This window comes from Coregonus clupeaformis, chromosome 17 (genome assembly GCF_020615455.1).
Source record: "Coregonus clupeaformis isolate EN_2021a chromosome 17, ASM2061545v1, whole genome shotgun sequence".
In the NCBI taxonomy this organism is placed as follows: domain Eukaryota; kingdom Metazoa; phylum Chordata; class Actinopteri; order Salmoniformes; family Salmonidae; genus Coregonus; species Coregonus clupeaformis.
The window spans coordinates 12,719,424-12,853,208 of NC_059208.1; the positions used below are offsets into that span (position 1 = coordinate 12,719,424).

At 45.3% G+C, this 133,785-nt stretch overlaps 2 protein-coding genes across 2 annotated transcripts; one reads left to right on the forward strand and one right to left on the reverse strand.

Annotated features, from left to right (window-relative positions):
• Positions 1-495: 495 nt before the first annotated feature.
• Positions 496-41,397, reverse strand: LOC123492921 (four and a half LIM domains protein 3-like). The gene is made up of 6 exons (XM_045226628.1): positions 41,188-41,397; positions 6,110-6,294; positions 4,742-4,916; positions 2,561-2,730; positions 2,116-2,302; positions 496-1,736 (listed from the first exon to the last, which is right to left on the reverse strand). Exons 1-6 carry the CDS (start codon positions 41,264-41,266, stop codon positions 1,579-1,581), a joined length of 954 nt encoding a protein of 317 aa, XP_045082563.1. The 5' UTR covers positions 41,267-41,397; the 3' UTR covers positions 496-1,578.
• Positions 41,398-57,869: 16,472 nt separating this feature from the next.
• On the forward strand, positions 57,870-61,650 carry LOC121537115 (probable U3 small nucleolar RNA-associated protein 11). Its single transcript, XM_041844893.2, has 8 exons — positions 57,870-58,062; positions 58,314-58,375; positions 58,513-58,615; positions 59,020-59,142; positions 59,482-59,575; positions 60,119-60,249; positions 60,785-60,895; positions 61,296-61,650. Exons 1-8 carry the CDS (start codon positions 58,003-58,005, stop codon positions 61,377-61,379), a joined length of 768 nt encoding a protein of 255 aa, XP_041700827.2. The 5' UTR covers positions 57,870-58,002; the 3' UTR covers positions 61,380-61,650.
• Positions 61,651-133,785: the final 72,135 nt, after the last annotated feature.

Consider the following 133,785-nt stretch of genomic DNA (forward strand, 5'->3'; position numbering starts at 1 on the left):
ATCACAAAGACATGCATACCACTTAGTTGATGAAATGCAGCTCAGCTTCTTTGGGACTAGCCCATTCATTATCAAACAAGAGCGATAGTAACAGAAAGATTAAATACAAAGGCGAAAAAAGGAAATACGCTTGATGTAAAATAACATAGATAAGTGTCAACATGGAAAGAAATCAACAATAGTTGTTAAAGGGCAAAGAGTGGTTTAGGTGTTGCTGTGTTGCACCATATCTAAACGCTCGAGTTGCGTTTGTATGTGCACAGATTATGGGAGCAAGGGGAATATTTTAGCCATAGTGCAAATACATGACAACATTTTGCTTACGTCTTAACTGGCTTCATTGGTTTTCTCCAGCACACCAAGCTATCTTTCCTTTTCACGTTCTCTTAATTTCTATATTTTCCTCCATCTCTTGGACCTATTCTTTGGTATACAATAAAGACAATAACTTTCTGGAGCAGTGTTTGACAACTGCATAAACGAACCACTGCAACATATTATTCTCTCATATTATTCTCTTCAAATAATCATAATACGGTGTAAGTAACAACTAAAGCATGACAGCAAATACTGCTTTGAAAACATAATTGACACAGGAGAAGTCGTATGCACAAAACTGCAGTTATCAGCATTGAAACACTCAATCAAGCATACTTTACTTGCATAACATATATACAATGTAGTAAATATCAGTGTCCTGTGGCTGCTTTACAAAGTGTCGCTTTCATAGATTAGTGGTGATGCGTTCATACAAAATCTAGCAAATAGTTTGCAAAGCTGTTAGCATCTTTCTTTCATTTGATAATACATACTAGATAATGTATGGCATTTTTTAAAGGCACATAACAGTTTTTCACGTAGTCAAGATGTTGTGTGGAGAAGGAAAGTCTTTGAGTGGATCTCCCTCTCAATAGCAACTACATCAAAATAGTATGATTTCGAACAATGTTCGATGGACAATTTGCATGTTGGTCAATGTTATCCTCACATATTAAAATGCTATAGCCTCAAATACAGCACATAGGAGTAGTGATACTGGAATTCAATTCTTCAGTGAATTCAGACCCATGGTTTTCACCCATACCAGTTAATTATTTGATGGCAGATATTACTTCTTTGGTAAATCATTAATTTTGGTTGGTAGATCATTGGCAATCCATCAAATGACACCACTAATCAGTTAATCGTTCAGCTAACGTTCATAACGGTCCAGTTCTGTCCAAAGAGAATACTTTTCCCTCTGTTAAACCAAGGAAAAGTAGGTATATTTGAAAACAATGAGAACGTGCTTCTGCCAAGTTAGATCAACCTTAGTCTGGCTGATTTCTGTCTGTGTTTGTGCTTCAGTAGCCTGATGCTTAGCTCTGGTATTTGACAGCAAGCAGCAGAAAGCACTGGGGGAGGATGAGGGATCGAGCTGTGGTCTAGTGAGCAAGGTGTGTGTGTGTGGGCATGACCTGAGAGGCAGTCTGTGGGTCTGTGTTAACAACCTTGGCAGTGATGGGGGGCCCTGGGGTTGACCTAGGCGGGAGTGTGTGAGGAGAGGGGCGAAGCAGTGTTTGTGTGTGTTAGGGGGGTTTATAGATTGCTATTGGTGTTGCAGTCGCGACACAGGATCTGGTCTCCATTGGGGAAGAAGCCCGCCCCCACCAGAGAGACAGAGCACTCTGTGCAGGTGAAGCAGGGCTGGTGCCACTGGCGCTCCTCAAATGAGATGTACTTCCCTCCACCAAAACCTGGACAAGACAGGAAGGTGTTATTTTAAACATTTAAATAGTTATTTAACAAACAGCAAGTAGCCACTGAGGTCTCCTCCCATACATAAACATGTGTAATCAATGGCCGCATTCCACAAGTAAAAATAACCAATGATTGAATGCCATGTTATCTGCAGTCGGGCATCAGATTGCAATATTGATGCTGTTACTGACATGTTAAACACTTATCCGTCCTTTGTGAGATTTGGTGCGTGACTGCTATGTAGGAAGTCTGGAACATGGCCAACAATTACTCAGTAAACCTGCATCCTCAGAAAAAACAACGTGTCTATAGCAGCCTTTCTCAACTGTCCCCTGCTACTGGATCATAATAGCTGTCTATGACATTTGACCCTACCTGTGATAGGCTTGCTGCAGGCCTCACACTTCTTGGAGTATAGGCTGCCGAAACACTTGAGGCAGTAGGGGCTGTCTTCGCGCGAGGTGAAGTGCTGCCCTGCCAGCTGCACCTTGCAGCCCGTACACACAAAGCACTCCTTGTGCCACGGCTCATCCCGATATGTCACGCCCCCTTTAGCCAGGGCCTGGAGGGAAGAGAGGGTCAAAGGTCATCATAGTTAGTCAAAGACCACAAGTCAAAATGATAGAATGGAATAGACTCAATAGATTTGTGATTTAAAAAATAATAATACAGAATGGATACCCTTTGTAAAGGCTTTTGCCACACATCTCCATAACCCCTTTGATTCCCAGAATCAGGAAATAAGGAATAAGCAGGTATAGAATTCTCACAATTAAAAAGAGGGAATTTGGGGAAAATTCCCACACTGCTCCACACTGACCTTTTTGCAGCGGGTGCAGCGCGGGGTGAACTTGTCCTCGTAGCAGGGCACGCAGTAGTGTTCATCCTTGTCTGGGATGAAGGACTTGGAGCCAATGGGCTGCTCACAGCTGTGGCAGATAAAACAGCCCTCGTGCCATGTGGAGCCACCATACTCCAACTTCCTTGTGCCTGGGAGTGGAGGGAGAGGGGGCGAAAGAGAGGGAGCGAAAGAGAGAGAGAGAGTGAGAGAGAGAGAGGGGGGGCAGAGAGAGGGGGGGGCAGAGATAGATAGGAGAGAAAAATGAAGTGAGAAATAAGAGATATTTATTTGGTAGAGGACAATATTGAAAAGCATTAAACTAAAAAGACGGTCCAAGTCAGAAGATGAATTTCAGTTGACAGCGATAATAGCAATAGAATGTCCCACTGTTGAGGAAATATTTTGTTGAAGGGAAAATTGAGTGAGAACAAAAAGAAAAAGCCCTGTCAAGAGTGTACAACACTTCACCGCCTGGCTGAATATCCCTGGCAACCGACAGTACTGTAGCTCAATCCAGACCGGAGTTCAAAAACTATTTGAAACAATCTCAAATACTTAAAGCTGTGCTTGACTGAACTTGCCTGTTGCAATGGAACCAATAGAGAAGTCAGACATGTGCAAACCCCGGCCACCTGGTAACTCCAGGCAGGCTAAAGCAAATGGTCAAAATAATGAAAGATTTTGAACCCAGGTCATGTTCTATCAGATCCATCTAGGTGACCGAGTGCTTCTGAGGATTCCAGGATTCCATTCAAATGGCTTAGGGGGTATTCTTGAGGTGAGTTAAGTTTGGTATGGAGTTCTAAGGAAAATGACACCTGAGCTTTACCTAGTGAAGCTTGACAGTGCAAAACCACCCTAGACAATAAGCCACTAGTGACAGCAAAACATCAGAATAATTAAAACACTTTAATTGGATAGTCCCAACTCCCAATACAGTATATGGTTTGTAGATGTTCAGTAGATGTTCAATAACTGTCAACAACATTTCAACTAACTATCCACTAACCCTAACATTTACCCTAACTCTTATTCTAAACCTAACCCATTTACCCCCCCATAAAAAGAAAAACAAAAGGTGGTTGTCCCACTGGCTATCATAAGTTGAATGCACCAATTTGTAAGTTGCTCTGGATAAGAGTGTCTGCTAAATGATGTAAATGTAAAACTAAAGATACTTTGTCGATGGTACGACCATCTGTAGATCATCTATATGGGACTATCCAAATAAAGTGTGACCGAATAATATTACACTATACGCAATCTGGTTGGCACTTAAACATGTCATTATTTTCCATGATATATTTATCTTTAAAGTCAGCTATCTGCCATCTTTACTGGACGAGGGTTCTCAGCTATCCAACACCATCAACGCATACCGAACAGAGTAAAGGGAATTTCTGCCAAAACTAAAAGAGAAGTAACCACAGAAAAAAGGTACACCACCTCCACCACACTCTTCCTGGAATCATTTGCTGTTTTACAACTTTTCATTTGGGCTGATACAGTGGTGCTGATACAGTGGTGCTGAAATAGTTTACGGCTTATCTCATTATCATCGGACACTTGGCCGCTCTCCAAGGCACGGGGATTTGGCTCAGAGGCAAACTGGCAATTACTGTCACATTCTGCCCCGGCCGCGCTGACTCGCTAACTCTTTCTCCTCTCTCTCTTCTTCTTAGTCTCTCGTACTCCCTTTCTTTCTCTGTATCACTTTTTCTCTGGCTAGGTGCAAATGTTTTGTTGTCACAATGATTTTTCTCTACATCTCAAGCTTTACTACAAAGCCTCTGTGCTTTTCATGTTCAGTAGCCTATATCTTCAGACCATCTTAAACACTCAGTACACAAATGGTGAACAGTGCCAGGGTGACGCAATGACAAACAATTTCCAAGGGCGTGGGGGAGATCATGATTACAGTCTTGTGTCGCATAGTGTACAGTATGTGTAGCCTATGTTCCATATATATGCTAGGAGTGAGTGTGTTCATGTCAGTGGAGGCTGGTGTCACTTTAAAATCGGAGGATGGGCTCATTGTAATGGCTGGAAAGGAATGAATGGAAAAGTTCCATTCATTTCATTACACCCACAATGAGCAATTTCTCCCTCCACCAGCCTCCAGTGTTGCATGCATAGTGTTTCCATGCCTCCCCCCAGTACCTGGCATGACGGTCTTGTCGCAGGCCACACACTTGGATGAGAACTCGTTGCAGTAGCAGTCGTTGCACAGCAGCGCCTCCTCCTGGCTGGTGAAGGGCTCGTCCGCCAGCGAGCGGTCACAGCGGAAACAACGGAAACAGTGCTCGTGGTAGTGCCGGTCCTCGTAGAACAGCTCCTGGAGATACAACAAGGGCAACAGTAGAGATCAGAATCATAGCTACCATCCACTACCGTTGTGCCACTGAGCAAGCTACTTAACTCCTAAACTGCTCCAGGAGTGCTGCACTGTTGCTGACCCTGTGATTTTTTGTCGTGTTTGGAGTAGGTCAAAAATACTGGTTACCTTCGCAATTTGACAATAAAGTACTATTCTATTCTTCCATCCAAAACTATTTATAGACACAAATTCCTAGGACTTCCTGGAAAGGAGTGTAATGTAGGCCACACAATGTAATGGAAGGTGTAATGTAGAAGTTATAGGCTACGCCTGGACATTGGATACAATTGCATTGGTGACCTGTTTCAAATGACCAGTGAACCACTGTGACCTCAGTGGTCAAGTATTGTAAATTATCTGAAAAGAGTGCATTATACATCTAATTTAAAAAGTGTTCCGGATCTGTCATGAAAACAACTCTGGTGACTCCCAGGTCATCCTGACAGTACCTGGACAACACAAGCTAACACTGGGGTTTCTGGTTATGAATAGGGGAGAGGTGATAGGTAAGAGAAGAGACAGGAGACGGGAAAGAGGAGAGAGGAGAGAGAGAGAGAGAGAATGTGTGAGTGTATGCAATCGTGTGTGTGTATGTGTGTGTGAGAGTTCCCGAGCAACAGTTTGTTTAGTCCAAGAAAAACACAGGCTTTATTTACTGTCCGCTTGCTGCCTTTGAGGGTGTCGATGATAACTCATTGGCCTCCTGTGTGTGTGTGCGTTTGTGTGTCAGTGTGTATGCTAGCCAAGTGTGCAGCCTTATCGCTTATCCCACCCCATCCACTCCCTCTTCTTCCTGTAGCAGCTTAGGCCTGTCTCAAATTATCAACTTCATGTTTGTGTTTTCCATTAAGGAAAGATTAAAACTGCATTCATTGTGGGGAACAAGGAGACATTTTCCTCATGGTCTGCTGGCTAGTTGAGCTTGGTTGGAAACCATCTGCAAAGGCATGTTAAATTAGCCTAAACCTTGCACTGCCACATACAGACCATGAAAGACAATTGCCTCATTTAGCATACAGAATACATAATTAACGAGATACGACCCCTAACTACCAGTCATGACCACGTAACAACAGTTTGCAGTGTTGAAATGACTCAACTAGAATTGCATGCCCTAATGAACACTAGTGGATCCAAAATCAAAGTCTTACCCTGGCGTCATGGCCGATTAGCTCCTTGCACTCGTCGCAGGTGTTGGCGAACAGGCTGTCGTAACAGGGGATGCAGTAGGGGTTGTCCCCCTCTCCCCCATCCGCCTGGATGTACTTGCGTCCGTACAGGGACTCCTTGCAGTTGTCGCAGTCGAACCGATCGCTCAATTTGACTTGTTCCATCCCTGCAACAGAAAAACAGTGTCGGCATGAACATGAGCCTTTAATGAACCCTTAGGGCAAGGGAAGGCGAGAGGCAGTGAGAGAGAGACATGAGGGGTGGAGAGAGGAAGATGAGATGTACTCTGGCAAGGAAAGACATCAGTAGCAAAAAATTATTTGGCATAGTGAACTTAACGTTGCCACCTGTAGTGTTTTTGTTTGTTAAATGTGTCATTTGCATTTCTCTGGCTGTTTGTCATTCTTTTCACTTTCTACTGTTCACCTTTAACTGAACTGAAGTTGAACTAAAACTTAACACTCAAGGGAGCGAGAGAGGCAGGGAGAGTGGAAGAGGAGAAAGAGAGGGAACAGGAGATGGAGAGAGACATGGCTTTCATGAGAGGTGGTTCAAAACGGCTATTCACTTTTATTGCTGTGTGATGAAAGCTAGATGCACACACAGACAGACAGACAGACATACATACATACATACATACACAGAGAGAGAGAGCTGGAGTTGCACAGAACTGTCACTTAGGGCTTTGCTTGCACTCCTCCGTAACACTATCAACCCCTCCAAATCTACCGTCTCTGAGATGAAAGGAATGAAGCGGTAAATGCTAATATTTCTGAGGTAAATATTTATGTTGGGAAGAGATGGGGATCTGTGTGGACCACCAACCGAGACAGCGGTGAAGAATGATTCAGAGAAGCAGAGAACAGGGAGATATGTGGCACAGAGTAACCACCCTCATATGTCAAACTCATGACAGTCGACTCTTGTGAAAACACAAATCCAGCATAGGCCTACATACACTATATATACAAAAGTATGTGGACACCTCTTCAAATTAGTGAATACGGCAATTTCAGCCACACCCATTGCTAACAGGTGTATACAATCGAACACACAGCCATGCAATCTCCATAGACAAACATTGGCAGTATAATGGCCTTACTGGGCCTCCTGAGTGGCACAGCGGTCTAAGGCACTGCATCGCACTACAGACCCGGGTTCGGTCCCAGGCTGTCTCACAACCGGCAGTGACCGGGAGTCCCATAGTGCGGCGCACAATTGGCCCAGCGTTGTCCAGGCTGACTTCGGTCGTCAGTTGAACGGTGTTTCCTCCGACACATTGGTGCGGCTGGCTTCCAGGTTAAGCAGGCGGGTGTTAAGAAGCGCGGTTTGGCGGGTCATGTTTCGGAGGACGCATGACTCGACCTTCGCCTCTCCCGAGCCAGAAAAAGGGGGTAAAAAACAAAACAAAAATACGAACGGCTTTACTGAAGAGCTCAGTGACTTTCAACCGTCATAGGATGCCACCTTTCCAACAAGTCAGTTCGTCAAATTTCTGCCCTGCTAGAGCTGCCCCGGTCAACTGTAAGTGCTGTTATTGTGAAGTGGAAACAACTAAGAGCAACAAAGGCTCAACTGCGAAGTGGTAGGCCACACAAGCTCACAGAACGGGACCACCGAGTGCTGAAGCGCATAGCGCGTAAAAGTAATCTACCCTCGGTTGCAACATTCACTACCGAGTTCCAAACTGCCTCTGGAAGCAACGTCAGCACAAGAACTGTTCATTTGGAGCTTCATGAAATGGGTTTCCATGGCCAAGCAGCCGCACACAAGCCTAAGATCACCATGCGCAATGCCAAGCGTCGGCTGGAGTGGTGTAAATCTTGGACTTCTGGGTTTGGCGGATGCCAGGAGAACACTACCTACCCCATGCATAGTGCCAACTGTAAAGTTTGGTGGAAAATGAATAATTGTCTGGGGCTATTTTTCATGGTTCTGGCTAGGCCCCTTAGTTCCAGTGAAGGGAAATCTTAACGCTACAGCATACAATTACATTCTAGACGATTCTGTGCTTCCAACTTTGTGGCAACCGTTTGGGGAAGGCCCTTTCCTGTTTCAGCATGACAATGCCTCCGTGCACAAAGCGAGGTCCATACAGAAATGGTTTGTCGAGATCGGTGTGGAAGAACTTGACTGGCCTACACAGACCCCTGACCTCAACCCCATCGAACACCTTTGGGATGAATTGGAACGCCGACTGCGAGCCAGGCCTAATCGCCCAACATCAGTGCCCGACCTCACTAATGTTCTTGTGGCTGAATGTAAGCAAGTCCCTGCAGCAATGTTCCAACATCTAGTGGAAAGCCTTCCCAGAAGAGTGGAGGCTGTAATAGCAGGAAAGGGTGGACCAACTCCATATTAATGCCCATGATATTGGAATGAGATGTTCGACGAGCAGGTGTCCACATACTTTTGCATGTAGTGTATATCCACTAACATATACTGTAATGTTATATTTATACATACAGTTATTACAGGAACAGCAGTTTGATGGCATACTACATCTTAGCTGAAGGACACAAAGTGCACAATAATATTGTTTGTGCATTATGGCAATGGTATCAGGTTGCCAAAACATTACAGCATCGCTGAAGGAAAGCCCTGTGATAAGTGATACAGCTCTCTGGCAAAGCAAGCAGCCGGGTATCCATCTACAACCACCAAGAAATAATAATGTCTGATAAAATAATGAATTAAGACTTTGGAGGTCTAGTGTGGCCTGTGTTAATACGCACACACACACACACACACACACGAATAGTGCAATCACCACAACACATGATACTGGAACAAAGACAACACCAGACCTAAAACTATCATGTTTCAGCTCTCGGTGAGGGGCAATTCCACAAAAACACATTTACTGCACTGTTCAAGTAAATGTGTTTTTGTAAAATGTTCAGTAGAAATTATTAAAAGTAGTCCTTGTAAGGTTGTAAGGTTTGTTTAGCTTTGCAATCATTGGTTTTTGTTTGACATACATTTTAAATAACAAAATCTGAGTGTCAGTGTCACTTTGTTCATGTGGAATTGCCCTGAGACAAAGGCTTTAAATGAATCGGGTGATGGAGTCAAGATAAAAATATCCTCACCTGCTCCTAATGTTCATAAATAACACACTGATGTGTTTTCTCTGAAATGACACCCCTTTACCCATTTTGGAGAGGCACTTTCAACCCCCTCTCCTCCCCCTTCAATAAGCAGAGCCAGAAATTAGGGAGCGTTACTGTTAGGGAGTCCTGCTGCCTCTGGTTCACATCACTAGCCTACCACATCTCTAAAACTAATGAGGCAACTGATACCTATCCCCCGAGGACCTGAGAGACTCAACCATTATTCACTTCAGTCATTAAACTGGGGGCTCGCGTCACTGACAACCACCTTGGTTAAGCCGAACATGGTTGATTGGATGGAATTTGAGCTTGCAACCCCACGGTTCAATACCTATGACTTTCTTTAGCGTGCCAAAGTAAATGTTAGCTAGCTTCATGCCAATGACTTGTCTATACATATGACACAAGGCTAAGATGTAGGCTGCACCATCAAACCAAAACATATCTGCCGAACCAGGTATGTGCTAGCCTTGCTTTCCAAACAGGCGAACGAGACCAGGCATGTGCATACTCATGCGGTACTGAAAGCAAAGGTTAGCCTGTATTTTGACATCATCCTTCATCTAAAATAAATGGAGGATCTGTTTATTGCCCTTTCCCAGTTCATTTGTATCAGTAGCTTGCAAACAAGTTGTTCAGAGTATGGCCAGAAAGCACTTACGTTTGATGTAAGCACTAGTTCTGTGAAGGCTGGACCAATATTGCATCGGAGACGTCTAAACAAGCTTTCGGTACCTGGAATGGATCATCCAGGGCATACTGGAGCCCACTTATTTCCCCCTTGCACGGCCCATCCAGGGCATACTGGAGCCCACTTATTTCCCCCTTGCATGGCCCATCCAGGCAGCTTTGGCTCAACATCCAAACTACAAGTGTATTTATGGCCCCCGGGGAGACGAGGGCTTGAGCAACAACAACCCGTCTGCCAGCAATCAGTTAAGATTAGGTAGCAGCCAGTGGCTCGAAAGGGCTCCAAACTACGGATGGGAACTTTACACTCGTCGATATTCCAAAGCCCGATACATAAATACACATTATGGTAGGACAGAACGGGTTGTTTTGACTTTACGTCTTGTAGTATTGAAATGCAAGAGTAACAATCCGTGAGGGGCGAGTGGACAGCGCTGACGGTTAAATGAACTCCGGATGCCACAGGACCCGGGCTCTCACAGCGAGAGAGCATGACGTCAGTGTACGACCCTGGGGCTCCACAAGTGATTGAACCCAGAAACCAGGAATACAAAGCAAGACAACCCCCCCTTTCAATCACCACCACCCGCCTAAAAAAATGGTGAGGTGGCTGCTGTTTGCTCAGAATGGGGAATGGGGGGGGGGGGAGAATGGAAGATTGTAGGGGGTGGAAGTGGTACTCAGTGAACTACGATCTAGACTATTTCTCACAGTGCTTTGCTCCCAGTGCATCCCGGATTCCCGGAAGAAGTCCATATTCTCCGTGCTTGGGGCGCAGTGACTAAGAGAAAACACTTTCTGCTCATAACATTCCCAAACACCAGAGTAGTGAGTGACAGTCCCCTGAGAGAGACTTCTAGGAAAGCACTACCTTCCCCACCAAGGACGACCAACAATTCTGTTTATGATATCATATCTTACAGTAGGGAAGGTTACTTATACTCCAGTAGTAATACACTCTGGTGTACTACATACATTCCCTTTGTGGATTTGCAACTGCTTGAAAGACATTTAGCTCAATGGAAACATATCCAGATGCTGTAAATGCTATATACTGTAGGTAAAATGGAGTGACTTCTCACAAGTGCCTTTTTCTCTGACTTTCTTAACTCTTTCAAGGCTATTGTTTGGAGTTGAAGTCTCTCATTCTCAGCCAGAACATCCGGTGAGATAGCTAGAGACTGTCAAGGTCGGTCTAGTCTAGTCATCACAAACCCCCCGATTGACGAGTTGGTGGGCTTATTGGAGACCCAACAGAGACAGATACAGGTCTATGCGTAGAGATAGAACCCTAGCGATGAAATGCGATTCTCTCTATGCATAGAGATAAAACAATAGAGGCTGATTGCTTTCTCTCTATGGGTCCATGCTAGTTGTTTACTCATTGCTGCCACCTCAGTCAGCACTATATGCCGTTTGATCAGGCTCAGACTCAGGATGTGTGATATGAGATGAGTTAGTTAGGGCTCCCTCACACCAACCCCAGTCCTCGGTCCGGTTCCACTGACGGCCCGCTAATCCCCTGCCCAAACTCTGCTCACGCTTCGGTTCACTCCAAACGAGCCGGCCGTCGCACTCCGCGCTGGGAACAGTCTCTAGCACTCTTCCCCTGTCCCAACGCCCAATGAGAGTATCCACTTTACGCTTGTAAAACGTCTGTTTGGCTACGGTCAGAGTCGCCAGACAAAGCAGTAGACAGTATGCTACATCAACAGATGAGAGAGAGACGGTCCCCGGCTGTCGAGGAGACTGTAGCGATTTCCACAAAGTATGCTACACAAGTAAATTATGACATAACCGTTTAAGGTTTCACAACTACAGATACTGGCATACCATTGATGAGAGGCAAGTTGTTGTGAAGGAAAATGTTATGAAGAGCATGAGCAGAGAAAGTTATTCTAAAAGGATTTCCAAGTGTGGGTGGATATAAGGGTGATATTTATGAGAAAACCAAATAAACCAAGCAACCTCCTGTAGCTCAGTTGGTAGATCATGGGTTGTGGGTTCGTTTCCCACGGGGGGCCAGTATGAAAAATGTATGCACTCACTAATTGTAAGTCGCTCTGGATAAGAGCGTCTGCTAAATGACTAAAATGTCAATTGGATCACAAAAAAATTAAAGTCCATTATAGGACTATCTATAGCCAGAGTGCACACTACAAACATTTGTGTGTCTTAAGGGCTGAAAAATGTGATGTTATAGCTACTGTACTTCTGTGTTCATGTGTTGAGGATTAGTCTGTTGGAGTGGATCAGAGTGTTGGTGAGTAAGCGTTTGGCTGCTGGAGCTGAGCCGATGTAAACATGGCAAGGAGAGCCCTTGACGTACTTGACATCGACGTCGCCCTGTGTACTTTACCCAACAGGTGTTCTGTGTTGAGCTCAAGCTCTTGCTTGTCTGTGTGTACTCTATGATTAAGCACATACATATGCACACATACAAACACACACGCACAGGCACACACCCACGAGACAGTCCTCACACACGGACGCCAACCACAATCAATGCTGCTGTATCTTTGAGTCTCCTTTCCAAAGTGTGGAAAGGAGATTGAAACAAGGTCAACGCTAAGGCAACAAAACCTTGTTATTATTACCTCCTACGACTGTTTTAACTTCGACGGTTTCAAAACGCCTCTTCTATTTTACTGACTGGGAATGCTTTTAGATTTTTTTCAAGGACGTATATGAAGAAAAGGACATGAATGGCCTTAAATGGACATCTTAAAGTGTGAGAAAAGAAAGGATAGACTACCAGAATTTGGGGAGTGGTTGGGTGTTAGACATGAGCTAACCAATGGCCTCCTTAGGGACATTACTTCTCTAACCACTCAGCGCTCTGCAGTAGGTCAGACAAGTCTGGTGCGCAAAGAGTACTCCGATACAGTCTATGGCCACTCCTCAGGAAGGTGGCATGATAAGCTAGTCCCTTTGAGTCTATGGGGGTGTCTGCTTTGAGATGTCCAATAGTTCTCCTACATCACAACATCTCAAAAGACATGGAGAAGTAGAGGGGAAACAAAGATGGCTTCCTATTGCAGCCCAAAGGAATATAGTTTACACACATTGAACTAACCATTGGTGTATATCAAAACATCAATGCATATACACTACATGACCAAAGGTATGTGGACACCTGCTCGAACATCTCTTTCCAAAATCATGGGCATTAATATGGAGTTGGTCCCCCCTTTGCTGCTATAACAGCCTTCACTCTTCTGGGAAGGCTTTCCACTAGATGTTGGAACATTGCTGCAGGGAATTGCTTACATTCAGCCACAAGCGCATTAGTTAGGTCGGGCACTGAAGTTGAGTGATTAGGCCTGGCTCGCAGTCGGCGTTCAATTCATCTCAAACGTGTTCGATGGGGTTGAGGTCAGGGCTCTGTGCAGGCCAGACAAGTTCTTCCACACCGATCGACAATCAATTTCTGTATGGACCTCACTTTGTGCATGGGGGCATTGTCATGCTGAAACAGGACTGTTCCCCAAACTGTTGCCACAAAGTTGGAAGCACAGAATCGTCTAGAATGTCATTGTATTCTGTAGCGTAAAAATGTCCCTTCACTGGAACTAAGGGGCCTAGCCAGAACCATGAAAAACAGCCCCAGACCATTATTCCTCCTCCACCAAACTTCACAGTTGGCACTATGCATTCGGGCAGATAGCGCTCTCCTGGTATCCGCCAAACACAGATTTGTCCGTCTGACTGCCAGATGGTGAAGCGCGATTCATCACTCCAGAGAACACGTTTCCACTGCTCCAGAGTCCAATGGCGGCAAGCTTTACACCACTCCAGCCAATGCTTGGCATTGCGCATGGTGATCTTAGGCTTGTGTGTGGCTACTCGGCCATGGAAACCCATTTCATTAAGCTCTCGAAGAACAGTTATTGTGCTGACGTTGCTTCCAGAGGCTTCCAGTTGACTGGGGCAGCTCTAGCAGGGCAAAAATTTGACGAACTGACTTGTTAGAAAGGTGGCATCCTATGACGGTGCCATGTTGAAAGTCACTGAGCTCTTCAGTACGGGCCATTCTACTGCCACTGTTTGTATATGGAGATTGCATGGCTGTCTGCTCGATTTTATACACCTTTCAGCAATGGGTGTGGCTGAAATAGCCGAATCCACTAATTTGAAGGGGTGTCTGCATAATTTTGGTAATGTAGTGTATCAGTTAATATTATTCTGTTAACCTGCTTTTGGAATTAAATATGACAATTGCTGCATTAGCTAAACTGGCTAGAATATAAGAGGGACTGAGACAAAGGCAAAGACAGAGTGAGGAGAAATTAATTAGAAATCAAATGGAATAGATAGAAAGAGCAAAGAAGAGGGTGACATTTCTTGGCATTGGATCTGAAACCTATGACACGTCATAAATCAGAGCAGAGGAAAAGTGAAACGTTGGGTTTGGATGAACACATACCACCACATTGTGCTACTCAGTTCTGCTGTCTGGATGTCTTCCAGACAGAGTAAAGCTCCTTGGCTGGCTTTGAGACGGGTAGAAAAGACAGCGCTGGACACTTGAGTATATCATTTTTAGGCATTTAAGGCCCGGTTGAGCATATCGAAAATAAAGCACAATGTTAAAAATACACTTGAGAAAAGTTAATTTGTGTTACAGTCCAATGGCAATGTCATTTCAAAACTTCGCCAAACGGGGAACCTCTCCCGGTCTTTTTTACTCAACGCATCATGCCGTGTTTGCTAGATAAGACTTTCCATTTGGTCAATGGCATGAATTACACAACAATATTTTAATGGTCCAGAACATGTTTGTGTTAGACTGTCATAAGGATTACAAGCCCTTTACTCTTAAACAGGAATACAAGGCAAGGTCAGTGTACTTTGGGATTTAAACATTCTTGATGATTCTCAAGGACTATACTCTCCACAGAGAAAACCATGAGGCCAAGATGACTGGACATTTGCCTGGCCACTTCCCTTAACGTCAGGACATCAGCGGGCTGTCAGGTTCAACTGCCTTTTTAGGGTTTGGGGGACACAATGATCTAGCTACTGCAAGTCATTGAAGTCTTGTGCTAGATAACTACAGTGCCTTCAGAAAGTACTCACACACCTTGACTTTTCCCACATTTTGTTGTGTTACAGATTTAAAAATGGATAACGTTTAGATTTTTTCTGTCACTGGCCTACACACAATACCCCATAATGTCAAAGTGGAATGATGTTTTTCACAATTTTTACAAATTAATAAAAAATGAAAAGCTGGAATGTCTTGAGTCAATAAGTATTCAACCCCTTTGTTATGGCAAGCCTAAATAAGTTCAGGGGTAAAAATGAGCGTAACAAGTCACATTATAAGATGCATGGACTCACTCTGTGTGCAATAATAGTGTTTAACATGATTTTTGAATGACGACCTCATCTCTGTATCCCACACATACAATTATCTGTAAGGTCCCGCAGTCGAGCAGTGAATTTCAAACACACATTCAACCACAAAAACCAGGGAGGTTTTCCAATGCCTCGCAAAGATTGGTAGATGGTTAAAATAAAAAAAGCAGACAATGAATAGCCCTTTGAGCATGGTGACATTATTAATTACACTTTGGATGGTGTATCAATATGCCCAGTCACAAAGTTAAAGGCGTCCTTCCTAACTCAGTTGCTGGAGAGGAAGGAAACAGCTCAGGTATTTCACCATGAGGCCAATGGTGTTTTTAAAACAGTTACAGATGAATGGCTGTGACAGGAGAAAACTGAGGATGGATCAACAACATTGTAGTTACTCCACAATACTAACCTAATTGACAGTGAAAAGAAGAAAGCCTGTACAGAATAATAAGATATTCCAAAACATGCATCCTGTTTGCAACTAGGCACTAAAGTAATACTGCAAAAAATGTGTTATGGGTATTCTTGTAACCGTTAAGGACTGGGGAGTTTTTCAGGATAAAAAAGAAACGGAATGGAGCTAAGCACAGGCAAAATCTTAGAGGAAAACCTGGTTCAGTCTGCTTTCCACCAGACACTGGGAGATTAATTCAGCTTGGAGATGAATGCACGATTAAATTAAAACACAAGGCCAAATCTACACTGGAGTTGCTTACCAAGACAGTGAATGTTCTTGAGTGGCCAAGTTACAGTTTTGACTTAAATTTACTTGGAAATAAAATCTATGGCAAGACCTGAAAATGGTTGTCTAGAAATGATCAACAATCAATTTGACAGAGCTTGAAGAATTAAAAAAATAATGGGAAAATGTTGCACAATCTAAGTGTGGAAAGCTCTTAGAGACTTGCCCAGAAAGACTCACAGTTGTAATCGCTGCCCAAGGTGCTTCTACAAAGTACTGATTCTGCAGTGTGAATACTTATGTAAATTAGATATTTCTGTATTTCATTTTCAATACATTTGCAAAAAAATTCTAAACATGTTTTCACTTGGTAATTATGGCGTATTGTGTGTAAATAGGTGAGAAAAAAAACACGATTTAATCAATTTTGAATTCAGGCTGTAACACAACAACATGCGGAATAAGTCTAGGGGTATGAATACTTTCTGAAGCCACTGTAACTCGGCCTATACAAGTCGGGTGACAAGAGAGGCTAGAGGCACAATGAAGCAACAAAGTCAAACTAGGGGATACATCTCATGTGCAACATCTGTTTTTAGTTCTGAGCTGCTCTAGTTGTGAGCTGCTCTTGCTGGCTTTCGCTGTATCAGATAAAGACACAACAGTAACTATGAGGAAGGGGTGAGGCAATGAAGTCTTAGAGGATGCAGAGGAAATTGCTCATGAAAACGAGATAACACCACACCACGCTTATATACACACAGTCACTATAACAACCCAATGAACACAGACACTCAGAACACAAAGACACTTTCTACTTCTAACTGACGAATGACGATCCACATGGGGATAATATGACACAGAACCTAGCTAGCTGCTTTCCAATAGTACCCAACATTTTTTTAAAACAAGGCACTCACTCTTCATGATTAAAATGCCTTTATTGAGGTGGCATTTCAATGGAACAATATCTTAAACCCTGATGTGTTTCGGTAGGTCAAACCTTCGTCAAACCAACATTTCCTGTTAAGCAATACATCATTTCCTTAAGTGCGGTTGGAACAGGCCAACTCCGCCCCAGCACTCCATAGCTTCCACGGGTTGGGATGCTTGCGTAGCCATTGTGCAATCTGTGGCCTCCGCTGTTTACGCTTCCAGCCTCGGCGTGGAGCCACAGATTGGACACCGTTGGTAAACAAACAGAGGCTCCAGCCGAAGAGTTGCCACTTCTACGTTTTTTTCTCCCCCACTTTCAGACAAGAACAACCTGGCCCACCCACCAACATCCTCATTCCTCATCCATTTCATGAGGCTACAATCAGTAGGCCCTTACAGACCCATTAAAACACTACTGCTGTGGCCATCGCTATTCTCTGTGATCCCTACAATAACAGAACCGAGATGCTTTGTCGCTACCGACCTTTTTCATACTGTCATGCATACTCAAGCCATACTGTGCTGGCTCAGATATCGTCCTTTCCACATGGTTCCAGCAACTATGCTGGAAGCGTAAACAGGCCGGCCCAGTACAGCTCAGCTTAGTTTAGCTCAGTAGTGAGAAAGGGGTACACTGTTCCTATGTGGAGGGTTTGACTTGACCAAAGAGGGCTGGGCAGAGGACCAGACACAGGAGGCCTAACCTGTCATTGTCCCTGAGCATTTAACCACAGCCTGGTGTGGTGGTGGGAGGACACTGAGGGCTCCAATGAGGGCGAGTGTCGTAAACATAAAGGAGGCCAAATGAGTACCTGTGGCAGGGAATCTCACCGTGGCCTTTGCAATTGGTCTCTTCTCTTAGCTTTTAATGAGCAAGCAGGTGTAGAGGAAAGATGTGATTTGTAGATTTGAAGAGGGGCAGAGGAAACCCAGGAAAAGACAAGTCTATGTGGGACACAAACCTCCGCTAGAATGTTAACAGCGTTTACTTTGCGCAGTGAGGAGGAGGATATATGCTAACTGGCCCTGAAGCGAAAAATGGGGCTTAACATTGAACAGGAGTTTCATGGTGATTTAGAGCATCTTATGAGAATGTCAGTAAACCACAGAAAAGGAGGCAACGCAGCTCTCATCAGTCATTTATCTGACTTCTGTAAATGCCAAAAAGTACATTTTGTGATAAAACCATATTCTTACTTGCCAAGAGAGGACATGCTCATTGTGAGGAAGAATGAATAGCTACTCTCAGAAGTAAAGCACAGCCCGAAATGCAATTGTCATATATCCCCCCCTCCCCAAACTGCCTCTATCCAAGCTAACCATAACGCTCCCCCAACAACAAACAATAACATAAAAATGATCCTAAATCATACAGTGCTTTTTCAACCAACCATGAAGGACAGCTTTAGATTTTGGAAAATTAATCTGTATTAATTTTGTTATCACTGTGTAGATGGTCAGAAGACTACATTTTTGGCCCACATTTGTCTTCCTTTGAAGAGAAAGAAAAAACGTTGCCATACATTACAATTTCACATCTGGTTTGGATTCGGGGAAGTATGCAGTCAACTCCAGCATGCCAAAGGAGGTTTTGGACAGTCACTGCCTGGAGAATGCAGGAAGGGCTGTCTTTACTTTCTCTGCAGCACTGGTATTTGCCGGTAAATGTTAAGAGGGCAGAGGGAAAAATGGAGAGAGAGAGAAAGAGAAAGCAAGAGGTACAGTAAGTGACAAAGACAGGGAGCAAGCGAGAAAAGATATCGGCCTAGATCTGAGTGGGAAACACTAGTTGATGGAAAGATAATGGCAAGACTGTCAGCGTTGCAAGGGGAATACAGGAAGTGAAAGAATGCAGAGACAAAAGAGCTGAGAGAAAAGGCTATATAGAGATAATTTTCAACAAAAGGATAAAAAGCTATTCATAGTAATAAAAGATACTTATGAAGTTATAAACAAGAGAATAGATAAATGCTAAGGCGAGAGAAAGAAATGTCTGAAAAAAAGCAGCAAGCATGTAGTTGACAGTCATTACAGCAAATGTTCTCAGTTAGGGCCCTAGTGGACATTGATGGGGGTAGGGAGTGTATTATATGGAGTTTAGAAGCCACTGTTTGACTGTGTATGAGAAGGTGGAGTATATTATTCCTCCTTGAACAAACAAACAAACAAACAAACATGGCCCTGATTCCCAGGAGTCCCCTTGCTCCCCCATTTCCCACTGACCAGCAGCACCGTGCAGATTTATGACATGGCCATCCCATAATTCTCGTCACTGTCCTGTCCTCCCCTCTGGCTGGGCTGCCGGTCATCATTTGCCCTCTGATCCAGGGGATAGGCCAGGGCATCTCTTCCATCTCTTTGAAAACAGAACCCTACTGAACACTACAGACACTGGCAGAGTGAGGGGAGGGTTTGGCTCAATATCATCCTCTGAGGCTTCATTGGAGCAAAGTGCAAATGCAGACGTGACGAGACCATGGGAAGTCGATTGTTTGAATATGAATATCTGTTGAAGGCGGTAGTTATTTTGTGGCAAATATAATTAAACGCTTGCAACAGAACTAAAAACACGTCGCCCTAGCTTGATCCTTGAAAAAGCATTGCATTTCTCCCACCTAAAGGAGAAATTGCCCTACTAGAGCAGTATGAGCTGAATATTTAGTTACAGTAGGTCAGGACACTCTGGCTAGCTTACAGAGTGATTCAGCAGCAGGTCAGCCTAGCTGGTCTCTGGAGAGGATGATTCAGCAGCAGGTCAGCCTAGCTGGTCTCTGGAGAGGATGGTGTTTACACTAATCTGCAGAAGGGGAAACGGAGGGAGTCCTTCTATGCAATATCTTCACTGGCGTGGTGACAATTTCATCTCTGCCAGTGTTTTACATCTCGCTCCCCTCTTTTGTACCTACAGCCAGACACCACAACCTCCCCAGTCACAAGGCTGTTATGTCTGGACCCAGAAACAAAAAATCTGTCAGATATTTTTGAACTGTGGAGCCTTATTGACACTTGGATATTGGTATGGAATTTGTGATTTTCTACTTTGGAGGTCAGTGATTCAGTCATAGAAATGGATTCAGTCACACATTTTATGCTGTAGTACAGGGGTCTTCAACAGGTCGATCGCTGGTAGCTCGCAGCCCACCTATCAGTAGCTCGTCAAACAATTCTGAAAGTACATGTATTTTTCACGTGTTCCAGCGCAAACTGTCATAAACAAATCTCACAAGTATCAGACACCTCAAGCTCTAACCAATCAAATCCACATTGACATTATCCCACTCCTAGTTAGCCAGAATTGGCTTAAAAAGCCAAACGTAACACAATATCTGCCAATTAAGTTCCATCAATATTGCCCCTGTATGTCTGTGTGCTGTGCATGTTTGGCTCTCATTCACTTCGTGTAACCAGTTAGTGATAATGAGAACTGTCTTCTGGGTAGACAAAGACTATCCTCAAAACCTTCTAAATTAAAATGTTAACTGCAAAGTAGGCTTACCTGGCAGAATTATATCATGATTATTTGTATAAATCGGGTGGGATTTTGATTGACAAATTCTGTCATGATATATGCAGTGGTGTAAAGTACTTAAGTAAAAATACAGTACTACTTAAGTAGTTTTTGGGGGTATCTGTACTTTACTATTTACATTTTTGACTACATTTTCCCTGACACCCAAAAGTACTCGTTAAATTCTGAATGCTTAACAGGACAGGAAATTGGTCAAATTCATACACTTATCAAGAGAACATCTCTGGTCATCTCAACTGCCTCTGATCTGGCGGACTCACTAAACACAAATGCTTTGTTTGTAAATTATGTCTGAGTATTGGAGTGTGCCCCTGGCTATCTGTCATTTTTATTATTTTTTTTTACACAACAATTGTGCCGTCTGGTTTGCTTAATATAAAGAATTTGAAATTATTTATACTTTTGATACTTAAGTATATTTAAAACCAAATACCTTTAGACTTTTTCTCAAGTAGCATTTTACTGGGTGACTTTCATTTTTACTTGAGTCATTTTCTATTAAGGTATCTTTACTTTTACTCAAGTATGACAATTGGGTACTTTTTCCACCACTGGATATATGCAGCAGTAAAAACATCACTAGACCAGCACATTCCTCTCGCAAAATGCACAATTAAAGGGATATTACACAAAAAAATCTAAATGTGTTCGTTTTTATTTTTGCCCTCAAATTCTTCTGATGCGAATTAAGCATTGACATGGATTTAGAACATCCAATGTCATTGTTTTCTCTATGAATCATTGTAATTTTGAGAGTGAAAAACTGAAAAAGATCCCAAACCAGGAAAAATAATACGGAGAAAACAGAATTCTTGAAAATACAAAATAGTGCTCGCGACATGTTCCATTATTTAAAAGTAGCTAGAAAAGGTTGGAGACCCCTGCTGTATTATGACTGGTCTCAAGGCTGAGATAGGACAACAGGAACTTGATATACAGTACAAAGGCATTCCTCAGAGCTCGGTCCGTCATGCAGAGACAGTGGTGAAAGATCCATGCTGCCTCTTATCCTTCCTTTCCAGAGCCGTGGATTTCCTTTCGACTGTAATGGACAATGCAAATTCCATCCTTCCTGGTTTCTAGGGATCTGACCTGAATGGCGCTTCACATTCTGTATTTTCTTACCAAATGGTCTTATCTGTGTAGTTCCCTTAACCTTTGACGACACAAAGTTGGCTAGCCAAATGCTACACAGACCATTTAACATAATACAGAGTAAGCACAATGTTCATGAATACATCAGCAAGTTGATTTGACATCATCCCCTCATGCCCTACCTCCCCGCCGCCTTTTATAGGGCCATGGCTATTTCCAACCCACAGGAACCAAAAACCAAGGCTAGACCATGCGCCAATGAGCCAAAATGGCTCCTGTAAACTGGCCATTCCCAGGTGGTCGCCTGATTCTGCCGACTCAGCACAGTTAGCGAGGGCATCAAGGAGCTGTTGTAGGGTTTCACAGCCCGCACAGTCAGCAATTTGAGAACCCTTTGATGGCTACACGCAATTGCTGCTCACCACAACTGCAAGCAATTATTCCTCTCACACACACGGCCACTCGTGACTGCTATGGTGGCACCTGACCCTTGGGTTAAGACGCCAGATTCTTGGTCAATGTGGCAATGCTCTCTTTTCCCATTGCTCGCTCTCTCTATTTCAAACCTGTATAGGGACTATCTGGAGGCTTTGTGGCTTGCAGGTATAGGCATCTGAGACATGTCCTATTAGAAGTGTTGCATAACGTTGCTAGTAAGTACACTCGTAATGAGTACCAAAGCTGACCTCATCTACCCTAGATATGTTCTCTGCAACTCACAAGACTAAATTGCTGTCACCAAAAACCAACCCTCCCTCTCTCGCTCCACGACCTTGAAAATATGGGTTTATTTGAGGGAAAAAAAACATTACGTATGTCCAGAAAATGCTGAGGGAACCTGCCAAATGGGAAACGACTGGGATGAATCACCGTTAGAAGTAATTTCCAGTAATATGCAGAGGTCTTTTATTTTTTATACAGTGCAAGGTCTCCTTGGAAACATGTAAACAGTGCCCTCATTCCCTGGCACCATAAAACATTTGGCAGTGACGTCTTCCCTCGCTGCTAGTCCTCCCGGAGTTCACCGAGGGCAGCACACAGCGTTCTGGAAGTGATGCTGTGGCAATGCTAAATATGTTGACTATTTCACTCACTTCATGTACTGTATGATCAATAATGCGTGAGTACGCACATGCTCGTAGATTAACTATTTCACTTTCAGGTGATACTGTATATGACTCGTGGGCTGACTTCATTACTTTTACCCCGATAAAACCACATTATGTCGTTAGCGTAGGAGCTGGCGGCTGGATCTAAGGTGCCCAAAATAAAACGAATATACAAAACTCACGCAACTCCTGAGTGCAACCTGAGGATCAGCTCAATCCATGTCTGTACAGTAAGGGACAGTGTAACAGAAGCATATTAAATAGCAGCGTACTAAAGATCCACTGTACAAAAATAGAATAATAAGCCTAATAACTAGGTGTGATAATGGTGGTGGAGCGACAGGCAGACAGACAGACAGACAGACATTTCTATGTCGAGAGTCCCATTCCCCCAGTTGGCCCGTCTGATACATCTCAAATTAGAATTTTCCACTCATAAAAACGTAATGACCATTTCTTTCATTCTGGTATTTGTAGGGGAGGCCAGAAGTGGGTTGCTTTCCTGCTCGATGGCGACCCCTATGACTAGTGTGGGGTCAACGACAATGCAGGGGCCAGTTGCTCCTTCCTGTCCACCCCCCCCCCCCAAACAGAGATAGCTCTGGGATATCTCACAGATCCCATCACAGACACAGTACACACACACAGTACACACACACGAGTACTGTATGTGCACACGAACACACCGACATGCACACACGGTCACAAAGAAAAACAGACACGTACTGTATAAACATGCCTGACACAGAGACAAGCAAGTACACAAAGAAACACAGACAGGCCACTGCTCCACACATACAGACATACAGTACATGCAAAAGTTTGCATACACACACGTACATGTACACACCATTTCTTTACGCTGCAAAGCTAAATGGGAAGATACAGGGCTCAAAGACAAAAATACAATTGGGGGACAATGGGTGACTTGTGCAGGAAGACCAGACGCGGCGAGCAGCTGCATACACACACCAGCAGTTTGTTTAAAGCTGAGTCCCAAATGGCAACCTATTCCCTATAGTGCACTATTTCTGACAAGGTCACATACGGCTCTGGTAAAACGTAGGGCACTATATAGGGAATAGGGTGCCATTTGGGATGAAAACAAAGTCTCTTTGTGGGGACATCCCATTGAGTGTAATTACTGCTCATATTCACAATTCTGACTGTTCCACTCATAAATGAACCCGATAAGATCAAACAACTTGATATATTTAGTAAATGAGCTCTCAAAACAAAGTGGGCAGATCCTGGTCATAGTCATCAGAGCACACTGAGTGGATAACCAGTCCAGACAGAAAGCGGACCAGACTGGGATAAGAAGCACTTGGGTTTAATAGGCATAATCCTGCCAAATTACCCTCCTCACTGGTATAAGAGACCAATGAAAGCTGTGCTCATTCAAACAGTGATTTCACTGAAGCTGACAGATAACCGGGAAAAGTGACAACTTTTATACACACCGGCCATGAAAATCAGCATCAGGCCACTAGGGAATAATGACACAAAACTTACACAACCACACAGTTACTAAACATCCTTCCAGAGTCCAGCATGAGGGAAGAAAGAGGAAAGACTGCTGGCTTGTGCCGAAACACGCCTCTCCTGACCCAATTTTACGATCCCCAGCGGACCCATCAAAAAGGACCACCTCCTTTCTCCTTCTCTCCCACCTCCTTCCCGTTCTCTCGTTTTCTTGACCTTCACATATGATACGAGAGAAGAGAATGTCACGTGTCTGTTGGAGAAGCCTGTGTTGCTCGTTTTGGCGTCGGAGGCCAAATGCATGCTGATGAATTGCCACAAAATCAGGAAGTGCATATGGGAGTGGTGTAGCCAGTGGGGGTCAGCAACCCGCGGGTAGTTTTTTTCCCTCTCCGTACCGCTGAGAGAGCGCCTCGACTCTGAAATTCAGAACGCAGGCCGTGCATGCGGCCGGAATGAGCTAACATCAAAAGGTGTCCATAAATCAAACTGCCATGCCAAGGACCCCCACCCCGTTCCCCACTGCTACCCCCCCTCATCCCTCCCTCTCTCGGTCTGTCCTTCTCCAACCTGAGAACCTGGGCCACGTTCATAGTTGTGTATGAAAGATGGTAGCTCATGGGCCCAGAGATCAAACTCCTTATTCTATGTCTATAGTGTGCAATATTTGCTGGACTTTGCAATGCAGGCACATTCTCTGTGCTCATTCACTCTGGTCCCTCCCTTCTTCTGCCTCCACTGCTGAGGACAAATGAGTCAGAACTAGTAGTAGCCAGGTCAAGGGCAGGTCATTGCTTCCTTGTCATAGAAGATATTTGGGGAGTGGCAGGTTGTTATAAATTGATGCTCAGTAAACAAATTGTTATAATCATTATCAAAAATAGCAGACATTCCTTGGTTTGAATGGACAAGGAATTCCCCTTGGACTTGACTGTTGTAGTGTTCAATAGCGCTTGAAGGAGAGCCCAATCTAAGAAATCCGGTTTCGAGTTTACCAGAGGAGAGGCACAATCCGTCACGCTCTTATCTCGCTGTGTCACATGGGATCTCTTTATCATTCAGCCATGCAAAACACCATTTATCTTCTCCTCCTAATTCACTGCAATGTGATAAAATGCAAAGTCCACCCGGCGCTTTGGTTAAATAAAGAGACAACGTAAGCAAGCACAGGTGTTTCGGTAAACACAGATAGTGGAGTTGAATTATGTTGCGTCCCAATCAGACATGTCTTACCTCTCTCAATCTATCAACCACAAACTCCCTGCTCTTTCTCAACTTCCTCTTTTACTCTGCTCCTATACATGTCTCCTCTTTAGGAGACGGTAGGTTATTGGAAACAGTATAGGAGAAACCTCAAGATGTGTATTGGGTTCATAATGTGAAATTGTTAGATATTACTACACTGTCGAAGCTAGAAGCACAAGCATTTCGCTACACCCGCACTAACATCTGCTAAACACGTGTATGTGACAAATAAAATTTGATTTGATGTAGAACTTAAGAACAGATTAACAGAGTAGGAAGTATTGTCGTCACGATACCAGAATTTTGACTTTGATACCAGGTTTAGTATCACGATACTCGACACCATCACAATATTTGATACCAAAACGATAACATGGCAAAAAATACGTATTAGCCAAAGTCACAGAACTGCAGTTGATCGAGGCAGATCTTTTGAGTTCAATGCCATTACAGTTAAAGAAATGTTTGAATTTTGAATGTATGCATTAAATGAATCTAACTACATAACATAATGGTATTCATTTATTTGAATGGTAAATCTCTACTGATAAACTGGGTAAATCAAGATGTAGCCTAGGCCTATTCACAATACAGGTGAATGCATATTCAATAGAAGTGTGCGCATGCATTGCATTATTGAGCTTGTTTTGACTGATTTCATGGGGCTACAGATGAACACCAGTTTCCTTTCCATTTGGGACTTTATTATACTGATCAACAACATTTGCATAGAAGAAGCAATCTCTTCTTTTATAAAAGTGTACGCTCTCTCTTTAAGACCCATGACCTTATTCACACACACACACACACACACACACACACACACACACACACACACACACACACACACACACACAGTTCAAGGCTAGAGCAAAGATGATCTTGACTGGGAGAGGTGAGGCCGGGGAGACGAAGTGAATGAATAAAGTTTTTGGTGACAATCAGCTTTGGATTTCAACAATATTTTGCGTTATGGTTTCGAGGTACTAGGGTAGTGAATTGATGTTAGCTTCAGTTGTAAGCTAGCAAGGAAGGTTAGCCTACAAAGCTGGTATCTTGCATTATAAAGTGTTCAAGCCTGTAATGGACATTGTTTTGTGAACAGTAATTAACAGTTTAACATTTCTACATGCCGTGTTGCATTATTCAAGTGTGTTAACTTCTGTGCAGCATAAGAGGTGACTTTCATGTTCTAGTATCGAAAAAGTACTGACTTTCGGTATACCGTGCAACAGTAGTAGGAACAGGAAAATGACTTTAGCAGTGAGACAGAAAAAGACAGAAGCCTGGCAGACAGACTGACAGAGTGTGTAGTCAGAGGTGCCAGGTTTAGTCACTGCTCTGAGAACGTCTCCATCGGTGAACTGAAAGTACATGTTTGTCACACAAGGTGTAAATTAACGAGATCTACTGCACAGCCCTGATTAGTGGGCTGCTAGCTTGCACAGCATCACAGTCAACCACAGATGGTGACATAAAAGGCATCCCACGGCACTCTACAGTAAACACCATTCAATCTGGCTACACTGTAAAGGTTAAAAAGCTGGCACACACATACACAGATGCGCAGGCACACAAATACAAAACCCCAAGAATGTGCAGGTGCACACACATATACCACACACAAACACACACTTAACATGATCTCTGTGTCCAACAGAGAACAAGTATGACGTGGTCTGACCAATGATCCTTATCATCTATATGCCAATTTAAGAAGACCGAAAGCCCCCTAACATTATAGTCCCACTGGGCACAGACGTCAGTTCAATGTCTAGCTTTGATTTACATTTGGTTGAGTTGTCAACTTTCGTGAATTCAACTAAAAATGTCACCATGTCATTGGATTTAGATTAAAAGTTGGGCGAAGAAAAATATGAAATGCCCTTACGTTGATTACTTTTTGCAAATCCAATCACTTTTCCATGTTGATTCAACGTCATCACATAGATTTTTTGGGTTGAAATGTGGAAACAACGTTGATTCAAGCAGTTTCCGACTAGTGTTTTCTTAGTTCTGTTTTCATCGATCACAAAATCTTATACAGTTTCCATCTACCAGCTTCTTTGAGGAAGCGGGCAAGGGGATGAGGGATGGGGCAGCCGAGGGGGGTGAAATATTTTCGGTGTGAAGTCATGGTGTTGTGTCATTGGCCCTATGCTGTACGGCTTTCCAAGCAGTCTGGCGCTCCCCCGTTCTACTCATTGATTTAATTTCCATTGCACTTGCATTGGATGTGGTTCTGTTTGATGCTAGATGCCTAGGTCTCCTACTCCCCTTAAAGCGCAACTGAATTGCTAAAGTAGAGAACAAACAGCTAATAATGTTTGCCAGACTTGCATGGATGGTTCACCAACCCTCTGAGTCGAACAGGCCTGGGAACCTCAAAGAAATGTGCACAACAGCATACGCATCAACATCAACAGAACCTCTATGGCATTTAAGGTCTGGGTCCCATCTGTGCTGGTAAACGTGTGTTAGATGTTCTGGTCTCTGCTCTGGAATGAGTTACACTGAAAAAATAAATAATTGTAGTTGTTTCAACTACACTGAACAAAAATATAAACGCGACATGTAAAGTGTTGGTCCCATGTTTTATGAGTAGAAATAAAAGATCCCAGAAATGTTCCATTCGCACAAAAAGCTTATTTCTCTCAAATGTTGTGCACAAATTTGTTTACATCCCCGTTAGTGAGTATTTTATCCTTTGTCAAGATAATCCATCTACCTGTCAGGTGTGGCATATCAAGAAGCTGATTAAACAGCATGATCATTACACAGGTGCACCAAGTGCTTGGGACAATAAAAGGCCACTCTAAAATGTGCCGTTTTTTCACACAATACAATGCCACAAATGTCACCTGTATTGCTACACTTTGCACTTCAAAGTAAATATCAGCTCTGTTAAAAGTACACTAAAGTAAAACTATTGTATTTATCATAGTGATTAAGTAGTAACATTAAAACAGAGTAATATGCCTCACCAAAATTATACAACTATACAGAAAACCCTAGAATTGCTGAAATAAGAGAGACTAGTCAGATTAACTGATAATTGATACAGACATGGTGGCGTAGCAGGAAGACCGGCATGCCGTGAACCAAAAGGTTGCGAGTTCAAATCCCAGGTGAGGACAACAGCTGAGAAGTTGAGCCTCGCGCTTCAACGCTCTTAGTTGTTGCGGAAATGTACCCACTATGCTGTTTATCTTCTGCATCTATGTCATATTTCTGAGTCTACCTTTAATGAACAGAAAAAAAGGGAGTGGAATTTCTCCAGCCTAGTGCCTAACACAAACCATTACAAGTGAGAGGCAATAGCATTGGTATGCACTGAACACCAACTAAACAGTAGGGACTTGCAGTAATCTCAGAGTAAGCCATGCTGCGACATTCCACTGGCAGATGTTCCTACGAGCATTAATGGTGTTCTTCTTGGGCCACTCCTCTTTCCATCTCCTCTCTGCATCCCTTCATTCAAGATCCCTGGCAGATTCAAGATTCAAGATCCCTCCATTGCTCGTCCTGTCGTAAATCACCTCTGTCTTCTTCTCCTCATGAACCAGGAGCTGTTCTTTTATAGCCAAGCCAAGGACACTTTCTCCCATTTATGGCTCCTGCAAGTACAAGGCACTGTGATGGGAACAGCCCCCCTACTCTGCCTTTGACTCTTGCACATCAGTGCCAACCTGTGCCCATGCTGCTGCCAAGTAAACACTCCTCTCTGTTTATGTTGGACTTGGGCAACTTGTCATATACACTTCGATTGATGGTCTACCGAGCGACATACGCTCACACCTTTAGCAGAATGCGGCAGGTCGGTCTGGCCTGTCTCAGCCTGCCTCCTCTGAGGAGAGAATTCGACTGTCTATTCAACTAGAGGGATGGGAAGAGAAAAAGGGAGGGAGGGGGAGAGAGAGAGATAGAGAGAGGAGAGACAGAGACAGAGACAGAGAGACAAAGAGACAGAGAGAGAGAGACAAAGAGACAGAGAGAGAGAGAGAGAGAGAGAGAGAGGCGGCTATTAAAGATACCCGATAAGGAGTCACATTCTTGATGACCAATTTCATCATGCGGAGCAGGGATTTGTCCGTGTTTACTTAAAAGAGGGGAACACGCTCATTCACAGCTGTGCTCCAAATAAACAGCCATATGAATTTAACAGAGAGGAGAAAATGCATATCTAAATCTGCACAAGTAACAGCTTTTAACGCATTCATGCAAGACGAGTTGTCCAGGGTCGGATAGGGTGAGCCAATCCATAACTTGGGTTGAGGAGTTTTTACAAACATACACACATTCACCACAGCCCCTTCAGAAAAAATTATGAGCTGTGAGTAACAACTTGTTATGGTACAGTATAGACAAAAAGCAAAGTGGGTTCAATATCTGCACAAAAGGGGTCAAAATGCATCCAAACACCCACAAATTCAAGGAAATGCGCACACACACACACTCTCCTCCGATTATACCACATCTGTGATGATGTCAAAGTCATTTGGTTTCATTTCTTGCAGATGTTGTGGGAGGCTAGGCTCATTAAGTGTTGGGAAGCAATCAAGCCTAATACACCGGCCTTGGTACTTAGCTCAGTGTGTGTGCGAGTGAGTGCTGGGGTGAGGTGGGTAGCCAAGCCTTATAAAGACAAAGCCACTGCAGTGGTGTTGATGGTCTTGATGGCATGTCGGAACAAACAAGGATTGCGGGCAAATTGCTATGCCTGGACATCACTGTTATGAGAAAGCTTTGTGAGCATGCTGTTGTGGAAAGATGTCAGGCCCTTTAACGCTCTCTGGTTGTATCGTTAGCATTAGCAATAGTGCTTGGCCTTGTTTAGGGCTGTTGAGGATCACTCTGTGGTGGGGATCATAGCCAGCCACAATGCCTCAAAGTGATGGCCAATTAGGCCATATGCTTGGTGTGTGAGATCAACCCAAAAAAGGAGAAGACAAAATCCATGACACTCCAGATGAACAATGACTTCTATCATATACATTGCATAAATCTAGTCTGAAAGATGACAAGAGATACTACATGCTTATCACGGGTGGGTGATCATTCAGGACAGTCTGTCCCACAGATGTGGTTTTTGGCAGCCGCCTTTAAGTCCACAGAGTAAAACCCATGTATTATTATCATTAGAAGAAAGCAAACAGAAAAGGTTTGGGCTTATGTGGTTGATTGATAAATGGATTCCTCACTGTTATTCCTTTCATTGTTATCAGACAGTAGGTTTCAGGTAGGTCACGGTCCTCGAAATAAATGCTTTGGGAGTTGCCAAAGTAATACAGGGGGCAGCTACAGAAGGGATGTTTAAGTTACTGTATGGCGAATATATCTGTATAACATATACACTCCTACTTCAATGGAGGACATAGGGCTGCTGAGTGAACAGTAGTGAAGAGGCCTCTACACCGTATGTCGTTCTCAGGTTTGCCACAAGGTGTAATTACACACCCTACCACGCTGTACAAATTATTATTGGCCGACATTCTTTTTTCCCCAAGTGCCTCTGTTAACCATATAGGCCTATCCTATGATTTAATCATTAGCCACATCCCAACGTAACCATTACTGTTTGTATGAAATTCATAATACACATCACATTACTAGTTCTCAAAACCGCTGCAATTTGTGCCTTGTGCACTTTTACACAGCTTGATGTGACTTGCTTGTTGGTTTTGGAGGCATATTTGCTGGAAAAAAAATATACCCAGCTGTCATCTTTATTTATGGCCTCCATTTATTTGAAAATGGGAAATAATTGCGCTGTTTATAACGACAAGGCACTGTGGTGTGGCTGCCAGTGATCTAGGGCACATTCTCTAACAGTATTGCAAGTTTAGGCGAAGGGGATAGTCATGCATGCCAAAAGCTGAAATGAACCATTAGCCTGCCTAAACCAGACTGAACACTGTCCTCACCATTGTTTCAACTTAGATGGTAGATTACCTCACTATAGATGTGCCATTCAAATGATTAACCTTTTCTAACAGGATAACATTAGTCACATGAGGGAGGTGTTGATACTAACTAGACAGTCAGTCTTGCATCATGACTAGGGCCATGTCTATTGCGCAATCATGTGACATGCCTGGATTTGAACCTTTTTTTAAATCAAACTTTTCTTTTTATGTCAGATGGTCCAGCACCATCCTCAGACAATTGATTAAATGTTTGGTCTAATTCTTATTTCTGGATAAGGCTTAAAATACAGGATAAAATCTTACTATGTCACGATTGAACAAAACAGAGGGGCCTAATCATGATTACATGCCTTCAACATCTCAATAGCTGTACTTCTCATAGTCTTGCAGTAGACAGCATCCTCCTCTTCCCCCTACTCAGTACTGTAGGCCTGGGCGCAGCCAGGGAACCAGTCATGGCTAACTCACAGAGCCGGATACATGACTGGGGGTGATGACTCGACAGGAATCATGCACCTAAACATCTGCTTCATCACAAGAACTATGGAGATGTAGCTGACATCATGCAGTTCCTATGCAGCTAGGAGAGTGGACAGGGCTTTCTCACAAAATGTTATTGGCATAGCCAAATCCTTACACAACATGCATTGACAAGATAGGGTAGAGAGGATGGATTATTTGAAGTCATAGGAGGGACAAAATAAACATTTATGATAGAAAGAGTGAAAGGGGTGAGGGGAGAAGTGAACAACAACATAAGGAAGTGAACAACACATGCCCTAAATAACCTTTATCCCAAAGAGAGAGAGAGAGGAAAGGAGACAGCAGAGCAGGGAGCACCTACGCTGCATCCCGCAGGGGGTCAAGCTCTCAGGATCGGATTTCAGCCATTTACCAACAAGGCAGCCGCTGGAGGAAGCCGTGCCCCCTCACAATAACACTGCAACACCTGGCCACCCACCCCCACTCACACAGGAAACATGAGGTCACTTCCCCCCATTCACAGACAGGCCAGACACACTCCAGCTGCCTGCCATGGACCCCCACACTCAATTGAAGGGTGCCTGGTTAGTGGCTAGTCTGGCTACCAGAGGAAGGAAGGCGGAAGGGGGAAATGGGAGTTGGGGTTTGAGGATATAGGATACAGAAAGAAAAGCATGCTTTGGAGGTAATGCTTGACAGGTCCCTGAAATGGACCACTTGTGTGCTCAATACCTTTTTAAAATTCTGTCGGTTCTATTTTCTGAAAAACAAAAGTGTTTATTTTATTTTATTTATTTATATTGCCTGGGTAGCTTTTACATCGGTCTTAAAGTAACTGGACATCTTCACCAATATTTCACATACCCCAATACTGATTCCCCTTAGAGTGTTTGAGAGTCAGCAAATAGACAGCAAGCAGACCGCAAAAAGTAACAGGTTCCAGTAGCTTCCTCAACAGAGTTGGAGAAAGAGGGAAAGAAAGGTGTGCAGTGTCAAAACTGTCACTACAATTCAACATTCCAGTCTCTAACAACCTGCAAACACTTGACTGTGCATTGTCCTTCATCGTTGTCCTATGGGCTAGAAACTGTCAGGCCTCAAACCCACCCACTACAAGTCAATATGGTCCCACTGAAGTTTAAACATGGCACCACTCCAAAACAGAGCACTGCTAACCTTCAGCAAAACACAGAGACCTCCAAAGAATGCGACCGTGGTCGCTTAAACGCCATAGAGAGAAAAGAGGAAAGAGAGAGAGACAAACAAATACATGATATATTAGAACTCCATAAGCTGTGTCAAGGCAGGAATACCAGACACTACATATTACATAAAGGATGTCGGCTTTTGGCTTTTATTGAACTCTGTGGAAAAATTAACTGTAAAAGCAACAGACTGGCCTTGTTGGCACAGCAGAACACTACAGACACACAGCTCTTCATGGGAGGAAGTTGAGTTGTGGTGTACAAGTGAGCAGAAGAGCTATCTGTGTTATTTCAATGTTGATGGAAGTACATGGCTTTGAGCTGAACTCCCACTGTCCATGTAGGGTCAGAAATTATTGATACCCTTGATAAAGATGAGCAATAATGACTGTATAAAATAAAGAATTCAAATAATGAGCTATATTGTACGCACATTTTTTTGGGGGAAACTATTATTTTACACTAATACAATGACTCAAAGAAAAATATTTTGTTTAACAAGTAATATATTTTTTTCTATAAAAAAAAAGGTAGGGGATCAAAATTATTGACACTGACTGATTATTGATGTGCAGTTCGCAAACAATTCATTCTTTTTGAATGACTCTTTGTACTGACTCGAGAGTCATGACTTGTTTTTCTGAGTTTTAGTAGTTTGTTTGACCCGCTGGCTGGTCGCAATGAATTCTACAGCAGGATTAATACGCACTCCTTCGGCTCAGCGGCTCTGGAGCGTCTCCGACCAACAACTGTCTGTCATATATGTGCGCAGGAAAACAGATCATGCTGCAGGCAGCATAAAGAAGAAAGATACATGTTTAGAACTGATAATTGATCGCATGGTGCAAGAATGAATGCAATTAATTTATTATTGAATGTTATGATGGACACAGATTTGTAGAACCAAAACATACACATAGCCTTTGCTCAACAAACTCAAAGTCGAGAACAAATCATTGGGGTGCCTCTTCAGAAAGTTTACGTGAAAATACAAATCACTGATGCATTTTGTTCATGTCTTATGATCATCTTTGGCATATTAATGTATTTTCTAACAAGTTTATTCAATACATTAAGTTGATTTCCTACTAAGCTCAATAAATGTTTTAATATTGTTGAATTCCGTTTTAATGTCTGGATTCTGTGATTCCGTCCGCGTTCTACGCAACACTGATTTTATAGGGCCCTAGAGAAGATCAAAGATCATACCCCCAAGACATGCTAACCTCCCCTGTTATTGGCAATGGTGAGAGGTTAGCATGTCTTGGGTGTATGATCTTTGACCCTCTGTGACTTTCATAAGTGACAATGTGATGCTACGGAAAAATGAAGAGCATTGATGTCGAAAGTAAACTAATTCCCATCTAATCTAATTTTATAAATCAAATGTAATTTAATATAGATCAAAAGACAAGGATTACTATATTTATATCTGTGTTTATGAAACAAGCTTTGTATTTGATCTAAACTAAGGTTTTAGCAGTGGGAAGACACTTATTTCCATCCTTGTTTATGAATAAATAGCTATTTTCTTATTTAAAATAATTGATGACATCTTTTATAAGACATACATTACATGACCAAAAGTATGTTGACACATGCTCGTCGAACATCTCATTCCAAAATCATGGCCATTAATATGGAGTTGGTCCCCCTTTTGCTGCTATAACAGCCTCCACTCTTCTGGGAAGGCTTTCCACTAGATGTTGGACATTGCTGCGGGGACTTGCTTCCATTCAGCCACGAGCATTAGTGAGGTCGGGCACTGATGTTGGGCGATTAGACCTGGCTCGCAGTTAGCGTGCCATTTCATCCCAAAGGTGTTCGATGGGGTTGAGGTCAGGGCTCTGTGCAGGCCAGTCAAGTTCTTCCACACCGATCTTGACAAACCATTTCTGTATGGACCTCGCTTTGTGCACAGAGGCATTGTCATGCTGAAACAGGAAAGGGCCTTCCCTACACTATTGCCACAAAGTTGGAAGCCCAGAATCGTCTAGAATGTCATTGTATGCTGTAGCGTTGAAATTCCCTTCATTGGAACTAAGGGGCCAAGCCCGAACCATGAAAAGCAGCCCCAGACCATTTTTCCTCCTCCACCAAACTCTACAGTTGGCACTATGCATGGGGCAGGTAGCGTTCTCCTGGCATCCACCAAACCCAGATTTGTCCGTCGGACTGCCAGATGGTGAAGCGTGATTCATCACTCCAGAGAACGCGTTTCCACTGCTCCAAGAGTCCAATGGCGGCGAGCTTGGCATTGCACATGGTGATCTTAGGCTTGTGTGCGGCTGCTCGTCCATGGAAACCCATTTCATGAAGCTCCCGACGAACAGTTATTGTGCTGACGTTGCTTCCAGAGGCAGTTTGGAACTCGATAGTGAGTGTTGCAACCGAGGACAGACGATTTTCACGTGTTAAGCGCTTCAGCACTCAGTGGTCCCGTTCTGTAAGATTGTGTGGCCTACCACTTCGCGGCTGAGCCGTTGTTGCTCCTAGACGTTTCCGCTTTACAATAACAGCACTTACAGTTGACCGGGGCAGCTCTAGCAGGGCAGAAATTTGACGAACTGACTTGTTGGAAAGGTGGCATCCTATGACGGTGCCATGTTGAAAGTCACTGAGCTCTTCAGTAAGGCCATTCCACTACCAATGTTTGTCTATGGAGATTGCATGGCTGTGCGCTCGATTTTAAACACCCGTCAGCAACCGGTGTGGCTGAAATAGCTGAATCCACTCATTTGAAGGGGTTTCCACATACTTTTGTATACAGTGGGGAAAAAAAGTATTTAGTCAGCCACCAATTGTGCAAGTTCTCCCACTTAAAAAGATGAGAGATGCCTGTAATTTTCATCATAGGTACATGTCAACTATGACAGACAAATTGAGGAAAAAAAATCCAGAAAATCACATTGTAGGATTTTTAATGAATTTATTTGCAAATTATGGTGGAAAATAAGTATTTGGTCACCTACAAACAAGCAAGATTTCTGGCTCTCACAGACCTGTAACTTCTTCTTTAAGAGGCTCCTCTGTCCTCCACTCGTTACTTGTATTAATGGCACCTGTTTGAACTTGTTATCAGTATAAAAACACCTGTCCACAACCTCAAACAGTCACACTCCAAACTCCACTATGGCCAAGACCAAAGAGCTGTCAAAGGACACCAGAAACAAAATTGTAGACCTGCACCAGGCTGGGAAGACTGAATCTGCAATAGGTAAGCAGCTTGGTTTGAAGAAATCAACTGTGGGAGCAATTATTAGGAAATGGAAGACATACAAGACCACTGATAATCTCCCTCGATCTGGGGCTCCACGCAAGATCTCACCCCCGTGGGGTCAAAATGATCACAAGAACGGTGAGCAAAAATCCCAGAACCACACGGGGGACCTAGTGAATGACCTGCAGAGAGCTGGGACCAAAGTAACAAAGCCTACCATCAGTAACACACTACGCCGCCAGGGACTCAAATCCTGCAGTGACAGACGTGTCCCCCTGCTTAAGCCAGTACATGTCCAGGCCCGTCTGAAGTTTGCTAGAGTGCATTTGGATGATCCAGAAGAGGATTGGGAGAATGTCATATGGTCAGATGAAACTTTTTGGTAAAAACTCAACTCGTCGTGTTTGGAGGACAAAGAATGCTGAGTTGCATCCAAAGAACACCATACCTACTGTGAAGCATGGGGGTGGAAACATCATGCTTTGGGGCTGTTTTTCTGCAAAGGGACCAGGGACGACTGATCCGTGTAAAGGAAATAATGAATGGGGCCATGTATCGTGAGATTTTGAGTGAAAACCTCCTTCCATCAGCAAGGGCATTGAAGATGAAACGTGGCTGGGTCTTTCAGCATGACAATGATCCCAAACACACCGCCCGGGCAACGAAGGAGTGGCTTCGTAAGAAGTATTTCAAGGTCCTGGAGTGGCCTAGCCAGTCTCCAGATCTCAACCCCATAGAAAATCTTTGGAGGGAGTTGAAAGTCCGTGTTGCCCAGCGACAGCCCCAAAACATCACTGCTCTAGAGGAGATCTGCATGGAGGAATGGGCCAAAATACCAGCAACAGTGTGTGAAAACCTTGTGAAGACTTACAGAAAACGTTTGACATGTGTCATTGCCAACAAAGGGTATATAACAAAGTATTGAGACACTTTTGTTATTGACTAAATACTTATTTTCCACCATAATTTGCAAATAAATTCATAAAAAATCCTACAATGTGATTTTCTGGATTTTTTTTCCTCATTTTGTCTGTCATAGTTGACGTGTACCTATGATGAAAATTACAGGCCTCTCTCATCTTTTTAAGTGGGAGAACTTGCACAATTGGTGGCTGACTAAATACTTTTTTTCCCCACTGTATATAGTGTAATTGGAATGGCGCTGATTTATAAATTAGATTAAGCATCTGTTCTATTGTACCAACACTGACACACCCAGAAGAGGAGCTCCTTTAAAGAACAGTGTAGTTTGTCAGACCTCTGACACCTTAGTGAGAGAGGTTAAGGGAGCGTTCCTCAGCTAAGACGAGGTGACGCAACAACCAATGGGGGAACTCTGCCGGTTCACGCTCGGTTCATAGCCAAAAAAAGTATCCCTTACGGCCAACCTAAATGATGCCGCCGACAGAAGTAGAGTGACCGCCTGCGTCGGCAAAAGGGCAGTGAATTGCGCAGCGCTGTAGTTGGTCTCCACCATCTAGCTCACGCAGTAATGCTGCTCAATGAACAATGTTTGGCGGGAAAAAGGGGCCGGGCACTGAGAGAGTTATACTAACTTTCGCCATCTACATGGGAGATGTGAATTGCAGGCTATTACCACTGCCATGTCTGCGCTCAGGTAGAATCCACATTAGCCTAGCCATTAGCCCAAACAAAGAAAACCATATTTCAAAGTTGATACATGTGCATCCAGGTATACTTACAGTACCAGTCAAAAGTTTGGACACACCTACTCATTCAAGGGTTTTTCTTTATTTTTACTGTTTTCTACATTGTAGAATAATAGTGAAGACATCAAAACTATGAAATAACCCATATGGAATCATGTAGTAAGCAAAAAGTGTTAAACAAATCAAAATATATTTTACATTTGAGATTCTTCAAATAGCCACCCTTTGCCTTGATGACAGCTTTGGACACTCTTGGCATTCTCTCAACCAGCTTTACCTGGAATGCTTTTCCAACAGTCTTGAAGGAGTTCTCACATATGATGAGCACTTGTTGGCTGCTTTTCCTTCACTCTGCCGTCCGACTCATCCCAAACCATCTCAATTGGGTTGAGGTCGGGGGACTGTGGAGGCCAGGTCATCTGATGCAGCACTCCATCACTCTCCTTCTTGGTAAAATAGTCCTTACACAGCCTGGAGGTGTGTTGGGTCATTGTCCTTTTGAAAAACAAATGATAGTCCCACTAAGCCCAAACCAGATGGGATGGCGTATCGCTGCAGAATACTGTGGTAGCCATGCTGGTTGAGTGTGCCTTGAATTCTAAATAACCAGCAAAGCACCCCCACTACATAACACCTCCTCTTCCATGCTTCACGGTGGGAAATACACATGCGGAGGTCATCCGTTCACCCACACCGCGTCTCACAAAGACACGGCGGTTGGAACCCAAAATCTCAAATGAAGCTGGTTGAGAGAATGCCAAGAGAGTGCAAAGCTGTCATCAAGGCAAAGGGTGGCTATTTGAAGAATCTCAAATATAAAATATATTATGATTTGTTTAACACTTTTTTGGTAATTACATGATTCCATGTGTGTTATTTCATAGTTGATGTCTTCACTATTATTCTACAATGTAAAAAATTGTAAAAATAAAGAAAAACCCTTGAATGAGTAGGTGTGGCCAAACTTTTGACTGGTAGTGTATGTGGGTGAGTAAACCTATTTTAATGACATTATTTCATATGATTTAATACATGTTATTAACAAAGTGTGCTCCACTTGAAGTAGAAATTGAAATGTATTACATGAAACAAACTACAGGAAATGGGTTAACTGCTATGTTAAACAACTGCAGTAATGGTTGCTTTGGTTGTCAACAGCCTTGTGGCTATTGTAGTCTTTTGACTGTAGAAAAACAGGGAACTCTAAAGTTGTCCCAGGGGAGGCAGGAGGCAGGCAGCATGCGAAGGAGAGCCAACTGCGCAGGCGCCTTACCTAGTCAGTCTGGAACTCACCGTTAGCCTGGTAATACAGCTATTTTAAAGGTATGATTTACCTTCCAGTGACCACATCTTCCCTTTCTTGCCCAATGTAACATGAGAAACGGCAACAGATGAGACAGCAACATGACTAGGGTTACAAAATTCCCAGGTTATCCTGCTTATTCCATCCTGATTCCAGGAGTTTTCTTACCAGGATTTCAGGAAAACCAGGGAATTTTGGGAAAGTTCAACCCTAAATATGGCTAGCATTTACAGTACTATGCAACTATGAAAATTCACACAAACTCAAACACAGCGACATACCCATCCCAAACACATTGCCACATCCCATTTTATCTTGCCACTGAGAACTGCTCAGCCTTGGGGACTTTGACCACCGAGTCATTGAGGAGGGAACTGCTCAGCTAGCTACCTGCATCAGTGCCAGGATGCCCCAGGCATGCCAGTCCTGATGACAGCCTTAGGGTTCGACATGTAGCACGAAAGCCAGAGAAAACAGAGGGAATAGTGGTGGTAGGTATTCCATGGCTCTGTCTCAAATGGCACCCTATTCCCTCCATAGTGGACTACTTTTGACCAGAGCCATATGGGCCCTAAGTATTGCATTTTTTTAGGGAATCAGAGGAGGTTAGTGGCATGTTAATTGGGGAGGATGGGCTCGTGGTAATGGCTGGAGCGGAATGGTATCAAACATGGTTTCCATGTGTTTGATGCCATTCCATTTGCTCCGTTCTGGCCATCATTATGAGCTGTCCTTCCCTCAGCAGCCTCCACTGTAGGGAATAGGGCACCATTTGGGATGCAGCCCATCTGTGGGCACTGGGCAGGCCAGCACTCCCTGTGACAAGAATAGTCCCTCTTCCCTGCACATGTTTCTTCTCTTCTCCACTCATGGCTCCCTCTGTCTTCAGTCCCAGTTATCACTGTGTGTAATTACTGAAGGTGCTAAGTGGCAAGAATTTTCATATTCCCTCAGCTCAACTGGAGCATGTTCAGGGACACTACAAAGTCTAGAGAACCTCCAATTATCTTAGCACTTCTATACCCTTGTATTTACAATATTGGCTGACGTGGTTAAATACTGAGTTAGTAGACATATGAAATATCTCTCCAACCAACTGAGACTTGGAGAAACCCATGAATTAAGCAATTTAGCCTACTAGGTCACCTTTCCTACTATTTGCATTTATTTATTTTACCTTTATTTAACTAGGCAAGTCAGTTAAGAACAAATTCTTATTTACAATGACGGCCTACACCGGCCAAACCCGGAGGACGCTGGGCCAATTGTGCGCCGCCCTATGGGACTCCCAATCACGGCCAGTTGTGATACAGCATGGAATCGAACGAGGGGATCTGTAGTGACGCCTCAAGCACTGAGATGCGCTATACTTATTAGGAGATAATTGGAGTGGTTTGGGTGGGAGCTATTGACCTTTTGTTGCTTCAGAAATGTGAAAAGTATACACTTCATATGGGATCATTAGTCAGAAGATCCCATTCTATGAGTGTACATGCTGTTATGGCACTACTTTATAACTCCCTTTGTTGCATTGCCCTACAGAAAGCTAAAGTTTATAAATATAGTCCAGTCTCAATTGTTCTCAGGTTACTTAGTGTCATTAGTATAATATGGACAGAACTGCTACAAAGTAGGCTATTTCTAAATTGTCTGATCCTTTCTTCCTGTCCTGACATTGATTATATGCATTGCTTTATCTATCCTTCATTCATTCAGAATCCGGGAGCACTGCTGAACTTCTTTTCATCAGCCTCACTTTGCAAATGAAAAGTTAAACTTAAGTATTTACTTCAATAAATGCACATTAGGCCTACATTACCGACTTCAGTCTAAAATGAGCAATGAATGGGAATGATTAAAAGAAAAATAGAATAGATTTCATCAATAAATCCGTGTGCAAAGAATAAGAAACGTGTGTGTAGGCCTACCTAAGAAAAGTGGAGATATGATGGCGAAAAGTTTGCAATTCATTCATTATTGTAGGTAGAAAAGTTGATTGCGCTTACCCGACGTTATATCTGCTGTTGAATGCACCTTTGCGACTTGACAATCGAAGCCCACCTCTCGCGCTGTGTCACCAGACATTCAAACGATGAGGATTGCAGCCGGTCTGCCGGTCGCTACTCCAGTGACAGATTATTATACTGTACAATTTCCCCCGTTGCTTTTCACTGCAGTCTACTCAGACCTCTAACTGTACAATGCTAGAGAGTGACACAGCTCACCGGCGCTCTACTGTCTATGAGGAAGTTGGTGGTGAGTCACAAGACCCCGCCCCGATATTGGAGAAAAATCTCCTCCCTCTTACTTCGAACCTTCGGACTGTGCTGTGCTTTGGTCATGTAGGCCAGGGATGGGAAACTGGCGGCCTGCCTTTAGTAGACCCGCGATCAATTCCCCCCCCCAAAATAAACAGTCGGGATCTCAATTTACTGTTGAGAGTAAGAATAATAGAATACACAAGGTGCAATTTCTAAATTCGGTTGTGTCTCAGCAGTTTTTCTCTTGTTATGTCAGTCACTGACTGTCACTCAATTATCCCATGTCAGCATTTAAAAAAATAGATTGGTTACTAGTCTAGCCAGCTATCCAAACTTGTATTAATCATGGCTGAATTACGGACCGGGGCCCCCATTGATTTTCTTAGTCACTCTCACTTGCTGAAAACAAAGTATATTCACACCTTACACAAAAATAACTTCATGGAAATGGCAATCTAGGCTACAGCTGACATCATTTGCTAGACACATAACAGGTAGGTGGGGATAACAGATAACAGGTAGGTGGGGATAACAGATAACAGGTAGGCCTAGGCTATACACAACACTGACAAACAAACTTGCACAAGAATATGGACAGTAAGCCAACAACCGTATAGTTATGTGTTCTGGACTTGAATTGCCATAGCCTAGAGTTCATCCAATGTTGTCAACAAGTGCATAATAGGCCCTCTGGGATTGGGATTGCTTTCATTTCCTTTGGTCATTCTTTCATTACGTTTTTTGTTGTTGTAAGTTTATTGATAGCTTCTACACGTGTTAAACTGAAACCTATATGTGTGTATACAGTGAGGGAAAAAAGTATTTGATCCCCTGCTGATTTTGTACGTTTGCCCACTGACAAAGAAAGGATCAGTCTATAATTTTAATGGTAGGTTTATTTGAACAGTGAGAGACAGAATAACAACAAAAAAATCTAGAAAAACGCATGTCAAAAATGTTATAAATTGATTTGCATTTTAATGAGGGAAATAAGTATTTGACCCCCTCTCAATCAGAACATTTCTGGCTCCCAGGTGTCTTTTATACAGGTAACGATCTGAGATTAGGAGCACACTCTTAAAGGGAGTGCTCCTAATCTCAGCTTGTTACCTATATAAAAGACACCTGTCCACAGAAGCAATCAATCAATCAGATTCCAAACTCTCCACCATGGCCAAGACCAAAGAGCTCTCCAAGGATGTCAGGGACAAGATTGTAGAACTACACAAGGCTGGAATGGGCTACAAGACCATCGCCAAGCAGCTTGGTGAGAAGGTGACAACAGTCGGTGCGATTATTCGCAAATGGAAGAAACACAAAATACCTGTCAATCTCCTTCGGCCTGGGGCTCCATGCAAGATCTCACCTCGTGGAGTTGCAATGATCATGAGAATGGTGAGGAATCAGCCCAGAACTACACGGGAGGATCTTGTCAATGATCTCAAGGCAGCTGGTACCATAGTCACCAAGAAAACAATTGGTAACACACTACGCCGTGAAGGACTGAAATCCTGCAGCGCCCGCAAGGTCCCCCTGCTCAAGAAATCACTTATACAGGCCCGTCTGAAGTTTGCCAATGAACATCTGAATGATTCAGAGGAGAACTGGGTGAAAGTGTTGTGGTCAGATGAGACCAAAATCGAGCTCTTTGGCATCAACTCAACTCGCCGTGTTTGGAGGAGGAGGAATGCTGCCTATGACCCCAAGAACACCATCCCCACCGTCAAACATGGAGGTGGAAACATTATGCTTTGGGGGTGTTTTTCTGCTAAGGGGACAGGACAACTTCACCGCATCAAAGGGACGATGGATGGGGCCATGTACCGTCAAATCTTGGGTGAGAACCTCCTTCCCTCAGCCAGGGCATTGAAAATGGGTCGTGGATGGGTATTCCAGCATGACAATGACCCAAAACACACGGCCAAGGCAACAAAGGAGTGGCTCAAGAAGAAGCACATTAAGGTCCTGGAGTGGACTAGCCAGTCTCCATTAAAATTATAGACTGATCATGTCTTTGTCAGCAGGCAAACGTACAAAATCAGCAGGGGATCAAATACTTTTTTCCCTCACTGTATATGAGTCAACAAGAGGGAGCGTTCTCGATGTAAACGTCAACAGCTGCATGTCCTTGGGGTAGAAATTAAATACTTAATCACCTGAGATCTGGGCCGGTATTCAAAACGTGTCTGTAGGATCAGTTTGTCCTTTTAGATCATAACCAATAAGATTATAAGGACATGAGGGTACCTGATCCTAGATCAGCATTCATAGAAACTTTTTTAATACACTCCCAGGAATAGAGGAGAGGTTAATCTAAGTGTTTCAGCTGTGCTGAGCCTGTAGAACATAATGTTGACAAAAGCATCACCCTACACCATGGTATTGTTCAGGTCTGGACTGGTGTGTTTTGATCGTCACATTTTATTTAGACTACACAGAGACAAGTGCCTAGGCTAGCTCTAGCAGATCACCATTTCACATGGTTCTGCACTCAGCCCAAACTCCTTTTACATAACTAGGCATGAGTGCCGACTGAGTGCCGACAGTACCAGTTCACTGAGGACTTAGTCAAGAAGAAGATGGATGTCATCAAATAAATCTATGGTTTTCAAATAATAATAGTAAAAGGAACAAGGAAGTCGTTTTGAGCACTGCTTTGATTATTCTTAAAAGTAGCTTTTAAAAGAAACCGTTTTGAGTGCTGCCTTGGAATCATCAGAGTACATAGACGGAAAACAAGATAGTGTAGTTGGGAAAAGTAACTGGGTGGATATGGTCTTGACATTGAAGCAGGGTCTTTACCAAGAGTGTGTATGTTACTGTTAGATTCAGTATACTGTATTTAATGTGATAAAGAAGACATGCATGTGAAGGTCACCCCTTTCTACTACTGTAAACCATATTAGAAACCATATTCATATTTTACAACCTGCATCATGGGTTGCAAAACCTTATGGAAAACAATATTGTGTCACGTCTTAAAAGGATGAGGGTTGATAAACAAGGATTCTTCACGTTTCCTATGACATGTGAGACTCCTCAGTCCTCACGGTTCAAAGGCAAGACAATTGGAAGAGTGTGGTCTCTGATACTGTCAGGACCTCTCAACGCCTCACTCCCCTAATTATAAATTCACATTTTACACACCGAAGCGGAAGCTTGTCAGTCCTGCACAACAAATTAGAGAATAGAAGCCGCTCTATTCACACAGGTAAAAAGTGATCTTCTTCCCAGAGATGTTGAGAGATGTTGAGATCCATACTATACCCCAACACAAAACAACTCTCTCTCTCAATTTTGGAAAACAAGCACAGATTAATTGAAGCCCTATGACTCTAGAGATATATGAGAATGATACATTTCCTGATGGTACCATCTATTGTATGATACCACCTATTGTACAGCCATATCCCCCAAACTGCTCCAGGGGTGCTGCTTTGCGGTTGACTCTGTTCTGCACCCAGCCTGTTGTGTTTGTGTGTGTGTGGTGTCGGTTGGGAACCGTGACAGCAAAAATAACAAAATGAGTGCAAATGTTCCACCATAGTCAAGTACTGTCAGGACACATTTTGACCTTTGATTTAGATTTAGAGTTTTAGATTACATTTAGAATCAGATTTGGATGCGGTTCGGAATGCAATCTGATATGACCTGTTATGAGTTCAGCCAGGTGACTGTCATGTAATGTGTCAAATAAAACGTCACAAAAAATAAAATGTTCATTTCTGAAGGGTGATGTGGCATCTGCCAAGAGAGTTAGCCATAATGGGTCACCATAGGCTAGAGTAGCTATCCATAGACCACGTCTAAGTGGGATGCAGGGTGGTGTTGGTACGTCGGGTGAGGTTGTGTTTTCTCTAGCAGGAGGTAAGCTTGGCTTCTTATATGGTGTTGAGTAAAGCTTAAACCATGTATTTAGATTGTAGGTAGGTAGGTATTGTAGTTAGATATTGTAGGTAGTTTATTTAGGTAGTTATTGTAGGTAATTATTGTAGGTAAGTATTGTATTCGAGTGAGCCCGGCGAAGCACGAGGCTAGCTAACCTAGCGGGTAGCTACTGGTAACTTTTAGCAACGGTGGATAGTTGTTTCCAATGTTATTTCACGCTTAAGAGTACCTGTAATTAAGCCAGCTAGCTACCTACCATTCAGCTGTTTTTCTAACCTCATTATCTGAAGCATTAACCGATAGAGCTAGCTAGCTAGCGGGTAGCTACTGGTAACTTTTAGCAACGGTGGATAGTTGTTTCCAATGTTATTTCACGCTTAAGAGTACCTGTAATTAAGCCAGCTAGCTACCTACCATTCAGCTGCTTTTCTAACCTCATTATCTGAAGCATTAACGTTAGGTAGTTAGTAGCTAGTGTACTTAATTACAGCTACTGATTGCAGAAAACCACCCAGACAGCTGGCGTCGGGTAAGTTTGGCTTTATGCATAGCTTGGGCTTTGTCGAGTAAGGCTTAAACTATGTATTTAGATTGTAGTTGGGTATTGTAGCTAGGCATCGTGGGTTGTTGTGGGTAGTTGTTGTATGTAGTTATTGTAGGTTACTTTTGTATTCGGCGGTGCCGGGTGTAGCACGAAGCTAGCTAGCTAACTCACCTCCTGGTCTAGCTGGCGAGTAGCTGTTAGCAACGGTAGCAACTAAATACAATATCCTTTTAGCCAGCTACATTCGGTCGCAGCGACGCCGTTTTTCAAACAAAGTCAACACAGCAGCCATTGCTAGCTAGCCAACACTACCGGCTAGCTGTACTGTAGTAGCTAAATACAATATCTTTGTGCTAGCTAGCCAACGTTTAATTATTGCTGCGTTATGAAAGAACTAGACATGGACACAAATTATCTGTTTAGTGTGTTAACACACTATTGGTAGTTTGTTGTAACCAAGTATTGGTGCTAAACTGTGTGTTATTGGATGCTAGCATGCTAGTTAGCTATGGCGTCATAGTTAGTTAGCTGAATAAAGTAAGTTGAGTCTATTCCTTGAAACATTGAACCGCTGTAGTTTACAACAATTCTAATTTCTAAAGTGGAAGTTGGGAGAGTTTTATTCGGGTGGTTCAGTGAAACAATTATAGTTTCTGAGGTGGAAGTTGGGAGAGTTATATTTTTTTGGTGAGGGAGGCCCTGCTCTCTCCTTTCCCAGATGTTTAGTTCATTTCATTCCGATCTCCTCTGCATTATTGTAGCCATCTGCTACAGCCTGTCAACTATGCCTCTGCCTATCCCTGTTCTCTCCTCTCCGCACAGGCTACACAAACGCCTCACACCGCGTGGCTGCTGCCTCTCTAACCTGGTGGTCCCTGCACGCACCACACACCTGGAGTTCCAGGTCTCAGGCAGCCTCTGGAACTGCCGTTCTGCTGCCAACAAGGCTGACTTCATCCCAGCCTATGCTACCCTCCAGTCCCTCGACTTCCTGGCGCTGACGGAAACATGGATTACCACTGAAAACACTGCTACTCCTACTGCTCTCTCCTCGTCTGACCATGTGTTCTCGCATACCCCGAGAGCATCTGGTCAGAGGGGTGGTGGCACAGGAATCCTCATCTCTCCCAAGTGGTCATTCTCAATTTTTCCCCTAACCCATCTGTCTATCTCCTCATTTGAATTCCACGCTGTCACAGTCACTAGCCCATTTAAGCTTAATATCCTTGTCATCTATCGCCCTCCAGGTTCCCTTGGAGAGTTCATCAATGAGCTTGACGCCTTGATAAGTTCCTTTCCTGAGGATGGCTCACCCCTCACAGTTTTGGGGGATTTCAACCTCCCTACGTCTACATTTGACTCATTTCTCTCTGCCTCCTTCTTTCCACTCCTCTCCTCTTTTGACCTCACCCTCTCACCGTCCCCCCCTACTCACAAGGCAGGCAATACACTTGACTTCATCTTTACTAGATGTTGCTCTTCTACTAATCTCACTGCAACTCCCCTCCATGTCTCCGACCACTACTTTGTATCCTTTTCTCTCTCGCTCTTATCCAACACTACTCACTCTGCCCCTACACAGATGGTAACGCGCCGCCGCAACCTTCGCTCTCTCTCTCCCACTACTCTCTCCTCTTCCATCCTATCATCTCTTCCCTCTGCTCAATCCTTCTCCCTCCAATCTCCTGATTCTGCCTCCTCAACCCTCCTCTCCTCCCTTTCTGCATCCTTTGACTCCCTGTGTCCCCTATCCTCCCGGCCGGCTCGGTCCTCCCCTCCAGCTCCGTGGCTTGATGACTCATTGCGAGCTCACAGAACAGAGCTCCGGGCAGCTGAGCGGAAATGGAAGAAAACTAAACTCCCTGCCGACCTGGCATCTTTTCACTCCCTCCTCTCTACATTTTCTTCATCTGTTTCTGCTGCTAAGGCCACTTTCTACCACTCTAAATTCCAAGCATCTGCCTCTAACCCTAGGAAGCTCTTTGCCACATTCTCCTCACTGCTGAATCCCCCCCCTCCTCCCTCTCTGTGGATGACTTCGTCAACCACTTTGAAAAGAAGGTTGACGACATCCGATCCTCGTTTGTTAAGTCTAATGACACTGCTGGTCCTGCTCACACTGCCCTACCCTATGCTTTGACTTCTTTCTCCCCTCTCTCTCCAGATAAAATCTTGCGACTTGTGACTGCAGGCCGCCCAACAACCTGCCCGCTTGACCCCATCCCCTCTTCTCTTCTCCAGACCATCTCCGGTGACCTTCTCCCCTACCTCACCTCGCTGATCAACTCATCCTTGACCGCTGGCTATGTCCCTTCCGTCTTCAAGAGAGCGAGAGTTGCACCCCTTCTCAAAAAACCAACACTCGATCCCACTGATGTCAACAACTACAGACCAGTATCCCTTCTTTCTTTTCTTTCCAAAACTATTGAGCGTGCCGTCTTTAGCCAACTCTCTTGCTATCTCTCTCAGAATGACCTTCTTGATTCAAACCAGTCAGGTTTCAGGACTGGTCATTCAACTGAGACTGCTCTTCTCTGTGTCACGGAGGCTCTCCGCACTGCTAAAGCTAACTCTCTCTCCTCTGCTCTTGTCCTTCTAGACCTGTCTGCTGCCTTTGATACTGTGAACCATCAGATCCTCCTCTCCACCCTCTCCGAGCTGGGAATCTCCCGGCGCGGCTCACTCCTGGATTGCGTCCTACCTGACCGGTCGCTCCTACCAAGTGACGTGGCGAGAAGCTGTCTCCGCACCACGTGCTCTCACCACTGGTGTCCCCCAGGGCTCAGTTCTAGGCCCTCTCCTTTTCTCCCTATACACCAAGTCACTTGGCTCTGTCATATCCTCACATGGCCTCTCCTATCATTGCTACGCTGACGATACACAACTAATCTTCTCCTTTCCCCCTTCTGATAACCAGGTGGCGAATCGCATCTCTGCATGTCTGGCAGACATATCAGTATGGATGACGGATCACCACCTCAAGCTGAACCCTGGCAAGACGGAGCTGCTCTTCCTCCCGGGGAAGGACTGCCCGTTCCATGATCTCGCCATCACGGTTGACAACTCCGTTGTGTCCTCCTCCCAGAGTGCGAAGAGCCTTGACGTGACCCTGGACAACACCCTGTCGTTCTCCGTTAACATCAAGGCGGTGACCCGATCCTGCAGGTTCATGCTCTACAACATTCGGAGAGTACGACCCTGCCTTACACAGGAAGCGGCACAGGTCCTAATCCAGGCACTGGTCATCTCCCGTCTGGATTACTGCAACTCGCTGTTGGCTGGGCTCCCTGCCTGTGCCATTAAACCCCTACAACTCATCCAGAATGCCGCAGCCCGTCTGGTGTTCAACCTTCCCAAGTTCTCTCACGTCACCCCCCTCCTCCGCACACTCCACTGGCTTCCAGTTGAAGCTCGCATCCGTTACAAGACCATGGTGCTTGCCTATGGAGCTGTGAGGGGAACGGCACCTCCGTACCTTCAGGCTCTGATCAGTCCCTACACCCAAACGAGGGCATTGCGTTCATCCACCTCTGGCCTGCTGGCTCCCTTCCTCTGCGGAAGCATAGTTCCCGCTCAGCCCAGTCAAAACTGTTCGCTGCTCTGGCACCCCAATGGTGGAACAAGCTCCCTCACGATGCCAGGACAGCGGAGTCACTCACCACCTTCCGGAGACATTTGAAACCCCACCTCTTTAAGGAATACCTGGGATAGGATAAAGTAATCCTTCTACCCCCCCAAAAAAAATAATAAATAAAAATCAAAATCAAAAACAAAAAACTATTGTAAAGTGGTTATCCCACTGGCTATAGGGTGAATGCACCAATTTGTAAGTCGCTCTGGATAAGAGCGTCTGCTAAATGACGTAAACGTAAACGTAAACGTAAACGTCTAAGACCACGTATTTTTGACCACGTCTAAGAAGTGGTGGTTGCTTGTCCAAACGCAATATCCAACTGGTTGCTTGTCCAGAAATTGAATGTAGGCTATGCATAAATAGAAGACAATAAGAGAACCCTAGGCCTAGAGCTCACAGCTGCTTGAGCTGAAGCATGAGATGAACTCTCTTTACCTCAGGATTGCAGACATATTTAGGAGACTTACAACATTCACCACCCACTCTACCTCACTCTGAGGCTCCATAATAAAACAGTTAATCCAGTAATATACACCACAACCTCAAGCAGAGAAATTAAGCAGCAGACTTAACAGTTAATTGTAAACGATTTACATTTTATAGGAATTTGCGGTCGGAGAGAGATGGTGGGAATCACTGTCACGGTTTCGGCCGAGGCTGCTCCTCTTCCTTGTTCGGGCAGGCTTCGGCGGTCGTCGTCTCCGGAGTACTAGCTGCCACCGTTCTATGTTTCTTGTTCGTTTGGTTTTGTCTCTTTGTAACACCTGTCCCTTGTTTGTGTTTGATGATGTTCCCTATTTAGTTTCGTTTGTTTGGGTCAGGTGTTATGCGTGATTGTTTATTGTCAGACTGCCTCTGTAAGGTTACATTTCTCTCGTTGTGGCTTGTCCCGAGAGTTCGCACTGCGTGCGCTTTTCTTGTGTATTTCGCACTGTGTTTTGTGCGTAATTGTTTTGCGCCACCCGGTTGGGTTGGCGACTATTTTGTTCACGTGTTTGAACGTTACTAAAAAGACGGTTGAAGTCATCCTGGTTCCTGCGCTTGATTCCTTCCACTCATCTACACACACCACTCTGACAGAATCACGCATCAATCCATGGAATCAGCAGGAGCGACCGCGCCAACAGCCGGGATGGAGGAACGTCTTCGTGGACAGGAGGATCGTATTAACCAGGTCTGTCATGCCCTGGAGGGGGTGATGAACACTCTTCACCGATGGGAAACCAGCGGGGTACCCACGCCCCCCACGAACCGAACCATCCCCATCGGTCAGTCCTCCTGCCTCATCTCCGGAACCCAGTGGGATTCGGCTCTCGCTCCCGAGGGCGTACGACGGCTCCACTGCCGGGTGTCAAGGGTTCCTGCTGCAAGTGGAGCTCTACCTCGCCACCGTACACCCGGCGCCCTCGGGACACGAGAGCGCCTCAGCCCTCATCTCCTGTCTCACCGGCAAGGCGTTGGAGTGGGCCAACGCTGAATGGAGGAGAATGGACGCCGCTACCACTAACTATGCGGAGTTCTCCCGCCGCTTCCGTGCTGTGTTTGACCATCCACCAGAGGGGAAGGCGGCGGGGGAGCGTCTGTTCTACCTCCGACAGGGGATGAGGAGCGCCCAGGACTTTGCCTTGGAGTTCCGGACCCTAGCGGCCGATGCAGGGTGGAATGAGCGGGCCCATATCGACCACTTCCGCTGCAGCCTCCGGGAGGACGTCCAGCGAGAGTTGGCGTGCAGGGACACCTCGTTGACCTTTGACCAGCTTGTCGACATGGCCATTCGGCTGGATACCCTGCTCGCCACCCGTGGACGTCCCGGGGGGGGTTCGCCCATTCCACTCTCCAGCACCTCCGAGCCGAGCCCTATGGAGCTCGGGGGTGCTGGCGCTAGGGAACGGAGGAGTAGGAACCCGAGGGGGCCCGGTCCCTGCACTAACTGTGGCCGTGGAGGGCACACCGCGGCTAGGTGTTGGGGAGGGTCCCCCGGTGAGGGAGAAGGCAGGTTATGCATTGGGGGGTCCCCCCAGGTGAGTAGGCGCCCTACTTACCCAGAGCTTTCTGTCGTGCACCTAACCTTGCCTGTTTGTTTTCCACATGTTGCACCTCGTTCCCAGCATAAGGCGCTGGTAGATTCAGGCGCAGCTGGGAATTTTGTAGATCGCCAGTTCTGTATAGAGTTAGGGATTCCCCTCCTTCCAGTTGATAAGCCTTTTCCCGTTCATGCCCTAGATAGCCGTCCGTTAGGGTCTGGGTTGATTAGGGAGGTCACAGCACCCCTTCAGATGATGGCGCAGGAGGGTCATGAGGAGATAATTCAGCTCTATCTGATTGACTCTCCTGCGTATCCGGTAGTGCTGGGTCTTCCCTGGTTGATGACCCATGACCCTACTATTATGTGGCGAGAGAAAGCTCTTAAAGGGTGGTCTGCCCAGTGTGAGGGCGGTGTCTGGGTGTTTCCATAGGGGTGACCTCGGTGGAAAGTCCGAATCTAATGACAGCACTGCATATTCCCCCGAGTATGAGGATTTGAAACTGGTGTTTAGTAAGACTAGGGCGGGCGCAGCTGCCGCCTCATAGACGGGGGATTGTGCGATAGATCTCCAGTCAGGAGCAGCTCTCCCGCGAGCCATGTGTATCCCTTGTCTCAAGAGGAGAGGAAGGCAATGGAGACGTACATCGCTGAGTCTCTTAGACAGGGATACATACGGGCCTCCACTTCACCCGCTTCCTCGAGTTTCTTTTTGTGAAGAAAAAGGATGGAGGTCTGCGCCCGTGTATTGATTACCGCGGTCTCAATCAGATCACAGTGAAGTACAGCTATCCACTTCCTCTGATTGCGACTATGACGGAGTCACTGCACGGTGCGCAGTTCTTTACAAAATTGGATCTCAGGAGCGCATATAACTTGGTGCGCATTAGAGAGGGCGATGAATGGAAGACAGCGTTTAGCACGACTTCCGGACACTACGAGTATCTAGTCATGCCATATGGGTTAATGAATGCTCCCTCAGTCTTCCAATCCTTCGTCGATGAGATTTTCCGGGACATGCAGGGACAGGGAGTAGTTGTGTACATCGACGACATTCTGGTGTACAGTCCTACCCGTGCAGAGCATGTAGCCCTGGTGCGCCGAGTATTGAGGAGGCTGTTGGAGCATGACCTATATGTCAAGGCAGAGAAATGTCTGTTTTTTTCAGAAGTCGGTCTCCTTTCTGGGTTACCAGTTGTCTGCGTCAGGGGTGAAGATGGAGGTAGACCGGGTGTCAGCTGTGCGTAATTGGCAGACCCCAACCACTGTGAAGGAGGTGCAACGGTTCTTGGGTTTTGTGAATTATTACCGGAGGTTTATCCGGGGTTTTGGACAGGTGGCAGCTCCCATAACGTCTCTGTTAAAGGGGGGTCCGGTGCGCTTGCGGTGGTCAGCTGAGGCGGACAGGGCATTTGGGAGACTGAAGGACCTGTTTACCTCGGCGCCGGTGTTGGCGCATCCGGATCCCTCTTTACCGTTCCAGGTACAGGTGGACGCGTCAGAGGCCGGGATAGGGGCCGTTCTTTCCCAGCGTTCTGGCACTCCACCTAAACTCCGTCCCTGTGCGTTTTATTCAAAGAAGCTCAGTCCGGCGGAGCGGGAATTATGACGTAGGAGACAGGGAGCTGTTAGCCGTGGTACAGGCCCTAAAGGTGTGGCGGCATTGGCTCGAGGGGCTCAACACCCTTTCCTCATTCTAACTGACCATCGTAACCTGGAGTACATCCGGGCAGCTAGGAGACTGAATCCTCGCCAGGCCCGGCTGGACTATGTTTCTAGCCCGGTTTGTGTTTAAGATCACATACATCCCTGGGTCCCAGAACGGGAAGGCAGATGCTCTGTCTCGGCGGTATGACGCGGAGGAGAGGTCCGTTGAGCCCACGCCCATACTACCAGAGTCTTGTCTGGTTGCACCGGTGGTGTGGGAGGTTGATGGCGAGATCGAGCGGGCGTTACGCACCGACCCGAGTCCTCCACAGTGTCCAGTGGGTCGGACGTACGTTCCGCTCGAGGTACGCGATCGCCTCATTTGTTGGGCTCATACGTCCCCCTCCTCTGGCCATCCGGGTATCGGCCGGACAGTGCACTGCCTTAGTACGAAGTACTGGTGGCCAACGTTAGCTAGGGGATGTGAGGATTTATGTCTCCTCCTGTTCGGTGTGTGCCCAGTGTAAGGCGCCCAGACATTTGCCCAGGGGTAAGTTACAACCCCTGCCTATTCCACAACGACCCTGGTCCCACCTCTCGGTGGATTTTGTTACCGACCTTCCCCCTCACAGGGGAATACTACCATCCTGGTCGTTGTGGATCGGTTCTCGAAGGCCTGTCGTCTCCTTCCCATGCCGGGTCTACCCACTGCCCTACAGACCGCAGAGGCTCTGTTCACCCATGTCTTCCGGCATTACGGGGTACCCGAGGATATAGTGTCTGACCGAGGCCCCCAGTTCACCTCCAGAGTGTGAGAGCATTTATGGAACGGTTGGGGGTTTCGGTGAGCCTTACCTCGGGTTACCACCCGGAGAGTAATGGGCAGGTTGAACGTGTGAACCAGGATGTGGGTAGGTTTCTGAGGTCATACTGTCAGGGCCGGCCGGAGGAGTGGGCGAGATATGTGCCCTGGGCCGAGATGGCACAGAACTCTCTTCGCCACTCCTCCACCCAACTAACCCCCTTTTCAGTGTGTATTAGGGTACCAGCCGGTTCTGGCACCATGGCATGAGAGCCAGATCGAGGCCCCCGCTGTGGATGAGTGGGTGCGGCGCTCGGAGGAGACGTGGGACGCTGCACACGTCCATCTGCAGCGTGCCATACGTCGACAGAAGACGAGCGCCGACCTACACCGCAGTGAGGGGCCAGTGTACGCACCTGGAGATCGAGTCTGGCTCTCAACCAGAAACCTGCCCCTCCGCCTGCCCTGCCGGAAGCTGGGTCGGCGGTTTGTGGGGCCCCTTTAAAGTCCTGAGGAGATTGAACGAGGTGAGTTACAGGTTAGAACTACCTATTGATTACAAGAATATTAACCCCTCGTTCCATGTGTCTCTCCTCAGGCCGGTGGTAGCTGGTCCACTCCAGGACTTTGAGATTGAGGAGACTCCTCCACCCCCGTTGGACATCGAGGGGGCTCCGGCGATACACCGTGAGGTCCATCCTTGATTCGAGACGCCGGATGGGGGTCTTCAATATCTCGTGGAGTGGGAGGGTACGGTCCGGAGGAGCGGTGCTGGGTGCCAAGGAGGGACATATTGGACCAGTCCCTGCTGACCGAGTTCCATCGGGGTCATCCTGCGCGCCCTGCTCCGCGTCGTCCGGGTCGTCCCCGAGCCCCGGGTCGGCGCACGGCTGGAGCCGCGCGTCAAGGGGGGGGGTACTGTCACGGTTTCGGCCGAGGCTGCTCCTCTTCCTTGTTCGGGCAGGCTTCGGCGGTCGTCGTCTCCGGAGTACTAGCTGCCACCGTTCTATGTTTCTTGTTCGTTTGGTTTTGTCTCTTTGTAACACCTGTCCCTTGTTTGTGTTTGATGATGTTCCCTATTTAGTTTCGTTTGTTTGGGTCAGGTGTTATGCGTGATTGTTTATTGTCAGACTGCCTCTGTAAGGTTACATTTCTCTCGTTGTGGCTTGTCCCGAGAGTTCGCACTGCGTGCGCTTTTCTTGTGTATTTCGCACTGTGTTTTGTGCGTAATTGTTTTGCGCCACCCGATTGGGTTGGCGACTATTTTGTTCACGTGTTTGAACGTTACTAAAAAGACGGTTGAAGTCATCCTGGTTCCTGCGCTTGATTCCTTCCACTCATCTACACACACCACTCTGACAATCACGTCCAGGGGTGCACTCACTGTTGCTGGCTCTCGAGGAACAGAGGGGGAGACTGGGAGAAAAGACAGGAAGAATGGTATCTCTCGCACTATATGTCTTAGAGGCTGGGTCTCCTCATAGAAACTTCATGAAATCGTACTGGAAAAATACTGTGGTCTTGGTTGGGGGACTAATGTTAAACTCCTAACCTGGTCCCAGATCTGTTTGGGCTGTTTGCCAACTTCTATGGCCATTGTCATGCCAATAACCATAGGAGTTAGCAAGACAGCACAAACAGATCTGGAACCACACTAAGGAGCTCTTTTCGAGGACCTTTCTGATGGGGTCGGCCTGCTGTAAAAAAAAGGCCCCGCAATGGTCAGGGCCAGGGGAGACAGGACCAGAGTCCTGAACTCAGCCACTGTCCAGCAGGTTTATGTCACTGCTGTTATTTTTACAGGGTCATATTAAAAACCAAACAGGCCATAGATCTGCCACAACAAGGGCATTCCGAAATCCCTGACTCTTGGCGAATCCTCTTATCCTCCTCTTGTCCTCCCACTCTAGCATCTACTTGTTATGACTCACAATCTTCATTCTACTATTTACTCTTACAATAATTCACCAGGCATTTGGGCTTGTAGTGATAAATACTAGCGGGAATTACACTAGGTGCTGATTAGTCAGAATCTACGCAGACATTATTTAACCCGTAAATCCTGAAGTGCTGTCTGTGTTTTAGTAATTAGACTCATGTTAGTGGGCTAGTATATCACAGTGGCCCCGAGGCGGACCCCTAACAGTAGGGTCATTAGAGATGAAAATGACAAACAAGTGGGTGACATAATGTGGAAACACTGAACCCATTCAGAGGTTTCTTCATCACTCGCTGGGCAAATCTCACACATATTAACCACATTCTTTGTGGTCATGGGGGATAGAGCACAGACAGTGCAACACAGAAAAAAAGATGGTTTGTGGAATATCCCTCTTCCTTCTTGAGCTTTTTCCACAGTATTTCCAAAGCGGGAGTCTGCGTGAGATTAGGGATTAGGGACATGGTGCCACTGTGGCTTTACCTGGTCTCTCCTTGGATTATTGTATCAGGAAGTGGAGGGAGAGAGAGCGGTGTTCCCCAAGGAGGTGTTGTGACCCCCTTATCCTCTCCACGGAACACTGTGGCCATGAAACCACTTCACTGAGGAGAAGAGCATGCTTTCAATTCGCGTGACAGTACATTGAATGTATGAACAATAACTATTTTTGTGCGAGAGAGATGGGGAGTGTGTAATTTCCGACTTGGTTCTGGTTCATGCACTGTGGCCCCACACGTTTTTATGTATATTACCTATAAACGGAAACATGGCCAGGGGAACATGAGAGTAAAGATGGGAGGACAGAGATCCACTCAGGTGTCCATCAACAGAAGCATTTGTCACTGATGTTTGTCATTGAGGTTATTTGAAACCATTGATTTGGATATGAATCATAATGGGGGTCTGGACCCCAGCAGGAAACATAAAGAACTGATGTTCGTAAAACACAAACATATGATCTGTTAGTGTTAAACAACTTCTTTGGCAAAGGCAGGCCTACATTACAGTGACCAAAGTAATTTGAAGCATCAAAACTGCGGCCAAGACATATAAACTGACTAGTACAGTGACCTGGGTTTGTTATGGAGCTCTTCCTGGTTGCAAGCCTGGCATTGTGCAGCATGCGACTCGACAGACCAGACAGGACGATCCCAGTGATGGATGCCGATGATTAAAAAGTCCATATAAAGCTAATGTGGTGTGGTGTATACTCAGTGTCTCTGTAGCAGGATGTTGGCATCTGCCTTGGTCTGCTTGAAGAAAGATTGCCAAAGTTGATATATTAAAGTCACAGTAAAAAATGTAATGTAAAACTTTCAACACAATACAACTTTAAGGATTTACTTGGCTGAATGGCTTATTTGGTTGTCTTAGCACTGATTTTTATCTGATTCTCCTCACATAAATTAAAGTTAAAGCTACTTTTAAAACTCACCCTGAAAAATGACATTAATAACAATATACACACATAATAGAATTATAATATACATTTTAAGCCCCTCAGTTTAGTGTGCATATCCTTAGGACTAAGGGTTTAGTTATATAATCTTTGTTAGGACATTCAGCATCAGGAACTTACAGGAGCCTGACTCATCATACCCAAATACCTATCACATAGTACCTTCAACATCAGGGTAGGAGTGCCTGGGTACTTGTCAAAATGTGTGCAACCGTGCCACCTGCTGTTTAATTGCGAATGTTGCAACAACCTCATCTGATAATTTCAACAAAAGTATGATGTTGTGTATTTTGTTGATATGAATAATGAGACTAACGGAAATTCTTAACTTATATTAATATTTGGTCATCACTCATTTCACCCACCATAATATCAAGAGAGCTCACCATAATACTCACCATCATATCATTGGTTTGATTTGTACTACATATGGTAGCCTACCGAGAGAGAAGAAATAGCGAATCTTCTGAAATGAAAAGTGAGGTAGCGCTTCCTGTATACCCACGTGTTTTACAAAGAAATAATTTTGAGGCGTTTGCATCTTGGCTTTGTAGTTAGCCAGGCAGTTTATTGTTTTAGGAAGAACTGTCTACATTATTGATTTTTACTTTGAAAGTTGTCACTATGTCATCGTTTAGAAAGGCATTGAAGTCCCAACAAAAAAATCACAAAGAAAGATCCCAGGTAAGGATGAGATAGTTGTTGCGTTAGCTAGCTACTACCGCTAGCTTCGTAGCGTTAGTTTTCCAGGTAGCAATGCTATTGTTGTTTGTTCAGCTACAAATGTGTAAAGTATTGACTGGTGTGATTGGTAGTTGTTGACATGTAGGATTATGTTGCTAACTAGCTAATGACAATGTGCATTTGGTTCCTGTTGCCTACTGCAATAACTAACGTTATAGCTAACTAATAATCTGTTTCATTTTGTGTCACAGCCTGGTTTCAGAAAACATCTGGGACATCTTGAAAAGAAAAAGGACTACAAACTTCGTGCAGAGTAAGTCCATCTAATTCATGGATATTCAAATAACACGTATTCACCTTTGCTGAACTGTCACATGAGCTACACTAGCGGGTCCACATTCAGGTTTGATTTGGTTGCCGATTTTATGCGCTTTGTTCTGACATTTTCAGTGACTATCACAAGAAACAGAACACCCTTGCTGCTTTGCGTAAAAAAGCCTTGGACAAGAACCCTGATGAGTTCTATTTCAAGATGGTTAGCTCTCAGCTGAAGGTGAGTCACCACTTTTGGCATGTTGCTCAGCCTGGTCCCAATCTGTGCTGTCTTGTCAACTCCTCTGGTCATTGTCTAGCCAAACACAATGGAGCAAGACCGCACAGATCTGGGACCAGATTATACAAGAGTAGCCTGGTTCCAGATCTGTTTGTGCGCTTGTCAACTTCATTGCTCATTGTCAAGTGTGATAATCAGTTCGTATAATGGCACAAACAGACGTGCACTGAGGCTAATACAAGAGCTAGCCTACATATGGTCATTTCAAGTTTGACTGTTTTACCATGTCCATTTTTTATCCTTGCTGGTATGAGAATGAAAGTAAAATATGATAGACTAATGGTTGTGCCATTTCTGTCTGATAATAAAATTCCCTCATCTCTGGACCTATTGTGTTCTGAAAGGATGGAGTGCATGTGGCGAATAAGGCTAAAGGAACAGAGGAGGAGAATACAGAGGAACAGAGGAAGGTGATGAGGACACAGGACATCAGATATGTAGAGATGAAGCGAGTGGCTGAGGGCAAGGTAAGAGCTCAGTGTGGTGCCTTGTAAACTGGAATAAACTGTTCCTTATGTTCTTGAATGGCCTTATTTCCATTTTAGCTGTATGAATAGATAAATGAATGGGCTGTGAATATGTACAGTGTGAAATTGTGAGGGAATCTATGCCAGTCAGCACAAATAAGAGCCTATGAAAAGCAATTTAACAACATCAACTGTTTTGTTTTCATTTATCCTGTGGAGTGCAAACGTGCAGACTCAGTTGTCTTCTTGTACTCCCTCCGTTCAATCACTGAAGTTGTCAATGGTGGTATACAGTGGTGGTGAAAGTGCAGGCTTAAGTGTTTTTTGAATTGCCTTCAGAAAATTGAGAGGTTGAAATCGGAACTCCATCTCTTGGACGCTGACGGCAAACAGAAAAACGGGCACACCTTCTTCATGGACTCAAAGCAAGAAGGTAGAGGAATACATTAATACAAACACCAAGCAAAGTATATACACACTGGGCTGTGTTATTTTGTAGTATTGCATTGCTTTGGATATTTCATACAGAAGGCCATTAACTCCCACTTTCATCATACATTTGACATTCTTGTACACCTAGGAATCAGGGCCCATATTCATAAAGCGTCTAAGAGTAGGAGTGGCAATCTAGGATCAGGTCCCACTGTTCATGTAATGTAATTCATTACGATGTAAAACTGATCCTAGATCAGCACTCTCAATCTGAGACGCTTTATGAATACAGGCCCAATTATTTTGAAGTTAAAGGAAAAGTGTCTGATCTAGCGGCTGTATTTCTGCCTGCTTGGACGGCAAATAACTCAGATACACATGAAAACATGAAATTACCAATAGAATCGATAGAACATCGCTCAGAGATGCACAAATACGATATAACATTCAAAATGGGTGAATCTTTCCTTTATCTGGCGACTGTTTTTAAAGACCATCTGTAACTGACAGCCCTGATATCTCCTGGTTTTGTGTTCCACTACAGTAGCAGACTTTGACCTGGCCAGCCACCTGGACACAGCTCCTGAGCTGGTGGACAGAGTGTACAACCGGCCCACCCTCCATACGCTGGAGAGCAAGACCATCCAGGGCACCGTGGAGCCTCTCAGTATAAAGGTCAGTCAGGACAGACCCTGTCCCTGTGTAGCCTAATAGCCACACTGTTCCTTAACACTGGGTACATTCGTTTTAGCTCGCCCAGGGTACTGGGTGGGTGGAGTTTGCACATTTTAGACCATTCCATTCTCTCATTCAAGGCGATAAAGGTAACGTCCTCAACATAGGAATGACTAATATCAATATTCAGACTATGGTGTCACCGCAGAAGAATAAAAAGGAAGGTTCTAAGTAACATCATACCAACGTTTGCAGTATGTTGACCACAGCCCCATATTGCACCTAGCAAAGGACTTCCACCACCTTCGGAACAGGTGTTGGGTTAAGAATAAAATTATTGAATTTGTGTTTAAATGTCAATGCCCCTGTGTTTTAAATCATATTTGTTCACATTTGTGTGAATTTAAGATTTTCACTTATGATAATGCTATACTTGCCCTAGAAATAGCTAGTGATGGTGTGTGGTTATTCAACTCTCTACACAGTATTTCTCTGTGACATGTATTGATGGTTGTGTATGTTTTCTTCTCTGCAGAAGTTGGCCAAACAGAGGAGGCACCAGTATAAGATTCTGTCCCAGCGGATTGACAGGGAGAAGAAGATGTTTGTCATTGGCCAGAAGATCCAGACCCGCAAAGACCTACACGTGAGTAGGAGCCTAGGAGATGACTACAAGCTACATAAGCTTAATGATTCGCAATGCTTAAGACGGTGGTTGGGAAAGACATGGATTTTCCCATGATAATTGTATTGATGGGGTATTTCTAGGCGCTTCACATGTTAGCAAAGCCAAAGGTACATTTCCCCCTTCTGGTGGACAAGTTGTGCGTAATTCTTTTAAACTGTGTTCTGTTCTATTCCATCCGATTCTATCCACTGTCCAAAAGGGGCATCTACTTCTAGAAAGAACAGCCTGCTTGTTAACTATATAGGAGGTTTCTTTGATCCTCATTGTGGTTGTGTGTCTCCCACAGAATAAGATGACACATTAAATAATAGAATGTTAAACAGTATTACCATCTCTATGGTGTCTCCTCTCTGTCCAGGATAAGAACAAGAAGGTGAAGGTGAGCAAAGAGACGGTCAATGCCGCTGCCGTCTACAAGTTTGAAGCTAAGAGGAAGCGCTGAGAAAGATAAACCCCTTTGAACAGGAAACGCATCATCAACCAGACATTTCTGTGGCCTGTTATACAATCACCAGTCGGTCTCCATCGGACAGTAATGTGGACATTGCGCAATTCATGTGGATATGGACAAGTGAAATGGTCAAGGAATACCCTCTCAATTGTTGTTGGAGGCATAGATTGATCTCTATGGTTGCAGCAATGCAGAGTTTTTGTACATATTTATCAAAGGATATAAGTTTGATTATTGTATGAATAAATTGTTTTGAGACATTTCTAAAGCCTCATTCTTGTGTGTATATATATATATATATATGTCAAGTGTCATTTTATAGGTTCATATGAGTGTTTATCAATCTCATGCTGTGCAGTTATACTACCAGTAGATGGCACTAGTGTACTTCATCAATGTACATGTAACTGCCAAAATAACGGGAACACGAGTCAAAATGATAAGGGATACAAAGTATATTGAAAGCTGGTGCTTCCACACAGTTGTGGTTCCTGATTTTATTAAGCAATTAACATCACATCATGCTTAAGGGCATGTATAATAATACTGGGCAGGCCATTATTCTGGGCATTATTTTGGCTACCATGGCTATGCCCCCATAGGATGACAATGCCCCCATCCACAGTGCACAAGTGGTCACTTGTGGTTTGATGAACATGAAAACTATGTAACCCATATGCCATGACCGTCTCAGTCACCAGATCTCAACCCAATTGAACAGTTATGGGAGATTCTGGAGTGGCGCCTGAGGCAGAGTTTTCCACCACCATCAACAAAACAAAATTATATAAATTATTGTTGAAGAATGGTGTCGCATCCCTCCAATAGAGTTCCAGACACTTGTAGAATCTATGGCAAGGTGCATTGAAGCTGTTCTGGCTCGTGGTGGCCCAACGCCCCATTAAGACACTTTTATTTTGGGGTAACCTTTATTTTGGCAGTTACGTGTACATTGTTTAAGTGGGGATGAGAGGGTCTAGATGGCAAATTTGAAGTAAGTACAGTTGTGCTTAACCTGCTATCGCCGCTCAGGACTACTCAATTCAAGAACGTTATAGTGTAGTTAGTATTTTCTTTGCGTAGTTTAAAGACCAATTATGATTTACATAACATTATAAGACTAATTAGAATTGTCATTGATATACATAGGTCCAGTTTTTATAGCTGACATTATACCTGTGAAAAGTATTTTTCCCCTTTCTGATTTTCTCTATTTTTGCATAATTTGGACACTGAATGTTCAGATCTTCAACCAAAATATAATATTAGAGAAAGGGAATCAGAGTGAATAAATAACACAATGTTAATAATGATTTTATTTAATTAACCAAGTTATGCAACACCCAAATCCCCTGTGTGAAATATGTATTGCCCCTTTACACTTCAGCTCCGCTATAAGCGTTGCTTTGCTATCAGCGTCGTGTCAATGTGACGTTCTACCTGCTACACAGAGCGTGTTGTTTTGAGAGTGGAGAGGAGCAAGGGGGAAGAGTCTTTATTTTATTTCCCCCTACTGTACTGTACCATATTCATCGATTATGCGTGAGTACAATAGCTTTGGTCCAGTTTTTCACAAATATTAATTAAATTGTTGGTAGTGGTTGTACTAAACGATCCTCTAATTTCACAAGTTGCTTTTGTTTACATTGTGAACCTAGCTAGTCAATGTAGCTAGCTACAGTGCCTTCAGAAAGTATTCACACCCCTTGACTTTTTCCACATTTTGTTGTTTTACAGCCTGAATTTAAAATGATTGAATGTATACCCTTTGGCTGTGGCCTACACACAATACCCCATAATGTCAAAGTGGAATTATGTTTTTTGAAATGTTCACAAATGTAATTAAAAATGAAAAGCTGAAATGTTTTGAGTCAATAAGTATTCAACCCCTTTGTTATGGCAACCCTATATAGGAGTAAACATTTGCATAACAAGTCACAAGTTGCATGGACTCACTCTATGCAGTAATAGTCATTCAAAAATGATGTTAATCTCTGTACCCCACACACACAATTATATTCAAGGTCCCTCAGTCGAGCAGTGAAGTTCAAAAACAGATTCAATCACAAAGATTTTCCAATGCCTTGCAAAGAAAGGCACCTATTGGTAGATGGGTAAAACATTTTTAGCAGACATTGAATATCCCTTTGAGCATTAACTTATTAATTACACTTTGGATGGTGTATCAATACACCCAGTCACTACAAAGATACAGGCGTCCTTCCTAACTCAGTTGCCAGAGAGGAAGGAAACAGCTCAGGGATTTCACTGTGTGGCCAATGGTGACTTTAAAACAGTTAGTTTAATGGCTATAATAGAGGAAAACTAAGGATGGATCAACAACATTGTAGTTACTCCAAAATACTAACCTAAATCACAGAGTGAAAATAAGGAAGCCTGTATAGATTAAAAACATGCATCCTGTTTTAAACAAGGCACGAAAGTAATACTGCAAAAAATGTGGGAAAGCAATTCACTTTTTGTACTGAATACAAAGTGTTATGTTTGTGGCAAATCCAGTACAACACATTACTGAGTACCGCTCGCCCTATTTTACATTTTATATTTTAGTCATTTAGCAGACGCTCTTATCCAGAGCGACTTACAGTTAGTGAGTGCATATATTATTTATTCATACTGGCCCCCAGTGGGAAGCGAACCCACAACCCTGGCATTGCAAACGCCATGCTCTACCAACTGAGCTACATCCCTGCCGACCCCATGGGTCTCCTGGTCGCGGCGGGCTACGACAGAGCCTGGATTCGAACCAGGATCTCTAGTGGCACTTCATGACACTTGCTAGGCTCATAATCTGAGGTAGCAACTGCGTCAGATCTACAAATCCATTAGCTAGACCACCCGATTAGACAACAATCACCCCATTATACCCATTTGGTTTGCAACTCCGTGAACCTGCGCAGCATTCGCTCAATTTGATGCCTACGAACAAAGATTTCGATGCATATCAAATTACCCAGCAGCCATTTAGAAACAACAAGTCGTCAAATTTTATTTTATTTCTTAATAACATTTTTTATTCTGGCTGTTTAAATCGGCCACATCTTGAAAAAGAGGACAGGGACATGCGTTTTGTTTAGATTGTAGACTTTTTTCTTAAAACAAATATGGTTAACCATGACCAGGAAATGTTTAATGTTTGATGGCTATCCGCCAGCGCATCGCCTCTTAAACTGTGTCTCACTTCACTATTGGTGACCACAACATGTAGTCAGGTGAACAGTGTGCGCGCTCACCAAGTAGCCATAACCTTGTTAATAATATGTTACCTGAGGTAAACCTACAGGGTTAACGCAGGCAGGTCTCATTGATAATAATAGTGAAGCTGGCATTGTGACGCAGAACAATGGGCTGGGAATATAATGTTCTGAAGGCGAGTCGGTGCCACGGAGCTCAATAGAACTAATAGGAGCTGGTAGGGTGAAAAATGCCCAAACATAAGGCCTGTTTTTTTGCGATTACTTCATAACCAGGGACAGAAGGCAATATTATGAAACTGGGTTCCATGGCGGATGCAATAAACTAATTTTATCAGAAATAAACGTTGTAAAAAATGTAACTTGAGGTGCCCCGAAAATAATATTCAAAAGTTCAGTCCTTGGACACAGAGGGGTTAAACGGTAAAGTTACCGTCCATCTAGTGAAGAAAGGAGAACCGGACAGAGGCCAGCATCCGTCAACGAGAGAGGGAGAAGCCCTCCCCGGTATTTAACAGGTGGAAGAAACAACCCGGGAGCTCCATCGGTCCACAAGAAATGCAGGCAGCCGGTGATGATGTAGTGGTAGCTAGGATAACTAGGATGCTGCTGGTAGAGTAGCTAGCTTAGCTAGCTGTAACGACTAGCTTGGCTAGCTAGCAGGTCGTTCGTCTGTCCCTCGAGGATGATGACGAATCCAGTGAACCACACAATTAAACAAGAATAGTGAGTGAAAAGGATCTGACCGTATCGCAAAAAGCAAATTGAACAATAAACTTCGGTGTCTCAACACTATAGCGAACTCAGTTGTTATTCCCCAAGATCACCTCAGACCCCTCTGCGCGTAACTGGACAATATGCGAAGCATAGTGGTGGCTTCGTCATGTTATGGGTATGCTTGTATTCGTTAAGGATAAAAATGAAACGAAATGGAGCTAACTACAGGCAAAATCCTAGAGGAAAACCTGGTTCAGTCTGCTTTCCACCAGACACTGGGAGATTAATTCACCTTTCAGCAGGACAACAACCTAAAACACAAGGCCAAAACTACACTGGAGTTGTTTACCAAGAAGACATGTCCCTGAGTGGCTGAGTTACAGTTTTGACTTAAATCTGCTTGAAAATCTATGGCAACACCTGAAAATGGTTGTCTAGCAATGATCAACAACCAATAAACAGCTTGGACAATTCCAAAAATTATGTAATGGCTTAAGAAGCTTCTGGTAGGCTAATTGACATAATTTGAGTCAATTGGAGGTGTACCTGTGGATGTATTTCAAGGCCTACCTTCAAACTCAGTGCCTCTTTGCTTGACATCATGGGAAAATCAAAATAAATCAGCCAAGACTTCAGAAAGAAAACATGTAGACCTCCACAAGTCTGGTTCATCTTTGGGAGCAATTTCCAAATGCTTGAAGGTACCACATTCATCTGTACAAAAAATAGTATGTAAGTATAAACACCATGGGACCACGCAGCCGTCATACCGCTCAGGATGGAGACTCGTTCTGTCTCCTAGAGATGAACGTACTTTGGTGTGAAAAGTACAAATCAATCCCAGAACAACAGCAAAGGACCTTGTGAAGATGCTGGAGGAAACAGGTACAAAATTCTCTATATCCACAGTAAAACGAGTCCTATATCGACATAACATGAAAGGCCGCTCAGCAAGGAAGAAGCCACTGCTCCAAAACCGCCATAAAAAAGCCAGACTACTGTTTGCAACTGCACATGGGGACAAAGATCGTACTTTTTGGAGAAATGTCCTCTGGTCTGATGAAACAAAAATATAACTGTTTGGCCATAAACCCCTACAACTCATCCAGAATGCCGCAGCCCGTCTGGTGTTCAACCTTCCCAAGTTCTCTCACGTCACCCCGCTCCTCCGCACACTCCACTGGCTTCCAGTTGAAGCTCGCATCTGCTACAAGACCATGGTGCTTGCCTACGGAGCTGTGAGGAACGGCACCTCCGTACCTTCAGGCTCTGATCAGTCCCTACACCCAAAACGAGGGCACTGCGTTCATCCACCTCTGGCCTGCTGGCTCCCTACCTCTGCGGAAGCATAGTTCCCGCTCAGCCCAGTCAAAACTGTTTGCTGCTCTGGCACCCCAATGGTGGAACAAGCTCCCCCTCACGACGCCAGGACAGCGGAGTCACTCACCACCTTCCGGAGACATTTGAAACCCCACCTCTTTAACGAATACCTGGGATAGGATAAAGTAATCCTTCTACCCCCCCCTTTACTCCAACCCCCCAAAAAAAAACTGGCTATAAGGTGAATGCACCTATTTGTAAGTCGCTCTGGATAAGAGCGTCTGCTAAATGACGTAAATGTAAATGTAAATGTTATGTTTGGAGGAAAAAGGGGGTGGCTTGCAAGCCAAAGAACACCATCCCAACCGTGAAGCACAGGGGTGGCAGCATCATGCTGTGGGGGTGCTTTGCTGCAGGAGGGACTGGTGCACTTCACAAAATAGATGGCATCATGAGGAAGGAAAATTATGTGGATATATTGAAGCAACATCTCAAGACATCAGTCAGGAAGTTAAAGCTTGGTCACAAATGGACAATGACCCCAAGCATACTTCCAAAGTTGTGGCAGAATGGCTTAAGGACAACAAAGTCAAGGTATTGGAGTGGCCATCACAAAGCCCTGACCTCAATCCTATAGAACATTTGTGGGCAGAACTGAAAAAGCGTGTGCGAGCAAGGAGGCCTACAAACCTGACTCAGTTACACCTGCTCTGTCAGGAGGAATGGGCCAAAATTCTCCCAACTTATTGTGGGAAGCTTGTGGAAGGCTACCCAAAACGTTTGACCCAAGTTAAACAATTTAAAGGCAATGCTACCAAATACTAATTGAGTGTATGTAACCTTCTGACCCACTGGGAATGTGAAATCATTCTCTCTACTATTATTCTGACATTTCACATTCTTAAAATAAAGTGTTGATCCTAACTGACCTAAGACAGGGAATTATTACTAGGATTAAATGTCCGGAATTGTGAAAAACTGAGTTTAAATGTATTTGGCAAAGGTGTATGTAAACCTCCGACTTCAACAGTATGTATGTATATTTGCAGGAAAAAACATAGGGAATCGGAAGTGATGCAGACAATTACATTGATGGAAGTTACAATCTATCTGCAATATTAAAGCTAATCTACCCCCTAAAAAATATATATATACAGTGGGGGAAAAAAGTATTTAGTCAGCCACCAATTCTGCAAGTTCTCCCACTTAAAAAGATGAGAGAGGCCTGTAATTTTCATCATAGGTACACATCAACTATGACAGACAAATTGAGAAGAAAAAAAATCCAGAAAATCATATTGTAGGATTTTTTATGAATTTATTTGCAAATTATGGTGAAAAATAAGTATTTGGTCACCTACAAACAAGCAAGATTTCTGGCTCTCACAGACCTGTAACTTCTTCTTTAAGAGGCTCCTCTGTCCTCCACTCGTTACCTGTATTAATGGCACCTGTTTGAACTTGTTATCAGTATAAAAGACACCTGTCCACAACCTCAAACAGTCACACTCCAAACTCCACTATGGCCAAGACCAAAGAGCTGTCAAAGGACACCAGAAACAAAATTGTAGACCTGCACCAGGCTGGGAAGACTGAATCTGCAATAGGTAAGCAGCTTGGTTTGAAGAAATCAACTGTGGGAGCAATTATTAGGAAATGGAAGACATACAAGACCACTGATAATCTCCCTCGATCTGGGGCTCCACGCAAGATCTCACCCCGTGGGGTCAAAATGATCACAAGAACGGTGAACAAAAATCCCAGAACCACACGGGGGGACCTAGTGAATGACCTGCAGAGAGCAGGGACAAAAGTAACAAAGCCTACCATCAGTAACACACTACCGCCAGGGACTCAAATCCTGCAGTGCCAGACGTGTCCCCCTGCTTAAGCCAGTACATGTCCAGGCCCGTCTGAAGTTTGCTAGAGTGCATTTGGATGATCCAGAAGAGGATTGGGAGAATGTCATATGGTCAGATGAAACCAAAATATAACTTTTTGGTAAAAACTCAACTCGTCGTGTTTGGAGGACAAAGAATGCTGAGTTTCATCCAAAGAACACCATACCTACTGTGAAGCATAGGGGTGGAAACATCATGCTTTGGGGCTGTTTTTCTGCAAAGGGACCAGGACGACTGATCCGTTGTCAGGTTTGACTTGTATGCGGAAAACGAAGTCAAGCGCAGGACACCGAGCGACTGGCAACTTTACTAAACACAGTAATGAAAGTACAAAACAGCAAAAACCTCCAAACAGGGAGGAACAACACTAGCATACAACAGCACTGCCGACCTAATGGAGAACAATCACACACAACAAACAAATGAGAGACAGGGGGTTTAAAGGGAATACAATCAACACTAATGGGACACAGGTGTACACAATACAGACCAATCTAGACAAACACCGAAACATAGATCGGTAGCAGCTAGCACTCCGGGGACGACGAACGCTGAAACCTGCCCGAGCAAGGAGGAGGAGCAGCCTCTGCTGAATCCGTGACAGTAACCCCCCCCCCTTGACACGCGGCTCCAGCCGTGCGCCGACCCCGGCCTCGGGGACGGCCAGGAGGACGCGGAGCAGGGCGAGTCGGATGACTCCGGTGGTAATCCCTCAACATGGAGGGATCTAGGATGTCCCTCATAGGGACCCAGCACCGTTCCTCCGGACCGTACCCCTCCCACTCCACGAGATACTGCAGGCCCCCCATCCGACGCCTCAAATCCAAGATGGAACGGACTGAGTATGCCGGAGCCCCCTCGATGTCCAATGGGGGCGGAGGAGCCTCTCGTACCTCACTCTCCTGGAGTGGACCAGCTACTACCGGCCTGAGGAGAGACACATGGAACGAGGGGTTAATGCGGTAATTAATGGGCAGTTGTAATCTATAACATACCTCGTTCAATCTCCTCAGGACTTTAAATGGCCCCACAAACCGCCGACCCAGCTTCCGGCAGGGCAGGCGAAGGGGCAGGTTTCGGGTCGAGAGCCAGACCCGATCTCCCGGTGCATACACCGGAGCCTCACTACGGTGGCGATCCGCTCTCCCCCTTCTGCCACCTGATAGCTCGTTGCAGATGGACATGCGCAGCGTTCCATGTTTCTTCCGAGCGCCGAAACCACTCGTCCACCGCAGGGGCTTCGATCTGGCTCTGATGCCAAGGTGCCAGGACCGGCTGATAACCCAGCACACACTGAAAAGGCGTAAGGTTAGTGGAGGAGTGGCGGAGTGAGTTTTGGGCTATCTCCGCCCAGGGGATATATCCCGACCACTCCCCCTGCCGGTCCTGGCAATAGGACCTCAGAAACCTACCCACATCCTGGTTCACTCTCTCCACCTGCCCATTACTCTCGGGGTGAAAACCCGAGGTAAGGCTAATCGAGACCCCCAGACGTTCCATAAATGCCCTCCAGACTAGTAATGAGACGGCAGGCCTTTGAAAGCCGATCCACAACGACCAAGATCGTCGTGTTCCCCTGGGAGGGGGGAAGGTCCGTGACAAAATCCACCGATAGGTGAGACCACGGCCGTTGTGGAACGGGTAGGGGTTGTAACTTCCCTCTGGGCAGGTGTCTAGGCGCCTTACACTGGGCGCACACCGAGCAGGAGGAAACATAAACCCTCACGTCCTTAGCTAAAGTGGGCCACCAGTACTTCCCACTAAGGCAGTGCACTGTCCGACCAATACCAGGATGACCAGAGGCTGGTGACGTGTGAGCCCAATATATCAATCGATCACGAACCTCGAGCGGCACGTACTTCCGACCCTCTGGACATTGTGGGGGAGTAGGATCGGTACGTAACGCCCGCTCGATGTCCGCATCAACCTCCCACACCACCGGTGCCACCAGACAAGACTCCGGAAGTATGGGAGTGGGCTCAATGGACCTCTCCCCTGTGTCATATAGTCGGGACAGGGCGTCTGCCTTAGTGTTCTGTGACCCTGGTCTATAGGTGAGCTTAAACACAAATCGGGTAAAAAACATAGCCCACCTTGCCTGGCGAGGGTTCAGCCTCCTCGCTGCCCGAATGTACTCCAGGTTACGATGGTCAGTCAAAATGAGAAAAGGGTGGTTAGCCCCCTCAAGCCAATGTATCCACGCCTTCAGGGCTTGAACCACAGCCAACAGCTCCCTGACCCCCACGTCATAATTGCGCTCCGCCGGACTGAGCTTCTTAGAAAATAAAGCACAGGGGCGGAGTTTTGGTGGCGTACCCGAGCGCTGAGACAGTACAGCACCGATCCCAGCCTCGGACGCATCCACTTCAACTTGGAACGCCAAAGAGGGATCCGGATGTGCCAGCACCGGAGCCGAGGTAAACAGGTCCTTCAGATGTCTAAAAGCCCTGTCCGCCTCAGCCGACCACTGCAGACGCACCGGACCCCCCCTTAGCAGGGAGGTAATGGGAGCTGCTACCTGTCCAAAGCCCTGGATAAACCTCCGGTAGTAAATGGCAAAACCCAAGAACCGCTGCACTTCCTTCACCGTGGTGGGAGTCTGCCAATTACGCACGGCTGAAACGCGGTCAATCTCCATCTCCACCCCTGACGCGGACAACCGATGCCCCAGGAAGGAGATGGACTCCTGGAAGAACAGACATTTCTCCGCCTTCACATACAGGTCATGTTCCAACAGTCTACCAAGCACCCGACGCACCAGGGACACATGCTCGGCGCGTGTAGCGGAGTATATTAGAATGTCATCAATATACACCACTACACCCTGTCCATGCAAGTCCCAGAAAATCTCGTCCACAAACGATTGGAAGACTGAAGGAGCATTCATTAAACCGTATGGCATGACAAGGTACTCATAGTGACCCGAGGTTGTACTGAATGCTGTCTTCCACTCATCTCCCTCCCTAATGCGTACCAAGTTGTACGCGCTCCTGAGATCCAATTTTGTGAAGAATCGCGCCCCGTGTAATGACTCCATCATACTAGCAATCAGAGGGAGAGGATAGCTGTATTTGATTGTGATCTGATTGAGACCACGGTAATCAATACACGGGCGTAAACCCCCATCCTTCTTCTTCACAAAAAAGAAACTCGATGACGCAGGGGAAGTGGACGGCCGTATGTATCCCTGTCCCAGAGATTCGGTGACATATGTCTCCATAGCCGCCGTCTCCTCCTGAGACAGAGGATACACATGACTACGAGGAAGCGCAGCGCCTATTTGGAGGTCTATCGCACAATCCCCCTGTCGATGAGGTGGTAATTGAGTCGCCTTCTTTTTACAGAAGGCGAGTGCCAAATCGGCATACTCAGGTGGAATGTGCATGGGGGGAACTTGGTTCGGACTTTCCACCGTCGTTGCCCCTACGGAAACACCTACACACTGCCCGAAACACTGATCAGACCATCCCTTGAGAGCCCTCTGTTGCCATGAAATGTTGGGGTCATGAGATATCAACCAGGGAAGTCCCAACACCACGGGAAACGCAGGAGAATCAATCAAATACAAACTAATTATCTCCTCATGGCCCTCCTGCGTTTTCATCTTGAGAGGCGCTGTGACTTCCCTAATCAATCCTGACCCCAAAGGGCGGCTATCTAGGGCATGGATGGGGAAGGGCACATCAACGGGCACAATAGGAATCCCTAACTTATAGGTGAACTGGGCGATCTATAAAATTCCCAGCTGCGCCTGAATCTACTAGCGCCTTATGCTGGGAATGAGGAGAAACCTCGGGAAACACAACTTTAATACACATATGCGCAACAGAGAGCTCTGGGTGAGTTGGGTGCCTACTCACCTGGAATGACTCATCAGTGCGCTGCCTACCGCCTCGATTCCTAGGAGACCCTCCCCAGCACCGACCAGCAGTGTGTGCAGGGGACGGTTGGTGCAGTTGGTGCAGGGGACGGCCTCCCTCCTGGTCTCTCTCCTGGTCTCCCTAGCACCAGCACCTCCGAGCTCCATAGGGGTCGGCTCGGAAGTGCTGGGGGATGGAATGGACGGCCCTGAATCCGGATGTCCGCGGGTAGCCAACAGGGTATCCAGGCGAATTGACATGTCCACCAGTTGGTCGAAGCTGAGGTTGGTGTCCCTGCAGGCCAATTCCCGACGCACGTCCTCCCTCAGGCTACATCTGTAGTGGTCGATGAGGGCCCTCTCATTCCATCCCGCGTTGGCAGCCAGCGTCCGGAAGTCCAGCGCGAACTCCTGTGCGCTCCTCCTCCCCTGCCTGAGGTGGAATAGACGCTCACCCGCCGCCTTACCCTCTGGTGGATGATCGAAAACTGCCCTGAAGCGGCGGGTGAACTCCGCATAGTTGACAGTAGCGGCGTCTATTCCCCCCCACTCGGCGTTGGCCCACTCCAGCGCCTTGCCGGACAGGCAGGAGACGAGGGCGGAGACGCTCTCGTATCCCGAGGGCACCGGGTGGATGGTTGCCAGGTAGAGTTCAACCTGGAGCAGGAAACCCTGACACCCGGCAGCTGTGCCATCATAAGCCCTCGGGAGCGAGAGCCGAATCCCACTGGACCCCGGAGGTGAAACGATGGGCAACGCCGATGGTGGTGGTATCATCGGAGGAGGTGTAGGCAGACCCCCTCTTTCCCATCACTCCATAATGCTCACCACCTGTTCCATGGCGGTGCCGAGAGCCTGGATCATGGCCGCTTGTTGTTCGACGCGTTCCTCCGTTGATCCAGCTGGCACCGCCGTTCCTGCTGACTACATGTGTAGGTGTGTGATTCTGTCAGGTTTGACGTGTATGCGGAAAACGAAGTCAAGCACAGGACACTGAGCGACTGGCAGACGTACTATACTAAACACAGTAATGAAAGTACAAAACAACAAAAACCTCCAAACAGGGAGGAACAACACTAGCATACAACAGCACTGCCGACCTAACAGAGAACAATCACACACAACAAACAAATGAGAGACAGGGGGTTTAAAGGGAATACAATCAACGCTAATGGGACACAGGTGAACACAATACAGACCAATCTAGACAAACACCGAAACATAGATCGGTAGCAGCTAGTACTCCGGGGACGACGAACGCCGAAGCCTGCCCGAGCAAGGAGGAGGAGCAGCCTCGGCTGAATCCGTGACATCTGTGTAAAGGAAAGAATGAATGGGGCCATGTATCGTGAGATTTTGAGTGAAAACCTCCTTCCATCAGCAAGGGCATTGAAGATGAAACGTGGCTGGGTCTTTCAGCATGACAATGATCCCAAACACACCGCCCGGGCAACGAAGGAGTGGCTTCGTAAGAAGCATTTCAAGGTCCTGGAGTGGCCTAGCCAGTCTCCAGATCTCAACCCCATAGAAAATCTTTGGAGGGAGTTGAATGTCCGTGTTGCCCAGCGACAGCCCCAAAACATCACTGCTCTAGAGGAGATCTGCATGGAGGAATGGGCCAAAATACCAGCAACAGTGTGTGAACACCTTGTGAAGACTTACAGAAAACATTTGACCTGTGTCATTGCCAACAAAGGGTATATAACAAAGTATTGAGAAACTTTTGTTATTGACCAAATACTTATTTTCCACCATAATTTGCAAATAAATTGTGAATTTCTGGAATTTTTTTCCTCATTTTGTCTGTCATAGTTGACGTGTACCTATGATGAAAATTACAGGCCTCTCTCATCTTTTTAAGTGGGAGAACTTGCACAATTGGTGGCTGACTAAATACTTTTTTCCCCCACTGTATATATATATAATAAAAAATGAAACTTGGCTACAACATACTGATCGATATTCAGACCACACCACAATAATATCATACCGTATTTCTACCATATAAATATTTGCCACCCACAACACCAAAGTACCAGAGCTGTGGATAATTTCTGAAGGCACTGTAGCTAGTAGTAGTAGCTCTTGACTTCATACATCTTAGTAAAATAACCAGTGGTGTATAGTCAAGGCCATATGCAACAAAAATCTACTTTATTTAAATTCACAAGATCGAATGAACGTGTGCGTCAGCCATCGAGAATTGAACCTCAGCGATTCTTGAGCTTGGACGCTGCCATTGGACGTAGCACAACACAGGCAGTGAAGCTCCTCCTCTTCTACCCCCAAGCCATAAGATTGCTGAACAGTTAATCAAATGGCTTCCCGGACTATTTGCGTTGAATCTCTTGTACCGGCTCTATACACACTCACTGCACTATACCTACACACTCACACATACTACACTGACACTCCAACACACACATACAGTGGCTTGCGAAAGTATTCACCCCCCTTGGCATTTTTCCTATTTTGTTGCCTTACAACCTGGAATTGAAATTGATTTTTGGGGGGATTTGTATCATTTGATTTACACAACATGCCTACCACTTTGAAGATGCAAAATATTTATATTTATTGTGAAACAAACAAGAAATAAGACAAAAAAACGGAAGACTTGAGCGTGCATAACTATTCACTCCCCCAAAGTCAATACTTTGTAGAGCCACCCTTTGCAGCAATTACAGTTGCAAGTCTTTTGGGGTATGTCTCTATAATCTTGGCACATCTAGCCACTGGGATTTTTGCCCATTCTTCAAGGCAAAACTGCTCCAGCTCCGTCAAGTTGGATAGGTTCCGCTGGTGTACAGCAATCTTTAAGTCATACCACAGATTCTCAATTGGATTGAGGTCTGAGCTTTGACTAGGCCATTCCAATACATTTCAATGTTTCCCATTAAACCACTCAAGTGTTGCTTTAGCAGTATTCTTAGGGTCATTGTCCTGCTGGAAGGTGAACCTCCGTCCCAGTCTCAAATCTCTGGAAGACTGAAACAGGTTTCCCTCAAGAATGTCCCTGTATTTAGCGCCATCCATCATTCCTTCAATTCTGACCAGTTTCCCAGTCCCTGCCGATAAAAAACATCCCCACAGCATGATGCTGCCACCAAAATCGGAAAAACGCCAAGGGGGATGAATACTTTTGCAAGGCACTGTACACACACATATAGACTACATACGCTCACACACACAAAACACACACACATGCATATTGACGCCACTCACACAGACACACTTTCACACTCTTCACATATGCTGCTGCTGCTCTGTTTATTATCTATCCTGATTGCCTAGTCACTTTTAACCCTACCTACATGTACATATTACCTCAACTACCTCGTACCCCTGCACATTGACTCGGTACCGGTACTCCTTGTATACAGTCTCGTTATTGTTATTTTATTGTGTTACTATTGCCTTAAAAAAAATTGGAAATGTTTCATACTTTTTAACTGCATTGTTGGGAAAGGGCTCATAAGTAAGCATTTCACGGTAAGGTCTACACCTGTTGTATTCGACGCATGTGACAAATACATTTTTGAATTGATCAGTCTCTCACATCCCTGTGGAGGAATTTTGGCCCATTCTTCCATGCAGAACTGCTTTAACTAGACTTTGACTAGGCCTTTCCAGAACACTAAATGTGTTGCTTTTCAGACATTCTGATGTAGACTTTCTCGGATGTAAACCTGCATTCCACAGTAAGAACCAAAAAACACAAGCAAGTCTACATGAAAATGGCTGAAAAGTAACACATTTAAAGTTCTGGAATGGCCTAGTCAAAATCCAGACCTAAACCTGATTGAGATGTTGTGGCAGGATCTGAAACGTACTGTTCATGCTCAAAACCCCACAAATGTCACTGAGTTAAAGGAGTTCTGTATGGGAGAGTGGGCAAAAATTTGTCCACTGGGATGTGAGAGTGTCAGGTCGTGTTGTAGGTGTGGTGTAGGAATCAAACGCAGGAAGCAGACTGAATTCCAAAAAGCTGTATTCCTGCCTAAACACAGGCAACAGGACGAAATAAGCCTGACAGCAAAATACGCACGAAGGCGAAAAGACAATGCGCACAAACAGGTGCGTCAGGATGAAATAAGTGCACAACACAAGTGCAACGAACGCTCCAGCAAACAGTGGAGAAAATAACGCTCAACCGAGCAATACACAGACTGACGGTAACAATCACACACAACACAAGACAAACACAACGAGAAACTTATAGGACACTAATTACTACAAAACAGAAACAGGTGTAGAAACAAACAGACAAAAGCAAACGAACATGAAACATCAATCGGTGGCAGCTAGAATTCCGGAGACGACGAACGCCAAAGCCTGCCCGAACAAGGGAGAGAGGCAGCCTCGGCCGAAACCGTGACAGTACCCCCCTTGGACGCGGCCCCCAGACGCGCGCCGACCTCGGCCTTGGGGACGACCCGGAGGCCGCGGCGCAGGGCGCGTCGGATACCCCCGATGGAATTCCGTCAGGAGCGACGGGTCCAAGATGTCTCTCCTCGGCACCCAGCACCGCTCCTCCGGACCGTACCCCTCCCACTCCACTAGATACTGAAGACCCCCTCTCCGACGTCTAGAATCCAAGATGGATCTCACGGTGTACGCCGGTACCCCCTCGATGTCCAACGGGGCCGGGGGGGTCTCCAAGATCTCATGTTCTTGGAGTGGGCCTGCTACCACCGGCCTGAGAAGGGACACATGGAACGAGGGGTTAATACACTTATACTCAACTGGTAACTGTAATCTATAACATACCTCGTTCAACCTTCTCAGGACTTTAAATGGCCCCTACAAACCGCCGACCCAGCTTCCGACAGGGCAGGCGGAGGGGCAGGTTTCTGGCAGAGAGCCAGACTCGATCTCCAGGTGCGTACACTGGCCCCTCACTGCGGTGTAGGTCGGCGCTCGTCTTCTGTCGACGTATGGCACGCTGCAGATGGACGTGTGCAGCGTCCCACGTCTCCTCCAAGCGCCGCACCCACTCATCCACAGCGGGGGCCTCGATCTGGCTCTCATGCCATGGTGCCAGAACCGGCTGGTACCCCAAAACACACTGAAAAGGGGTTAGTTGGGTGGAGGAGTGGCGGAGAGAGTTCTGTGCCATCTCGGCCCAGGGCACATATCTCGCCCACTCCTCCGGCCGATCCCGGCAGTACGTTCTGAGAAACCTACCCACATCCTGGTTAACGCGTTCCACCTGCCCATTACTCTCCGGGTGGTAACCCGAGGTGAGGCTCACCGAGACCCCCAACCGCTCCATAAAAGCTCTCCAGACTCTGGAGGTGAATTGGGGACCTCGGTCAGCCACAATGTCCTCGGGCACCCCGTAGTGCCGGAACACATGGGTGAATATAGCTTCGGCGGTCTGCAGGGCAGTAGGAAGACCCGGCATGGGGAGCAAACGACAGGCCTTAGAGAACCGGTCCACAACGACCAGGATGGTAGTATTCCCTTGAGAGAGGGAAGGTCAGTTATAAAATCCACCGAGAGGTGGGACCATGGTCGTTGTGGAACGGGCAGGGGCAGTAACTTACCCCTAGGCAGATGTCTAGGCGCCTTACACTGGGCGCACACCGAGCAGGAGGAAACATAAACCCTCACATCCCTGGCCAACGTGGGCCACCAATATTTGGCACTAAGACAGTGCACTGTCCGGCCGATACCCGGGTGTCCAGAGGAGGGTGACGTGTGAGCCCAATAGATCAATCGATCCCGACACTCGAGCGGAACATACTTCCGACCCTCCGGGCATTGTGGTGGACTAGGGTCGGTGCGTAATGCCCGCTCGAGCTCAGAATCGAGCTCCCACACCACCGGTGCCACTAGACACGACTCCGGCAGTATGGGAGTGGGCTCCACGAACCTCTCCTCCCCGTCATACAGCCGAGACAGCGCATCTGCCTTCCCGTTTTGTGACCCAGGGATGTAGGTAATCTTAAAAGAGAAACGGGTCAAAAACATACTCCATCTAGCCTGCCGAGGGTTCAGCCTCCTCGCTGCCCGGATGTACTCCAGGTTACGGTGGTCCGTCAAAATGAGGAAAGGGTGTTGAGCCCCCTCAAGCCAGTGCCTCCACACCTTAAGGGCCTGTACCACAGCTAACAGCTCCCTGTCCCCTATGTCATAATTTCGCTCCGCCGGGCTGAGCTTCTTGGAATAGAAGGCACAGGGGCGGAGTTTAGGTGGCGCGCCTGACCGTTGTGAAAGCACGGCGCCAATACCGGCCTCAGACGCGTCCACCTCTACCTGAAATGGTAAAGAGGGATCCGGATGCGCCAGCACCGGAGCCGAGGTAAACAGGTCCTTCAGCCTCCCAAACGCCCTGTCCGCCTCGACTGACCACTGCAGACGCACCGGACCCCCCTTCAAGAGAGACGTGATGGGAGCTGCCACTTGCCCAAAACCCCCGGATAAACCTCCGGTAGTAATTCGCAAACCCCAAAAACTGCTGCACCTCTTTCACAGTGGTTGGTGTTTGCCAATTACGCACGGCCGAGCCTTCGGTCTACCTCCATCTTCACCCCTGACGCTGACAACTGATACCCCAAAAAGGAGATAGACTCCTGGAAAAACAGACACTTCTCTGCCTTCACATACAGGTCGTGCTCCACCAGCCTCCGCAACACTCTGCGCACCAGGGCCACATGCTCGACACGGGTAGGTGAGTACACGAGAATGTCATCAATGTACACCACCACCCCCTGTCCCTGCATGTCCCTGAAGATCTCATCCACAAATGATTGGAAAACCGACGGAGCATTCATCAACCCGTATGGCATGACTAGATACTCGTAATGGCCCGAGGTGGTACTAAAGGCTGTTTTCCATTCATCATCCTTCTTGATGCGCACCAAGTTGTACGCGCTCCTGAGATCTAATTTCGTGAAGAAACGCGCCCCATGCAACGACTCAGTCATGGTCGCAATCAGCGGGAGTGGATAACTATACTTCACCGTAATCTGATTGAGACCACGGTAATCGATGCACGGACGCAAACCACCATCCTTCTTCTTCACGAAAAAGAAACTCGAGGACGCGGGGGGAAGTGGACGGCCGTATGTATCCCTGTCTCAGCGATTCGTCTATGTAAATCTCCATAGCTTTCTTCTCCTCCTGAGACAGAGGATACACATGACTCCGTGGGAGCGCAGCTCCTGCCTGAAGGTTTATCGCACAATCCCCCTGCCTATGGGGTGGCAACCGCGTCGCCCTCGCCTTACTAAACGCGATAGCCAAATCCCCATACTCAGGTGGAATGTGCAATGCGGGCACCTGGTTTGGACTCTCCACCGAGGTAGCCCCTACGGAAACGCCCAAACATCTACCCACACACTGAGCAGACCACTCCATCAGAGCCCTCTCCTGCCACGAAATCACTGGGTTATGGGTACTCAACCAGGGCATGCCCAGCACCACCGGATACGCAGGAGAGTCAATCAGGAACAGCTGAATCATCTCCTGATGATCCCCCTGCGCACACATCCTAAGTGGCGCCGTGACCTCCTGATCAAGCCCGTACCCAACGGACGACTATCTAGGGCGTGAACGGGAAAAGGAACATCAACAGGAATGAGGGGAATCCCTAACGCTAAACAAAACTTTCTATCAATAAAATTCCCAGCTGCGCCTGAATCTACCAGCGCCTTATGCTGGGCATGAGGTGCTACCTGTGGAAAACATACAGGCATACAGAAATGGGCAACAGAGAGCTCTGGGTGAGTGGGGCGCCTACTCACCTGGAAGGAATCCCCAGTGCGGGACCTGTCGTCATCTCCCCTAGGAGGCCATCCCCAGCACCTAGCCGCGGTGTGTCCTCCCCGACCACAGTTGGTGCAGTGGATGGACCCCCTAGTCTGCCGACTCCTCCTATCTCTAGCGCCAGCGCCCCCGAGCTCCATAGGACACGGCTCGGATGCGCTGGAGGATGGAATGGACGGACCCCCCTCAGGACGTCCGCGGGTAGCCAATAGGTTATCTAACCTGATTGACATGTCGACCAGCTGGTCGAAAGTGAGACTGGTGTCCCTACAGGCCAGCTCCCGACGGACGTCCTCTCTGAGGCTACATCGGTATAGATCGATGAGGGCCCGCTCATTCCATCCTGCATCTGCCGCTAGAGTCACGGAATTCGAGTGCGAATTCCTGGGCACTCCTCCTCCCCTGCCTGAGGAAGACCAGACGCTCCCCGCCGCTTTCCCCTCCGGGGGATGGTCGAACACCGCCCTAAAGCGGCGGGAGAACTCGGTGTATGTAATAGTCGTGGCGTCGATCTTCCTCCACTCCGCGTTGGCCCACTCCAACGCTTTACCGGCCAGGCAGGAGATCAGGCGGACACGCTCTCATGCCCTGAAGGTGCCGGATGTACTGTGGCCAGGTACAGCTCTACCTGGAGCAGGAATCCCCTGACACCCAGCTGCGGTCCCGTCGTAGGACCTCGGGAGAGATAGTCGGACTCCGCGAGGTTCCGGCGCTGGACTGGGTGGGCTGGCCGATGGTGCTGGCAGGGCGGCTGGCGGTGGAGGCGGACCCCAGCCTCGGAGGGTGGTCATCACCTCCTGCAGGGCGGCCCCCATCTGCAGGAGCTGCTCTTGCTGTTCCCGAACCTGGGTTTCCAGTCTTGAATGTGCTGCTTCGGCTCCTGCTGATTCCATACTGTGTGGTGTGTGATTCTGTCAGGTCGTGTTGTAGGTGTGGTGTAGGAATCAAACGCAGGAAGCAGACTGAATTCCAAAAAGCTGTATTCCTGCCTAAACACAGGCAACAGGACGAAATAAGCCTGACAGCAAAATACGCACGAAGGCGAAAAGACAATGCGCACAAACAGGTGCGTCAGGATGAAATAAGTGCACAACACAAGTGCAACGAACGCTCCAGCAAACAGTGGAGAAAATAACGCTCAACCGAGCAATACACAGACTGACGGTAACAATCACACACAACACAAGACAAACACAACGAGAAACTTATAGGACACTAATTACTACAAAACAGAAACAGGTGTAGAAACAAACAGACAAAAGCAAACGAACATGAAACATCAATCGGTGGCAGCTAGAATTCCGGAGACGACGAACGCCGAAGCCTGCCCGAACAAGGGAGAGAGGCAGCCTCGGCCGAAACCGTGACAGAGAGACTGATAAACAACTACAGGAAGCATTTGGTTGCAGTCATTGCAGCTAAAGGTGGCACAACCAGTTATTGAGTGTAAGGGGTCAATTACTTTTTCACGCATTGGGTGTTGCATAACTTAGTTGTATTTATCTATTTAATAAACAATTCATGTGTTGTGTTATTTGTTCACTCAGGTTCCCATTATCTAATATTAGGTTTTGGTTCAGCGTCCAAAATATGAAGAAATTGAGCAAATCAGAATACTTTCCTAATATTGAGTTGTACCCCCCCACCCTTTTTCGCTCAGAACAGCCGCAATTTGTCAGGGCATGGATTACAAGGTGTCGAAAGCGTTCCACAGGGATCCTGGCCCATGTTGACTCCATTGCTTCCCACAGTTGTGCCCAGTTGGCTGGATGTCCTTTGGGTGGTCAATCATTCTTGATACACACGGGAAACTGTTGAGTGTGAAAAACCCAGCAGCGTTGCAGTTCTTGACACAAACAAGTGCGCCTGGCACCTACTACCATACCCCGTTCAAAAACACTTAAATATTTTGTCTTGCCTTTCACCCTCTGAATGGCACACATACACAATCCATGTCTCAAGGCTTAATGATCATTATTTTAACCTGTCTCCTCCCCTTCATCTACACTGATTGAAGTGGATTTAACAAGTGACATCAATAAGGGATCATAGCTTTCACCAGGATTCATATGGTCAGTCTATGTCATGGAAAGAGCAGGTGTTCTTCATGCTTTGTACTCTGTGTATATATTGAAAGTTGTAAACACAAGTTCTGAAGGAAAGATTCCATAATCAGATTTAACCTGCCAATTACTCGGCTCTGCCTACTCAACGCAATATAAACAGCAACTTAACCTCCTTTAATCTCATTACCAAGTTCTCCTCATATTTGCGCTCTCATTTGTTTTTATGTCCAACAATTTTGAGAACTGTACCCACAGCTGACTCCCAGGAGAAAGTCACAAGAGTCACGGCCTTACTGTATCAAGAATTCAAATCGACTCAAAGGAAAACATCCCACTCTAGTAATTGATCCAATTAGATTCATCGCTTGAAACTGAGTCAGATTGTGTGTGTTTGGGGACATGTACACACCTTTGTGCATGTTTGTATGTACTGTGAACGTGTGTGTGTTTGTGCGTTCATCAGGAAAGGAGTGTGTTTAATTTCTGCAAGAGATTTGCCGTGTGTTAGAGAGAGCCGATCTGTGTGTGCGTGCTCTCTCACACACATAAGATTGCAGGCCCTGAGCCCAGATCACTCTGTCAGGCTTGATTGATCACTGTGGTGGCAGCAGCTTCATAAACAGGCCCCATCCATCAGCTTCTCCTGTGACCCACGGGAGGAAGGAGGGAGCCCTGCCCAAATGTCACCAGGCCTGGGGAGAGATGAAGGGGGTTTAGGATGGAGCTTGGTTCTGGCTGTTGCGGTGCTGACCAGAGCAAAGGTGAGACGGCTGTTAAGGAGAGGCCAAAAGGAAATGGGGAGTGATGTTTTAGGTTAGGCCTCACACGAAGCAGCTCCAATTCTTTTGACTCTGAGGCTGTCTTAATATGGACACCATAGCCTTAACACAACTCAACATAGTCACAAGTTTTCATGAGAAATATTAAATAATATTCAAGATTATAGAAATGATTCAAGGTGATGTAGCGCACTTTGACACACACACAGCCACAGAGCTGCTTAACGTGAATCCTTGTGTGACATTTCAATATTGACCCTCTGTGCTTGAGTCCTGTTCTACCCGGTGGCGGTGTGACTGACGTCCCTCCCTCTTTCTCTCTCTCCCTACTCACTCGCCCTTTATCGGTCTCTGACTCTCCCTCCCTCCCTCTCTCTTTTCCTCCCTACTCCATCCCTCTCTCCTTCCTCTCTCCCTATCACCCTACCCCTTTCTCTCTGCGTCACACAGCCAGAGGAGTGTGCGTTCGTCAGGTCCTTCAGGTCCAGAGGACCAGGACCAGGGGTGGTGGTTAGAGGGGGCGGCATGGGCCACAGCGGTCACACCACTGTGTGCGCAGTTCCGGGACCCCTCTGTCCCTCTGTCCGGCCGCAACAGACAGTCCACTGTTTCCCCCTGAAGCCTGCCTTTCATTCACCCAGAGCCTGGAGAGGGGAGGCCGGGGTGGGTTGGTGGGGTAGCAGGGTGAGGGGTGGGTGGAGGGTGACCCTCCGATTTTAAAGATATTGACTTAACATTCCTCTTCCTCTGCATTGTTTGGTAGTTTGAGCTCTTTTTGCCGACATTAACAGGGCTTCCTGTGTGCCCCCCACTCCGATACCCCGGAGGTTTGTTAAGGTCTTGCGTGTCACCAGTGATAGGGGGGCGCCCTATGTCATTTACACAGCTGCAGGGCATGACACTGACTCAGAACTGTTTTAGGAACATGAAAGTGCAGCCTGGTTAAGAGGAAGAGGGACGCAACAAGTCTCTATTCACTATTCTATTCAAATCAAAATCAAATCAAAAGTTATTTGTCACATGCGCCGAATACAACAGGTGTAGACCTTACAGTGAAATGCTTACTTACAAGCCGTTAACCAACAATGCAGTTTTAAGAAAAATAAGTGTTAAGTAAAAAATAGATAAGTAAAAAAAAATGTTTAAAAAATAAAAGTTAAAGTAAAGAGCAGCAATAAAATAAAAGTAGCGAGGCTATATACAGGGGGTATCGGTACAGAGTCAATGTGCGGGGGCACAGGTTAGTCGAGGTAATTGAGGTAATAGGTACATGTGGGTAGAGGTAAAGTGACTATGCATAGATAATAAACAGAGAGTAGCAAATAGTCTGGGTAGCCATTTGATTAGCTGTGCAGGAGTCTTATGGCTTGGGGGTAGATGCTGTTAAGAAACATTTTGGACCTAGACTTGGCGCTCCGGTACCGCTTGCCGTGCGGTAGCAGAGAGAACAGTCTATGACTAGGGTGGCTGGAGTCTTTGGCAATTTTTAGGGCCTTCCTCTGACATCGCCTGGTATAGAGGTCCTGGATGGCAGGAATCTTGGCCCCAGTGATGTACGGGCCGTATGCACTACCCTCTGGTGCAGCTTTAGAATTTTTTGAGGATCTGAGGACCCATGCCAAATCTTTTCAGTCTCCTGAGGGGGAATAGGCTTTGTCGTGCCCTCTTCACGACTGTCTTGGTGTGTTTGGACCATGATAGTTTGTTGGTGATGTGGACACCAAGGAACTTGAAGCTCTCAACCTGTTCCACTACAGCCCCGTCGATGAGAATGGGGGCGTGCTCGGTCCTCCTTTTCCTATAGTCCACAATCATCTCCATTGTCTTGGTCACGTTGAGGGAGAGGTTGTTATCCTGGCACCACACGGCCAGGTCTCTGACCTCTTCCCTATAGGCTGTCTCATCGTTGTCGGTGATCAGGCCTACCACTGTTGTGTCGTTGGCAAACTTAATGATGGTGTTGGAGTCGTGCTTGGCCATGCAGTCATGGGTGAACAGGGAGTACAGGAGGGGACTAAGCACGCACCCCTGAGGGGCCCCCGTGTTGAGGATCAGCGTGGCTGATGTGTTGTTACCTACCCTTACCACCTGGGGGCGGCCCGTCAGGAAGTCCAGGATCCAGTTGCAGAGGGAGGTGTTTAGTCCCAGGGTCCTTAGCTTAGTGATGAGCTTTGAGGGCACTATGGTGTTGAACGCTGAGCTGTAGTCAATGAATAGCATTCTCACGTAGGTGTTAAAAAAAATGTCAGTGAAGACACTTGCCAGTTGGTCAGCGCATGTCCGGAGTACACGTCCTGGTAATCCGTCTGGTCCAGTGGCCTTGTGAATGTTGACCTGTTTAAAGGTCTTACTCATATTGGCTACGGGAGTGTGATCACACAGTCGTCTGGAACAGCTGATGCTCTCATGCATGCTTCAGTGTTGCTTGCCTCAAAGTGAGCATAGAAGTAATTTAGCTCGTCTGGTAGGCTCGTGTCACTGGGCAGCTCGCGGCTATGCTTCCCTTAGTGCTTCCCTATTCTCTATATAATGTTGTTTCTGGTATATTGCACTTTAATATGTTTGTATGTATGCCTACCGTATACCAGTTTAATATGTTTGTATGAAGGACTACCATATACCAGTTTAATATGTTTGTATGAAGGCCTACCATATACCAGTTTAATATGTTTGTATGTAGGCCTACCGTATACCAGTTTAATATGTTTGTATGTAGGCCTACTGTATACCAGTTTAATATGTTTGTATGTAGGCCTACTGTATACCAGTTTAATATGTCTGTATGTAGGCCTACTGTATACCAGTTTAATATGTCTGTATGTAGGCCTACCGTATACCAGTTTAAGATGTTTGTATGTAGGCCTACCGTATACCAGTTTAATATGTGCTGTTATAAACTAGGTGGTTCGAGCCCTGAATGCTGATTGGCTGACAGCCGTGGTATATGAGACCGTATACCACCGATATGACAAAATATTTATTTTTACTGCTCTAATTACATTGGTAACCAGTTTATAATAGCAATAAGGCACCGCCTTGGGGGTTTGTGGTACAGTGGGGAAAAAAAGTATTTAGTCAGCCACCAATTGTGCAAGTTCTCCCACTTAAAAAGATGAGAGAGGCCTGTAATTTTCATCATAGGTACACGTCAACTATGACAGACAAATTGAGAAAAAAAAATCCAGAAAATCCCATTGTAGGATTTTTAATGAATTTATTTGCAAATTATGGTGGAAAATAAGTATTTGGTCACCTACAAACAAGCAAGATTTCTGGCTCTCACAGACCTGTAACTTATTCTTTAAGAGGCTCCTCTGTCCTCCACTCGTTACCTGTATTAATGGCACCTGTTTGAACTTGTTATCAGTATAAAAGACACCTGTCCACAACCTCAAACAGTCACACTCCAAACTCCACAATGGCCAAGACCAAAGAGCTGTCAAAGGACACCAGAAACAAAATTGTAGACTTGCACCAGGCTGGGAAGACTGAATCTGCAATAGGTAAGCAGCTTGGTTTGAAGAAATCAACTGTGGGAGCAATTATTAGGAAATGGAAGACATACAAGACCACTGATAATCTCCCTCAATCTGGGGCTCCACGCAAGATCTCACCCCGTGGGGTCAAAATGATCACAAGAACGGTGAGCAAAAATTCCAGAACCACACGGGGGGACCTAGTGAATGACCTGCAGAGAGCTGGGACCAAAGTAACAAAGCCTACCATCAGTAACACACTACGCCGCCAGGGACTCAAATCCTGCAGTGCGAGACGTGTCCCCCTGCTTAAGCCAGTACATGTCCAGGCCCATCTGAAGTGCATTTGGATGATCCAGAAGAGGATTGGGAGAATGTCATATGGTCAGATGAAACCAAAATATAACTTTTTTGGTAAAAACTCAACTCGTCATGTTTGGAGGACAAAGAATGCTGAGTTGCATCCAAAGAACACCATACCTACTGTGAAGCATGGGGGTGGAAACATCATGCTTTTGGGCTGTTTTTCTGCAAAGGGACCAGGACGACTGATCCGTGTAAAGGAAAGAATGAATGGGGCCATGTATCGTGAGATTTTGAGTGAAAACCTCCTTCCATCAGCAAGGGCATTGAAGATGAAACGTGGCTGGGTCTTTCAGCATGACAATGATCCCAAACACACCGCCCGGGCAACGAAGGAGTGGCTTCGTAAGAAGCATTTCAAGGTCCTGGAGTGGCCTAGCCAGTCTCCAGATCTCAACCCCATAGAAAATCTTTGGAGGGAGTTGAAAGTCTGTGTTGCCCAGCGACAGCCCCAAAACATCACTGCTCTAGAGGAGATCTGCATGGAGGAATGGGCCAAAATACAAGCAACAGTGTGTGAAAACCTTGTGAAGACTTACAGAAAATGTTTGACCTGTGTCATTGCCAACAAAGGGTATATAACAAAGTATTGAGAAACTTTTGTTATTGACCAAATACTTATTTTCCACCATCATTTGCCAATAAATTCATTAAAAATCCTACAATGTGATTTTCTGGATTTTTTTTTCTCATTTTGTCTGTCATAGTTGACGTGTACCTATGATGAAAATTACAGGCCTCTCTCATCTTTTTAAGTGGGAGAACTTGCACAATTGGTGGCTGACTAAATACTTTTTTTCCCCACTGTATATTAGGTTGTGTCGTGCCTATGAATAGCACTTAGCTGTGATATATTGGCCATATACCACACCCCCTCGGGCATTATTGCTTAATTATACAGTCATGTTTTGTGGAATAATACGTACACCTATAGGTTGTGTTACGCTAAGTGTGTGTTGTCAATGGCCATCATCAAATACGGCTTGATTTTACACTGAGTGGTCAAAAGTTTTGAGAATGACACAAGTATTGGTCTTCACAAAGTTTGCTGCTTCAGTGTTTTCAGATATTTTTGTCAGATGTTACTATGGTATACTGAAGTATAATTACAAGCATTCCATAAGTGTCAAATGCTTTTATTGACAATTACATTAAGTTTATGCAAAGAGTCAATATTTGCAGTGTTGACCCTTCTTTTTCAAGACCTCTGCAATCTGCCCTGGCATGCTGTCAATTAACTTCTGGGCCACATCCTGACTGATGGCAGCCCATTCTTGAATAATCAGTGCTTGGAGTTTGTCAGAATTTGTGGGTTTTTGTTTGTCCACCCGCCTCTTGAGGATTGACCACAAGTTCTCAATGGGATTAAGGTCTGGGGAGTTTCCTGGCCATGGACCCAAACTTTCAATGTTTTGTTCCCTGAGCCACTTAGTTATCAATTTTGCCTTATGGCAAGGTGCTCCATCATGCTGGAAAAGGCATTGTTCGTCACCAAACTGTTCTTGGATGGTTGGGAGAAGTTGCTCTCAGAGGATGTGTTAGTACCATTCTTTATTCATGGCTGTGTTCTTAGGCAAAATTGTGAGCGAGCCCACTCCCTTGGCTGAGAAGCAACCCCACACATGAATGGTCTCAGGATGCTTTACTGTTGGCATGACACAGGACTGATGGTAGCGCTCACCTTGTCTTCTCCGGACAAGCTTTTTTCCAGATGCCCCAAACATCAGAGAAAATGACTTTACCCCAGTCCTCAGCAGTCCAATCCCTGTACCTTTTGCCGAATATCAGTCTGTCCCTGATGTTTTTCCTGGAGAGAAGTGGCTTCCTCGCTGCCCTTCTTGACACCAGGCCATCCTCCAAAAGTCTTTGCCTCACTGTGCGTGCAGATGCACTCACACCTGCCTGCTGCATTTCCTGAGCAAGCTCTGCACTGGTGGTGCCCCGATCCCGCAGCTGAAGACGGTCCTGCTGCTTGCTGGACTTTCTTGGGCGCCCTGAAGCCTTCTTCACAACAATTGAACCTCTCTCCTTGAAGTTCTTGATGATCCGATAAATGGTTGATTTAGGTGCAATCTTACTAGCAGCAATATCCTTGCCTGTGAATCCCTTTTTGTGCAAAGCAATGATGACGGCACGTGTTTCCTTGCAGATAACCATGGTTAACAGAGGAAGAACAATGATTTCAAGCACCACCCTCCTTTTAAAGCTTCCAGACTGTTATTCTAACTCAATCAGCATGACAGAGTGATCTCCAGCCTTGTCCTTGTCAACACTCTCACCTGTGTTAACGAGAGAATCACTGACATGATGTCAGCTGGTCCTTTTGTGGCAGGGCTGAAATGCAGTGGAAATGTTTTTTGGGGATTAAGTTCATTTTCATGGCAAAGAGGGACTTTGCAATTAATTGCAATTCATCTGATCACTCTTCATAACATTCTGGAGTATATGCAAATTGCCATCATAAAAACTGAGGCAGCATACTTTGTGAAAATTAATATTTGTGTCATTCTCAAAACGTTTGACCACGACTATACAAAACATTAAGAACACCTTCCTAATATTGAGTTGCACCCCCCTTTGCCCTCAGAACAGACTCAATTCGTTGTGGCATGGACTCTACAAGGTGTCAATCATTCCACAGGGAAGCTGGCGCATGTTGACTCCAATGCTTCCCACAGTTGTGTCAAATTGGCTCAATGTCCTTTGGGTGCTGGACCATTCTTGATACCCACAGGAAACTGAATTCACCCTCTGAATGGCACAAATTGTCTCAATTGTCTCAAGGCTTAAAAATCCTTCTTTAACCTGACATTTCATATAAACCTTATATACTGAACACAAATATAAACACAACATGCAACAATTTGAAAGATTTTACTGAGTTTCAGTTCAGTCAATTGAAAGAAAATCATTAGGCCCTAATCTATCCCCACAAAAGGCTTTATTACAGACAGAAGTACTCCTCAGCACTCCCTCCCCACCCCTCCTCAGACGATCCCGCAGGTGAAGAAGCCAGATGTGGAGGTCCTGGGCTGGCGTGGTTACACGTGGTCTGCCGTTGTGAGGCCGGTTGAACGTACTACCAAATTCTCTAAAACGACGTTTGAGGCAGCTTATGGTAGAGAAATGAACATTAAATTCGCTGGCAACAGCTCTGGTGGACATTCCTTCCTGCAGTCAGCATGCCAATTGCACGCTCCCTCAAAACTTGAGACATCTGTGGCATTGTGTTGTATGACAAAACTGCACATTTTAAAGTAGCCTTTTATTGTCTCCAGCACAAGGTGCACCTGTGTAATGACCATGCTGTTTAATCAGCTTCTTGATATGCCACACCTGTCAGGTGGATGGATTATCTTTGCGAAGGATAAATGCTCACTAACAGGGATGTAAACAAATGTGTGCACAAAATTTGAGAGAAATACGCTTTTTGTGCGTATGGAACATCTCTGGGATTTCTTTTTTTAGCTCATGAAACATGGGACCAGCACTTCACATGTTGCGTTTATATTTTTGATTAGTGTAGTAGCCTCAAGCAACCCTCATGGCCTGTGTTGAGTTGACTAGCAGTTGATCCCTGCAGGACCCAACACTATACCACTCTGCTAGAGTTTCTACCTGCTCAGCTCTGCTCTGGCTCAAAGACAGAATTCATGGGAGGAGAGGTTAAGGATGGGTAAGGATACGCTAATCGATCCTCCAATTACACTGGAGAGACCGAAAGGGAGGAGGATAGGAGAAGAGAGCGAGAGTGAAAAAGGAGAAGAGAGGGAGAGCGAGAGACAGAGAGAAGAGAAGAAAGAGTTAGCCTGGGGTTGAGAAGAAAGGGAGGGAGGGGTGTAAAGATTGGAATGGAGAGAGGAGGATAGTATCTAGCTAGGCTTTATCGTTAAATCTCTTCCCTTTAACTTGAGTGTGGTGTCACAGTGTGTTTGAAGTAGTGGAGAGTGGATAGTGAGAGGGGGGCGGGCAGAGGTTGGTGCTCAGGATGGCTTCGTGCCAAAGGGAAGACGTCTGAAGGAAAATCTTTACAACCCTGACAGTGCCCCTGACGCGTGTGAGTGTTGTGTGCATGCTCGCATGTGTGTGTATGCTCAGTGTGTGTGTGTGTGTGTTAGGAGGTGGGGATCACAGATCCCCCTTTAAATTGCCTCTAATGAGCCACTGGGCTGGCTGGCGAGAGGTACTCGAATTGATTAAATTTGCATGGGAGCCTAAATCACGATAGGGGCCTCATCCCCTCCACCACCCCCCCGCCAGTGCCCCATCAGACCTACAGGGGGTACGCTGCGGGTGAGGGGACAGGATGGGCCGGGGGGAGCGACGTACGGTGGGAAGGAGGAGGGGGGTGTAGAACTGAGTATGGAGCGCACCCATCTGCCCGGGTATTACCGTCAGTCCATCATTCTCCTGTGACGCGGGGCATGTGCCTCAGGGACGTGTTCATTACGTTTTAACTACCGGATCTGTCCTTGTCTACCGGCTCCCCTGTGTCATTGTCTGTCTGGGTGTCTGTCTCAGAGAGAGAGCGTCAACACCCCAGAGAGCGAGAGAGTTGTCATGGGTACAGCGACATACACTCAGGCCTCCTTACTAGGGTCCTGGAAAAGTTTCAGTGTTTTTGTTTTTTTGTTTTTTTACTTTCTAAGTGAGTCTCCTTCCCCCCCATCCTCTAATTTTCATCATGATCAAATCAAATCAAATCAAATGTTATTGGCCACATGCGCCGAATACAACAGGTGCAGACATTACAGTGAAATGCTTACTTACAGCCCTTAACCAACAGTGCATTTATTTTTAACAAAAAAAGTAAAAATAAAACAACAACAAAAAAAGTGTTGAGAAAAAAAGAGCAGAAGTAAAATAAAAGAACAGTAGGGAGGCTATATATACAGGGGGGTACCGGTGCAGAGTCAATGTGCGGGGGCACCGGCTAGTTGAGGTAGTTGAAGTAATATGTACATGTGGGCAGAGTTAAAGTGACTATGCATAAATAATTAACAGAGTAGCAGCAGCGTAAAAGGATGGGTGGGGGGGGGGGGGGGACAGTGTAAATAGTCCAGGTAGCCATGATTAGCTGTTCAGGAGTCTTATGGCTTGGGAGTAGAAGCTGTTGAGAAGTCTTTTGGACCTAGACTTGGCACTCCGGTACCGCTTGCCGTGCGGTAGCAGAGAGAACAGTCTATGACTAGGGTGGCTGGAGTCTTTGACAATTTTGAGGGCTTTCCTCTGACACCGCCTGGTATAGAGGTCCTGGATGGTCCTTGGCCCCAGTGATGTACTGGGCCGTACGCACTACCCTCTGTAGTGCCTTGCGGTCGGAGGCCAAGCAGTTGCCATACCAGGCGTTGATGCAACCAGTCAGGATGCTCTCGATGGTGCAGCTGTAGAATTTTTTGAGGATCTGAGGACCCATGCCAAATCTTTTCAGTCTCCTGAGGGGGAATAGGCTTTGTCGTGCCCTCTTCACGACTGTCTTGGTGTGTTTGGACCATGATAGTTCGTTGGTGATGTGGACACCAAGGAACTTGAAGCTCTCAACCTGTTCCACTACAGCCCCGTCGATGAGAATGGGGCGTGCTCAGTCCTCTTTTTTTTCCTGTAGTCCACAATCATCTCCTTTGTCTTGGTCACGTTGAGGGAGAGGTTGTTGTCCTGGCACCACACGGCCAGGTCTCTGACCTCCTCCCTATAGGCTGTCTCATCGTTGTCGGTGATCAGGCCTACCACTGTTGTGTCGTCGGCAAACTTAATGATGGTGTTGAGTCGTGCCTGGCCATGCAGTCATGGGTGAACAGGGAGTACAGGAGGGGGACTAAGCACGCACCCCTGAGGGGCCCCCGTGTTGAGGATCAGTGTGGCAGATGTGTTGTTACCTACCCTTACCACTTGGGGGCGGCCCGTCAGGAAGTCCAGGATCCAGTTGCAGAGGGAGGTGTTTATTCCCAGGATCCTTAGCTTAGTGATGAGCTTTGAGGGCACTATGGTGTTGAATGCTGAGCTGTAGTCAATGAATAGCATTCTCACGTAGGTGTTCCTCTTGTCCAGGTGGGAAAGGGCAGTGAGGAGTGCAATAGAGATTGCATCATCTGTGGATCTGTTGGGGCGGTATGCAAATTGGAGTGGGTCTAGGGTTTCTGGGATAATGCTGTTGATGTGAGCCATGACCAGCCTTTCAAAGCACTTCATGGCTACAGACGTCAGTGCTACGGGTCGGTAGTCATTTAGGCAGGTTATCTTAGAGTCCTTGGGCACGGGGACTATGGTGGTCTGCTTGAAACATGTTGGTATACGAGGTGAGTAATCGCTGTCCTGATATCCAGAAGCTCTTTTTGGTTATAAGAGACGATGGCAGAAACATTATGTACAAAATAAATTACAAATAACGCGGAAAAACACACATAATAGTACAATTGGTTAGAGGGCTGTAAAACGGCAGCCATCTTCTCCGGCGCTGTTCAATCAATCCAATCTGACATGACATGATCTAATCTCTTTATTTCTCTTCCTCTGTCTGTTTCAGATTGTGTGTGCGTTTGTGTGTGTATGTGTTTGCGGTTATGTGTAAGCGTGTGTGTGTGCAGGGCGTAGCGGCACCGTAGCACGGGTGTGATTGCTGTAATCAGATCTCTGTTTTAATCAGAGTGTGTTCGTCAGTGTCCTGATGAGTGGCGAGCCGAGCCGCTGATTGTAATGTGATGCCTCGGAGGTCTCTGACGACATCACAACGATGCCGAAGACGTCCACCAAGCACCAAGGCTCACTACTATGATATGATAATCATATGGTACTCTCTCTCTCTCTCTCTCTCTCTCTCTCTCTCTCTCTCTCTCTCTCTCTCTCTCTCTCTCTCTCTCACTGTCTCTCTGTCTATGTTTCACCAAACACCAATATGGGAATGCTTCCGTCCCAATGGACAAGAATGCACCAACGGGTGATATCACACCATGGGTCTATGAATATTAAGAGTACTGGGGGTAGGGACAGGTTGGGAGAGTGGGATGTGTGTATGGGAGGGGGGGGGGGGAACGAACCCCCGTGGTTTATGGCCCTGTCTCGTCACAGGTGGCGGGCTTGTCTCAGTCTTAGATAGACAACGCTTATTCCCCCTCTCTCTCTCTTTCTTTCTCTCTCTCTTTTTATGAGAAGGATGCAAGCGCTAACGGTATTATGGCTGCCTCATCAGCCAAGTCCCTACAAGGGCTGATACAAATTAATTAACCTAATTAGAGGCTGTGATTGCGGGCATGATTATGGGGGCTGTAAGGGGGTAGGGGGACAGTGGGGTAGGGGATGGGGGCGCACTGGCAGCCAGGGCCCAGGCTGTAATGAGCCGGGAGGTGTGGGAGAGGAGCCAAGGAAGGCACTCTGCATCGGTAATGAGAAACAACGCTAGCTAGCTTCTAGAAACACTTCCCCTCGCTCTCTGTCTTCTACTCTCTCCTCTCCGTCACTCTCTCTCTCTCTCTGTATGTGTAATGCCCTCTCCCTCCTTCCTCTCCCCACTTCTCTCTCTCTATCATCCTCTATTCTCTCTGTGTGTCTGTAATGCTCTCCGTCTCTCTCTCCCGGCACCTCTCTCCACCTCTCATTTCCTCTCACTCTCCTTCTGTCTGCTTTCACTCCACTCATCCTCCCTCTGTTTCATCTCCCCCTCCTCACAAATCCCCCCTTTTTGCTTTCCCTCCATCTTCTTCTTTGCCCCGCCCCCTTATTCTCCCCCTCTCTTAACTTTGCTTCCACCCTCATGGTAGTGAGTCTTTGTTTGTCTTTAGTTCACTCTGACTTCTTGTAATTGTGTATTCTCCCTCAGTTTCACTACCACTCCTCTATGTTGTTATTTTTGTACTTAGTTATACCCCCTTGCTGCGCGCACCACATCTGTTTCTATGGGCACAAGTACAATTCATGACACAAACTGTTCACATCCCTCTGGTTGGTGGAGAGGATTTAGCAATTCTACACATTTTGTCATGGGGTGCAAAGAAAATGTTGCAGTTTTAAAGTACATTTTCTTGCAATTCTATACATTTTGCCATGTATAATGTGTATTCATGTGATATTTCAGTGACAAAAAATTACAACAATATCTATATGCTAAAAAAAACGAGTTATAAATAGCTCTCTAAGGTATGCAATGACTAACAAGAGGAACTGATGATGCACTACCCAATTTCGAAATTGCACCTTGTGCATTCTACTATTACAACTTTCAACAGTAAGTTTAAAGCCGGACTGAGTTCCTTTGAAAATAAAAACATACTATTATTTATTTTTTGGGGGGGGGACCCGCACCCCCACTGCCGACCCCTCAGTTTGGGAACCACTGCTGTAGTGTACATTGCACCTCTTTACTCACCCCTCTGGTTTATGTTGATGCTGTAGTATTATTCTGGTACAGTGGTGTTATCTTTAAATTCAAGTGTGTCCCCCCATGAGGGACAGAAATACTCTTAGTGAAAATACGTACACGTGGACGCCAACACACACACACACACACATTCAGACAGCACATGCACATACACACATACACAAGGGGGAGAGCACAATATTTAAATGTCCTTCTATTTGTATTGGAAACAGAACAAAGATATTCTTGAGACCGAAGCAAAATGTATTTTTCTTGCATGCATCAGCAGTTCTAATGTTTCTAATGAGTTGGAATGGAGGAGACTGGAAGCGATATCTGTACATGAAAACCAACAGAAAGTTCCTCAGAAGTGCAGTTGGTTGTGTTCCTCGTTGTCCTCCTGTAAGACTCAAACTGTTGCCAGCGTTTGTCCAACGTCCCCCTGATTGCAATGTCACCTTTGAATATTGTCATTGTCACCCATATCTGTGCCTCGGCGAACACACGGCAGTTTGTGGTGGCATTTGATTTCCAGATTGCTTCTCCTCTCTCTCAGTATCTCAGCCTCTCTCTCTCTTTTCCCTCTCAGGATATCGGTGTCTCTCTCCCTCCACCCCTCCCCTGTCTCTCTCTCTCTCTCTCTCTCTCTCTCTCTCTCTCTCTCTCTCTCTCTCTCTCTCTCTCTCTCTCTCTCTCTCTCTCTCTCTCTCTTTCTGCTCTCTCTGCTCTCTCTCTCACTCTGTATCAGTTCCAGGGATGTGATTAGAATAGGAAACCACTAGGCTAGCAGACGAGCAGAGATATGGAGGTATGCCGTGTGCATATCACCTTTTTAATCTGAAGCCTGAGAAAGAGGGCCCTTCTGTTTTCCTCTCAGATGAGTTCTGCATTGTAAATGGTTGCAAGGCTTTTCATCACAAATCATAAAGCTATAGGGAAATAAAAAGCAGGGAATAACATTTATTGGAAATTATGTGAATAGGCCAAGGTTAATATGGCTAACAACACAGTAACTGTAATTCTGTTTAGAAAACAGCAACCTCACGTAAACTTCATTATTGTAACCCCATGTTCTGTTTGCACTTTGCAGTTACATCTCAAGGTACTGGTTGCGTTAGATTTGCATTGGTTTCCTGGGTGGGCGGAGTTTGCTCACTTTAGGGCGTTGCAAAACGAATGTGCCCATTGTAGCCTACATGATACTTAAAACAAGCCAGTAGCACAGAAAGCACAGATGAATGAATCTATACTGAACAAAAATATAAATGCAAAATGAAAAGTGTTGGTCCCATTTTTCATGAGCTGAAATAAAAGATCCCAGATATTTTCCATACGCACAGAAAGCTTATTTCTCTCAAATGTTGTGCACACATTTGTTTACATCCCTGTTAGTGAGCAATTCTCCTTTGCCAAAATAATACATCCACCTGACAGATGTGGCATATCAAGAAGCTGATTAAACAGCATGCTCATTACACAGGTGCACCTTGTGCTGGGGAAATTAAAAGGCCACTCTAAAAGGTGCAGTTTTGTCACACAACACAATGCCACAGATGTCTCAAGTTTTGGGGGAGCATGCAATTGGCATGCTGACTGCAGGAATGTCCCACAGAGCTGGTGCCAGATAATTGAATGTTAATTTCTCTACCATAAGCCTCCTCCCATGTCATTTTAGAGATTTTGGCAGTACATCCAACCGGCATCTTCACCTGCTGCATCGTCTGAGGAGGGGGTGGAGGTGCTCAGGAGTATTTCTGTGTGTAATAAATCCCTTTTTTGGGGAAAAACTCATTCTGATTGGCTGGGCCTGACTCCCCAGTGGGTGGGCCTATGCCCTCCCAGGCCCACACATGTCTGCGCCCCTGCCCAGTCATGTGAAATCCATAGATTAGGGCCTAATGAATTTCTTTCAAATGACTGATTTCCTTCTATGAACTGTAACTCAGTAAAATCTTTGAAATTGTTGCATGTTGTGTTTATACTTTTGTTCAGTATAGTTACAAACTACGCAAGTGCATTATGTAAAAATTCTGAAAAGCCTCCAAGGTAGGCAGCTACACTTGAAAATCCTCTCCTTTAGTTTAGATGAGAAACGACCATTCAAGTGTCTTTGTGTTTGTGTGTGTATATCTACGTGCCTGCGTGAGTGTGTGTGTGCGACTCGGGCGATAGCTAGGTCTTTGAGAAGCCCCTGTCTCTCTCTCTCTCCCGGCTCCTTTAAAACACCAGCTCTCTGATAAGCACCAGGGTTGTCAGAGGGGAAGGTAAATACGGCACTTAAGGATTCCTCTCTCATTTGGCGGTCACACTTACTCTTTAATTATAGTGCCAGCGATACCTCGACAATGAGCCGATGCTATCAGGGGGCCACGACGGCAAGCACAGCACTGGGGAGATGAAGGCCCGAGATCAGGCCTCCTCCGACCACTGTGTGTGTACCTGTGTATGTGTGTCTCTGTCTTCACTGTGTGTGCATGCGTGTGTGCGTGTAGCAGGGCTCACTACGTTAGTCTCGGAGCTAAACAGCTGTAGCGAGGCTGCTATCAGATATTTATAAGAGGCTCATGAATATGGATGGGCAGCGAGATGGGACTGATGTTTGTCCTCTAACAGGGGATGAAAGGAGAATGTGCTCTCCTCCCAGAAGGACCCAGTCAGGGCCGCTCAGAGAGGAGGAGAGGATGGGGGTTGAGGATGGGGATGGAGAATGGAGAATGGTGTGTGTGTGTCAGTGGGGGGGAGTTCTATCACACAAACAGGACAAGCCTCCCAATTGTAAACACTATATTTTTATTCTAGGATAAATTGTTTGATGCTTTTGTCATTGTCAGTGGTGTATCTTCTGTTATAGTTCAGCCGGAAGATGTAAAACAAGGCTTGAAGTAAGGTAGGTATCATTACTATAATCATCTTAGTATCTAAAGTCCCATTCCTATTATGCGTCCCAAATGGCACCATATTCCCTACATAGTGCACTATGTGCCCTATGGGCCCTGGTCAAAATGAGTGCACTACATAGGTAATAGGGTGCCATTTGGGACACAGTCCCATTCTTTCTAGAACAGAGACCCAACCACTCCTCCTGATATACTACTCTATTGATATCATCTGGCACATGCCTGGGAGAAAAGTGCTTACTTTGCTGTAATATAACCCCTATATGCACTATATCACAAAACACCACTTTGTTTACCATGAGTTGATAAAATGTTTGTTGAGTTGATAAAATGTGTGTGGCAGAGGCATAGTCTGCAGCAGTTTTCAGAGTTTAAATGTGACTCTTTTCTAATTTAGGAAACAGATTTTCTGGTCTAACCCCAGCAAACAATGAAGGTTCCTACAATGCTAGGTAACGTTCAAAAGAGGTCCCAATTTGGTTAACGTTAGCATTACAGTGTTCCATGAATGTGATCAACTTTAGTTGAACGACATGCCATAATGGTTATAACAATTTTTGGAGATAATTTTCCTATAATCTTTGTTTTTGACATTTCCAGAATGTGTAAACGAAGATCCCTGGGAAGCTCGGTCAAGAACTCTCTGGGAAACTGTGACTGAGGTCACAGTACCCATCAAGAGGATTGTGAAAGCAAAGCAGCGTGTAGGCAGCACTGTACCTTTCACTGCTAATCATAGAATCATCCATCAGGGTTAATTGATGGGCGCTAAGCAACCTTAACTTGAATTACCATAATGGGCCTGGCTATAATATGGTTAATTGGGTGGCATGACCTTGCCCATTCACTCAGCAGGCAGGTACACACAATAAAGGACCACAGCCATATGAAGTGGTCGTATTTAAAGAGAGAAAGAGAATGACCATAATTGGCTCATCCTGAGGGGTCCAGATACTGATGTATCTGAAAAGGGACAGGATATGTTTTTCTGGGAACGTACAGTAAAAAGGGGTCAAATGTAATTATTTTTTCAAACCTGATAGACAGACCAAAAATATTTTTAAAAAATGGTGATGATGCAGAAAACAAAGCAGCATTTTGTCTTTTCGTTTTTTTATGGACAAAAAAATAAGGACAAAATAGCACGTTATGGGCAGCAGCAGCTCTTTGACCAGGCAACCTTTTACATACCTTTCCTCTGACCGTCGTGGTGTAGGAGGCAGAGCTCCGTGGGCACCGGCACTGGGAAGGACGTCAACGTGGGCGCAAAGTGGGGGGAAGAATTTGAAAAATGCGCCCGGACGAGACCGGCCGGGTTAACATTTTGGTTTTCTCTATTTCTTTGTGGAGTGGACAAATGATCCCAGGAGCTGGACAATAATGTTTTTATGGGACCCAACATTTTGTGACTCAAGAGGTCCATTGTGGGAGGGTTAATGGGCAACACGTGGCCACGCTTGAACTCCGGTAGCCCTGCGACGGGTCTAGGCCCAAAGGGGAGGAGAGGGGAGGAGGAGAGGGGAGGAGAGAGCAGGAGTCACCCTCAGAGAGTTGCCCTCTCCAACAAACCGCCACTTTGTTTGCGGTGGACAAGGGCCACTCAGAGACTCAATTACCAAGAGGAGCTAGGGCCCGTGCCAGTAAACAGGCCCTGGCCGGAGTGGAGAGAGAGATAATGTTTCCCTCTAATCTACACTGGTCCGCCCACGCCACAGCCCAGGACCCACCCAAGGAACAATGGCCTCTCAAAACAAGACTCATTTTCTCTCTCTATTTTTCAGTCTCTCTGAACATGCTGCTCTTTTATGTCTTGAAATCTCCTGTTATTCTATTTTTCAGTTTTTCCTCCATGTCTGTGCAGTGCTGGGGTGGTGTTGATGTACTTTATCTGTTTGTGAGGAAGAGAATGGAGCTCTCTGTAGTCTGGCTGTCCTCCTCTCACTACAAGGTGCTTGCCAGTGGAGATGGCTGCATCTGAGGTGCCTGGCCCAAGGAAATACTATATCTTTATACTTATCAATCATTTTAGAATTAATGTCTGTACATGACTGATCTTCCTAATTTCTCTTGACTTAATTCCTCTTGACTTTCTCTTGTCTGGTGTTTTTACCTGCAATCTGAGAGAGTTTACCTATAACCACTTAAGTAGAAATAGTTACCACAATGTTTGCTAGATCTGTCACCCTCAAGCTTCTGGGTTGGTGTAAATATTAGGGTAGTATGACAGATGTTTAATGGAAGTAGCCTTTTTGTCCTGTCTTCCTGTCTCTTCTTCCTTTGTGGTCATATGGTGGATGTAAGCTACCATTGGGGGGTGGGGCTATTGAGGAAGGTTGGGTGTGGAGAGGATAAAGGGGTGTAGACCATTGGAGGCCTGCTTGACATCCCCTGAGTGAAGGCGTATGTCTGCTGTTAACAAGGGGAGGACCGCTAAGACAGCTAATCAATAGATCAATCATACAATTACCACTTCAAATCAATTACAGCATGGTTTCCCTTCTCCCTCCTTCTCTGTTGCTTTATTTCAATGGTTCAGCTATTTCTCATTGTAAGCACCAAGAAGAAAGCAAAATCGCAGCTTTTCAAATCCATCTTGTGTGCATTTTTCTCCTTTCTATTGGATCTATTATTTTAAGAAATAGGCCAATCAATGTAACCCTTTTAATTGAACATACATTTAAGGTGTTGAATCCCCATATTGAGGAGTTTGAGGAAATGAGGTGTTACAATGGAACTACAAAAGACAGGAAGAGCAGAAAATACAGAAAATTAAGTTGAATAATTATATAATGAGAAGATAGTGTCAAAGAGAGGAGAGAGAGTGAACGAAAGAGAAAGAGGGAGAGAAGTAAAGAGTGTGAGGGCGCATTGTTTTCAGTCTGCGCGCATCGACTCGTCTATTTGGCCATCTTGAATTCCACCCATTCAAGTGGCTGCTGTGCGTAGGCCAGGCCTCCAACGCGTTTCCCCGCTGCGCTCACAACAGCAGCCATTCATGAGCCACTGCTGTGGGACATCTGCACCCGAATGCTCGTCACCTCAGTCACACACGGGTGGACGCACATACACACACACACTCACTCACACTCTCTCTCTCTTGCTCTCTCTCTCTCTCTGAGACACACACAAACAGTCTAACCTCTTTCCCTCCACCCAGATGCCAGGAGAATCAGAGGCAGAGAATCAGAAGGGCATCAGTGATGGCTGTTGTCTATGTACGCCCATGTGTGGTTTTGCTTGAATGGGACAGAGGGGGAAGATAGGGGGAGAAAGGGTGGGTTGGGAGATCTCTGGGACTAAGGGGTCTTAGGACTGTGCTGACGGGGATGTTGCATAGTTTTGGGTGTATCGTGATGATGGGGCAAGGAGTGGCAGAGCTAAGGTTTTGGTCTGGATTGACCCTTGGCATTCCACTCTCACTTGTGACAGCGTGTTGACGTGGGTGGCCTAGGTGACCTCTGAACCCTGAGATTGAGGACGTCATCTGTGCCCATTGTCCTGCGAGCACTGTATCAATTTCACACATCTACCCAGCATGGGCCCAATGTAGAGTATTGTTCATATACTCACAACATTCTAACTAATACGTCATTATAGTGACATATAAGTCATATATCACCTAAGTGACATAAAACTAATATGGAAATTACATATAACGAATATGTCAGTTTACGTGACATATAACCGCAAAGGTTAAACATCACTATTATGACATATTTTAATGAGACCATGTTGCACATTCACACCCATTCACCTGAGTTTCAAGGTTTTAATTTGTTCGACCAAACATTGACTTCAAAACTCTAATTTCAACATTATCTCATGTAGAACAGAAACATTAAGGAGAGTTGAACTTCAATTCCCATTCACAATATTCTGAAGCTGGCCCTTCTGGTGGCATTTCACACCAGTTGGACGGCACACCGGGGTCTGCCGGATAACCAACCAACGCTGAGTAGGAGAGCAACCATCACTGTTATTGTTGGTGGCAATGCCATGCACTTGCATTGTTGTTTTCCTGCAATCAACACATACAGTTGAAGTCGGAAGTTTACGTACACCATAGCCAAATACATTTAAACTCAGTTTTTCACAATTCCTGACATTTAATCCTAGTAAAAAGTCCCTGTTTTAGGTCAGTTAGGATTACCACTTTATTTTAAGAATGTGAAATGTCAGAATAATAGAAGAGAGAATGATTTATTTCAGCTTTTAGTTCTTTCATCACATTCCCAGTGGGTCAGAAGTTTACATACACTCAATTAGTATTTGGTAGCACTGTCTTTAAATAGTTTAACTTGGGTCAAATGTTTCGGGTAGCCTTCCACAAGCTTCCCACAATAAGTTGGGTGCATTTTGGCCCATTCCTCCTGACAGAGCTGGTGTAACTGAGTCAGGTTTGTAGGCCTCCTTGCTCGCACACACTTTTTCAGTTCTGCCCACACATTTTCTATAAGACTGTGGTCAGGGCTTTGTGATGGCCACTCCAATACCTTGACTTTGTTGTCCTTAAGCCATTTTGCCACAACTTTGGAAGTATGCTTGGGGTCATTGTCCATTTGGAAGACCCATTTGCTATCAAGCTTTAACTTCCTGACTAATGTCTTGAGATGTTGCTTCAATATATCCACATAATTTTCCTTCCTCATGATGCCATCTATTTTGTGAAGTGCACCAGTCCCTCCTGCAGCAAAGCACCCCCACAGCATGATGCTGCCACCCCTGTGCTTCACAGTTGTGATGGTGTTCTTCGGCTTGCAAGCCATAATGGTCATTATGGCCAAACAGTTCTATTTTTGTTTCATCAGACCAGAGGACATTTCTCCAAAAAGTACGATCTTTGTCCCAATGTGCAGTTGCAAACCATAGTCTGGCTTTTTTATGACGGTTTTGGAGCAGTGGCTTCTTCCCTGCTGAGCGGCCTTTCAGGATATTTCGATATAGGACTCGTTTTACTGTGGATATAGATACTTTTGTACCTGTTTCCTCCAGCATCTTCACAAGGTCCTTTGCTGTTGTTCTAGGATTGATTTGCACTTTTCGCACCAAAGTACGTTCATCTCTAGGAGACAGAACGCGTCTCCTTCCTGAGCGGTATGACGGCTGCGTGGTCCCATGGTGTTTATACTTGCATACTATTGTTTGTACAGATGAACGTGGTACCTTCAGGCATTTGGAAATTACTCCCAAGGATGAACCAGACTTGTGGAGGTCTACCATTTTGTTTCTGAGGTCTTGGCTGATTTCTTTTGATTTTCCCATGATGTCAAGCAAAAAGGCACTGAGTTTGAAGGTAGGCCTTGAAATAAATCCACAGATACACCTCCAATTACATTTACATTTACATTTGAGTCATTTAGCAGATGCTCTTATCCAGAGCGACTTACAATTAGTGAGTGCATACATTCAAATGATGTCAATAGCCTATCAGAAGCTTCTAAAGCCATGATATCATTTTCTGGAATTTTCCAAGCTGTTTAAAGGCACCGTCAACATAGTGTATGTAAACTTCTGACCCACTGGAATTGTGATACAGTGAATTATAAGTGAAATAATCTGTCTGTAAACAATTGTTGGAAAAATTACTTGTGTCATGCACAAAGTAGATGTCCTAATCGACTTGCCAAAACTGTAGTTTGTTAACAAGAAATTTGTGGAGTGGTTGAAAAAAACGAGTTTTAATGACTCCAACCTAAGTGTATGTAAACTTCCGACTTCAACTGTACATACTGTACATACTTTAAACAGCTTGGAAAATTCCAGAAAATGATGTCATGGCTTTAGAAGCTTCTTATAGGCTAATTGACATAATTTGAGTCAATTGAAGGTGTACCTGTGAATGTATTTCAAGGCCTACCTTCAAACTCAGTGCCTTTTTGCTTGACATCATGGGAAAATCAAAAGAAATCAGCCAGGACCTCAGAAAAAAAATGGTAGACCTCCACAAGTCTGGTTCATCCTTGGGAGCAATTTCCAAACGCCTGAAGTTACCACGTTCATCTGTACAAACAATAGTACGCAAGTATAAACACCATGGGACCACGCAGCCGTCATACCGCTCAGGAAGGAGACGCGTTCTGTCTCCTAGAGATGAACGTACTTTGGTGCAAAAAGTGCAAATCAATCCCAGAACAGCAGCAAATGACCTTGTGAAGATGCTGGAGGAAACAGGTACAAAAGTATCTATATCCACAGTAAAATGAGTCCTATATCAACATAACCTGAAAGGCCGCTCAGCAAGGAAGAAGCCACTGCTCCAAAACCGCCATAAAAAAGCCAGACTACGGTTTGCAACTGCACATGGGGACAAAGATCGTACTTTTTGGAGAAATGTCGTCTGGTCTGATGAAACAAAAATAGAACTGTTTGGCCATAATGACCATCGTAATGTTTGGAGGAAAAAGGGGAGCCGAAGAACACCGTGAAGCCTTGCAAGCCGAAGAACACCGTGAAGCATGGGGGTGGCAGCATCATGCTGTGGGGGTGCTTTGCTGCAGGAGGGACTGGTCTACTTCACAAAATAGATGGCAGCATGAGGAAGGAAAATTATGTGGATATATTGAAGCAACATCTCAAGAGATCAGTCAGGAAGATAAAGCTTGGTCGCAAATGGGTCTTCCAAATGGACAATGACCCCAAGCATACTTCCAAAGTTGTGGCAAAATGGCTTAAGGACAACAAAGTCAAGGTATTGGAGTGGCCATCACAAAGCCCTGACTTCAATCCTATAGAACATTTGTGGGCGGAACTGAAAAAACGGGTGCGAGCAAGGAGGCCTACAAACCTGACTCAGTTACACCAGCTCTGTCAGGAGGAATGGGCCAATATTCACCCAACTTATTGTGGGAAGCTTGTGGAAGGCTACCCGAAACGTTTGACCCAAGTTAAACAATTTAAAGGCAATGCTACCAAATACTAATTGAGTGTATGTACACTTCTGACCCACTAGGAATGTGTTGAAAGAAATAAAAGCTGAAATAAATCATTCTCTCTACTATTATACCGACATTTCACATTCTTAAAATAAAGTGGTGATCCTAACTGACCTAAGACAGGGAATTTTTACCAGGATTAAATGTCAGGAATTGTGAAAAACTGAGTTTAAATGTATTTGGCTATGGTGTATATAAACTTCCGACTTCAACTGTATGTAATAAAGTGGAGAGGGCTTGGGGACAATAAGGTCTTTGTCACTGGGAACACCAACTCAGAACTGCTTTAGTGTGCTCGAAACATAACACTCCTTTTGCATAACCGATTTCAGTCATAAAAAAGCACGAGAGCTCACCCAAACCCAACAGCAGATATGTAACATCCTGCTGACTATGCCAAATGTAATCGAGTAAACGAGTGACAGGTTAATCATTCAATAGAAATGCTTCTGAAATTAAACATGCAAATACTCACACCCGTGACATGTATACTCACATTAGCTCTTTACAAAAGGCGTTCTCGTCTTCTTGCAACTCTGAGCATCGTGATTGGTTCCTTCTGGGTTTTTTTGATTGGTTAATAACCAGAGGGCATTCAAAATGGTGTCCTCATATTTTGACCATTGTGATTGGTTCCTGCTGGGGTTTTCCCGACATTTGATCATATTCTAATTGGTTAATTCTCTCCAATCAAAACCAATCTGTTGAGTCTGCTGGCATTTTGGAGGAGGGGTGATGGATGTAGGTGGGAGAGATGACAGGAGGTGAAAGGAGGAGAAAGAGAGAGGGAGAGGGGGACCATCGATGGCCGTGTCAGGGGTGAGTGATAACCATGGTCTTTTCAGCACCACGGGGCGGGTCAGATGCTTTGATGGATGGGGCTGGGGCTGGGACCCGCCTCGGACCCCCTCTCCCTGTCCAAGTGTCTGGGGTGGGGGAGTGGGGATGGAGGGCTAAGGGGGTGGTGATGTCTAGCCCCTCATTAGACACACACTGTCTGATTTCACCTTCTAGGGAAAACAGCTGGCTAGGCTGGATAACAGGCTGAAAGAAAGTGAGAGAGGGACAGGGACACAATAGCACAGTAAAGGCTAATTTATACCTTACGCAAGTCCCTTTCTTCAAACAAAGTGTGCAAGCAGTCCTGCTCACATACTAGTGCACTTTATTGCATTGCTGCATTTCGGCTGAAAAGTAATTCAAATTATATTACAATCATCGTATTAAATCACAATTGGAAATCAAACTGAAAAAATGATGTAGTGTTCCAAAGAGTGTCTGATGCAGCTACAGTGGGGAAAAAAAGTATTTAGTCAGCCACCAATTGTGCAAGTTCTCCCACTTAAAAAGATGAGAGAGGCCTGTAATTTTCATCATAGGTACACGTCAACTATGACAGACAAATTTAGATTTTTTTCCCCCAGAAAATCACATTCTAGGATTTTTAATGAATTTATTTGCAAATGTCACACCCTGGCTCTGGGACTCTATATGTTGAGCCAGGGTGTGTATATTCTATGTGTTGTGTTTCTATGTCGGGATTCTAGTTTTGTATTTCTGTGTTGGCCAGAGTGGTTCCCAATCAGAGGCAACGAGTGTCAGCTGTTGCTGGTTGTCTCTGATTGGGAGCCATATTTATACAGGCTGTTTTCCCACAATAGTTGTGGGATCTTGTTCCTAGTTAGGTTTGTTCCTTTTGGTCTGTACCGTAGGACTGCACGTATCGTTTGTTGTTTTGTTCGAGTGTTTACTCTCTTTAAATAAATATGTTTGCCTGCAACGCTGCGCCTTGGTCCACTCCGTCTAACGATCGTGACAGAAGATCCCACCAAACCAGGACCAAGCAGCGTGTCCAGGAGCAGGCGGCCTGGACATGGGAGAAAGCGCCGGGAAAGGAGCTGGAAAGGTTGGCGATGGCCCAGGTGGGCAAATCGTGGTCCTGGGAGGACATGCTCGGGGGCAAGGGGCCATGGGCTAAGATTAAGGCCCTGGCGAGAGAGGAGCAACGGCGTCAACAGTGTCGTCGTCGGACGAACGAGAGGCAACCCCAGAAATTTTTTAGGGGGGGGCACACGGCATGGGCGACTGGGCAGCAGGAGGCTGCCACAGGGCGAAATGGGAGATGAGGAGAGAAGGCCACCGGGTTACGGGAGCCATTGGTGAGAGGAGGGAAGGAAGTTGTAGAGGCACGGCGAGAGGTACTGAGGTGTATTGCCAGTCCGGTCCGGCCCGTTCCTGATCCCCGTTTAAGGCCAGTGGTGTGTGTTCCCAGTACGGTCCGGCCTGTTCCTGTTCCTCGCACCAAGCCTACGGTGCGCGTCGCTAGCCCGGCCCGGCCTGTACCTGCTCCTCGCACCAAGCCTACGGTGCGCGTCGCCAGCCCGGCCCGGTCTGTTCCTGCCCCTTCGCACCAAGCCTACGGTGTGCGCGCCAGCCCGGCCCGGCCTGTTCCTGCTCCTCGCACCAAGCCTACGGTGTGCGTCGCCAGCCCGACCCGGCCTGTTCCTGCTCCTCGCACCAAGCCTACGGTGTGCGTCGCCAGCCCGGCCCGGCCTGTTCCTGCTCCTCGCACCAAGCCTACGGGTGTGCGTCGCCAGCCCGGCCCGGCCTGTTCCTGCTCCTCGCACCAAGCCTACGGTGTGCGTCGCCAGCCCGGCCCGGCCTGTTCCTGCTCCTCGCACCAAGCCTCACGGTGTGCGTCGCCAGCCCGGTCCGGCCCGTTCCTGCTCCTCGCACCAAGCCTACGGTGTGCGTCGCCAGCCCGGTCCGGCCCGTTCCTGCTCCACGCACCAAGCCAGGGTGCGAAGTCGTCAGCCCGGTCCGGCCCGTTCCTGCTCCACGCACCAGCCAGGGAGTGCGCGTCGTCAGCCCGGTCCGGCCCGTTCCTGCTCCACGCACCAAGCCAGGGGTGCGCATCGTCAGCCCGGTCCGGCCCGTTCCTGCTCCACGCGCAAGCCAGGGGTGCGCATCGTCAGCCCGGTCCGGCCCGGTCCTGCTCACGCACCAAGCCAGGGGTGCGCGTCGTCGCCCGGTCCGGCCCGTTGCTGCTCACGCACCAAGCCAGGGGTGCGCATCGTCCAGCCCGGTCCGGCCTGTTCCTGCTCCACGCACAAGCCAGGGTGCGCATCGCCAGCCCAGTCCGGCCCGTTCCTGCTCCACGCACAAGCCAGGGTAGTGCGCCGTCAGCCGGTCCGGCCCGTTCCTGCTCCACGCACCAAGCCAGGGTGCGGCGTCGTCAGTCCGGCACAACCCGTGCCTGGGTCACCCGGTGCCTGGTCAGGTACCGGTCAGCTGCCTCCACACCGGAGCTTAAGCAATCCGCTCCTACGATGTCCAGTCCAGCTCCAGCCAGCGGGCCAGACCGGACCAGGGGCGCTACGGGGATTATTGGAGGGTGGTGGGCGAGCCTGGGCCGGAACCGCCTCTGAGGAGGAATGCCCACCCAGCCCTCCTCTGTTTGGTCTATGTTGAGGCGCGGTCGCAGTCCGCGCCTTTAGGGGGGGGGGTACTGTCACACCCTGGCTCTGGGACTCTATATGTTGAGCCAGGGTGTGTATATTCTATGTGTTGTATTTCTATGTCGGGATTCTAGTTTTGTATTTCTGTGTTGGCCAGAGTGGTTCCCAATTAGAGGCAACGAGTGTCAGCTGTTGCTGGTTGTCTCTGATTGGGAGCCATATTTATACAGGTTGTTTTCCCACAATAGTTGTGGGATCTTGTTCCTAGTTAGGTTTGTTCCTTTTGGTCTGTACCGTAGGACTGCACGTATCGTTTGTTGTTTTGTTCGAGTGTTTACTCTCTTTAAATAAATATGTTCGCCTGCAACGCTGCGCCTTGGTCCACTCCGTCTAACGATCGTGACAGCAAATTATGGTGGAAAATAAGTATTTGGTCACCTACAAACAAGCAAGATTTCTGGCTCTCACAGACCTGTAACTTCTTCTTTAAGTGTCTCCTCTGTCCTCCACTCGTTACCTGTATTAATGGCACCTGTTTGAACTTGTTATCAGTATAAAAGACACCTGTCCACAACCTCAAACAGTCACACTCCAAACTCCACTATAGCCAAGACCAAAGAGCTGTCAAAGGACACCAGAAACAAAATTGTAGACCTGCACCAGGCTGGGAAGACTGAATCTGCAATAGGTAAGCAGCTTGGTTTGAAGAAATCAACTGTGGGAGCAATTATTAGGAAATGGAAGACATACAAGACCACTGATAATCTCCCTCGATCTGGGGCTCCACGCAAGATCTCACCCCGTGGGGTCAAAATGATCACAAGAACGGGTGAGCAAAAATCCCAGAACCACACAGGGGGACCTAGTGAATGACCTGCAGAGAGCTGGGACCAAAGTAACAAAGCCTACCATCAGTAACACACTACGCCGCCAGGGACTCAAATCCTGCAGTACCAGACGTGTCCCCCTGCTTAAGCCAGTACATGTCCAGGCCCGTCTGAAGTTTGCTAGAGTGCATTTGGATGATCCAGAAGAGGATTGGGAGAATGTCATATGGTCAGATGAAACCAAAATAGAACTTTTTGGTAAAAACTCAACTCGTCGTGTTTGGAGGACAAAGAATGCTGAGTTGCATCCAAAGAACACCATACCTACTGTGAAGCATGGGGGTGGAAACATCATGCTTTGGGGCTGTTTTTCTGCAAAGGGACCAGTACAACTGATCCGTGTAAAGGAAAGAATGAATGGGGCCATGTATCGTGAGATTTTGAGTGAAAACCTCCTTCCATCAGCAAGGGCATTGAAGATGAAACGTGGCTGGGTCTTTCAGCATGACAATGATCCCAAACACACCTCCCGGGCAACGAAGGAGTGGCTTCGTAAGAAGCATTTCAAGGTCCTGGAATGGCCTAGCCAGTCTCCAGATCTCAACCCCATAGAACATCTTTGGAGGGAGTTGAAAGTCTGTGTTGCTCAGCGACAGCCCCAAAACATCACTGCTCTAGAGGAGATCTGCATGGAGGAATGGGCCAAAATACCAGCAACAGTGTGTGAAAACCTTGTGAAGACTTACAGAAAACGTTTGACCTGTGTCATTGCCAACAAAGGTTATATAACAAAGTATTGAGAAACTTTTGTTATTGACCAAATACTTATTTTCCACCATAATTTGCAAAAAAATTCATAAAAAATCCTACAATGTGATTTTCTGGAATTTTTTTCCTCATTTTGTCTGTCATAGTTGACGTGTACCTATGATGAAAATTACAGGCCTCTCTCATCTTTTTAAGTGGGAGAACTTGCACAATTGGTGGCTGACTAAATACTTTTTTTCCCCACTGTATTTGTTGGAGCTCTGGGCCTGTATTCACATAGCGTCTCAGAATGCGGATCTTCATTAGATTTCCACTGTCCATATAGTCACATTCATTATGATCTCAAAGGAAAAACTGAGACGCTTTGTGAATACGAGCTCTGCTCTTGGTGGCCACATCTGTGCACCTCTGCCTAAAAGCTCTTTGGACTCTGCTTCAGGTCCTCTTTACCCAGGGAGGCCCAATTAAGCCAACACCCAGTAGAAATGCGAGGAGGAGAGGGAGTATCCTGCCTTGTGTCTTATCTTAACCTTCAAACGCTGTTGCGCCCGCTCACACAGAGAGAGATAGGGGGAGAGAGAGAAACAGAGAGTGGGGAGAGAGAGAAAGAGAGAGAGGAGAGAGTGAATCAATACGCCAGAAACAACGTCTTGTGTGAAAGAACGTGAGGCCTTCACAAACCCAAGCCCACTAATTGATGGCTGGAGGGAGTGGGAGAGACAGAGGGAGCTACAGAAAAGCCACCAGATCCCCCCCCCTATTGCACACACACACAATGTACACATGCTGGCTATCTCAGGAGGCATCCGTTGAGAAACCCTACTTGCTTCCATCTCTCTCTTTCTCATTTCCTTGGTCCTATCCTCCCTCTGGTCCTGTTTCCACAACCTGTACACTTCCCTGCATACACCTTGCGTACACACACACACACACACACGCATGTACAATCATATTTCCAATAGAAAGGCCCAATTTGCAGTGTTGTCACCCACATGATAATGGCAGCTCCGATCGAGGGCCTAGGGACACCATTTAATTGCTGTGGCCATGCGTACCAAAAAGGTGCCACACCAATTAATCTTCTTTGTGACGGCCTGTCCCGTCCGAACCCTACTCCCCCTGGCTGGGCCGTCCCACTGGGCAGAGGTAGGGGGGAGGAGAAGTGGGTTGTCCCATTGGGACAGAGGTGGGGAAAGAGTGGGTGGGGAGATATGTACAGTGCTTTGTAAAAGTATTCATCCCCCTTGGCGTTTTTCCTATTTTGTTGCATTACAACCTGTAATTTAAATGGATTTTTATTTGGATTTCAAGTAATGGACAAAATAGTCCAAATTGGTGAAGTGAAATGAAAAACATAACTTCTTTCAAAAAACACAACAAAATAAATTTCCGGAAAAGTGATGCGTGCATATGTATTCACCACCTTTGCTATGAAGCCCCTAAATAAGATCTGGTGCAACCAATTACCTTCAGAAGTCACATAAATAGTTAAATAAAGTCCACCTGTGTGCAATCTAAGTGTCACATGATCTGTCACATGATCTCAGTATATATACACCTGTTCTGAAAGGCCCCAGAGTCTGCAACACCACTAAGCAAGGGGCACCACCAAGCAAGTGGCACCATGAAGACCAAGGAGCTCTCCAAACAGGTCAGGGACAAAGTTGTGGAGAAGTACAGATCAGTGTTGGGTTATAAAAAAATATCCGTAACTTTGAACATCCCACAGAGCACCATTAAATCCATTATTAAAAAAATTGAAAGAATATGGCACCACAACAAACCTGCCAAGAGAGGGCCGCCCACCAAAACGTACGGACCAGGCAATGAGGGCATTAATCAGAGAGGCAACAAAGAGACCAAAGATAACCCTGAAGGAGCTGCAAAGCTCCACAGCGGAGATTGGAGTATCTGTCCATAGAACCACTTTAAGCTGTATACTCCACAGAGCTGGGCTTTACGGAAGAATGGCCAGAAAAAAGCCATTGCTTAAAGAATAAAATAAGCAAACACATTTGTTGTTCACCAAAAGGGATGTGGGAGACTCCCCAAATACAGTGGGGAAAAAAAGTATTTAGTCAGCCACCAATTGTGCAAGTTCTCCCACTTAAAAAGATGAGAGAGGCCTGTAATTTTCATCATAGGTACACGTCAACTATGACAGACAAATTGAGAAAAGAAATTCCAGAAAATCACATTGTAGGATTTTTAATGAATTTATTTGCAAATTATGGTGGAAAATAAGTATTTGGTCACCTACAAACAAGCAAGATTTATGGCTCTCACAGACCTGTAACTTCTTCTTTAAGAGGCTCCTCTGTCCTCCACTCGTTACCTGTATTAATGGCACCTGTTTGAACTTGTTATCCGTATAAAAGACACCTGTCCACAACCTCAAACAGTCACACTCCAAACTCCACTATGGCCAAGACCAAAGAGCTGTCAAAGGACACCAGAAACAAAATTGTAGACCTGCACCAGGCTGGGAAGACTGAATCTGCAATAGGTAAGCAGCTTGGTTTGAAGAAATCAACTGTGGGAGCAATTATTAGGAAATGGAAGACATACAAGACCACTGATAATCTCCCTCGATCTGGGGCTCCACGCAAGAGCTCACCCCGTGTGGTCAAAATGATCACAAGAACGGTGAGCAAAAATCCCAGAACCACATGGGGGGACCTAGTGAATGACCTGCAGAGAGCTGGGACCAAAGTAACAAAGCCTACCATCAGTAACACACTACGCCGAGGGACTCAAATCCTGCAGTCCCCCTGCTTAAGCCAGTACATGTCCAGGCCCGTCTGAAGTTTGCTAGAGTGCCTTTGGATGATCCAGAAGAGGATTGGGAGAATGTCATATGGTCAGATGAAACCAAAATAGAACTCTTTGGTAAAAACTCAACTCGTCGTGTTTGGAGGACAAAGAATGCTGAGTTGCATCCAAAGAACACCATACCTACTGTGAAGCATGGGGTGGAAACATCATGCTTTGGGGCTGTTTTTCTGCAAAGGGACCAGGACGACTGATCCGTGTAAAGGAAAGAATGAATGGGGCCATGTATCGTGAGATTTTGAGTGAAAACCTCCTTCCATCAGCAAGGGCATTGAAGATGAAACGTGGCTGGGTCTTTCAGCATGACAATGATCCCAAACACACTGCCCGGGCAACGAAGGAGTGGCTTCGTAAGAAGCATTTCAAGGTCCTGGAGTGGCCTAGCCAGTCTCCAGATCTCAACCCCATAGAAAATCTTTGGAGGGGGAGTTGAAAGTCTGTGTTGCCCAGCGACAGCCACAAAACATCACTGCTCTAGAGGAGATCTGCATGGAGGAATGGGCCAAAATACCAGCAACAGTGTGTGAAAACCTTGTGAAGACTTACAGAAAACGTTTGACCTGTGTCATTGCCAACAAAGGGTATATAACAAAGTATTGAGAAACTTTTGTTATTGACCAAATACTTATTTTCCACCATAATTTGCAAATAAATTCATTAAAAATCCTACAATGTGATTTTCTGGATTTCTTTTCCTCATTTTGTCTGTCATAGTTGACGTGTACCTATGATGAAAATGACAGGCCTCTCTCATCTTTTTAAGTGGGAGAACTTGCACAATTGGTGGCTGACTAAATACTTTTTTTCCCCACTGTATATAGAAGAAGGTACTCTGGTCAGATGAGACTAAAATTGAGCTTTTTGGCCATCAAGAAAAACGCTATGTCTGGCGCAAACCCAACACCTCTCATCACCCCGAGAACACCATCCCCACAGTGAAGCATGGTGGTGGCAGCATCATGCTGTGGGGATATTTTTCATCGGCAGGGACTGGGAAACTGGTCAGAATTGAAGGAATGATGGAATGCGCTAAATACAGGGAAATTCTTGAGGGAAACCTGTTTCAGTCTTCCAGAGATTTGAGACTGGGATGGAGGTTCACCTTCCAGCAGGACAATGACCCTAAGCATACTGCTAAAGCAACACTTGAGTGGTTTAAGGGGAAACATTTAAATGTATTGGAATGGCCTAGTTAATCCCAGACCTCAATCCAATTGAGAATCTGTGGTATGACTTAAAGATTGGTGTACACCAGCGGAACCCATCTAACTTGAAGGAGCTGGAGCAGTTTTGCCTTGAAGAATGGGCAAAATGTGGCTCTAAAAAGTATTGACTTTGGGGGGGGGGTGAATAGTTATGCACACTCAAGTTTTCTGTTTTTTTGTCTTATTTCTTGTTTGTTTCACAATAATAAATATTTTGTATCTTCAAAGTGGTAGGCATGTTGTGTAAATCAAATGATACACCCCCCCCCCAAAATCCATTTTAATTCCAGGTTGTAAGGCAACAAAATAGGAAAAATGCCAAGGGGGGTGAATACTTTCGCAAGCCACTGGAGTTGCTTACCAAGAAGACAATGAATGTTCCTGAGTGGCCAAGTTACAGTTACAAATCTATGGCAAGGCTTGAAAATTGGTGTCTAGCCATGATCCCCAACATCTTGACAGAGCTTGAAGAATTGTGAAAACAAAACTGGCAAATATTGCACAATCCAGGTGTGCAAAGCTGTTATGGACTTATCCAAGAAGACAAAGCTCTAATTGCTAATCGATGCCAAAGGTGTTTCTAACTTGTATTGACTCAGGGTGCTGAATACTTATGCAACGACTATATTTGTGTTATAAATGTTTTATTAATCTTTAAAAAATGTTAGAGTTTTTTTTTCTCACTTTGACATTACAGAGTATTTTGTGTATATTGTTGACCAAAAAAACAAACAATTAAATCAATTTTAATCCGACTTTGTAATGTGAAGAAATCCAAGGGGTCTGAATACTTTTGCAAGGCACTGTAGTTCCTACTGAACATCAATTTCCTCTTTTAATTTTTCTATTTAATGCATGGAAAAGATGATGTGTAACAACTTTCAGGTAACCTTAGTGAAATAAGCTAATTATCAAGGTCAATGTTTTTATTTTAAAAGTAACAGAATTACTTTTTCTCTGAGTACTTTTTAAAGTAGCTACTTTTTACTTTTAATTGAGTCATTTTTTTTTTACAGCAGCAATTTCACTTCTACTTGAGTACAATTTCATTAAAGTAACAGTACTTCACTTGAGTAGGCTATTTCAGTAGTCTTTCCACCCCTGCCTGTGTGTATCCTCCCAACCAAAGAGCTGTCACGTCTTTTGGTCCCCTGCCCTCCCGCATATGACTGAGATTGAGGTGGGGGTCACCTCTGCATGCCACCATGCAGGGAGAAGCAGGTGAACAGAGAGCGAAAGGGAAGGAGGGAGAAAAATAGTGAGAGGGAAAAGGCAGAGAGAGAGGGAGAAAGGCTGAGAATGAGAGAGGGGAAAGAGGGGAAGAGAGTGGGATGGGCACTGGCAACAGCTGAGTCACTGGAGTGGATCGGTCACATGTGCTGCTTTTTGGGGGTGGAGGGGTGGAAGAAAGGAGGGGTGGAGGGGTTGTTGGAGAGGGGAGCGGCATCTGGCCAACGTGCAGACAGACGAGTACTCAGGCGGTGAGGCGCCTCAAGCCCTGGAGGAGGTGAGAGGAGCGAGGGGACCAGATAGAGGAACAGATAGGGGGTCCCAACAATGGACCGTTAGATCCACAACCAGACAGATAAGGTGTCATAACAACGGTCAGTTAGCAATATGACCAGACAACAGACAATTCCAGACACATTAAAAACTAAAAACCCTGTCAATATTATACCTCAGAAACGCGAGTCTGTCTGTCTGTAAACTTCCCTCTCCAGGTTGGTCTGGCTAACTTTCCCTTGCCTCCATCCCGTCTGCTGTAGAGGGAATTTAAGCTCCAGGAAATTAAGAGTCATGAATAAAGAGGATGTGTCACGTAGGGTACGCCAATGAGGCGGGGCCAGGGCCAGGGCGCCTTCGCCACCTGACCTTTGTCTTATTTAAAAATCAAAAAGGTGCCACTGCTGGGCCTTGGGGTGTGTGTGTGTCTGGGCCTAGTGGGGGCGTCTGGGTCCCTAATCCATGGGCTGCCGCTGACCCCTGACCCCAGGGGGCGTGAAGGGGGGGTCCCACGAGCGGTGGCTCTGAATGTCACCCCCCTCCTGCCCCCTCACCCTCCCCGGGCGTCAGACACTCACAGGCCCTGTAATGATTTATGGGTCGGGGTGCGATCGACGCGCGGCCCTCACGCGCAGCCCTGGGGAACCCCCTAAATGGTAGTTTTGACACCGCTGAAAGCCGAGGTTAAAGGTGATCAATAACAGGGCACCGGAGGAGAGGAAAAAGGGAGGGATAGAGAGAGAGGAGGAGGAGGAGTAGGAGGACTGGAGCCTTTTTTAATTGGGCTGTCCTCATTACGAGGAGAAGAAGAGGCCATCTCCTCTTTTGTATTAAGTCCCCATGCCTCGAGGATATGAGTAGTGCGTTTAAAGGGAAGGTTTTGTCCTTGTGCTAAGAGGTGACCTTGTGATGGTGATGTTTTTAGTAAGGCTAAAACAGCTGATTCCAGAACAGGGGACAGTTTGTGTTTCATGTGTCTGGGATATATTCTGTCCATCCTCATACTTGACCTCCAAAGCTGTATGAGGCCTCCCTGTTTTAGGTCTCTGTCTCAGTTCACCCCTTGCTACTATCTTAGGCCTTCCCTGTTCTTCTCCAAAGCCTTGGTGTCTATTTGGGCTTTGGGGTTTGCATCATCATCAGTTTCATCAGTGTCTTGAACTCTGAATATTTATGAGCCCAACTCTCTCCATATCCATATAATTCCTTCTTTACCTCTCTTGTCTATCTGTTGTCTCACTCTCTGTCTGTCTGTCTGTGCTTCTGTTGTCCATGTGTCTGTCTCTGTGTCTGCTGTTCGAGTCTCTGTCTCTCCATGCTAGCCACAGGGTGGTGATGGGGGCGGGGGAAGTGTAAAATTGTGTACCAGTCTGTCCCCCCCCCATGGTCCTGGAGGATCTCTCAGAAGTAGAGCTGATTAAGACTAAGACTGGGACTGCTACTTCTTCTCCCCTCCTAATCATATCTCTGCATCTAAATAATCTGTGTACATTTCTAATTACCGAGTCGCACGCAGCATCCTTAAGCTCAGCGGCAGGTCTCCATTTCATCTCTTGCTCAGTCTCTCTCTTCCTCTCCTTTTCTTCCCTTCTTTCCGTCCCTCCTTATTTATTTATTTATTTGCTCGTCGTCTTTGTTGTTGTTCTGTTTTGACGAGTGTGTGTGTGTGTGTGTGCGTGTGTGTGTGTGCGTGTGTGCGTGTGTGTCAGATATGGTCAAACTCAGGTTATTTTCGTGCCGCCCCAGTGCAATAACAGGAAGTATGACAGACAACCAGGTAAGTTTCACAATGAACAATACTTTATTTGGAAAAGGTAGGAAGTGTCTCTTAACAATGGTGGTACAAAAATGTTCAAAGTCTCTTTAAAAGTGCATTTTTTTATAGCTTAGGGGCTGAAGCGTTACAGATACCTTGATAGAAATGTAAAGGTAATTCCCGATTGAGCCAAGATATGCAGCGTTTACCGTGAATGCAGTCTCTGCTAAAGCAGGAACATTGCCTTTAAATTTCAATCACGCTGTAAAGCTGAACTTCCACAATGCTGATTGAATAGAGCCCATAGGTGTAATCATAGAATTGCATATAGAATCCCTATTAATGTATATGATCTCTGTTGGCCTAGTAGGCCTAGCAAAGAATTGTCATATAACTTTTAACATGTATTACCTTTTCATATGGCATAAACACAACCAGTCATGATGTCTTCATCTGATTGTAAAACAATCACTTAAAAAATGCACTCCTGTAGGCACCCGCCCATGTTCGTCCACTCACAAAATGATTCCAGCATCAAAACGGCAGGTAGCTTAGTGGTTAAGAGCGTTGTGCCAGTAATCGAAAGGTCGCTGGTTCTAATCCCCAAGCCGACTAGGTGAAAAATCTGTCGATGTACCCTTGAGCAAGGCACTTAACCCTACTTGCTCCTGTAAGTTGCTCTGGATAAGAGCGTCTGCTAAATGACAAAAAAAGAAAAGATTAAAAATATATATATATAAAAAAAGTGCACTGTGCACCCACAATTTGATGAATGGAAAGAGACATCTGTTACAAAACACCTAAACATGTATTGTAATGACATTCTGGGATTGTCATTAGACCTACATTTGTAGCCCGAATTGACGTGTCCACTGCTGTACACGTGCCACTCATCTCCGCTTTGGCAAAATGTAAGAGTTCTCCTCAAACCACAATGCAATTTCGAGTGTATACCAACTGGTCAATTCACACATTTTTCATGTGGCTGACATGCAGTAATGTTAAATAATGGTGTAATAGCAAATAGTTTTGTCAGCATTTTGTGTTAATTATTGTGGTACACTCACGTTTTTACCGGTGTACCCCCACTATTGATTTTGCTGGGACGCCGTACCTGACGGTACCGCCTTACTTTCACCCCTGAGCATATATTTGGCAAACGAGCTTAATAGATAGCACGTGTGAGAATTTAGGACATGCATATGGGTAGCACTCGTGACAATTTAGGACATGCGTTATTGGCAGCACACATGAGATTTCACACTTCAATTATTGAACACACAGCACTCTTGTATAGGTTGGCACAGCAAACGTATTTCAAAACATGTGAACAGAGCAAAAAAATAAAGCTCTTCGACACCAGGTGACATTTGTGTGTGTGCCATAGGATTAATTTGCACATGGCTCTCTCCTATGAACGCAGCGACACAATATCAGAGCGGACCATGGGTTATCCGGATCATCTTTGGGATATCTCTTTAAGGTCCATTTACTATTTGTGTTTTTTCACACCCGCAACGTGATGCTTCCATTGGATAGTGAACAACTTCACAGTGACTAAATTGAATGTAGCATACCGTATATGAATATAGTTAATGGGATGAAAATGATTAAACTAGATGTGGCAAGACTTGTATTATGTCTTAAGAGTCCAAGCCGTTGGATTTTGATGGGGATTGTTTTATTATGTTACTTAAATTGACGGTGCGTAAATAGACTCTAGGGGGATATTATATACAAAATGTCTGGGTTATGAACTTTAAAGATCCTCTGTAGCTTTTGTTATTGCCTTCAGACCTTTCATTCAGATTTTGTGTATTATCATTTTGTGTGTGAATTCTATGTATTCAGTTTATATTGCATGATTTCTCCTATAGAACCTCTGAAGGGCCTTTGGCACACACACAGCGTGTGTAACAACAAGATGTTATTGTTCTTGTCGTCACGGCTGCCTATACATTTTGACAAATCTGAATTGCATGTTTATGAACATCCTTGATGGGGATCGGCCCTGAGAAATTGTCCACAGATAGTGCACAAGGCCCGGATTACCTTATTATTGTTTACCGCCGTATCTTTTCCAAGAAGCCCCTCTGTCGTTGCTTCCTTTCTTCCTTTCCACAGCAAAACCTTGTGATTAAAGTCACTCCTTCATGGCCGTGGGAAAAAGGCATGCTTGCTGGTGAAGTAAGGGGGCAACCTTTTACGTCTGACTCAAGCGGCTCTAAGGGGAGAAAAGCCTTATAGGCAAATTATTAATTTTGCAACCTTGTACATCAGTTTTAATGGCCTCCTCAGCATGTGTGAATAGAGAGGGGGCAAAGGGTCAGGGAGCGAATTTAGGGTAACTAAGGCAAACATTCTCTACTATTGCTCTTTACAGTGAGTGTACAAAACTATAATACCACGTGCTCTTTCCATGATCAGGTGAATCCAGGTGAAAGCTATGATCCCTTATTGATGTCACTTGTTAAATCCACTTCAATAAGTGTAGATGAAGGGGAGGAGACAGATTAAAGAAGGATAGTTAAGCCTTAAGACAATTGAGACAGATTGTGTATGTGTGCCATTTAGAGGGTGAATGGGCAAGACAAAATATTTAAGTGCCTTTGAACAGGGTATGGTAGTAGGTTCCAGGTGCACCGGTTTGTGTCAAGAACTGCAACGCTTCTGGGTTATTCACGCTCAACAGTTTCCCGTATGTACAGTTGAAGTCGGAAGTTTACATAGACCTTAGCCAAATACATTTAAACTCAGTTTTTCACAATTCCTGACATTTAATCCTAGTAAAAATGCCCTGTCTTAGGTCAGTTAGGATCACCACTTTATTTTAAGAATGTGAAATGTCAGAATAATAGTAGAGAGAATGATTTATTTCAGCTTTTATTAATTTCATCGCATTCCCAGTGGGTCAGAAGTTTACATACACTCAATTAGTATTTGGTAGCATTGCCTTTAAATTGTTTAACTTGGGTCAAATGTTTCGGGTAGCCTTCCACAAGCTTCCCACAATAAGTTGGGTGAATTTTGGCCCATTCCTCCTGACAGAGCTGGTGTAACTGAGTCAGGTTTGTAGGCCTCCTTGCTCGCGCACGCTTTTTCAGTTCTGCCCACACATTTTTTATAGGATTAAGGTCAGGGCTTTGTGATGGCCACTCCAATACCTTGACTTCGTTGTCCTTAAGCCATTTTGCCACAACTTTGGAAGTATTCTTGGGGTCATTGTCCATTTGGAAGACCCATTTGCAACCAAGCTTTAACTTCCTGACTGATGTCTTGAGATATTGCTTCAATATATCCACATAATTTTCCTTCCTCATGATGCCATCTATTTTGTGAAGTGCACAAGTCCCTCTCGCAGCAAAGCACCCCCACAGCATGATGCTGCCACCCCCGTGCTTCACAGTTGTGATGGTGTTCTTCGGCTTGCAAGCCAACCCCTTTTTCCTCCAAACATAACGATGGTCATTATGACCAGACGACATTTCTCAAAAAAGTAAGATCTTTGTCCTCATGTGCAGTTGCAATCCGTGGTCTGGCTTTTTAATGGTGGTTTTGGAGCAGTGGCTTCTTCCTTGCTGAGCGGCCTTTCAGGTTATGTCGATATAGGACTCGTTTTACTGTGGATATAGATAATGTTGTACCTGTTTCTTCCAGCATCTTCACAAGGTCCTTTGCTGTTGTTCTAGGATTGATTTGCACTTTTCGCACCAAAGTACGTTCATCTCTAGGAGACAGAACGCATCTCCTTCCTGAGAGGTATGACGGCTGCGTGGTCCCATGGTGTTTATACTTGCATACTATTGTTTGTACAGATGAACGTGGTACCTTCAGGCATTTGGAAATTGCTCCCAAGGATGAACCAGACTTTTTTCTGAGGTCTTGGTTGATTTCTTTTGATTTTCCCATGATCTGAAGCAAAGAGGCACTGAGTTTGAAGGTAGGCCTTGAAATACATCCACAGGTACACCTCCAATTGACTCAAATGATGTAAATTAGCCTATCAGAAGCTTCTAAAGCCATGACATCATTTTCTGGAATTTTCCAAGCTGTTTAAAGGCACAGTCAACTTAGTGTATGTAAACTTCTAACCCACTGGAATTGTGATACAGTGAATTATAAGTGGAATAATCTGTCTGTAAACAATTGTTGGAAAAATGACTTGTGTCATTCACAAAGTAGATGTTCTATCCGACTTAACAAAACTATAGTTTGTTAACAAGACATTTGTGGAGTGGTTGAAAAACGAGTTTTAATGACTCCAACCTAAGTGTATGTAAACTTCTGACTTCAACTGTATCAAGGACATCCCGCCAACATGACACAACTGTGGAAAGCATTGGTGTCAACATGGGCCAGCATGCCTGTGGAACGCTTTTGACACCTTGTAGAGTCCATGCCCTGACGAATTGAGGTTGTTCTGAGGGCAAAAGGGGGATGCAACTCAATATTAGAAAGACGTTCTTAATGTTTTGTACACTCAGTGTATATCAAAAGGACTTTCCCTACACTTCTTTCTTATTATTACAGATACAGTATTAGCTATATAGCATATAGCACTGCCCTACAAAGGCAAAGTGCAGTAACTACGTAAAATATTTCACTGCAAAATCTGACTTCAAAGCAATATTTGGAACTTCATGATTTATTCTGATTGTCTGGCTTGCTCTCGTGTCAGGAAACGAAATGCCACATTAATCACATATTACACCTGGACCTTAAAACAGATCAAATATTTTTGACCGAATTTACAGTTACTGCACTTTGCCTTTAAAGGGCAGTACAGTACTACTATAGTGGCTTGGAAAGTATTCACCCCCCTTGGCATTTTACCTATTTTGTTGCCTTATAACCTGGAATTAAAATTGATTTTTTTGGGGGGGGTTTGTATCATTTGATTTACACAACATACAGTGGGGAAAAAAAGTATTTAGTCAGCCACCAATTGTGCAAGTTCTCCCACTTAAAAAGATGAGAGAGGCCTGTAATTTTCATCATAGGTACATGTCAACTATGACAGACAAAATGAGAAAAGAAATTCCAGAAAATCACATTGTAGGATTTTTTATGAATTTATTTGCAAATTATGGTGGAAAATAAGTATTTGGTCAATAACAAAAGTTTCTCAATACTTTGTTATATACCCCTTGTTGGCAATGACACAGGTCAAACGTTTTCTGTAAGTCTTCACAAGGTTTTCACACACTGTTGCTGGTATTTTGGCCCATTCCTCCATGCAGATCTCCTCTAGAGCAGTGACGTTTTGGGGCTGTCGCTGGGCAACACGGACTTTCAACTCCCTCCAAAGATTTTCTATGGGGTTGAGATCTGGAGACTGGCTAGGCCACTCCAGGACCTTGAAATGCTTCTTACGAAGCCACTCCTTCGTTGCCCGGGAGGTGTGTTTGGGATCATTGTCATGCTAAAAGACCCAGCCACGTTTCATCTTCAATGCCCTTGCTGATGGAAGGAGGTTTTCACTCAAAATCTCACGATACATGGCCCCATTCATTCTTTCCTTTACACGGATCAGTCGTCCTGGTCCCTTTGCAGAAAAACAGCCCCAAAGCATGAAGTTTCCACCCCCATGCTTCACAGTAGGTATGGTGTTCTTTGGATGCAACTCAGCATTCTTTGTCCTCCAAACACGATGAGTTGAGTTTTTACCAAAAAGTTATATTTTGGTTTCATCTGACCATATGACATTCTCCCAATCCTTTTCTGGATCATCCAAATGCACTCTAGCAAACTTCAGACGGGCCTGGACATGTACTGGCTTAAGCAGGGGGACACGGATGGCAATGCAGGATTTGAGTCCCTGGCGGAGTAGTGTGTTACTGATGGTAGGCTTTGTTACATTTACATTTACGTCATTTTAGCAGACGCTCTTATCCAGAGCGACTTACAGTTAGTGAATACATATTTTTTATTTTTTTATACTGGCCCCCGTGGGAATCAAACCCACAACCCTGGCGTTGTTACTTTGGTCCCAGCTCTCTGCAGGTCATTCACTAGGTCCCCCCGTGTGGTTCTGGGATTTTTGCTCACCGTTCTTGTGATCATTTTGACCCCACGGGGTGAGATCTTGCGTGGAGCCCCAGATCGAGGGAGATTATCAGTGGTCTTGTATGTCTTCCATTTCCTAATAATTGCTCCCACAGTTGATTTCTTCAAACCATGCTGCTTACCTATTGCAGATTCAGTCTTCCCAACCTGGTGCAGGTCTACAATTTTGTTTCTGGTGTCCTTTGACAGCTCTTTGGTCTTGACCATAGTGGAGTTTGGAGTGTGACTGTTTGAGGTTGTGGACAGGTGTCTTTCATACTGATAACAAGTTCAAACAGGTGCCATTAATACAGGTAACGAGTGGAGGACAGAGGAGCCTCTTAAAGAAGAAGTTACAGGTCTGTGAGAGCCAGAAATCTTGCTTGTTTGTAGGTGACCAAATACTTATTTTCCACCATAATTTGCAAATAAATTCATAAAAAATCCTACAATGTGATTTTCTGGATTTTTTTTTCTCAATTTGTCTGTCATAGTTGACGTGTACCTATGATGAAAATGACAGGCCTCTCTCATCTGTTTAAGTGGGAGAACTTGCACAATTGGTGGCTGACTAAATACTTTTTTTCCCCACTGTACCTACCACTTTGAAGATGCAAAATAATTTTTTTTGTGAAACTAACAAGAAATAAGACAAAAAAACAGAACACTTGAGCGTGCATAACTATTCACACCCCAAAGTCAATACTTTGTAGAGCCACCTTTTGCAGCAATTACAGCTGCAAGTCTCTTGGGGTATGTCTCTATAAACTTGGCACATCTAGCCACTAGGATTTTTGCCCATTCTTCAAGGCAAAACTGCTCCAGCGCCTTCAAGTTGGATGGGTTCCGCTGGTGTACAGCAATCTTTAAGTCATTCCACAGATTCTCAATTGGATTGAGGTCTGGGCTTTGACTATGCCATTCCAATACATTTAAATGTTTCCCCTTAAACCACTTGAGTGTTGCTTTAGCAGTATGCTTAGGGTCATTGTCCTGCTGGAAGGTGAACCTCCATCCCAGTCTCAAATCTCTGGAAGACTGAAACAGGTTTCCCTCAAGAATTTCCCTGTATTTAGCGCATTCCATCATTCCTTCAATTCTGACCAGTTTCCCAGACCCTGCCGATGAAAAACATCCCCACAGCATGATGCTGCCACCACCATGCTTCATTGTGGGGTGGGGATGGTGTTCTCGGGGGTGATGAGAGGTGTTGGGTTTCGCCAGACATAGCGTTTTCCTTGATGGCCACAAAGCTCAATTTTAGTCTCATCTGACCAGAGTACCTTCTTCCATATGTTTGGAGAGTCTCCCACATGCCTTTTGGCAAACACCAAACGTGTTTGCTTATTTTTTTGCTTTTTTCTGGCCACTCTTCCGTAAAGCCCAGCTCTGTGGAGTGTACGGCTTAAAGTGGTCCTATGGACAGACACCCCAATCTCCGCTGTGGAGCTTTGCAGCTCCTTCAGCGTTATCTTTGGTCTCTTTGTAGCCTCTCTGATTAATGCCCTCCTTGCCTGGTCCGTGAGTTTTGGTGAGTGGCCCTCTCTTGGCAGGTTTGTTGTGGTGCCATATTCTTTCAATTTTTTAATAATGGATTTAATGGTGCTCTGTGGGATGTTCAAAGTTACAGATATTTTTTTATAACCCAACCCTGATCTGTACTTCTCCACAACTTTGTCCCTGACCTGTTTGGAGAGCTCCTTGGTCTTCATGGTGCCACTTGCTTGGTGGTGCCCCTTGCTTAGTGGTGTTGCAGACTCTGGGGCCTTTCAGAACAGGTGTATATATACTGAGATCATGTGACAGATCATGTGACACTTAGATTGCACACAGGTGGACTTTATTTAACTATTTATGTGACTTCTGAAGGTAATTGGTTGCACCAGATCGTATTTAGGGGCTTCATAGCAAAGGGAGTGAATACATATGCATGCACCACTTTTCCGTTATTTATTTTGTATAATTTTTTTAAACAAGTTATTTTTTTATTTTCACTTCACCAATTTGGACTATTTTGTGTATGTCCATTACATGAAATCCAAATAAAAATCCATTTAAATTACAGGTTGTAATGCAACAAAATAGGAAAAACGCCAAGGGGGATGAATACTTTTGCAAGGCACTGTACTATTCTCCAAACATCTAGCTGAATTAGTCAAAATGGTGGCTTTGAATGGTTCAAACTTTCCTCTAGTTGTGAATCTCTTATTGTATCTACAGTATAGCCTGCAGGCCATAGGAAGGTTGGTAATAGCTGGGACCTCTCCTCTCAATTGTTTATCACACTGAAAGACAGCTCAGCAGTTGAAAGGGACCCCTCACAGTCATGAAGCCAGGATACCGTCTTCTCTTCTTCTTCAAAACCCAGAGAAGATCAAAAGAGAGATGGGAGGTAGGGGGGAGAGGAACTTTTTGAACCTGCACTTATACCCCTCTCTCTATAGGTCTATACCTTGAGAGATTTTATGAAGGAGGAAGCATATAGCAACAGGCCAGTGGAGGCTGGTGACTTTAAAAATGGAGACAGAGACGACAAAACATGTTTCAAAAATCATCAAAGACAAATTATTTTAACCTAAAACATTTAATAAAATATTATGGGGAATGGGAATGAGAGGGTTACTTACATAGAGTTGAGAAGGGATCACAGCAGTGATTGAATGAGGGTACGAGGCATGAGTTGAGGTGTTCAGAGGCTTGGTTTCAGTGGAGGACAGGGGTTGAGGTGTTCGGAGGCCTCAGTACAGGACAGGCTCATTATGGATTGATGTTGTTGAAAAAAGAGCTCAACTCTTCCACTGAGGGCAGGACAGGATTTGACTGGGAAGACAAAAAACAATAACACAACACAATTAGACAAAAGAGCTAGTCCAAGCAAGGATTCAAATCACATTAATGTGTAATAATGTGATTGTGTTTGTGTATGTGATTGACTCTACATACAGTAATGAGAGAAGATTGACAGGGCCACAGTGCTTGGAGAGGAAACATTCCCACATGTACATATTACCACAACTACCTCAACTAGCCGGTGCCCCCGCACATTGACTCTGCAACGGTACCCCCCTGTATATATAGCCTCCCTACTGTCACTTTATTTTACTTCTGCTCTTTTTTTTTCTCAACACTTTTTTTGTTGTTGTTTTATTTTTACTTTTTTTGTTTAAAATAAATGCACTGTTGGTTAAGGGCTGTAAGTAAGCATTTCACTGTAATGTCTGCACCTGTTGTATTCGGCGCATGTGACCAATAAAATTTGATTTGATTTGATTTGATTTGAAACATTCAATGCGCCAGTGGATGAAAGAGCACATGAGACATGGCTTCAATTCATGTCAGGAGAGAATTGACACTGGTAACCTGAGTGGAGTGGTCATCACCTCTTAATCAGGGAACAGGAGGGGACTTAGATGTAAATACAAATATCAGAGACATTCTATTACAGCAGCGTCATCATAGGTTTGGGCAACAAGTTTCTCCATGAAGTTAAACTCACACTTGTATCTTGCCCACTTGACACATCAAAGCATCCCTATTACTTCTGCAAGCTCCTTGTAGTTGCCATTGTTAGTGGAACTTTCCCTCTCATTGTGCCCCCTAAAAGACAACTCTTACATGTCCAAAAATGCAGTAGAGTTGATAAGCTGCTTGAGAACATCCCTGTTTCTTCTTACCTTCTTGTTGTGTTTCACAGTTTGAATTTGAATACGCAGACCTTTGTCCAATACATGATCGATGCAGCTTTTTCCCAGAAGCTTCAATCTGATGTGAGCAATGAAAGGGGTCTTCCTCAAAAAATCTGCTACATTGTCGTTAGCGTTAACTAGCCATTCTGGCGGAGAAAACTGCATTCTGGTAGCTAACTATAACTAAATTGAATAAATTGACACACAAATTAATTTTTAAACAAAGAAAACAATATATAATCTACCTCCTGTAGTTTGAAGAAGCTCATTTGAATTGAATAGTATCCTGAAAATGCTCAACTATCACCATTTACTATCTCAATCTCTCAATCTATCCAACAATGACACCAACTCACCAAGCTTCTAAATCACACATGCGTAGTACTAGATTCATTCTCTGATACTTTGATTGGATGGACAACATTTTAGTTCATACTGCAAAAGCATTGATTGGTTGGAGGACGTCCTCCGGAAGTGGTCATAATTACCATGTAGGTCTAAGGAAGGGGGTGAGGAGCACAAGCTTCTGGGTTTTGAATTGAAGTCGATATAGCCAGAGGACAGAAAATAGCTATCCTCCGGCTACAACAGGGTGTTAGCCTAGAGGGTGCTGTTGAGACTTCTGTAGACTTTCATTGAAAAACAGTGTGATTTAATCAGGTATTTGGTGACGTGAATATTTAGTATAGTTTTATCTAAAAATTATTATTTTTCACTGAGTATGATGGTCCTCCCCTTCCTCCTCTGAGGAGCCTCCACTGCTACAGGCCCTGCATGATAAATAACACAGCACTTTTTCTCCCTTACTCTTTCCTCCGATTCACCACTGGGTCTGTGGAGCGTTTCATATGGTAACTAGGTGTTCACTGTGTGGCCAGATTGTTGCCCATCTTTCAAGTCACTCAGAGGAGAAGAAACCATGAGGTGTGAAAAAAATAGTTTTTTTGATGAAAAAATGCATTATTCTATCTTTCTGCCTCCAACCCCTCCCCCCATCTTTGGATCTCAAAGTGGGAGTGCAGTATTTATTACATAAACGGCGAGAAGGGGGGAAGAGAACTGTTGGAGGATAAGAGAGAAGGGAACCCGCTGGAACGCTCACCTGCCTGGGCTAGAGGGTAGGGTTATATGCAGCATTTCACCCTCTTGTCTCTCTTCCACTCAATCTGTTAACTGTGACAAAAAAAAAGCCATAGTAAAACCTATGTGTTGTGATAATTGCATTGTTTGCTCTATAACCTGTTCATTCATATGCCTTGCGACCGTGATATATAGGCCTATAAAGGCCGAGACAATAAGAAGACACCGTGGCAGAATAAATTCAACCACACCTTTGTTTTATCACAAAACCGGATAGCAACCTCAGTCCAGTGAAGTCCACAAAGCATATTGAATGTAACAGACAGTTACATGACCTACAGCATGGTCAAGCAAGTTAATGTTTCCTACATTTCGGATCACTAAACAAATATTGATTTAGAACCACAGAGAGTTAGCGCAAGCCGCAAAGAAAACAGGAGCTGCCTCCACTATTCCAGCACCATTTCAACTTCAACATTTCAACATCATCAAATTACCTCTGCTTAGTCTAAATCAGTGACAACTAAAAGATACCAAAAACGATTTAAGCTAAATTGATGTGGCTGTCCATGGTTCTGACTTCTGTGTGTGTGTGCGTGCGTGCGTGTGCATTCGTGCAAGTAGAAACACATGTTGACTCAACCTACTTGTAGAGGGACAATATTAGCTAGCTAGCTAGCCACTGGAAGACAACAACACAACGAGATGCAGCAATTCAAGTTTTTCTGTCAATGACGTATTCTCTCAATGGGATTTGATAGGAGTAATGCCAAAATCTAAGCTGGCTTCCCTTGACACTTTTTTTTTGGTGCGCCAGGACCATTCAATGTTGAGCTCGGTTTAGCTCAACGCTGACTGACCATTTTTTTATATATTTTTTTTTTAAGGGAGGCCAAGTGCTTGATGGCTTCCCTTGCCTTTAATGCTACGGGTGGCAACAATGTCAAACTCGTTTGGACCAGACAGCATCAGATAGATGGTCTACACGTAGAGAGGCAGAGGGGCACTGGTTCGCTCGCTCGGATACGTTCTCCTGTGAGATACATTCAGCCTCTTGCGAATTGAAGGAAAATTATGAAACACAGAGAGACGAAAGATACATTATTTTAATTTTAATGTTATTATTTTGTACGTTTTTTGGGGAAGCCTGGCTTCCCTTGGCATCCATGAATACATGCCACTGGGTGATAGTGTAGTTCAGAGTGAATAATATCGAATTTACATCTAAAGTGACTGTCTTTCTGAATGATCAATTTAGCTAACTTAGTGCACCAAAGAGTCTCTACAATGGACACTTGAGCACCCCATAGTACTCTAATACCCTTTTCACACTATCATGCTGTCCCCAACCGAACTTTGCTGGCTCTGATATTTTCTTTTCACATTGTCCTTTCCAGCATGATTCCAGATATGGTGTATGCGTAACCAGGCCAAATCAGCTCGGCTTGGTTCAGCTCGGCTCAGTAATGTGAATGAATACCTGGGGGCCTTGTAGTAGTGTCAACCTAGGATGTTAGCCTCCTCAGGAGCATAGGTCTTCAGCATCCTCTTACCTACTGTATCTCCTCCTCAGCGAGTGGGGATAGAATCGCACTGAAGAGCATTATTCAAGCCCATTATTTCCATAATTGCTGGCATTGTTGTGCTTGTTTGTAATGTTGTTAATAACAGGCGACGCTGTATAATATGCTTAATGTTATTTATCTGTTGGCAGATAGATGCGGCTAATCCTCATTCATTTGCTGCGGATCAATGCAAATCCTCTAGTGCGAGCAAAATCCCCCCCTGAGCCGCTGGTTTCTAATGTATTTTTCCACCATTAACCAGCTTTAATCCCTGCTAATCATCGCTAATCCACATCTCCTGTGTTTGATGATACTTCCCTGATGAAGGAGCTAGGCAGACAGACAGGAAGGCATCTGTGTGCTGTGTTCAAACACCCAGTGCTGGCTTCAGCACCACTCTCGAAATGGTGCTTGGCACCAGTCAGTCTGTACTGTATGTTCTGGGAGGGAGGGAGATAAAAGGGAGAGAATGGGCCTGGTCCTAGATATATTTGTCCTATGGTCATTGTCAAACAGATCTGGGACCAGGCTAGGAGAGATAGGTAACTTCTGACTTTCCTAATGAGCCAAAATGGTGGTGACTATAGTATGACCCAAACAGCTAACTACTCCACAATTTCTACTAGCCCGGACATTCAACCAAGCCAAAGGTCCAAAATCTGTGCAATATGAAATGTTATGAAAATATGAAATGTTACTCGCCTGGCACATCTTCTAATAGCCCGGTCTGAAAAGTACCAGGCACATTAAACTTTCAAATGGAAGTTTATCAGATGTTTTCACACCTCTATAAAGTAGTCTAATATCAAGATGAAACCACGTCCCACGACATCTGAAAACATCTGACAAACTGTCATATATGAGTGAAATGTCTCTTCCATTTCCTTCCACTGGACACACCACCATCATTGACCTAAGTTTTATTTTATTTGTTTCGTTGTTACGTAAGGTTAGACTGCTTCCCAAATGGTACACTATTCCTTATGTAGTGTATTACTTACCATAGGGCTGTGGTCAAAAGTATAGCACCATCCTGTGCCATGCCACACAGCAGAGCTAAATAGCAAATGGGGAACTAGTGAAAGGCAATTAGTCATATTATGTAATCGTTGACCTTCCTACTGCATCAGCTGTGGGCTGATTTAAATTCCACTTCCTGGGTCCACACAACTACACTTAAGTACGGACCTATGTGGCATTACTGATAGTGCATCTCATTTAGTTCAGGTCCAGCATGTTCAGCATGCACTTTAGCCATATGGACAGATGACGATGTTCCAAAGGTCGTACTGTGTTTGTTGTATGCATAATACACTTTCTCTGTTTGCATCAGTTGAAGCCGGCTTATTGGATGACAACAGATGGTGGAGTTTGATCATCATCCAGGCTGTGCTTCATGATTTTTGTGGGGATTTTGAAATGTCATATTCCAGTACAAAAGTATGATCATTATTGCCTGATTTAGGTCCAAAGGTGGCAGCCTTTTAAGTTCCCCACCAGATAATGAGTGATGCTGGCGGGAGAGTTCTCTAAGGACATAGGGAAGGCTGTGTCAGACCAGTACTACATCATAACCATTATTCTGCAGTTAAACTATTTGTACAGGTCTGAAACTAATAACTCACAAATCACAGGTGTCTAGTAGGATCCAATGTGGATATCTGATTCAGACAGGCCGTTTAGTTGGGTTTTGAGCACATACAGTGTCGCAAAAGGCACCCTATTCCTTACATAGTGCACTGCATTTCACCAGAGCTGGTTAAAAGGATTGTACTTTATAGGGAATAGGATGCCATTTGGGATGTACATCGAATCTTCTGTTACAGAACCACTTCTGGAGATGAGATGTTTATGACCTATCAGTCACATGCTGATTATAGATTTCTATAAAAGCTGTTTTAATGTATCTTGTCATGTACCATGTACACTATATAAACAAAAGTATGTGGACACCCCTTAAATTAGTGGATTTGGCTATTTCAGCCACACCCATTGCTGACAGGTGTATAAAATCGAGCACACAGCCATGCAATCTCCATAGACATACATTGGCAGTAGAATGGCCTTACTGAAGAGCTCAGTGACTTTCAATGTGGCACCGTCATAGGATGCCACCTTTCCAACAAGGCAGTTCGTCAAATTTCTGCCCTGCTAGAGCTGCCCCGGTTAACTGTAAGTGCTGTTATTGTGAAGTGGAAACATCTAGGAGCAACAACGGCTCAGCCGTTAAGTGGTAGGCCACACAAGCGGGACCGCCAAGTGGTGAAGAGCGTTGCAACACTCACTTCCGAGTTCCAAACTGCTTCTGGAAGCAACGTCAGCACAAGAACTGTTCATCGGAAGCTTCATTAAATGGTTTTCCATGGCTGAGCAGCCGCACACAAGCCTAAGATCACCATGTACAACGCCAAGCGTCGGCTGGAGTGATGTAAAGCTTGTCGCCATTGGACTCTGGAGCAGTGGAAACGCGTTCTCTGGAGTGATGAATCATGCTTCACCATCTAGCAGTCCGACGGACTAATCTGGGTTTGGCGGATGCCAGCAGAACGCTACCTGCCCCAACGCGTAGTGCCAACTGTAAAGTTTGGTGGAGGAGGAATAATGGTATGGGGCTGTTTTTCATGGTTCTGGCTAGGCCCCTTAGTTCCAGTGAAGGGAAATATTAACCCTAAAGCATACAATGACATTCTAGACGATTCTGTGCTTCCAACTTTGTGGCAACAGTTTGGGGAAGGCCCTTTCCTGTTTCATCATGACAAAGCGAGGTCCATACAGAAATGGTTTGTCGAGATCGGTGTGGAAGAATTTGACTGGCCTGCACAGAGCCCTGACCTCAACCCCATCGAACAACTTTGGGATGAATTGGAACGCCGACTGCGAGCCAGGCCTAATCGCCCAACGTCAGTGTCCGACCTCACTAATGCTCTTGTAGCTGAATGGAAGCAAGTCCTCGCAGTAATGTTCCAATATCTAGTGGAAAGCCTTCCCAGAAGAGTGGAGGCTGTTATAGCAGCAAATGGGGGACCAACTCCATATTAATGCCCGTGATTTTGGAATGAGATGTTCGACGAGCAGGTGTCCACATATTTTTGGTAATGTAGTGTATAAACCCTGCCAAATATGATGCCGATCACAGGAGGTTGGTGGCACCTTAATTGGGGAGGACGGGCTCGTGGTAATGGCTGGAGCGAAATTAGTGAAATGGTATTCCATTTGCTCCGTTCCAGACATTATTATGAGCCATCCTCCCCTCAGCAGCCTCCACTGATGCAGATATAATATTGTGTATTATTCTTCCAATACATTTGAAACAAATTGCTCAGTGACTCGCCTGAGCTCTTACAGTTGTAGGAACACAGTTGTACCATTTGGGGGCGCTTGAGACTCGCCGTTCTCTTCAAAATGCTTCACAATCAGCAAGCCTAATTTGGGCTCATTTACAACAGTTTGAGCTGACACTTCTCAAGGCCTACAGTATCTTATATTTATTCGTATGTGAAGTTATGTTATAGGGACTTTTTGATTATTACAGTTTTAATCAGGTAAATTCGCTGTAACCCAAGTTAATAGGATATGTTTGATAGGCCTATGTGTGCGTCAAATTGATCCGATTTTTATTAATCTCCAATATACTATTTATTATTGAATGATAGAATCCGAGCGCTCTTGTGACTTTACAAGGATTGCCTAAAGATCATTAGCTACGTTTGGATGACTGAATTACGTGGAAATGTCATAATCGCTTGGCATTATATTATGGTATCAAAGAGTGGGAGGGAAACAAAAGGATATCCTTGATGTCATGTGTATAAAAGGAAATTATATAGGCCCACCAACAGAGAGAGAGTGAATCTTATGTTCTCAGGTTTTCTATCTGAAGGCCAACTTTTAGCGTCTCCGAACATCACTTCAAGAATTCCTATCTGACAAAAAGTTTGTCTTCACTCAAGTTTATATCGTTTGGTAACCTATGGGCTACTCAAAGGAAGTGTTCTCACTTTTGTTAGGGTTTATTCAAATAACT

Coding starts and splice junctions, on each gene's coding strand:
- LOC123492921 (XM_045226628.1), bottom strand. CDS start 41,266: ATGTCTGGTGACACAGCGCGAGAGGTGGGCTTCGATTGTCAAGTCGCA. Junction 6,295..41,187: donor AACAGCAGATATAACGTCGG/GTAAGCGCAATC, acceptor TTTCTGTTGCAG/GGATGGAACAAGTCAAATTG. Junction 4,917..6,109: donor TAATCGGCCATGACGCCAGG/GTAAGACTTTGA, acceptor TTGTATCTCCAG/GAGCTGTTCTACGAGGACCG.
- LOC121537115 (XM_041844893.2), top strand. CDS start 58,003: ATGTCATCGTTTAGAAAGGCATTGAAGTCCCAACAAAAAAATCACAAA. Junction 58,063..58,313: donor ATCACAAAGAAAGATCCCAG/GTAAGGATGAGA, acceptor TTTGTGTCACAG/CCTGGTTTCAGAAAACATCT. Junction 60,896..61,295: donor AGACCCGCAAAGACCTACAC/GTGAGTAGGAGC, acceptor CTCTCTGTCCAG/GATAAGAACAAGAAGGTGAA.